Raw genomic sequence first — 144,179 nt, forward strand, 5'->3', positions numbered from 1 at the left:
CTACATTAGTAGTAGGATAATAAATACCACTTAATAGATTAGTGGAATCATAAAAAACTTTAAGAAACGAAAAAAATAGTTCGGAAATTGTCCAATCGGATTTGTTGACGACCTTGGATAGTTCTTCTGGTTGACAAACTCTGTAATTTGTCTTGCGGTTGGTATAGCTTTCTCCAACATTAGGTATTTAGAGTTCCAATGAACAAGCATGTATGTACATAACTTCTTTGGTTGAATTGACGGATCCTCTTGGCGACAATATTTGTGAAATTTAGTCCATCTTGAATTGCTACCAGCGATGAAACTGATAGCCATGCTCACCCTTACAATCCTCGAATGTATAGCTTTTAAACCTGCTTTAACAATCAAATCGATGATGTGGCAAGCACATCTTTAATGAAAAAATTTGTCTTCACCATGCGAATCCAATCTCTTTTCAAATAAAGAAATTACCAAGGTGTTAGCAATTGCATTATTAAGTGTTAGTGCCATAACTCTCTCAAATAATAAATATTCTTGCAAAACTTCAATAATTGTAAAATAAATAGTTTCAGCACTGTGTTTTTTGTATAATGCGTTAAAACCTCTCAATTTTTGTTGTAAATGCCAACCATGATCTAGATAATGTATTGTGACACTCAAAAAATTTGTTTTTGATCTAGCAGCTCATATATCTGAAGTAAGTGCGATAGATATATTGCTAAAATTTTGAAATTCATTTTTAAGTTGATTTTTTTATTTTATCATAAAGGTTTTTTATGTCCTTTTTAGTTGTAGCTCTACTAAAAGGGTAAATGTTGGACAAAAGCAGTTTTAATCATTTGAACAAAATAAGGATTTTCAGATAAAGAAATAGAAGAGTCCGTAGCACATATGAATTTTGCTATTTCCTCTCATGCTGTGAGTGCATTGTAATTCCATGTTGAGAGAGTTGAGAATTGTGGATTAAAATTAAGTTGAGTTTAAATTTGCTTGCCTAGTGCGGTACTTGAACCTGAACCTGAACCGGACTAACATGACTACTACATTTGTTAGGGACGCTTCTTCTCCAAGTGTTGCCGCATCGTTGAAGCCCTGTTCCGAGCGCCAATAACGGTTGAACAAAAATTGCATTCCCCACATGTCTCTTCCCCTAACCCTTTAGCTTAGCCATTTCGATTTGGTGAAGAAGTGCCATACCCCAGACACGACCCTTTTTAACGGTCAAGCTATGGAGTCGCAACTCGCTTGTATTTGGTTGGACCCAGTCCCGACCGTTTGTGTTTGTGGAATTGGAGTTGTTGCCTCTTGAAAGGGTGAAAATGGATTGAACCATTCCATTTCTTCGGTGGATAAAACGTAATATTGATTTGGGGATGATCCTCCGAATGCATAAGTTCAAGAATCCATTATGAATTTATAATAAAATAATAAATAATTAAAATGAAGAAATTGAATAATAATATGAATAATAGATGAAATTGAAAAATGGAAAAAATTGAATAATATGAATAAATGTAAATATAAATATAAATTGAATTGAAGAGAATTTGAGATTTGGAGTAGCGAGATTGAGAGAAGAGAATAGATTGAGAGTTGAGTTGTGAAGAAAATGTGAAATATAAGGGGGTTTTCATAGTTGACATTTGGGGGGGAAGACCCCCCACCCCTTATGACCATTGCTTGCCAACAGTCAACTGACCATTGCATTGAGCATCCAACGGTCCTCAGGGTTTTTGGGTGAGCTTTTTGGGTCCGGTCCTAAATGCCTACCTCTATATAAATCAGTGTTTTAAAAACTCGGCTCGACCCGACTAGTTAAACCGGGACTTGGGACCTTTACCGAGCTGGGTTAACAATTTCCTTATTCACCCAAAACCCTAGAATTTGGGATGATGACTGACGAACAATTAAAGGACCGGATGTTAGGGCTTTTGAAGAGAAAGTGCCGGTGAGTGCAATGATGGCGACATAATTGATTTTCAGTGGCTTTTGTCGACGATTGGCAAGGTGAACGAGAGTGGGGTGAGATGAATTTTGGTCAAGAGGTTGAGGGAGTATTTCCGTGGTGATGGGGAGGGCTGTCAACGTCAACGGTGGTGAGATCTAGTAGAAATCGGTTGAGTTCACCCAAATCTTGGGTAAATTTTCTAGGGTATGGGTTTAATGGATGATTAGGATTGCATTTGGTGTGTCGCCACCGCCCAATGTTTTAAAACCAAACCTAAGGTGAAACCTGACAAAGTTATCGGGTCTTAGGTTGACCGGTTTAATCGGTTTGATAGATTAGGTGATAATAATTTTAAAATTCAACAAATACACCCTTAAAAATTATAATTAAGTCCCTACAAGTTTAAAATTTAGCAAACACACCTCATATACAAATCGACAGTCGACTGGTTGGCGATGACGACACCTCAAATGCAATCCCAATTATCCTTTGAGCCCATTCCCTAGAAAATCTACCCAAGATCTGGCCAAAATCGGTTCTCGAAATCAAACAGATTTCGGTCAGATCTCACTGACACCGACGTCGACATTCTAACATCGGTGTTGACATTCCAGGCTAGATCTCACTGACACTGGTGTCTCCTCTCTTCCTCTTGACCAAAACCCACTCATGCCACCCCCGTTAACCTCGCCAATCGTCAGCAAAAGCTGATTGTTGTCGCCACCTATTTTTTTCTATTTTCAGTCAATTCACTTACTAGAAATCAACTTTGTCACCACCATTGTACTCACCAGCACTTTCTCTTCAAAAGCCCCAACATTCCGACCTTCAATTGTTCGTTGATCATCATCCCAATTTTTAGGGTTTTCGGTGAATAATGAAATAGGTAATCCAGCCCGATAAAAGCCCTACGTCCCAGTTGAATCGGTCAGGCCAGGCTGGGTTTTAAAACAATGCCACCGTCAACCAATTGATGGTCGATTTGTATTTGGGGTGTGTTTGCTAAATTTCAAACCTTCAAGGACTTAACTATAATTTATAGGGCTGTATTTACTGAATTTTAAAATTTTTGACATTGGTTAAACCGGTCAACCCAGGACCAACAACTTTGCCAGGGATGAACCCCGAGTTGGTTATTAAAACATTGGTATAAATGCATTATTATTATTATTGTTAGGGATGGAATCTTTTAACTTATAATTTTACTTGATTTTTTTATAAAAAACTTTATGCATGAATTCAATACGATCCAATGATATAGAAATTGCTGACATAACAAAGAGGATAATAACCAAATTGGGTATCTTAATCAGAAGGGGTGTGTGCATTTACAAGAACTGGATTTCCCATCTGGATTTGTTTGCATAGAAGGGGTGTGCATTTACAAGGAGTATAAAATCTGCCTATATAAAATATTTTTCCAGAATCACTACCAAACAAAGTTTCATCAAAAAGACATCAGTATGGTTTCCCTTCCCAAATTTTCCAGATGCAGACACCCTTAACAAAAAGCTTAATCCTTTCCAAGAACAAAAGTTTTAACAGTAAAACATCACGTCTTTCACGTTATCCTTGATTATTGGAAGTGGCCGGAACTCCCTCGTGCCCCTGGCGTCCTCGGCCTCCTTGCCCTTGCTCCCACTTCGGTTAGAGCCTTTAATATAATAGCGTGCGCGAAAAGCTACTAAACGTGCATAATAAGCTGGAGGTACTGCATATGTAAATCAACACAAATGAATTAGGGTTAGATTGAAAATAATAAATACAAACAACATAGGTACACAGGGTCATACCAATGGAAACTGATCGAGTGCACCTTGCATACCTGAAAAAACCTCAAAAGAGTTGAGAATTAACACAAATTAATTATAAAAAAGAACAAATTATTTTAATAATACAGTCATTAGGAAAACATATTACGTGTAACATAATTTGTTTGTCAGCATTTGCAAGTCATCAGCATTGAAACGATTCTCATCATATAACACATGATAGTGTGTTGGCCGACTAGTTCCCTAAATAAAAAGACCGCAAATAGGATTATTCAAAGAAAAAAACATTCACATACATTAAGCAAATCTGAATCATAACAGAAGCAGGTTGACCTGTGGAAATTAATTTAACATTTTAACACATAAACAAAGTATGTACCTGAGTTACAGCATGGCTGTTGAGGTAAAAATCGAACTCGGTAGGGTGACAAATCTTGGTATCAACAACAGTACCTAAAAGCAGGATAGAAGAAAATATTTATCCACAAAGGGAAACTAATTCTCAACAAATCTAGGAAAAGAAAACACAGAAGTGAGCACAAAACCTGGTTGAATATTGCCACTCTTGTCTGTCAGATCACGATTCCCATGGTCTGCTGGAAAAAGTCGGGTATGATGACTTTTCTGCACCACAACAAACGTAACCGGAGGCAAATATCCCTCCTCCAATGAGCCACAAGCCTGGAAAGAACAGTTGTATTGTCAAGAATGGATAAAACCCACACCATAAGAACACTCATTATATCATTCAGCTAAAGATTAAAACAACAACATTATATCCAACATAACTGTATTTACTTCAACATTTGCGTTATCATGCATGCCCATATCAATCACATCTCAATCAATCCCCAACTTTTAGAACCAATGTTCCCATCATTACTAATACACAACAAGAGAATAACCCCTTAATCCTAAAAGGAAATTAATATATCAATATTACCTGTCGAATGGCAGTCATCTCTTACAACAAGACTTGACTAAATTGGCCTTCAGAAACACCATCTCTGCCATGCAAATTAGACAATATTATTGATGCTCTATAAAAATGGCCAGGACATCTCATAAAGCAAGACTTGACTAAATTGGCCTTCACTAACACCACCACTGCCATGCAAATTACACAATATTATTGATGTTCTATAAAATATACAACAAATGATTGAAATCAAGTTTTTCAATTTTTACCGATAGAAAATAATCCTATGAGGTTTATGTCCAGTTGATCTTCTAAATGCAATTAATAGCTCCCTGTAAAAACAGCAAGAGTATAAGTTCCCCTCTAAATATTACACAAAATTTACCACATCAATTCATTACCTGATCATTCCTCCATGAACTAATCCCCACTTGGGATCCTGAACGGAACTATAAAGATCTTGGATAATTTCTTCACGGTGAGTCTGAGCAGACACTGATGCTCTGTACTTGGTTACCTTTGGCCAATCCATAGAAGCGACAACCTGACAGCCAATTCAACCCTTCAACAAACTGATCACTTAAAAGCAAAAGGAGAAGTATATTTGAACATACTGCTGCTATCGAAGGACTAGAGTCCTTGCACGGTTCTGGATGGTTGACATCCACACCGATTATAATTGTGGGGCGATCTGTCACATGAGGAATTCTTCTTCGAATAGCATCATTTAGCACAGTATTTCTACCTCCAACCTGGTAAATTTTACATTGAACAAAAGAATAATTAAATCTTTAACTTTTAGCAAAAAAATAAAACTTCAACCAGGAATACTGGCACTTGTTTGTCATAAATTCTACAGCATCAAAATCAAACAAATGTTATCAGGGTAAATTTAAAAGGTTATAAAGGGTCCATCTCAATCCCACAATCTATCTCTATCATTTAGATGACTTTATACAGATACAATCAAACATTTCACTCCCCACACTGGCTTGCTTTCCTATCCCTTGTAATTCATTTCTTTCTTGCAACACAGTATTCATTGAAGATGTTACAAAAACAAATCCCACCGATTAGAGCAAAAAAAGCACAAAAACAGGGTAGAACAAACCTTCACATTGATCTTCAGGGCCAAATTTTCAAAATATTGCTTACTGAGTCTTGAAGCCTGACTGGGCTGACAGCATTGTGAGATAATACCTAATTCTGTTTCACAAATCCGCTTAATGGTTCCTGCAGATAGAATGGTCCAATTAATTATGACAATCAGGTTTTGGTCAAAAAATTTACTTGCAGCTGTTACTTACCATATGACCCAGTAGCATCGGGTAAAATAATAATTAACAACTGAAGTTGTTTCCCTTGCTGCCAACTCCTCGCAATTTCTGCTGTAGAGTGCCCGTGAATATTTCTGAGAGCCTTCTCAATTTGGTTAGGGCTAGCCGAATGAATAGGAATTACAGGGTTCGGGTTGAATTCCTACAATACAATCAAGAAAAAAAAAAAAAAAACAAGTTGAAGCAAGCATGTCACTAATCACTAACAAGACCTGACAATAGAAAAGACACACATACCATTCCTTTCCTTATACACATATTCACCAACTCCTCACAAAATTGGAATGGCAAATCACGGTTCAGAAGTGTGGAAAAGTTCACACATGTCCAAAATTTAACCCGCCCACCATTGACCATTTTCTGCAAAAGAAAATTACACAAGTTTACTGAGATGCAATAATCATTGTGGAAAATAAAAAATTAGCTTTTATCACAAGGCATATCAAGTAGAGACATTCTACAAGCACACACAACAAGAGAAATTCTAAGTAGCAAAAATCAATCAAAAGGCCCTTCAAGTTCAGTATAAAAATTACTATAGCAACAGGATCAAATACTAAAACAATTAAAAAATCTATGTAGCATTTCAAGTTGTATGATGAAAGAAGTCCCAATTCAAGGGACCTCGGTTGTAAAAAGCAACAAGTCCACAATAAAATTCTTAATACATGCAGCAATGAAACTTTCATCTCTAGCAGTGCATAATACTTACAATCCTTAGAGTTAGAAATATATAAGCACAATCTCTTGTTCATGTTATTCCACAGAGCCAGATAACTGGTACCTTACCTTGTTAATCATATTCCACTGCCCTAATGCAGGAGTAAACCACGCTTCTTGGCTGCTTTCATGATAATTAAGCTGCAGCAAACATGGGCTAGGACGTTAGGCCAAATGAATTAGAGAGAACTTCATTGCCCCCATGAGAAACACATAAAGAGTAATTACCATCGGTGGAGGCAGGACTCGAGCATCAACCTGGGCAAGTTCAGCACCAACTTGAATCCCGAACTCCTTTGCAAATTGATCTCCATTGTAATTGTTTTTCCTCACTATCTGCAAAACAAATAGACACTCAGGTAGAAAAAATTACGAAAAAGTACAAGAAAAAAAACATAGACTAATCATCAGATCTGACATTCTCTACAATGGAAACAAAAGACTTCAAGAATTTTCTACCTCCTTTATGCTATTCTCCCTATCAAAAGGACGCTGACAGGTTGCCTTTAACAGGGCAGTTACTTGTCTTTCATTTAGCCTTCTTGTGCATCTTTGTTCTTCAACTATCCTACTAATCTGAAAATAAAGATTACATAGCCAGGCTAAGTAAAAAAAAAATGGTTATAAACACAAAAGATCTATTAAGACCATATAATAAGAAAGGGGAAAACCTCCATGGGCAAATATATAGGATTTGCATCATTCCCAGCTTGAAGGGCAGGCAAAAATGTATATTTGAGTCCAATCTTGTATTTCTCACGAAAATATTGAACCACCGACATTTTTCTTCTTTTGCCATGAAGAGTAAACCTAGAGAAAACAAATTTATTAAAAATTAATGATGCAGAAATTAGTGACGACGTAAAAGTAAAGGTTTCTGTAACTAACAATATAGTTATCAACATAGTACTAAAACAAATTTCTAACACTAATTAGAATTGTGAAGGTTGTGGTTGCAACGAGTCAGAGGCTAACAACTATAGTAGCTTGTCAAACATATAATTAAAATAATTTAGTTATCAACATAGTAATAATTAATAAAACAAATTTCTACTACTAATTAGAATTGAGAGAGTTATTAAAACTCAGAGTGACAGAGTTAACAACTATAGTAGCTTGTCAGACATAGTAAAAGCATAACACGGAAGCTTTTCAGGCATCATTTCTGAAGTACGCTTTCTTAAGCAAAGTGTCACTGCTAAAGGCAAGTTTTTTGGAAAATTTTCATATTCAGTTATTGGGGCAGGATTCAAAATTAGGCTGCCACAAACAAAATAAAAGAACACAAGAATAATCCCTGCCCTTTCCTCCACGGTACCATTTACAAATATGCACATTAGCTCTACAAAAAAATAAAAAATTCTATATTCTATATCATCATAAATGGGTAAATCACATACAAACTTACATTAATTGGTTAATTGGTAGAACAGATATCCCTGTGATTTTGTAGCTTTTGGCATCTTCAGTATGAGTAAGTAATACCTTGACTCCCTTCAAGGCTTTTTTCAACTTAAAAATCACATAAGAAAGAAGAAACTCATTTCAGTCCTACTTACCACACAAAGTGATGAAAATAAGAATAGAACCTCTACACAGCTAGACATTTTTCAACTTCTTTTGGTCCATTATGAATTAAATTTGGAGTATATATTTGAACTAATATGATTCATTTATTTTATTGTAATATTACACCTGTACACATTAACTATTGCACCACATTTAAATCCAACCCCATAATTACTGCTTATACAGACCAACCAATAATTTAATAATTTTAAAATGAACTACAAGAAATGTACAAGTCCAGTTCCTAATAATAAGGAACGTCTAAACATTATGCAAAGTCTTTACCTAGTGAATTAAATACATGAACCTCCTAAAAAAGCAATGAAAAACATATAGCAGACATCATATACACACTGCCCAAATACCTTTATATGATCTTGATCAGATAGTGGACTTGATAGCTCTCTGTAATTAAAATACTTGGCAAGAAAGTCTGTAACTAGAATTGGCTCATAAAAAGATTGTGCTGAAGTGTCTGCAAGATCAAGCATAAAAAAATTTACGAATTAACATTATAACAAAAACACAAGTGTAGGCATCAGAACTGATATCTAATCAAGCATACCGATATTAAGTGATAATCCCATCTGGGTTGGCCTGAGAGACTGAAAGTATCCTTTCCAATAGTCAACACCATCTCCAAGTTCACCTTTGGGCCCCAAAGAAGGATAGAAAAATGACCTCCCGACAACCAAGTAACTACCACAAAATTTCATCATATATTTTCTTCCGAAGATTAAGTAAAACATATTTAACTTTTACTGCATCATAAACTTTGAATAATAATACAATGAAACAATAAAGTTCAATGCAGATATATACTTCTCTGAAGGAGATGATCTAAGTACAACATCAAGCGCTTGTAAAATGTACTGAGCCTCCATATGCCTACCCCTCGAGAATTGTTGTAGAGTACAAAGATCAAGTTTCAAAAACAACTTTATTCCCACCAGAAATTGACGATCCTCCCTGTAGAAATACAAATTCATTAAGATTAAAAAACATGAGCCAACTGAAAGTCATAACCAGAGACAACATTAATCAATAATTCATTTACTTGGACAACCGAGAAGAGCTTCCCTTGCCATCTTTATCACTTAACTTCACAATAAATTCCTTTGAATCAAAGGGCAAAGCCCCTGCCGTATAAATGCTTTTTCGGCCATCATAGGCAAGAATTCGTTGACCCAAATGACTCTTACGGTACATGCGAGTCAACTGAGCAATTACATCTCTGTTGATTTTCTTTGATATAACTTCAGGAGTTATCGTCACCTATATGGTAAATAAATAATAAAAAATCGAAAATAAAATTAAAAATCAACATCTACATAATGATGGNGCTCCCCTCGCCATCTTTGTCACTTAACTTCACAATAAATTCCTTTGAATCAAAGGGCAAAGCCCCTGCCGTATAGATGCTTTTCCGGCCATCATATGCCGGAATTCTTTGACCCAAATGACTTTCACGGTAAATACGAGTTAACTGAGAAATTACATCTCTGTTGACTTTCTTTGACGTAACTTCAGGAGTTATCGTCACCTATAAAAGCAGTAAGTCAATAGAAAATAAAATTAAAAACCAACATCTACACAATGATGCAGAATTTAGTTTTTCATTTACATCATAATGATGGATATCTTTATCAGCGACTTGGACCATGAAGTGATTCGCCCTCACTACACATTTCCGGCCTTGTGTCCCAAACCCAGGCCTGGCCGGAAATTTCACGGCCTTTGACGAAACAGGGGCCACTGCCGGATCCTGTGTCCCCAATGTCAACTGTTGTTGCAGCTCCTGGCTCAGAGAAGTAGTAGGAGGAACAGACACAGGCAGACGAGACGGACCCGGCGCCGATGAAGAAGATGCCGGAGGAGGAGGAGGAGGAGACTGTATCGGAACTAATATGTCGGCGGCACCAGCATACGAACCTCTACCGCCCACACCTTGACCAGGTCTGCCTCCACCACGTCCTCTCCCTCCTCGATCACCACCTCCGCCGCGCTGAAATGACTGAGCCGGTCCACCTCCACCACGCCCTCTCCCTCCTCGATCACTACCTCCGCCGCGCTGAGTTGACTGAGCCGGTACCGGAGACGGCTGCGCAGGCCGTGATTCAGACTTGCGACCACCACGGCGAGACATTTTCGTAGAAGGACAGAGTTTAAGAGAAATTTCGGATCAACGAATGTTATAGTGACAAATTAAGAGCAAATTTTGGAGTGCTGAATTTGAAAATGAAACGGAGTTACGGAGGTCTAGTAGAGTATATATAAAGGACAAATATTCGCCAGTACTGCGAAATTAATGCCACGACCCGACGTTTACTTTACTAAATTACGTCTGCGGTAGTTTTTTCTGACGGTATTGCCCTTTTTATATCAGTATAATTTCAAATGAGTCCTCTGTTGTACTAGGTGTGTTTAACTGTTTATAATCCCTACAGCACAAAAAGAGCGTGGGCTAACTAGTAATAACCGGATTCCGCCGTTTAGGCTTACCAAATCAGATATAACCGTCATTTACATACTCCATATCTCAAGGGTGAGTGCCTGAGTGGAGAGGGATCGTAAATGAGTACAATAAAAACTGAATTAATTTATTTTTAATTTATTTGTTTTCAATTTTGCACCATTTATGTATATTAAATTACTAAATGAGAAATATTATGATATAGAAGAACATTCATCCGGAGATTCAATTTTGGTTATACAATAAATAAAGGTGGTAAAATTGTAGAAAAATACGTTCATATTATTTTACAGGCTAGGTTTAAGGAATGATATATTAAGGCATAAAGAGAAGGATATCATCACTTGATTTGGTGTAAAATTTCTCAATTAATGGTGAGCCAAACAAACCATAGAAGCAAAGTTTGATGGGTCTCATAAATACTAATTGGTTTGATTTGGTATTAAGAGTCAACTTCATTTTCCTCCCCAAGGTTTGTCTCAATGACACTTCCCCACCAAAAAAGTTTCAAAATACCACTTTTCCACCTAAAGTTTATATTTCATTAATACCCAAAACTGATTTTGACAATGAAAATCATTTTTGGTACCAAATCTCTTCTCTACCAAATCTCTCGTTCTATTTCTCGCTGATTGTTGATCATCGCAAATATAAGTTTTCATATTCTTAGTTTATTTTTAGTTGATTGCAACGATAAATATTAAATTGGTCACCATCATTCGTTCCACCCACCTCCATTCTATAAACTCTTCTTACCCTAGTTCTTGGTAATTAAAAAAGTGAAGCATATTTTAAAAATTAACGAAATATAAATTTTGAGTAAAAAAAAGATATTTTGAAAAAAAAATTAATTGAAAGTATCATTAAAGCAAATCTTTTGCGGAAAAAAGTCATTTACTCTAGAATTAGCTATTAAAAATAGAAAAACGAACCATATTTAAAATAAAGTATCATAGCTTAGGAGTAGTTCGGTATATTTGCATTATCTTAAGATTGTGTGTGCGTATCAACCTTTACCTATTAGTTACTAAATTACTCAATATAGATTTTAAAAAACAATTACCATATATGAATAACAACAAATACTCTAGAGAGAAAAGGGCAATGCTGCCCCTTTTTTTTAATTTAATTTAAATATTTATTTAAAATAATTAATTAAATAAAAATGAATACGAAGAAAGATAAGGAAAGAAAAGCAGTAGAGTTGTTGGGGTGAAATTGTTAATAAAATGAAAAAGGAAAACCATTTCACAAATCGCCACGCCATTGGGGAAACATGATCTCTGTTGAAGTCATGAAGTGAAGTCTAACAGACAGTGACCTATAGCAAACAACAGTGCCAACATTCATACATGTATGTAAAATTTCGTACTCGCTACGGAAAGCCCAAGGACGACACGTGTCAACCATTCACCCCTGAACTGTTTTTTTATTGCACTCCAGGCTTTCTATCTCTGCACCGACTCCGACTGACCGAAACGACAAAACCATTTGCGAGTATCTGTAGCTGTAATTATTTTCGCCTGCTCTTTTATCCACACAAAGACAAATCATGATTACCTAGTCTTAGAGTCGGCGCTCCCCCTGCAACTCTGAAAGGGAGGACGATAATTTCCAAGGCATGGACCCTACAACGATTTCAAAATTTAAAAAAAGTCATAAGGGTAATTATACTTATAACTAATCTAGTAAATTTTATTTAGTAATCAACAGGGGATTATAAGTCTGCCTATTAAATTGTAAATTGTAAATTGATAAATTATGAGCCGATATTTTGGAATTATGAGAGAAAGATTATAAGCATAACTTTATTGAACTCAGCAAGATTTAGATAAATATTTTTTTATCTTTTAAATTTTTTTTTTAAAAAAAGGGCTTTGAGGTTTAGACTCATTGACACGTCAGGAATGAGCAAAGACGGAGCGGAGAAAAGAATAAAGTGAAAAAGAGAGATCCGAAAAGGCCAATGACAAAGCAATACTTCTTTCCGTACAACCACCCCTACTTTAGAAAGGCAAAATATATCAAATAAATGAAGTTGGCGGGAAGGAAAACTTCTACTACACTTCACGAGTTGCTATTGGCGGCATGTAACGACAGCTTGACGTGGACCAACGAAAGCTGAGTTTTAAGGTATTACCGTAGATTAGCATGTAGGGGATAAGGCCAAGACGTCACCAGGAAGAAACTGCAACGCTTTCCTCAGGCTTAAGGATAAGGAAACTTCTCAAGGAAGGGGATTCAACGATTGGTCGATAATACGTAATTGAAAAGTAGTCCACGATGATACCAAATCCGTTGACTGAAAAGAGTAGCTTACTCCCATCATCGTTGATACAGTGGCTTTGACCAATTTTTAAATTTTGAGTTCACTGAAAATTCAACGAATGACATGACATGTCACACTTGTCTATTTAATGCTAAATAAAAAAATTATACAAAGGACATCGTTTGGTTGGATAATGAGTATATTATTACGAAAATAATAAATTTATTAATGAGATAGATAATCTCAAATATTAATATATATAAATTATTATCGTTCACTGATTATATAAATAATTAATATATTTGAATAATAATTATAAAATAATTAGATATTATTTTACTGAAAAAATATTTACAGAATATTTTTGTCCAAATAATTAATTAATTAATAAGATTAAAGAAATCATTCAAATTGTTATTTGACATTAATAACAAGGCATTTGTGTTAGGAATATTGAAAAAGTAATGGTAAAATTGGGGAAAAAAAAAAGATTAACACGATAATCTTAAAATATTACTCTCTAAGTGGTAAACACGTAACATTTTATATCACCTTTCATATTATTTAAATAATAAAAAATTACAAAAATTTCTTAAAATCTATTAAATAAAACAAGATTATGACCAAATTAAAATATTTATTACCAAAATAATCTTTCAAAGGCCTTAACCAACACAGCCATAGTGTTACTGACATATTAAAACTTGTAAGCCATGAATTAGCGTATGTTGTAGACGATGAATTAGTATTTGAGGAAACTTTAACTCAATAATTCATATTAAATTCTTTTGCTTTTTTACTGAAAAGCCACTGAAAAAAGATTTATTTAAAGGAATAGTCTAATAACATGTTATACCAGCTCTTTAATAAAGGGCATAAGCAAATTGTTTACTATCTTGACCTCTCTTACCGGCTGGAATGGGTTGGTGAACGTAAGATACTTCTGACAAGACACGGTCTTGAATTAGGCACCTTCCAGTTATAAGCATAAAAAAGTTTAAAATCTAAATTACTATTGTACCCACCATTGAAACCCTGCCATCAGTCCACTAAACTACTATTGTACCCGCCATTGATACCATTTAATAATCTTTCTTTCCATCAAATTAATAAAGTTGTGAGATTAAAGTTAAAACATAGTCACTTTAAAGTTAAAACATAGTCACTTTTGAGTTCAATTTAGTACCAAAATTTAAGGAATAAATAAAGTAAAAGTTGTACATTTTAAATATAATATTGTTTGTTGTTATTATATTTAAAATAAATATAAGAATAATACTACACATACATCATTTTTATACAATATTTCTCATATAATATTATATGGCAAGATATGATTGGCTAATTTAAAGTTAAAATTAAACTTTCATCCAATCATATCTTCCTACTATGTTTATTCCTTATGCTTTAAGCTATATTACTCCCAACTTTAGTATCACTTGTTACTTTTAAAAGTGTGTTCTCACTCAATGTCAAAACTAAAACTAGACCCATGTAGAGAGGAAAGCTTATCTTATAATTTATGGGTCAAATTTACGGTTTATTTCATTTTTTTTTTCCTACGCGAGAATGCTTAGAAAATAAAAAATCCCCGTAAAAAAATAATGATTAAATAAATAAGGAATCCCACCTGATAGGGGTATTAATTATTTTGTAATGGGGAATGTAGATTGGTATAAGTGAATGAATGAGAATATTGCATTGGGTAAGGTCACAATGAAAAGGGTTTAGTGATGCGAATGTGACTTTTGCTTACTTAATCACAAAGTTTTGAATACTTGGAAAGAAGTTAGCAATTTGGAATAGAATCTCATTTTATTTAAAATTTATCACAACTTTACTCACTTTTAAGGTAGACATTAATTTAATCTCTAAATAGAGGGAGATTTTAAATGAAATGTTTCATTTAATAAGTGAACATTGTTTTAGTAATTAAAACAATGAAAGGAAACGAATCAGAGCAGAGCACATGGGCTTAAATTTAATGAACAATGAAAAATTACTGGCTTACGCTTAACGCCGATCATAGTACGAATCGCTGGTTCCTTTTCCATTCCATTCCTTTCTTCTTCTTGGTTTTTTATATTATACTTAATCCCTTTCACATTGAAAAGAAAAGAAAAGAAAAGTATCGTGTGGCTTTGACGTTTTTTAAGGTCCAATCAAATCCATGTTTTACACTTTGTGATTTAAGATAAAAAGCAAAAGGAAGGAAGGGAAGATAATATACTTTTTTTTTTTTTTTTCATTTCGAAGTTCGAAGGTAAGCATTCCACTTCAGCGTGTTACGTGTACCATTCTCATGCCACTACTTGGACCACAAGGAGTTCTTAACTTATTCCTTCTCATCATTCAACCAACATTAATTCCTACTTGGAGAAATTTATCATAAATTATATCAAGTTAAATCAATAATTTTTTTTTTTTCATGTTATAATAACTTAAAATTTTGGCTTAAATTAAGATATAAATTTATTGTCATGAATATGAGAAGTAAGTTTTAGGTAATTATTTTATTTACCATCTCATCTAAGTCTTTAAATCATTGGATTACAATAGATTAAGGTTGAAAATTTGTGCCAAAAAATGAAATTAAGACTTAAGTTGATATAACCTAAGCTAATATTATGTATAAATTATCTTGAATTTTGAATTGATTACATGATAATATATATTATATAATTTTTTTTTTTATCAGTAAGAGTATTTGGGTTAGTTTATGCACCATGAAACCCTCTTTGAAATTAGAGATTAAGAGCTAATTCCGTACAAATCTGGTCAGCCCATTTTAGTTTTATGCAAAACGGGTTTTGCATACACGGCCCACAATTGAAGGCCTAAAGGATGCGGCATGATCTATATTCTTTGAGCACGAAGGCCCATAAATAATTAAAATCATTGGGTTCGTCTTAAGTTTCATTAGTTTTACATGGTAAATGTTTATTCGATCTTAATTATACAATGCCAGTAGGTAAATCTTTTGTTCTGTTATTTACATTGACTAATGAAACTCAAAAACATAACTTGGAGATTAGAGTATGGAAGATGTACATTAATCCATGAGTTTAACATATCCTTGAAACAATCAGAACTTCCATTTAAAGTTGGGATGAAAGTAGTATTCATTAATATATATATATTCTATTAATATATATATATTCTATTGATTTTAGATACATGATACAAGAAGGTTGACAATTGTCACGTTTACGATTACCGTTAGCACTTTTTATAAATCTATTGATACGTACAGCATATTAAATATGTATATTACTACATTTAAGCACTATTAAATGCGTGGTTTCCAAATGAAGAATGAATTTCTTGGACCATTCCCCCCGTGTTTGAATGAGAATAATTAATGGGTGGTTGAATGGTCAATTAAGAGTCTATTTGATCTAGCTTATGAAAATTAGGTAATGCTTATAAGGTAATTTGATCTTATAAGCATTTGAAATTTAAGTAGTTACGTGTTTGATTAAAGTACTTATAAATGATTGATAAGTGGTTGACATGCTTAATAAAACGTGGTTTATAAGTAAATTTTATTATTAAAATAATTAAAAATGATACTATATTATTTTATCAAATAATAAATTATATTAACTCAATTTTTTACTATAACATATTTCCATCATATTACAATATAATTTAATTTTAGAATTAAATAAACAAATACTTTATAGTCAAATATTTTATTAAAATTTATACGATAACTTTTATATTCTTTATACAAAATAAACCAATTAACAAATATAATGAATTATAATTATATTAAAAAAAATTTCAATCAAAATATTAAATATGAGTAATGTGATAATATATTTGGTCAAAGTAGTTTATAAGCAAAGTGCTTGTAAGCCCAAAGAAAAAAAAAATAGGTTCTCTCCAACTTTTTTTTTTCTTATAAACAAATAAGTCAGCTTGATTTTAAAGCTTATAAGCTGGTTATAAGCTCAGACAAACACCCCGTAAGACTGTTGAGTGTATTATTCAAGAGATCTTTAGTTCGATTTAGTTCGACCCCTAATAGTTAAGGTACGCGTAAGTTGGTCCGAACACTTCCGATAAAAAAAAAAAAATTGACGGAGAATAAGAGAATATTTGAAGTAAAGTGTATATGCCAACACAAACAAAAGCTCCCGACTAGAGGTAGAACAACCCTAATCCAACCTGCCTCAACCCAGGTATACCTCACCAAGCGGGCTAGGCCTTTATAGGCCAACCCAGCAACCTGGCAGATTATGCATTTTTTTTTTTTTTAAAAACCCGTCCAACCCACAGGGTTGGGGGTTTTTAACCAACTGGTCAACCGGGCGGGTTGGACCAAAAAAAAATAAATTTTGAATTAAATATTTTTCCACCCTTGGCTCCCACATATATAACCTAAAATCTAGACCTGACAAAACGGGTGAGTGGGCCGAGTCAAACGGGTACGTGCCCTTATACGGGTCGATATATACGGGTCCAATATTTTAGACCTGTGCCCTACCCTATACGGGTACGGGTGGACCCATTTTTTCTCTCTCTAAATTTCAATTTTTTCAGTTTCACCCCTAATAGTTTTCAATTATGATAATTATACCCCCAAAATTCCTGTAGTTTTAATTTTTTACATTTACACCCCCTAAATCAACTACTCTAAATTCAATTCAATTTAGNCCCCCCCCCCCCCCCCCCCGTCCCTGTTTTTTTAATTAAGAGCGTTTGAATGGAGAGAAAAATGAAGGAGAATAACCACTAATGAGTGGTTGAGTGGTCAACTAAGAACATGTTTGACCAAACTTATAAAAATTAGGTAATGCATAAAAGGTAATTTGAGCTTATAAGGATTTATATTTTAAGTAGTTACGTTTTGGTTAAAGTATTTATAAGTGATTAACGCTCGGTGTTTGTCTAAGCTTATAAGCTAGTCAAACTAGCTTATAAGCTCTAAAATTAAACTGACCTGTTTGTTTATAACTTTTTTGACTTTATAAGTTGAGCTTATAAACTAAAAAAAATAAGTTAGGAGGGAGTACTTTTTTTTTTTTTGCTTATAAGCACTCTGCTTATAAGCTAGTTTGACCAAGTATATTACCACATTATCCTTGTTTAATTTTAAAATTTCATAGCATATTCTTATTTAATGTAGTATCTTTTTTAGTCATTTTATAATAAAATGTACTTATAAGCAGTGTTCTGAAAACCGGACCGGTTCGACCGGCAACCGACGGCAAATCCGGTCCAATATATATAAAAAACCGCTATTTTGATTTAAACCGGATTGGACCGCCGGAATAGTGTCGAATCGCGGTCCAATCGTAGCTAAACCCCGCCGGATTACGACATCTTTTGATGGAGAAAACACCCCCATTCAACGGACGGCATCTCCACGACCAAACCCATCCATTTTCAGTCGCCGTCGTCCAACCGTCGTCGATCGCCGTCCACCTAAAGTTTACGCGATGTCGGATTTCTTTTGTTGATTCCAACGAGTTTCGACGCCGATGGAACTCCTTAGCACCACCATCAGAGTCGCTAGCACCTACACATTAAAAGCCCCAAGATTCCAGCTTCGATTGGCCATCGATCGTCGCTGCCACCACCACTCACCAGAATCTTCGCACGACAGGGGTGTTTTAGATAGATTTCAAACCTTAAGGGAGTATTATAGGGGTGTTTTTGATGAATTTCAAACCTTCAGGGACTAAAAATAATTTTATAAATTACGGTCCACCCGGTCAAACTAGAAACCGGACCCTTGAACGAGTCATTGTCCGGTTCGGTTTTCAGAACATTGCTTATAAGCCACATTTTATCAAACACGTCAACTACTTATCAGTCACTTATAAGTACTTTAACCAAACACGTAATTGCTTAAAATTTCAAATGCTTATAAGCTGAAATAATAAATTATATTAACTCAATTTTTTACTATAACATATTTCCATCATATTACAATATAATTTAATTTTAGAATTAAATAAACAAATGCTTTATAGTCAAATATTTTATTAAAATTTATATGAATAACTTTTATATTCTTTATACAAAATAAACCAATTAACAAATATAATGAATTATAATGTGAATTCAAAAAAATAAAATTTCAATCAAAATATTAAATAGGGGTAATGTGGTAATATATTTGGTCAAAGTAGCTTATAAGCCTAAAGAAAAAAAAAAATAGGTTCTCTCCAACTTATTTTTTTTTGCTTATAAAACCCAGTTTATAAGCTCAAAAAAGTTATAAACAAATAAGTGTTTCTCTGAGCTTATCAGCAACAAATACTTATAAGCTAATTTTAGTTTACAAGCATTTGAAATTTTAAGCAATTACGTGTTTGGTTAAAGTACTTATAAGTGACTGATAAGTAGTTGACGTGTTTAGTAAAATGTGGCTTATAAGTACATTTTATTATAAAATGACTAAAAATAGTGCTACATTAAACAAGGGTATACTATGAAATTTTAAAATTAAATAAGGATAATGTGGTAATATACTTGATCAAACTAACTTATAAGTAAAGTGTTTATAAGCAAAAAAAAAAAAAAAAGTACCTCCCCTCCAACTTATTTTTTTTTTTGCTTATAAACTCAACTTATAAGCTCAAAAAATTTATAAACAAACAAGTCAGCTTAATTTTAGAGCTTATAAGCTAGTTTGACCAACTTATAAGCTTAGACAAACACCCCCATAAGTCAGCTTGATTTTAGAGCTTATAAGCTCAGACAAATACCCCATAAGACTGTTGAGTGTATTATTTAAGAGGTATTGAGTTCGATTTAGCTCGACCCCTAATAGGGGTGACCACTAGGGACTTACATAATCGTTAACTTCGGGCCCTAGGAAATTAGTTAAGGTGCGCATAAGTTGGTCCGAATACTTCCAGTAAAAAACAAAATTTGACGAAGAATAAGAGAATATTTGAAGTAAAGTGTATATGCCAACACAAACGAAAGCTCCCAGTTAGAGGTGGAACAAATGGGCCAAGTTAGGTGAGTCAACCCTAACCCGACCCGGGTATACCCCACCAAGAGGGCTGGGCCTTCATAGGCCAACCTGGCGGGTTATGTATTTTTTTTTAAATAAAAAAAACTGGTCCAACCCGCTGGGTTGGGGGTTTTAACCCGCAGATTAGACAAAAAAAATTGAATTATTATTTATTTTTTTTTTTTTGGACAAAAACTCATTTTACCCTTGAAATATAGCCATTTTATAGCAGCTGAAGCAGTCTTTTTGGTCATTTTCTTTTTCCATTTTTTCTATAAATAAGGCCTAAACTCTTATATTTCCTCACATCTCAAATTCTCTCATTTTCTCTATTGAAATCTCTTAATCTCTTTGTTGTCAATTTGCTCCCATTTTAATTTTTATTAGTTTTTGCAATTTTCAATTCTCCTTCTTCAATTCTTTAATTCTTCTAGATTCAAATAATCTCGCTTTCCCATTCTTAGAATCCGATACACCTCATAATATTCCCCCCTTCCTCCCCATGTTGCAACAACTCCCGGTGGTTTTAGAAGTCATCCTCGTAATCATCATCCTCGTCCAACTCCATCTCAAACAGAAGCGGGTTCATCAATTGTAATCGAAACCAACGACAGGCACACATTAGATGTTTGGGTGCATTTCAAAAAGTTTTACGAGACAAAAAATGGAGTTCAAGTGAAGAAAACAAGATGCAAGTATTGTGGAAATATTTATAAAGCTGATGCAGGTAATAGTACTAGTACTTTAAAATAGTGTTGGAAAAGTAACCTGCCCTGCCCGCGACAAGTTAGTGTTTTTGGCAGATCGGGCCTAACCTGGCCTGCCACTTGTTAGAGTTGGCAAATATCAATAATTCAATTAAATTATTATTATTATTTTTAACATTTCAAATATTAATTCAATTTTAATACAATAAAATTGTAATATAAGAAAAATTAGATTTATTCATTTATCAAAAAATAAAATAAGAAATTACAACAATTATTACCTCGTTAAAAACCTCACCAAGAAAAACCCAATAGGACAAAAACTTGGTAAAGAAAAAAGAGTGCAATTAATTGACAATTAATTTACAAGTTACAATTTACAAAACAACTAATTTGGGGGTTGACTAGGACCTCCCTCATCCGTATAATCTATATTACAAAATTAAAATGATTTTATTAAAGTATCATCAACAACCTTGTATTGATCTTGATGGTGCGACCGTTTTCAATCTCGAAGACATGTGAGGACTTCAATCATTTTTTGTGAAAGTTTAGTCCTCATTTCATTTAAAATTCTTCCACTTGCACTAAATGTTTGTTTGGATAAGACGGTTGAGACAGGAATACTGAAAACATCAAAGGCAAGTCTTGATAGTACCGGAAAAATACATTTTCTGGTTTTCTAATATTCTAAGACATCAAAATTGGCTCTTTGTTGTGGATCTGTTGGTAACATTTCGGGGGTTCCCAAATATTGTTGAAGCTCGTTACTCTGTGACTGCATGGAGGACAGTATATTCGTTGTTAGTGCTTCTGAAGAGGAGGTTGTGCTTCGGGTTTGGGTCCTCTAACTTCCCTAGGTATTTCGCATCTTTGCGGGTTCCCATACTTGTTTTCATATTAGAAATATACCTCTACAAGACAATCTCTTACCTCTCTTAATTGATTGGCATATGCTTTGTTTTGTAAATTATCAGTTAATGTGTCTAAACCATTTTCTAAACTTGCTATTTTAATTCTAGGATCAAATATAGCACCTAAACAATAAAGAAAATGAATGGGTTTCTAATATTTAAAAAAAATAAAAATTCCATTGCCTTTATTGGTTCCCTTAAAATTTTCATTGTTTTTGTTTTTTCTAAATAACTCTGAAATTTTTATAATTGTACGTATTACCAATGGACTAATAGGATAATACACACCAGAAAGTTGTAAAGTGGATTGGTAAAAATTTTTAAGAAAAGAATTAAATATTTTAGCTATATGCCAATAATTTTCTACCAAATAATGAGAACCTCTATTATTTGCTACAAAATAACTAATTAAATTTGTATAAGGTAAACATGAATCAAGTATTAAATAAGTACTATTCCATCTAACAGGCATGTCTAATGGAACAGTTCTAGGAGACATATTTGATTTTATGCAAACATCTTGAAATTTAGCATTTCTTTTATTACTACTAGTAATCCAAGCTAAAGAATCCCTAATTCTATCAATATTATCTCTACTTGTTTTCATACCGCTTTTCATAATTAAATTAATAATGTGACATGCACAAGGTTGGTGAAAAAACTTCAAATTGTTATAAAAAAGATAATTAATTTTGAAAAAATCTATAGCTATACTATTAGCACTTGCATTATCTAAAGTTAAACTTATCACTTTATCAATAACATCATAATCTTCTAAAACTTCAACAATTTTATTATAAATTTGTTGATCACTATGATCCACATCCATTAATCTAAATCTTAATAAAGATTTATTTAATTTACATTCGTCATCAAAATAATGACTAGTCACACAAATATAATCTTATTTAACTCTACCACTCTAAAAATCGGCAATTAGAGTCACACTAACATGATAACTATGTATTTTATTTTTTAATTCTAATTTCATTTTCCCAAACAATTTTATTAAATCATTTCTAGTTGCAGTTTTAAAATAACTTTTAAATCCTGGAAAAAATGAATTTTTAATAAATTTTTCAAAATATTTATCTTCAGCCATATTAATAAGTCGATTAGTTACAGCAATATATAAAGCTAATTGTTCTTTATATACATCAGAATTATAACGTCAAGTAGTACACATATTAGTTATTTGAGTTTGATTGGTTTCTCTATTTCCATGTTGAGCAATATGTTTATTAGCATGCCTTTTTAAAGTACTAGTACCATTACCTGAATCAGCTTTATAAATATTTCCACAATACTTGCATCTTGCTTTCTTCACTTAAACTCCATTTTCTGTCTCGTAAAACTTATCAAAATGCACCCAAACGTCTGATGTGTGTCGTCGTCGGTTTCGACAGCAGTTGATGAACTCGCTTTTGCTTGAGATGAAGTTGGACGAGGACGACGATTACAAGAACGACTTCTAGAACCATCGGGAGCTGTAGCAGCATGGGGAGGAATCGGGGGCATATTTTGAGGTGTATCAGATTCTGAGACTGAGAAAGCGAGACTATTTGAATCTGCTGTATTTATGTTAGTAAATTCAGCAGGATTAGGATAGTAGTTTCCTTCATCATCGAAATTGATGGGAGAGAAATATCTATCCATTATAGTTAAAGAAAAAAATTTGATATAGAAGAAATAAAAAATTAAAGAAGGAGAATTGAAATAGGAAATATGAATTGAAAATTGTAAAAACTAATAAAAATTGAAATGAGAGCAAATTGACAACAAAGAGAATAATTGAGAGATTTCAATAGAGACTAGAGATTAGAGAAAATGAGAGAATTTAGGATGTGAAAAAATATGAGAGTTGAGGGCCAATTCATAGAAAAAATTGGGAAAAGAAAATGACGAAAAAGACCCCTCCAACTGCTATAAAACGGCTGTATTTCAAGGGTAAAAGGAGTATTTGAAAAATTAAATTAAATTTTTTTTTTCGGCCAACCAGCCGGGTTGGTGGGCTTCTTCCTAAAAAAACAAAATAGCAATCCGCCGGGTCGCTAGGTTGCCATATATCAACCCGGCCCACCCGGGGGGTTGCATGAACCCGACCCGCCTGTTACGCGATCCGGGTTGAAACCTCTTTAATGCGGGCCGAGTTAGGGTTGACCCGCCTAACTCGGCCCATTTGTTCCACCTCTACTTTAAAAAAACATGCTAGTAAACATACGAATCAACATGAAAATAGAGAAACCAATCAAACTCAAATAACTATTATGGGTACTACTTGGTGTTATAATTATGATGTATATAGGGAACAATTAGCTTTATATATCTCTGTAAGTGACCAACCTATTAATATGGCTGAAGATAAATATTTTGAAAGATTTATTAAAAATTCATTTTTTCTAGGATTTAAAAGTTATTCTAAAACTGCAACTAGAAATGATTTAATAAAATTGTTTGGAAAATGAAATTAAAATTAAAAAATAAAATACGTAGTTGTCATGTTAGTAAGGCTCTAACCGCTGATATTTGGATTGGTAGAGCTAAATAAGATTATATTTGTATGACTAGTCATTATTTTGATAACGAATGTAAGTTAAATAAATCTTTATTGGGATTTAGATTAATGGATGTGGATCATAGTGGTCAACAAATTTATAATAAAATTGTTGTAGTTTTAGAAGATTATGATATTGTTCATAAAGTGATAAGTTTAATTTTAGATAATGCAAGTGCTAATAGTAGAGCTATAGATTTTTTTAAAATAAATTTTCCTTTTATGACAATTTGAAGTTTTTTCACCAACATTGTGCATGCACATTATTAATTTAATTGTGAAAAGTGGTATGAAAAAAATTAAAAATAATATTGATAGACTTATGGATTCTTCAGTTTTGATTACTAGTAATAATAGAAGAAATGTTGAATTTCAAGATACTTGTATAAAATCAAATATGTCTCCTAGAATTTTTGCCTTAGACATGCATGTTAGATGGAATAGTACATATTTAATGCTTGATTCATGTTTACCTTATGCAAATTTAATTAGTGTTTTTGTAGCAAATAATAGGGTCCTCATTATTTGGTAGACAGTGATTGGTATATAGCTCAAAATTTTCATTATTTTCTTAAATTTTTTTATCAATCCACTTTAAAACTTTTTGGTGTGTATTATCCTACTAGTCCATTAGTAATACATACAATTATAAAAATTGTAGATTTATTTAAAAAAAAAAAAAACAGAAACAATGAAATTTTAGCGGGATCAATAGAGACAATGAAATTAAAATTTAAAAACTATTGGAAACTTCTTCATTTTCTTTTTTGTTTAGCTGCCATATTTGATCCTATAATTAAATTAGCAGGTTTAGAAAATGATTTAGACACGTTAAGTGAAAATTTACGAGAGGAAGCATATGTCAATCAATTAGAAGAGATAAGACAGTGTCTTGCAGAGGTATATTTGCAATATGAAAATAGGTATAAGAACCAGCGAAGAGGCAAAATACCAGAGAAAGTAGCATCAAAAGACACAAATGAAAACTTCGACTCTTGGAATGCACTTAATAGGCCTGAGAGGACCCGAACCTGAAGCATAGCCTCATCTTCAGAAGCATCAACAACAAATATACTATCCTTCATGCAACTACAGAGTAATGAGCTTCACCAATATTTAGGAACCTCCGACGTGCTATCAGCAGATCCACAACAAAGAGGCAACTTTGATGTCTTAGAATATTGGAAAACTAGAAAATGTATTTTTCCAATATTATCAAGACTTGCCTTGGATGTTTTCTCCGTTTCTATCTCATCTGTCTCATCCGAACAAACATTTAGTGTAAGTGAAAGAATTTTAAATGACATGAGGACTAAACTTTCACTAAAATTGATTGAAGTCCTCACATGTCTTCGAGATTGGGAATGGTTGCATCATCAGGATCAATACGAGGTTGTTGACGATATTTTAATAGAATCATTTCAATTTTGTAATTTAGATGATACAGATGAAGGAGATCATAGTCAACCCTCAAATTAGTTATTTTATAAATTATAACATTATAATTTGTAAATTAACTATCAATTATTGTACTATTTTTTCCTTGTCAAGCTTTTATCCAGATTGAGTTTTTCTTGGTAAGGTTTTTAACGAGGCAATAGTTGTTGTAATTTCTTATTTCTTATTTTATTTTTGATAAATGAAGAAATCTAATTTTTCTTATATTACAATTTAATTATATTAAAATTGAATTAATATTTTAAATATTAACAAAAAAAAAATTAATTTAATTGAATTATTGATATTTGAAAAGTTAGCTAAAAAAATTACACAAAAAAAAAAAAATTTCGGATTAGCCAGCATAGAAACCCACCAGGTTTGGATTGATGGGTTGGACTGGGCCAACCCTTTTGGCCAAAGAAGTGGGCCTAACCTGCCCCGCCCCGCGGGTTATTTTTCCACCCTTGGCTCCCACATATATAACCTAAAATCTCTCTAGATTTGTGTCCCTCAGAGTTTCCTTGAAATCAAGTTTGGTCTATGTTTATGCAATCAATCCCATTACTCGCACAAACACCAACACTCTTTTTTCACTGATCTTTATACTTTATGTTTCTTTCTTCTTTTTTAAAATAATCAAGAAACTACTTGAACCCCTCAATGAATTCATTGGCCTTACCACCATCTTTGATAAGCCAATAAAATTATTAACTTTTAACTGAGTGAAGCTTAAATTTGATTGTGTGGTTATTGTGAGTTGTGAAAGTACTTTTGAGTGGCTACAAAGCGACCCAGTACGTGGCAGTGGCAGTGGCATAACATCTACCCAGAAATTAGAACATGATCTGGGTGAAAATAAAATAAATAAATGTGAGCTCATTAAAAGACAAAATCGTAACCATCATTAAATCAATTAACATTTTTGGTGTATTATTTAATGAGCCTTGAATTTAATCCATTTTGTTTGTAATAAGGGTGATTATTGATAAGATTTATTCAATCGTTAACTTTAGAATCTAAAAAATTAATTGGGATAGATGTAAGGCTGTAAGCTGACCAGACACCCTAATCACAAAAAAATAAAAAAATAAAATAAAATAGAGTAGTGTAATTGATTGGTGATATTACCACGAATACATAATCAGAATTTGAGTCTATCCCACGCAAAATACAAATTCAACAGTGCAAAACACCCCCATTATAATATTCAATTATCATCAGACTGCCCACACAAACAAGTATAATCAAATAACGAACTCCCCTATAATTATATTAAAAATAGAAATCCCTACACAGTTAAGTATACGGTGTTAAAATAAACAGGACAACAAAAAAAATATTCATTAACCTATCATGTTATAGATTCTAACAGTACATTAACGTAGAAAAAATTTATATTGTTTATGAAATCTCAAGAATAATTTTATTATTTAATTAAACCTTAGGGGTGCAGAAAAACCCCTTTTCTTAATTTTAAATTACAAGAGAGGAACTTAACAAGATCAAGCAAAAATATTTTTTTAATTAAAAAAACAAAAACAAGATAGCAAACGATTTCAATAGAGAATCTTGGGTAATCTTATTATATAAATTCATTAAAAACTAATCCATAATGATTCATGATTATTTAAAAAAAAAAAGAAGGTAAATGATTCATGATTATTTTTTTAATTAATATATTTTTATTCTATGCCCTCTTTTATGATGCCACCCATTTCAAGTTTTCAACTTAGCTGTCCTTTCCATATGTTTAATAAAAAATTTCATTGGTTTTTGTTAATTAAATCTTTCATAATTATTGTATATCTAAAATTCTTCATATTTTCTCTATAAATACGATTATTTGAGAAATAATACAACATTTTTTATTTAAACGTTAGGCATCATGTTATTTTCAAAATATATTTTACATGATGTTCATTAGAAGTACACTATAATGGCTAGTTGAGTACCTGTTGTTAGCTATTTAATTTTTTTGTTAAATCAACATATCATATGGACTATTTTTGAGCAAATTAAAAGATAAGTGTCACTCTCACCTTTAAAATTAAATCAAAATCTTATTATTATCATTAATTTTTGGGTTAATAACATTACTCCTCATTAAATATGATAAAATACAAAAAAATTCTCTTGAAGTTTAAGAAATAATAGAAATTCTTGTATCATAAAGTTTCAAATATTAAAACAATCGGTAGGAGAATAGTTTAATAATATTTATGAATTCATAACAATACGAAATTTAATTGCTTGCTAATAGATATTTGTAATTACCTCTTACTGGTCAAGGCTCCGTTTGACTTATTATTTATATTCATATTCCCAAAATACTTGTTTGTTTTGTTATTTGAGAAATATTAGTATATTTTTTTAATTACTTTTAGACTCTTTAAGTTTATTAATTTCATTAAATACCCTCAGAAAAAAGTTTAAAAATTAACAAAACACCCCCACCCATCCATATTTGCCAGATTTCGGCAATCACCATAGGTGGTAACCGGAACTGTCATAACGGCCTACAAACGACCAAAACTGATAGGTAATTCACCGATTTGGCCATCAGCGATGACCAAAGAAATGGCCATCATTGACCGACAATGACGACCATACATTTGGCTGTCGCTGACGGCCAGATCTGGACTTTTGCGACCGTCAACGGCCAGATCTGACATTTTCCAGCTAGATTCGTGGTGGATCTAGCCGGAAAATGCCATATCAACGGCCTACCCGTCAGATCCGACCGATCTGCGTCGTAACGCCATTTTTCAGCCAAATTCCGGCGGTGGTGGCCGGAATCTGGCACAGTAGGTGGGTGGGGGTATTTTTGTCATTTTATAAAAATTTTATATATTGGGGTGTTTAGTTAAATTAGCAAACTTAGTGGGTTTTTTTTGTTAATTTTTAAATTTTACCTTGTAATACTCCCTTATTCAACTACCCAATATTATTTCCAAAATCTTATCCAAAATTACAAAACAAACAGACCCTGAATGTTTCGATAAGAACTTTTGGATGTAGTCACCAGAAGTTTTTATTATTTTGATACTTTTAAGGTCTTAAGAGATTAGTGAAGATACACGTAAATTGTTTCTCACACCCCCCTTCATTAAAAAAAAAAAAAAAAAAAAGATATTTGTTTACTTTATGATAACTCTTAAATTTTTTTAAAAGAAAAACTCCATCATCGGTAAGGACCCCATTTTAAATAATAAAAGATGAGACTATCCTACTAGATACTTGACCCATCTATTAAACCACCCAGAATCCGACAATTATACTGAAATTATGTCACGCGCTCAATGCGCGTGGATACACCTCCTTCTGTCACTCTCCACATATACATAATTAGCTGATTACTTTAATTTCCCGGCAAGACAAACGCACTCAAAAACCCTAATTTCTGATTTTCTCCACTACCTCCAACAAACCAACCAATCCACCACCAGGGTTTCTTCCGGAAGCTTTACTTTGTCTTCTTTAATTGTCAATTCAATCAAATCAAATCTCACTGGTTTTTATCGCAATGGCGGCGGAGGACAAAAATGGAAATCGAAGTGAGGTGAGTGAGTACACATCAGAGGATGAGGGGACAGAGGATTACAGGAGAGGAGGGTACCATGCGGTGCGTATTGGTGATTCTTTCAAGAATGGTCGCTATGTGGTACAGACTAAGCTTGGCTGGGGCCATTTCTCTACTGTTTGGCTTGCTTGGGACACTCAAACTTCTGTACGTTTTTGTCTTTAAATTTTTTTTTTTTTTGTTTTATTTGTGTTTGGTTTGTGAGAAAGAATAGGAAATTGCAAGAAAGAGAAACGAAAAGGAAAGAAAAAAAAAAAAAAAAGGGATTTGTTGGATTGCTGAGAATGCGGGCAAAGTAAAATAAAAATCGGAAGTAAAGTTTTACTGAAAGAAAAGGCATCGGAAATTTAACTTGTTCAATTGAATTTCTCTGAGGAAATTTGTTATTTAGGTGTCGAGATATTTTAGGAAATAAAGGAAAAAGGGGTAATTTGATGCTTCTGTGACTCAGATTAATGTTAGGATTAGTTAAGTTTAGTTTCTCTGATATGGTTAATATTCATCTTCGAATTGTCATTTGTTTTGGATAGATATAACTACCATCTTTTAGGTCTTTTATTTCTATGATGTATTTTGTTCACGTGTTAAAGATTGAATCAGGCCCTTCCAGTTACTTTTCATTGTTCAGTGCTTTAACATCATGAGAAATTCATTGTTTGTAGCATTATGTAGCTTTGAAAGTCCAGAAGAGTGCTCAGCACTATACTGAGGCAGCCATGGATGAGATAAAGATCCTCAAGCAGATTGCTGATGGAGACCCTGAAGATAAAAAGTGCGTGGTGAAGCTTCTAGATCATTTTAAGCATTCAGGGCCAAATGGACAGCATGTGTGTATGGTTTTTGAGTATTTGGGAGATAACCTTTTGACCCTTATTAAGTATACTGATTACCGAGGGGTTCCTTTACAGATGGTGAAAGAAATCTGTTTCCATGTTTTAGTGGGTTTGGATTATTTGCATCGTGAGCTTTCGATTATTCACACTGATTTGAAGCCAGAGAATATATTGCTTTTGTCAATGATTGATACATCTAAAGATCCCTGTAAATCAGGTGCCCCTCTCATCCTTCCTACAAAAAAGGATAAAATTGTGACTGAGTCCAGTGCTTCTAAAGAAATTAAGAGTTCATATGGGGATCTGACCAAGAATCAAAAAAAGAAGATCCGAAAGAAGGCTAAGAAGGCAGCTCAGGGTTCAGGGAATGAAGCATCTGAGGAAAATGAGGCAGATTCCAAAACATCTAGTCCTGATAGTTGTCGTATTGATAAGAAATCTAATGAGGATTCTGTTGAAGAACAGAATGTTTCTTTGAGTAAAGATGAATCAAGTAAGAATAGTGGAATAAAGGATGCTAGTCAAGGAAATCAAAGTAATAGAAGACCTAGCCGTTCCACAAGGAAAAAGCTTTTGGCAGCAGTTGATCTGAAGTGTAAATTGGTTGATTTTGGAAATGCTTGTTGGACATACAAACAATTTACAAATGACATTCAGACTAGGCAGTATAGATGTCCAGAGGTTCTTCTTGGATCTAAATACTCAACTTCAGCTGATTTATGGTCCTTTGCTTGCATATGCTTTGAGCTGGCCACGGGCGATGTTCTTTTTGATCCTCATAGTGGTGACAACTATGATAGGGATGAGGTCTGTGCACATTGTTTCTTTACTGCGTATTTCATACAATCGTTTGGTTTTCTCCTGCAATTTAATGTAAAAACCTAACTAGCAATTAACATTTGTGATTTTCATGTGTGGGACCTTGTTGTATTTTCTTTGCTAATTTTATTTAGTTTATAATTTTTTTGGATCTTAGTGATTGTTGGGCCTGGTAATAGAGGGTGGGGATTGGCTTGAAAGTAGTCCAGCCAAGTTAAATCAAATGTTGTTATTATCCAATGAGTACATTCAGAAACAGGATTATTTTAGGGAAATTTTATTTAGAACAAACTTCTACCCACCAATTTTGCTTTTTTTTACATTGTAAAAAATACTAACTTTTGACTGACAGAAGTACATATTTGCATGATGCATGGTTGGTAGACAGCTAGTTCATTATCAGTTTTGGCTCTTTGTTCATTTTCTACATTGTCGTTGTTTTTTTGAACTTTCTAGGTTTCACTTGCAGGATCACTTGGCGTTAATGATGGAGCTTCTTGGGATGATGCCACGCAAGGTAAACCGTCAATGTGCTTGTTAATACCAACTTGGAAAATACTAGCTCATATACTGTTATTTCCTAGAAATTAGATTTGACCATTTTGACTTCCTTTCAAGAACACTTATGACGTGCTATGAGACTATATTTATACTGGTAAGATATATGTTCTTCAGGTGGCGTTAGGTGGTCGTTATTCTCGTGATTTCTTCAATAGACATGGGGATTTGAGGCACATTCGTCGTTTGCGCTTCTGGCCTCTTAATAAGGTGCTTGCAGAGAAGTACGACTTCAGTGAGCAAGATGCAAATGACATGGCTGACTTCCTTGTTCCATTACTTGATTTTGTCCCTGAAAAGAGACCAACAGCAGCTCAATGTCTTAGTCATCCATGGCTCAGTGCAGGACCTCGGCTTCTTCAGCCTTCAATGGGTGCTATGGAGCCCAGGGCAACAGAAGAGAGTATATCTGAAAAGACAAGAGAGACAGATGAGAGGGAAGCCATGGAGGTGGGAATGGGGAATATAGCCATTAATGGAGATTCAAATCCACTCAAAGAAACCCAAGCCATTCTAAATTCCACATCATAGATAGACTAACTTGTCCAGGTAGTGTTTGTCACATGTTTTTCTGATACTTTTTTATCACCTGTATAACCTGCCAAATGTGGCCTCTATCATTCCTATGAAAAGTTGGGTTTTGCGTATCGAGATCTGTATTATGATGTGATGAATTGACTTAAGAACCTTTGGTCATTGAGTCATCACTCATGTAATGGGTTAGTGGTTTAGTCGGTTGTTTTCTCCTGCTCTAGAAACAGAACCTCCTGGCTTTGTTCAAATTACAGTATGTCTCAAGTGAACCCTCCAGTTACGTCACAGATTTAGTTTAGTGTATTCTTGTACAATTCACAATTATTTTCCAGCGGTTCATGTATCAAAAACTTATTCTAGATCAGTAGTTTATTTGGAGATGCAATTTTATATGTGGTGACGTTTCTTGATTTGTTGTTATCGTGTAATAGAGCTGGTTGCATATGGCAATTGGGCATCTTAGGAATTTTGTTTCAGACCAGAATCATGGTTGTGTTTACATTTGCTAAATTTTCATGTTCTAACTTGTAACAAAAGTTGGGTGATGTATAATACCAATTCCTGCCCAACTTTTTCTTATGGTCCTTGTATCATTAATGTATTTGACTATTTCATCGCATCTAAGAATTGAGTGATGTGGAAGATGGCCTACTTTAAGGAAGCCCCGAGGCTGAAGCAATCGGTCAACTGCCATATGTTAGTGTTGTTGTGCTTAAAGCTCGGTTGAGCTGGCAGGGACCCAGACTCACATGGCATTCGAACTGCCACCCAAGATTTATGGCATTGCTTTCTAAAAGATTAGTTGATCTATGTAACTAAAATAGCTGTAGGCGTCAGTACTGACAAAAGATCTGTAACATTTTAACTCTTGTATAACCGTCTCTTGCAAGATTTCCCTTCAGTTATCAATGATATAAAATTTTGTACTGTTCCTTGCTAGACTTACAAGACGTGTCAATGCAAATTCAGTCAATTGGTTTTGACAGCTGCCACTGCCGCAATCTCCTCAGGCAATCGAACAGATACTTGATAACAACAAAATCTATAATTTAGTAATTTACTCGACAACAACATTTTATGGACCTCAGTAAGTGTAATCCAATCAAAGAGTTCTTCACCATTGGTATCACCTGTAAAATGAATGAGAGTATTAGCTTTCAAGACTTGTTTTATTGCTTGCATGTTCATATCCATGAATTTAAATTTTACTGTAATGAATCAAACTACTCTGAAATGTTCCTAAACTCACCGTTTTACATATAATTTTACCATTAACAACGGATGCTCATTGTTGTTTTACTGGAAACTAATGTCTAAAGGATATAATCCTTACCTCAGCTTGAATGATCTCCTTATTTACAGTATCTTCCTAGTCCTAAGATACGAATACATAAGAAAAAATGCCACAACAGCACCAACAATTATCCCAGCTGTCGTTAGCCAAAATGCAAACTGCATCAAGTCAAACAAATGGGTAACATGCCATGAACAGGGTAGAACAGTCAAAACAAAAAAGGGAACCAAAAATATATAGCAGAAACAATTATTAATCTAGATCATCAAAAATTAACATACCACATGTTCTTCAAGGTACGNTATTTATACTGGTAAGATATATGTTCTTCAGGTGGCGTTAGGTGGTCGTTATTCTCGTGATTTCTTCAATAGACATGGGGATTTGAGGCACATTCGTCGTTTGCGCTTCTGGCCTCTTAATAAGGTGCTTGCAGAGAAGTACGACTTCAGTGAGCAAGATGCAAATGACATGGCTGACTTCCTTGTTCCATTACTTGATTTTGTCCCTGAAAAGAGACCAACAGCAGCTCAATGTCTTAGTCATCCATGGCTCAGTGCTGGACCTCGGCTTCTTCAGCCTTCAATGGGTGCTATGGAGCCCAGGACAACAGAAGAGAGTATATCTGAAAAGAAGAGAGAGACAGATGAGAGGGAAGCCATGGAGGTGGGAATGGGGAATATAGCCATTAATGGAGATTCAAATCCACTCAAAGAAACCCAAGCCATTCTAAATTCCACATCATAGATAGACTAACTTGTCCAGGTAGTGTTTGTCACATGTTTTTCTGATACTTTTTTATCACCTGTATAACCTGCCAAATGTGGCCTCTATCATTCCTATGAAAAGTTGGGTTTTGCGTATCGAGATCTGTATTATGATGTGATGAATTGACTTAAGAACCTTTGGTCATTGAGTCATCACTCATGTAATGGGTTAGTGGTTTAGTCGGTTGTTTTCTCCTGCTCTAGAAACAGAACCTCCTGGCTTTGTTCAAATTACAGTATGTCTCAAGTGAACCCTCCAGTTACGTCACAGATTTAGTTTAGTGTATTCTTGTACAATTCACAATTATTTTCCAGCGGTTCATGTATCAAAAACTTATTCTAGATCAGTAGTTTATTTGGAGATGCAATTTTATATGTGGTGACGTTTCTTGATTTGTTGTTATCGTGTAATAGAGCTGGTTGCATATGGCAATTGGGCATCTTAGGAATTTTGTTTCAGACCAGAATCATGGTTGTGTTTACATTTGCTAAATTTTCATGTTCTAACTTGTAACAAAAGTTGGGTGATGTATAATACCAATTCCTGCCCAACTTTTTCTTATGGTCCTTGTATCATTAATGTATTTGACTATTTCATCGCATCTAAGAATTGAGTGATGTGGAAGATGGCCTACTTTAAGGAAGCCCCGAGGCTGAAGCAATCGGTCAACTGCCATATGTTAGTGTTGTTGTGCTTAAAGCTCGGTTGAGCTGGCAGGGACCCAGACTCACATGGCATTCGAACTGCCACCCAAGATTTATGGCATTGCTTTCTAAAAGATTAGTTGATCTATGTAACTAAAATAGCTGTAGGCGTCAGTACTGACAAAAGATCTGTAACATTTTAACTCTTGTATAACCGTCTCTTGCAAGATTTCCCTTCAGTTATCAATGATATAAAATTTTGTACTGTTCCTTGCTAGACTTACAAGACGTGTCAATGCAAATTCAGTCAATTGGTTTTGACAGCTGCCACTGCCGCAATCTCCTCAGGCAATCGAACAGATACTTGATAACAACAAAATCTATAATTTAGTAATTTACTCGACAACAACATTTTATGGACCTCAGTAAGTGTAATCCAATCAAAGAGTTCTTCACCATTGGTATCACCTGTAAAATGAACGAGAATATTAGCTTTCAAGACTTGTTTTATTGCTTGCATGTTCATATCCATGAATTTAAATTTTACTTTAATGAATCAAACTACTCTGAAATGTTCCTAAACTCACCGTTTTACATATAATGTTACCATTAACAACGGATGCTCATTGTTGTTTTACTGGAAACTAATGTCTAAAGGATATAATCCTTACCTCAGCTTGAATGATCTCCTTATTTACAGTATCTTCCTAGTCCTAAGATACGAATACATAAGAAAAAATGCCACAACAGCACCAACAATTATCCCAGCTGTCGTTAGCCAAAATGCAAACTGCATCAAGTCAAACAAATGGGTAACATGCCATGAACAGGGTAGAACAGTCAAAACAAAAAAGGGAACCAAAAATATATAGCAGAAACAATTATTAATCTAGATCATCAAAAATTAACATACCACATGTTCTTCAAGGTACGACCTCAAGTTCATGCCAAATATACCTGCAGCAGGAAACAGATTATTGATATGGGCTTAAGAATAATGTCATTCATAGCATCAAGTTCAAAATTCTCAACGGTTAGCAATTGGTTTGATGTAAATAAATTGTTTCAAATGTTCAAACTTTGGATAATTCTTACATAGCCTTCAACTGAAAGCCATTTCAGGACATAAAATTTCATAAGATTATAAAAAACAGCATAGCTATATTAGTTGAATGCCAAAACTCACCATTCAATCGTTTGTTGAGTAACTGTTAAACCACAAAAGTTAGATCGATATGGCTTTCCATGAGAAACAAGTAAAAAATGGTTTCACTGTCATGAGGATTGATGAGTATTCTTTCAATAGTCATAGCAGTGTGTGTAAACTAGCATTAAATACCATCCTAGATCATTCTGTTGTATTATGGGATCTAATGGATTATTAAACTCAGAAAGCCATCAAGAACCTGGCTGTCAACTAGGGCATTGCAGGCTGAATTTCCGCCACTTAAGGTTTCAACAGACTCCAGGTTCATATGCTTACCAAATAATCCAGTTTTCAGTATAGCATGGCAATTGTTTCAAAATTAAAGAATGGTTATCCATTTTTTGTTTCTTTTTGAATTTTATGCTTGGTAAGATTTTATTTGACCAATTATCTGTTCAAACTCTATCTGCTTAGCATATGAGTTTCAGGGGTTTATGGATATATGAATTTATTAACTTCACCGACTTGTTTCGAGTCATCAAGGTAGCTCCTGTGTCCTATTACCTTATGGAGAAAGCATATATGTAGCTACTATATTCTGCACTTATTGAGTTCCAGGAAATCCTAAACTGTATTCAGGATAATGAATAGGCTTTATCATAGTAATTAAACCATAAGGCAGGTGCTCAGACAATCACATCATGTGCTGCGCATGCAATATGATGCAATACAAAGTGAATCGTGGTTAGTACTCAATTCATCTGTTATGAAGCATATTATGGCATATAATTAATAAAGGATAGATGTTTATTTTCTTTTGGCAGAGAGCATACCTGCAACTAGAGCACCAACTGCCACACAAAAGGTCCCAACCTGGAGAAGTAATTCCACTCTGCTAACCTCAAGCCTCCGAGAGCTGATAAATTAAATCAATTCAATCTCAACTTGATCAGTAAGAGGAGAATGAGTTCAGGTACAATGAATTGCTAGGAAAATCGAATCTTAAAGGTTATTATGCTATGCTCAACCCATCATGCAATCCAGGCTAGCAATGGGAACGCCGAAAGGTTTTTGTATAATACTGTATTTCTTTCCTTTTCCTTTTTCTCTTTTGGTGGATAATGGCTTGCTAATAGGGTCTGAGGAAAGGGTATTAAAGCCTGTTTTGTAGCAAGAATTTTTTTTATCAGCAAATACTTAGGTGAAAGAAAAAATCTTGAAATGAACAAATGGTCCATCCATTCTAAAAATCATATTTGATGGAGCATGGGACAAAATGCATTTGTCTCTGATTGAGGTAAGCCCATGACCTTCCATTTACCTCACAACTTTAAGTACAAAATAATAAAGGAAAATCTAAGAAGATATTGAGTTGTATCTGGCTTTCTGCCGGGAAGAAAGTGAACTACATTGCATTGTTATGGTCCAAATCATGTATGGTCTGGGGTGCAAAAATATTATGACATGGCTGTGAAGTTGGTCTGGTTAATCATTGCTCAATTGATGGCAAGATCTATTTCATTGTCTTAAAAATTCAATTATGATACATATCATAAAATTAAATGCCATAATCAACAACCCTGTCCAAACTTTATTGCACTTTTGTCTCTGCAGGTCCATGGTATGCCATTACATTAGGTNGAAGTTGGTCTGGTTAATCATTGCTCAATTGATGGCAAGATCTATTTCATTGTCTTAAGAATTCAACCATGATACATATCATAAAATTAAATGCCATAATCAACAACCCTGTCCAAACTTTATTGCACTTTTGTCTCTGCAGGTCCATGGTATGCCATTACATTAGGTCTTATGCACCAAAAACAGAGGAGAAAAGAAAAGTTCCAAAATCGATCCATCCCAGAGACGGGTAAATAAATTTTGTTCTCTTTCTATATTTCTTATATTTCAACAATACAACCTAACTCAAATATATACACACACTCAACAATTACAAATATACCCTTTACACTATATATATACATAGTTTCCAACACTCCCCCTCAAACGGGAGCATATATATCTATCATACCCAGCTTGTTACAAATATAAGTAACCCTTTTCCCAACTAGAGACTTCGTGAAGATGTCAGCTAGTTGTTTCTTTGTTCTAACATGATTGGTAGCAATTAACTTTTGTTCAAGTTTCTCTCGCACAAAGTGATAATCCACTTCTATATGCTTAGTCCTCTCGTGAAAAATTGGATTGTTTGCTATATGTATGACTGTTTGGTTGTCACATCACAAGTCCATAGTCCTTGGGTCACCAAACCCAATTTCTCTAAGAAGATGTCTTGTCCATATGAGCTCACATGTAACTTGTGTCATAGACTGACACTCAGACTCTGTGCTTGACCTAGCTACAACCGGTTGCTTCTTACTTTTCCAAGAAATAAGATTTCCTCTTACAAAAACACAAAACCCAGTCATAGACCGTCTATCCATAGAGGATCCTGCCCAATCAGCATCTGAAAAACCTTCTACCTTATTATGACCATGATCACTGTAAAGAATCCCACATCCAGGGGCTCCTTTTAGATACTTCAAAATATGGAGGACCGTATCCCGATGAAATGTCCTAGGAGATGACATAAACTGACTCACCACACTCACTGAAAAAACAATATCTGGACGGGTTACTGTAAGGTAGTTTAACTTTCCAACTATCCGTCTGTACCTCTTTGGACCACCAAACATCTCTCCATCCTCAGCATTCAATCTCACATTAGGAACCATAGGAGTGTCATAAGGCTTAGCCTCACTTAGACCCATTTCGGTCAACACATACTTGTGTTGAGAGAGAAAAATCTCTTTCTTACTCCGAGAAACTTCGACTCCTAGAAAATACCTTAAAGTGCCCAAGTCTTTTGTGCGAAATTTGGAAGCCAAAAGGTTTTTAAACTCTGAATGCCAACATCATCACTGCCAGTGATTACAATGTCATCACCATAAACAACCAAAAGAATGATGCCAGAACTAGATTGCTTATAAAAGACAGAGTGATCATAAGCACTCCTATGTAAATCAAACTGAGTCACCACTTCGCTAAACCTCCCAAACCACACCCATGGAGATTGCTTTAAGTCATATAAAGATTTCCTTAGTTTGCATACCTTTCCTAACTCCCCCTGAGCAACAAACCTCGGAGGTTGCTACATGTAAACTTCTTCAAGAAGATCACCATGTGAAAAGACATTTTTTACATCAAGTCTAGAGGCCAACAATATGAAGCTGCAAGAGAGATGAATAGTCAGATAGAGGTTATTTTAGCCACTAGGGAGAATGTCTCAGAATAATCAATACCATACATCTGGGCATAACCTTTAGCAACCAACCAAGCTTTCAACCGAGCCACAGTCCCATCGGGATTAGCCTTCACTGTGAAAACCCATTTGCACCCAATAGCCTTTTTATTTTCAGGCAACTCCATTAGAACCCATGTATCATTATGCTCTAGAGCCAACATCTATTCTTCCATAGCCCTTCGCCACCCATCATGAGCAATTGCTTCAGACACAGAGTTGGGAACATACACGGAGTCTAAAGAGGCAATAAAAGACTTGGAAGATGAAGACAAAGAGTGATAGGTACAAGAGCGCTTACCTTTACGAAGAGCAATGGGAAGATCATGATCATGGTCAGAGGAAGGAGGAACAGGATCCGAGGGCGAGGCAATCGATAGAGGCAGTGGATCAGATGTTGCTGCAGGTGTCTCATGGTGCTGGTGAACCCTGCGAGAGTATACCTGGGTGATAGGAGGACAAGATGGTAGAGAACTATGATGGGTAATGTTGTAAACAAGAAGATCATCAGGGGGTGCTTTAAGAGAAGTAGATGAAGTGAAGGACTCAACATATGGAGTGGTTTCAAAAAAGGAAACATCAGCTGAGATAAGGTACTTACCTAGGAAAGGAGAAAAACAGCAATAACCCTTATGATATAGGGAATAACCCAAGAATATGCACTTGAGCGACCTAGGTTCAAATTTGGATACAAGAGGTTTAACATCATGAACAAAGCACGTGCACCCAAACACTTTAGGAGGAAGAGAGAATAAAGGCTGTGATGGAAAAAGGATGGAGAACGGGATTTGACCATCCAAAACAGAAGAAGGCATGCGATTGATCAAGTGACATGCTGTAGAGATAGCATCTGCCCAAAATTCTGTAGAGACTTTCATGTGAAAAAGGAGAGTACGAGCGACTTCTAATAAATGACAATTTTTGCGTTTAGCAACTCCATTTTGTTGAGGTGTATAAATACATGATGACTGATGAATAATATCTCTAATAGACAGAAAGGAGGAGAAAGGGGCAAAAAAGTATTCTTTGGCATTATCACTTCTGAGAATTTTAATAGATGAAGTAAATTGATTTTGTATTTCAAAATAAAAGGTACAAAATATGGAAAATAATTCAGAACGATTTTTCATAAAGTACAACCAAGTTACACGTGAAAAATCATCCACAAAAATAACAAAATATCGATATCCAGACTTAGACAACACAGGGCAAGGACCCCAAACATCAGAGTGGATAACATCAAAAGGGGCTGTGGCTCTTTTGTTTATCCTAGGGCTATAGGACACTCTATAGTGTTTTCCAAACTGACACGCCTCACACTCGATGTGTGACATTGACCCTTCACTAGGACACAGCCTTTTCAAAATAGGAAGGGGAGGATGACCAAGGCGACCATGTAAGATGGGTAGAGATGAATCATTGGTACACGCAACAGGTTGAGAGACAGGAGTGGAGACATCATTGAGCATATACAAACCACCTGATACATGACCCTTACCAATAATCTGTCTCGTCCCAAGATCCTGAAATATACAATGAGTAGAAAAAAAGTAAACACCACAATTGAATGTATTAGTAATTTGACTAACTGATAAAAGATTAAAAGGAAAATGAAGAAGACACAAAACAGAGGAAAGAGACAAATTTGTTGAGATGGGCAGTACTACATCCAATAATAGATGCAGTAGACCCGTTAGCTAAGGTAACTGGAGACAAATTGGGAGAAGGTGTAAATGAGGAGAGAATACTTGTATCGCCTGTCATATGGTGGGTAGCACCAGAATCAATGACTCAGTTACTACTAGAAGTGGACAAACAGGCTGTAGGATTTCCTAACTGGGTTAATGTAGTGGTAGTCGATGGGATGAATGACTGGGAGCAAGAATTCTGAGTGAGATGAGCATATTCTGCTGCAGAGATAGTAACCTGTGATGGAGTGGGTAAGAGACCATCTTGAGTTACAACATGAACAAAGTTCTGAGTGTCTTGCATATTCAAGGGCTTGCCATGGAGCTTCCAACAATTTTTTTTTACTTGACCTTCAGCACCATAGTGAAAGCAAGTACGAGGGTCATTACCACGATTGTTCCTGGTATCACGACTTGTCCCTTTGTTACCTTTGCCATCACCAGACTTCATGCTAGCTAGGGCCGCATGATTAACATTAGGATCGTTAAGGGTTTCTTTGCCCTTAGACACTCCTCAATCTTCCCCCTTACTAACTTTGAGAAGTCGCGCAAAGACATCCGTAAGAGAGGGAAGAGTCTCACCGGTAACAAGTTGTGTACGAGCTATCTCATATTCTGGTCTCAACCCAGCCAGAAAACATTGCACTACCACTTGTTCTTCTTGTGCTTGCTTCATCTTCACATCAGTAGAGACAGGAAACATAACCCTTTTTTCTTCAAAGGCTTGTTTTATCTCTGTATAATATTCGAGCAACATCTTCTCTTGCATATTTGCTCGATAGATCTTCAATAACAATTCATGGGCATGAGACAGGTCTTGTTTACCAGCATACAAGAACTTTAGATACTCTCATAACTCCTTGATTGTATCACAGTGACCAATCACATCATCCACAGACGAATCGAGATTGTTCTGAATTTGATTGAAGAGCTTATCATCTTCCATGAGCCATTTTTTTCGAGTTTTATTATCTTTTTCTGTTTCCTCAGGTGAATCCTCGATTAAATGGTCTCCCATATCAATGTTGGACACATATCGTCGGATAATCCACTTCCATTGAATATAATTCCTTTTTCCCAATAATTTCCGATCAATAATTTTGGTGGAAGAAGTGACAATTTCAGTTACCATCTTCTTACTTTCCTTTGCCATACTGTCCAGCAAATAACTCTTAACTCCACAGATTCACAACAATCTCAACACCAAACAACCCAAGCAAACACAACAACTCAAAAAACCAGGATTTACAACAACTCTGGTATCACACCAACTCCAAGCCAACACAAAAGGATAGCCAAAAATGATTTACAACAACTCCACGTTGGCTTAATTCACAACAACTTTGGTATCACATTTTCCAACTCCAAGCCAACACAAAAGTATAGAGGATTACGAGTGGCTTACCGAATGATCAAACCTGTGGACTTTTGTTGTATAGATACAACTTTACCTTCCTTCAACTTGAGGTTCCTCAGAATATTCTGATCAAAGCATGTCGCAAAGCATTCCCATTTTGACTTTAAAAAAAAATGATTTACTGCACCAACCAACAACAGAGAAGAGGGAAATGATTTACTGCAGCAAACCAACAACAGAGAAGAAAGACTGGAACAGAATCAGCACTCGTCGGAAAAAGAGAAACAAAGGTCGCCGGAGATAACAGAGGTCGCCGGAGAGATCAAGAACAACGAAGAACAGACTCAAACGTCGCCGGAAACAGAGAAGCTAAGGGCAGACGTCGCCAGAGAGAGAGAGAAACCATGGACAAAGACGTCACCAGAGATTGCTGGTCACCGGAAAACAGAAACAGAAACAGAGGGTAGAGGTCGCCGAAAAACAGAAACAGAGGGAAGAACATACTCAGACGTCGCCGGAAATAGAGAGGCTAAGGGCAGACGTCACCGGAGAGAGAGAAACCATGGACAAAGACGTCACCAGAGATTGCTGGTCACCGGAAAACAGAAACAGAAACAGAGGGTAGAGGTCGCCGAAAAACAGAAACAGAGGGAAGAACATACTCAGACGTCGCCGGAAATAGAGAGGCTAAGGGCAGACGTCACCGGAGAGAGAGAAACCATGGACAAAGACGTCACCAGAGGTCGTTGGTCGTCGGAAAATAGAAACACGTCGTCGGAAAACAGAAACAAGCAAATGGGTTTAGGGTTTATGCGTCCAAGAGCTCTGATACCATGTTCTCTTTCTATATTTCTTATATTTCAACAATACAACCTAACCCAAATATATACACACACTCAACAATTACAAATATACCCTTTACACTATATATATACGTAGTTTCCAACAATTTCAAGCCTATTAAGTAGCCCAGGGGCCTTTACTTAGAGGCAAAGATGATCAATGCTACTCTACCAGACTAATCCTTTGTAGAGAAATGGTTTTTTAGTTTTAGTGTTCTTTTTTATAAACACGTTTTTTTAAAAAGGATGCTTTCTACAAATATCATCCTCTGCTGAAAAAGGCAAAGCTAACAAGTAATCCAAGTCATGCCCCAGGGCAGGAATTTTGCTATGCATTTCACACACAATAGCGGCATAAACTTTAAAGCTAGTGAAAATATATTATCTTAGACGACATGCCAAACAGAAATTGTAAAGTTACCAAAGCATGTAAATTAAGATGGTTGAAATATTAGCCAGACCTTAGATTGACAGCAATAGAATCTTCCATTTCTTTTGCAGAATCAAGAAGCCTTTCCGACTGCCCGTGACAAGATTCACATCTGAAAAGGAAATAAGGCATTTTGGCAAGTTTCCATGACAGAACAAGAAATCACCTATAAAAAATACTGCCTCACACTTGTCATATCAAAAAATCATGAAGTTCTACCTGTGTATCACATAAAGTTTGGCACCAGATATTTCATAGTATAAATTGTACCAATAAAGCGAACGGAACTTTTGAAGTGCTTACCATCAAAATTCTACATCTTTAGTTCCCACTCAGTAATTGTTTCATAAATGAAATAAAATTCTCTATCAAATACGTTAACAATGAACAGCATGGTATACACTGACAATATAGGGAAGCAAGACATATGATAATCTCATGCCATTGGATTAGATTTTAGTAAATCGTTAGTAGGCTTTAAGAATGACATTAGTTAGCATTTTGTTTCATATTTAGATTTGATAACATCAAAAAAAGGAAAATAGCTTATTCCTTGACCACACCTAACAATAATAACTAAGTGAAAGACAAGGTAGAAAAGATATTCAAATTGTTGTGTACATAAAGCTAGCACTAGAGAAAATCATGTATATAAATTCCATGCATTAGGGACTAAGGAATTACCTCTGAAGGTAATTTTCCAAAAGCATCTCAATTTCTTCCTCCTCTTCTGCAAAAAATAAATAATTAAATAAAAAAAATGACAAACCAATCACAATAATAGTAATATAAGTATACCTCTATGCATTGAAATAGTCCAAAGTATAATGAACAAGAAACCTATGCACAACTTACCCTCAGCAATCTGCTTTTCAAGGGGAACAGAGCATTCCAAATCCTCATTTCCCTTTGAAAGTCTGCAGTTTCTTCCCATTATACATATACGGCGTATTTCATGAGGGTCCTCCAACAGATCAAGGAGCATTTGTCTAAAAGCCCCTGCCCTTGAACTCAATTCAACCTAAAACGAAACTGATAATTTGAGACTTTAAGTTACATAATGTAACATAAGATATTTGTACAGCCAAATTAATAAATTATACCAAGGTTTGCTTGCTGATACGCAGTTGCTCCAATATGTCAGCAGTTAATCTGTTGGGCAAGACCTCAAGTAGAGCTTGAACCTGAAGTAAGCAGCAAAGCTCTAAACATAATAAATGGAAATATGAAAGAAGGTTGTAATAACAGAAATTAACGTGCACTATAAACCTTATAAAAATATGTGAGAGATTCAAACCAGAAGAAATGTATAAACATTTTATCAACATAGAGTGAAAGATTTCGTTTGTGCAACAAAAAAAAGTTAACAGCCAAAGGGAAATGAAGATAAACTACACTAATAAAATTGATGAAATTTTTCTAGCTCATCACAAACTGAATTTGAGTAAAACAAACAGAGCCATAGGGCGCACTGATCTTCAGTGAGGTGGAATTACTTTTTTCCAACAAAGTTCTCTCATCTTACCATACTCTAATTTATTATTTTGAAGATTTATAAATTCCACTTGGGATTGAGTGTCAGGGAGGTGGCTCCACCAGGACAATGAAATTCAGGTTTCACATGTAAGATGAGAAGTATTTTGATATTCTATACTAGAAGTACAACCTTATGAGTTTCTAAAGCTATATCAGCCCTAAAAAGATTATAAGAACATGGGCTATGGACCAAAATTGGCAATTTTAGCATGCTTTTCCACCGTTTTCCATAATGAGGCATGCGTTCACAGATTCTTTCAATTAACACTAGAAACTAGTTAATTTGCTCAAGCACACAGCACAGGCGATCATATGTAAATACATACAGAGAATGAAAGAGAGAGAGAGGTTTATATTCAAAACAACCATTAAAAAACATTATTTCACCAGCAAAATCAGTCCATTAAAAGCCTTTTCTTTCACAACGTCAAAATCAAGAGATAATTCTATTCACATATTTCCTTTCACAGGCGCTTTTATAATACTAGAACAATTACAGGAAAAAACTAGGTAATAAAATGCACTTTCCAGAGCTTAAAAACAGCTTTTAGATACTATGTTCAGGAAGATATTTCGCAGCAGGAGGAACAACATACCAACTGTTGCCCAAGAGATTGGTAATTTTCAGCTTCAGTATATGAATTATTATATTTCAGAGCAAACCTTGCCAAAACCAAACACAAAGGCACAAAAATGAAAAAACAGAAAAACACTCACTATGCTTCATACTCACACGAGGTTCTATATACATCAGTCTCTGCTCCAAACGCTGTACACGTGAAAGCAGTGCTGCTTCAACAGCCTGAATTATCACACCAGAAGTCTTAAAAATCTCAGGACAACTAAAAATCAGAAGTAAAAAGGACTAGAAAAGTTCATAGAATAAACTAGCAATATAAAAAATTTGCAAGGATGAATTTCAGATTATTCCATGTCAAGGAGTACTGGAATTCTGGAACTAAGTCTGTGATGGTTTGTTTTGGCATAAGTACAAGAAGCAAAAACCAAGGATTGATTTACATTCGTTGTGGAAGGTAATAGTTGGAATGCCAAATAAATCTGGTAGTTGAAACATATGAGCTCATGAATGGTGATGGAACATAAATAGGCTACCTTGAAAAACCTTCAAGAACTTAATTATCTCTCTCGCATTCACCAAAGTTAACTTAGCTACACAAAAAACCACAGACATCCTGGTATGATTAAGTATATAAAAACAGAGAATCAGAGTGACAAACTTACTTCAATCATAAACGGCATACATGGACCTCCATTCATGTTTTTGGGATTCAATCGAGGTAACAATGTGTCTATGAAAGCTTTCCCTCCTTTACTGAAATGATTAATACAGAAAGTTCCCTCATGTAAATTCACTGTATGATTATTTAAAACAGTAATAGCTGATTAGACAATGAGATGAATTGCAGTATTCAACTAGATGAAGTTACCGATTATAGTCAAATATGAGGACACGCTCTTGCATTGCTATTGCTCGTAATGAACCCAAATTTAGCAGAATGGCATGCTCACGTACCTGGGTCATGACCATGTAACAAATTTTAGACAGATACCACAGACTGCAGTCAACTGAATACTATGATATTCATTTTGATAATAATTTTTTCACCAGAATACTCTAGAACTGAAAGGTATTAGAAAATAACAAGCCAAATGCCTAGTTACCATCTAAATTCTTGAGTTATCTATTGTATATTTTGAATTTAAAAGATGCCCTGGCATTAGAATGGAGCATCTTCAGACATTATATATTATTTAAGTCCAACGCATACGAATCTCCAAGAGGTGATTGATACAGAAATTCTGCAACTAATTCCTTGGAAAATTGGACTGATCATAGGAGATAACATTAAATGCCAATCTGAACTCATCTTCATTGTTATCATGTGCTTCATTCATTGTTCAGTTTAACTTCTGCTAGCATGAAATCCTCATCCTCCTTTGTACTTTCTTCTTTGATTGATGTATGTCATTCTCTAGAAATAAATAAATACAGAAACAAAAAAGGGATAAAAGGAATACGCATTATCAAGAAAAATTCTGTTCCATCATCATCTACTGCATGGAAAAGCCAGGAAGATTGCTATACAAGGATGCAATATGCTTCGGTGTTAGTGCAATAGTCATATGCTCCTTGTACTTCTATTCCAACATCTGTTTACTTGCAATGTCGAAAAGGAAATTTAAGCAAGTTATCATATATCTTTTAAATTATTTGTTTTATTAACGTTTAAATACTAATATTGAACCATTCCCTATTTGCTTAAGATGCATTAGAATAGAGTTCCTTTTTTCTGAATTTTATCTACATGAGAGGCCCATTAATGAAATCTGACTGAGCATGTCAGGGCGCCTCTTAGAGTTTAAAACACTTTTATTGGGCTCTTTACTGTTAGCTCTTAATTTTATAGTATTAGAAATGAGAAAGAAAAATTAGTTGCAGGACACACTATCTAAAAGCACACCACAATTAAATACAAAAACTTAAAAACAAAGATAGCACAACAAAAGTTACCACAAAATAGCAGAAAGCAAGTTGACATACCACCAAAGAGGGCATAGAGTTTGTCAAAAAAAGCGATGGATCAACACTCCGGATATCCCTTGGACGAAGACCTGATAATGAAAAGTAAATGAATCCACATATATATTACATACATAAAATTTCAATGATGATTCCTTAATCAATCCAAAGACAAAGAAATAGAAATAACTTGGTCAAGAATATTTTACCCACCGCTGGACTTCAATAAGTGCCGTCTATTTATCTTCCTAGTCGACACAACCCCATTTGTCTTCACTTCTACCACCTTAAAAGAGAGGAAAAGAAGCAGCAAATATATCAACAATAACAACTATTAAATTTACTCAAAATATCCTTCAATATACAGGTTCAAAAATCAATAAAATGATTTAGTAACACTACCCATCCAATATTGCAACATGCGATTTTCAACAAGGAGCATGAGACTCTAATGTTAAACATTCAATCAAACAACGCAAGATCAATTTGGAATGATTTATGCATTGTAACAAAAAGAGAGAGAGAGTGAGAGAGAGAGAGAGAAGGAAAAGCAAACTTCATTGTAAGTTAAATAGTTAAAAGTACCATGTCTATGTAACACATGATCAATTAATCTTGGTCACTCACAACGGCATAATTGCAATATTAATTATAAAAGAAGTATAAACTGTAACACAGTATTGTTTAGAAACTTACAACAATGTCATTTTAGTAACTTAAAAACATGCGACTGGGAAATCTAACTATTATGTATAGGAATTGGCTAATTGCCCGATAACGTTTCCAGATAAAACCACGCTGCTTATCATGGCCAATAACATCACCAGCATGTGGCAAATTTCTCAAAAAGCGTTATACATATGAAAGATCATGCTCAACTAAGTGATCGCTAATCTTATTTTCTTTCTACAATACAAAAACTAATTGCACAAACAGTAAAATTAACAACTGTACCGTAACTTAACTTCCCTAAACACTTCACATTTCTCAAGAAGTTGAGCTAGAGAAACAGACCTCATAAACCGGCTCTCGAATTCCAAGTGACAAAGTATCACTAGCCGAGGCAATAATCTTCTGCGGCGGCGGCTTTACCTTAGTGTCTTCTCTCACTCCATCCACGTCATCAGCAGCAACAGTCTCCGGCTCACTCCACCAATTCTCCTCCGTCGATTTCGTCAAACATCTGACCCTCGACGAAACCTTCACAGCGATTGGAACCAACGGAACACTTGCATTTCTTATTTTCTGAGAAAGCTGCTGCGAACAAGGCCATGGCGAACCAAAGAGAAGGTAGTGAACTGATGTAGACGGAGATTGAACGGAGAATTGAAGGAGATTAGGAGATGGAGTCAAGGCCATGTTGGCTTGCCAGTAGCTTTGTTCATGGAAATTTATCAGCTTTTTGTTTAAGCGATAAAGTTGAGGAACTTTTTGTTGGTTTACGTATTGTTAAATTATTTTAAAATTAGTTTGAAGTGTAATTTTTAATTAATACGAAGGCAGTTTGAATTGCTGCTGCTGAGCTGACAGTTATATTTGTGGCTTACAGGGGGTTTGGTGTGCGTGTCCTTTCATGTAATTTTCAGGGTTTTACGATTTTTTATTGGTAGGGATTACGGATTAGGGAAGCTGTGAACCTACCAAGTGGCATTTGGAATTTGAGGACAAATGGCTGATGCTTTGTGGTTTAACTGTTATTTTTTTCTGAGTCATGTTGTTGAGAAGCACAGGAGGTGAGACTAGTGAGGATATGATAATGCTTTATTGTAAATGATTATATACCTTGTATGTTAATTTTTCGAAATTTATTCTATTATCTTATCTTAAAATATAAAAAACGTGTTTATTTTAATATTGAATATTCAATTTAAAATCTAATTATATTTTATTCAATAATTACTTTTTTCAATAAAAGTTTATAAATTAACAAAAATATCTTCACTCACCCAAGCATGAAGCAACAGTCGCCCGCCAACAACCACTGCCAGTCGCTAGCCGGCGTTGGCACCAATTTGGATGTTTCAGCTAGATCCACCATGGATTTTCTTGGAAATGGCTAGATTCACGACCATAGATCTGGCCGTTAACGACGACCATATTCTGGTCGTAGAGATCTACACGTTGACGATTAGATCTTGCCAGATCTGGCCGTTGACGATGGCCAGATTATGGTCATAAATCTGGTCGTTTTCGACTATATACACGGTGGATCTGGTAGAAAAATGCCAGATCGGCATAGGACTAGCCATATCCAATCGATCATGCGCCATTTTGGCAATTGCCAACAACCGTCTATCGGTGGTGGTCAGTTGCCGGTAGTCGGTTGGGTGGGTGGGGGTATTTTTGTTAATTTATAAACTTTAATTGTGGGGGGTGTTGAGTAAATTAACAAATGTAGGGGGTTAAAAAATAATCTAAATATTTTCATACAATGTTTTCTAAAAATGTATCAAACACATTCTCAGAATCCTATCCTATTTATTCAGAATAGAATATTATTTCAAATAATGTACTAAATAGGCCTATAAATTTTAGTAATAAGGATTGACTCACAACCTAATCTTACAAAGTTTTTCTCACCATCCCAACGTGACAGTTCGTAATTGGTCAGCTTGCAATTTGGCAGGTGAGACCCGCTGTTGGGCAGACAGTACCTATTGCAAGCTGACAAATTGTGAGATGCTATATCGGAGTTGTGAGAGAAAGTTTATGAAATTAGGTTGTAAGTGTAATATTGCCCAAATTTTAATATGCTGCTTTATTTAAAGTAGGATCTATATGGATTAAACCTTTCTCTTATTTGATTAAGGTCCAGAATAGTTTTCAAAAATTAACATAAAATTGGTTATACAAAAATGTGGCTGTCCACTTTAATGCTTTGTGTCCATGTAACATGCTTAGTATCTTGTAACATAGCATTCCATGGTATTGATAATATATGTGAGTGACACGTGTGTCTTTTGTTGACAATTTTTCATTAGTTTAGAGGGCAGCAGAAGTTGCTATATAAATCCCCCTCCCTTTTGTAAAGTTTTGTACCAAACTTGTGAGACAAGTGAATGAGAAAGAGAATATCATATCTTTGATATCTTAGTGGAACATACTTGGGTTTATTCAATTCAAATAAATTTATTCATATCCTGGACTAGTAACGAAATAGCAGAAGAACAGCAGTGAAACAGCAGGAAAATAGCAAGAGAATCGCAGGAAAAATAGCAGAGAGACAGCAGCAAAACAACAAAAGAACAGTAGTGAAACAACATGAAAATAGTAAGAGGATAGCAAGAAAACAACAGCAAGAACAACAGAGAGACAGCAACAAAACAACAACAATACAGTAGTGAAAAAGAACGAACACAGCAGCGAAATAGCAGCAAGACAGCAGGGTCAAGGTGTGCAAAAGCACTATCCTTAAGATCAGAATTTCGCCCCTACTGGAAGAATCTTCGTGGTGTAAAAAGGCTCAACAGCGGATTGACCTCCAGGATACAATGATGAATCTCCTTTTATAGTGCACACTCTAATAGAGATTTAGAACAGTATAAGATAAAATAGAAGTGGTGAAGGAGAGTTGGAAGTTATAAAAATGTAGAGGCAAAATGAATTCTCTCAAGTAGGAAAATTGTCTCTTCATAAAGGAGAATAAAACACCCCCTTTTATACTTGCCTCTTACATGTAACAACCATTTTTTTTTTTTTTTTAATTATTAAGATTGAAACTGCCCAGCCTTTATAACAACCATTTTTAATTAAAAAATGAAACTGCCCAGCCATGATTTGAATTGTAAAGTAACTGAAGCAATTGCAATTGCATTCAAATCATAACAGTCCAAAAATTTAATTAAAAAATTGTTATTTTGAAATATCATAATAGCCCATCTATGATAACAATCCCCCACATATTTCAAAATAACCAATCACCACTGATTATAGAATTTAATGTTTATGAGTTGGTGTCTTTCAGACTATGAACCAATCATTGAGTAACTAAACGTGAGTTACAGAAATTTGGTGAAACTAAGTTTCTATGAACCAAAAATTTCTTCATGTAATTCAGAGGATTAGTTCCTCACACTAAATTCTCAATATTATATATTGTTCTGCGGTTTAGCACTTTATGACCCTGTGCTAGCTTGGATTTCATGAGTGCTCTAGAGATGCATGTCTAAGCTCTCATAGGAATCGACCCAATTCCACACTCACATAAGTGAACCTCCATAAGGTGTGAATTGCAGTTTTTCATACCACTATTTATGTTGGCTATGGATTTCATTAAGAGTAATTTTACTCAACCTTATTCACTGCAATCAGTATTATCTCGCCATAGGGAGGACTCTCTATAGATAAAATTCGATAATACTTAACAAGACAATAAGTGACTTATTATTACCCTTATGAACCTACTTCCTAGGATCTCCAATCACATAGGTAGGGTTACCATCACTCTTGCCTTATGCTTTAGGCATGAGTCTCATCCCCCTCGAAGTGTATTCCACTAACCTCCTACTTAGTGGTTTAGTCAGAGGCTCGGCCAAATTTAACTCTGACTTCACAAAATCTAGGCTCACTGCCCCAGATTTTAGCAACTGCTTTATAATGGTATGTCTTATCCAGATATGTTTGCTTTTCCCATTATAAATTTTGCTCTTTGCACTCGCTATTGCGGCCTGACAATCACAATGGATTGATACTGAAACAGGAGGGTGAGTTTCAATGGGAAGATCTGCTAAGAAATTCCTTAACCACTCAACCTCAGAACATGCCTTTTCTAAGGCGATAAGCTCAGACTCCATGGTAGACCGAGCTATGCAAGTTTGTTTGGAAGACTCCCATGACACAACACCTCCACCAAGTGTAAAGATATAACCACTTGTGGATTTTATTTCATTTGAATTTGATATCTAATTGGCATTGAAATATCCTTCTAATATAGGTGGTGTACTTCCAAACGTTAGCCCATAATCAATGGTGCCCTTCAAATATCTAGCAACTTTATCTAATGCTATCCAATGACTCTTATCAGGATTATACCTACTCAATCTAGTGATAGCATGAGCAATATCAGGCCTCATACTATTCATTAAATACATAAGGCTACCAATGATTTGGGCATATCTATTTTGACTCACACTGTGTTGTGTATTTTTCTTGAGTTGAGTGTTTCCATCATAAGGAGTTGAGACGGGTTTACTGTCTAAATACCCAAATTTTCTTAAGAAATTTTCAACATAGTGTTGATGTGATAACTTAAGACCATCATTCATCTTAATGATTTTAATCCCAAGAATAACATTTGCCTCTCCCATATCTTTCATATCAAAATTTGAGGCAAGAAACTCTTTAGTCTTAATTATCACATCCATATTAACATGTCATCAACATAGAGACATATTATCACATAAGTGTTGTCTTCAAATGATTTAGAATATACACATTTATCTGAATCATTAATTGTATAACCATTTGAGACTAACACTTGGTCAAACTTCTCATGCCATTGTTTTGGTGCTTGTTTAAGTCCACAAAGGGACTTTACCAGTTTGCATACTTTATGCTCATTACTTGGGATAACATAACCCTCTGGTTGTTTCATATAAATTTCTTCATCCAGGTCTCCATTAAGAAAAGTTGTCTTTACATCCATTTGATGTATATGTAGTTTGTAAATTGTAACTAAAGCAATTAACACTCTAATTGATGCTATTCTTGTTACAGGAGCATAAGTGTCAAAATAATCTATATCTTTCTTTTGTGTATAACCTTTGGCAATCAATCTTACCTTGTATTTATCAATTGATCCATCAGTCTTTAATTTCTTTTTAAATATCCATCTGCACCCTATTGGTTTAGTTCCTGGAGGCAAATTAACTACTTCCCATGTATGATTACTCATAATGGACTCAATTTCATTATTTACTGCCTCTTTCCAAAAGGATGCATCTCGAGAAGTCATTGCTTCCTCATAAGTCTGAGGATCATTCTCTGTAAGAAAGACATAGTAATCATCACCAAAACTTTTGGCTTTTCTAACTCTCTTACTTCTCATTATTTCTAACTCTGAACTTTCAGAAGAATTCTGAAGAGTTTCATTTTGAGGAGAACTCTCAGAAGTTTCATTTTGAGGTAAAGCCTTTTCACAATTGATTTTCTTAGGAAAAACATTCACAAAAAAATCTGCGTTTTTATATTCAATGATTGTGTTTGCATCATACAAACCGACCTCTTGCTTTATTACCAGGAATCTATAAGCAGCACTATTCTGAGCATAACCTACAAACATACAATCAACAGTCCTGGGTCCTAACCATTTCCTTTTAGGTTAAGGAATTAGGACTTTAGCAAGACACCCCCACACTTTAAAATATTTCAGGTTAGGTACATGACATTTCCAGAGTTCATATGGTGTTTTGCCTGTTTTCTTCAAAGGAATTATGTTTTGTATGTAACAAGCTAAAAGCATCACTTCCCCCCACAAATTAAAAGGTGTTCCAGAACTAATCAACATAGCATTCACCATTTCTTTTAAAGTTATGTTTTTCCTCTCAGCAACTTCATTAGATTGTGGAGAATAAGGAGGTGTAGTCTCATGTATAATACCATGATCTCTACAAAAAGAATCAAAGTCATTTGACTCATATTCACCTCCTCTATCTGTTCTTAACCTTTTAATTTTTTTATTGAGTTGATTTTCAACTTCATTTTTATATGTTAAGAACATTTTAATTGCTTCATCTTTACTTCTCAATAAGTATACTCTAGTAAACCTAGAGTAATCATCAATAAAAGTTATATAAAACTTTTTTCCTCCTATGGTCATGGTTTGTTTCAAATCTCCAAGATCAATGTGAATTAAACCAAGAAGCTCATTTTCTCGTTCTAGAACTGGTTTACAAGTCTTTTTAGTGGATTTAGATTCCATACATACATCAGATTTATCAATATTTGAAATATTGACATTTGATAATAAACCAAGTTCTTTCATCTTTTTCAGATAACCATAATTCACATGACCTAATCTACCATGCCTTAAATCTATTGAATCAATAACATAAGTAGAAGAAGATGCATTGTCATTCATAATAATATTAAGTACACTGAGTTTAAATAACTTTCCAGAACAATACCCCTTCCCAACAAAAGCCCCATTCTTGAACATTACAATTTTGTCACCCTCAAAGGAGACTTTCACTCCAGCTTTTCCCAATACATAAATAGATACAAGATTATATCAAATGTTTGGAACATGTAAAACATTACTCAGTGAGAGGGTTTTCCCAGAAGTAAGTTTGAGAAGAATTTTCCTCTTTCCCATAACAGGAATAGAGCGGGAATCACCAAGGTAAACACATTCTTCTCCATCCCTCACTGGTATATATTCATAGAAAGAATTTCTATCTCCACAAATATGCTTTGTGGCCCTAGAATCAATTATCCATTCTTTCTTTTTAGCAATCATATTCACTTGTGAGACAACCACAACAGCAATAACATCATCTCCCTCAGCCAGATTGGCTTTAGGAGGATTTTTGTTGTCTCCAGTTTTTCTGTATCTGAATTGACTAGCAAAATGTCCAGTTTTCCCACACACAAAACAATGTCCTTTTTTTTTTCGAAAGCGTTGGCGTTTTTGTTGTTAAACAATTTCTTACTATTGTTCTTAAAACTATGCAGTTTCTTGTTCTTAGGTTGAGGAGGAGCCACTTGGTTTTCAACAACGTTAGCCTTGGATGTCAATTCCTTGGCCTTATCAGCTTTATCTCTATGCCTATTCGTCTCCTCAATCCTAATATGTACTATCACATCTTCTAAGCTCATTTGCTTCCGCTTATGTTTCATACTATTCTTATAATCTCTTCATGAATCTGGAAGTTTCTCAATTAAACAACCAACCACAAAAGTTTCAGGAAGAATTATTTCTTCATTTTTCAAGTCATTTATCAATAAATGATAGTTATAGACTTGCATGGATACCTCTTTTTCTTCTACCATTTTAAAATCTAGGAAGTTTCCTATGGTATATTTTTGTGATCCAGCATCCTCAACAACATATTTCTTTTTCAAGATTGTCCATATCTCATGTGCAGTTTTATAAGCGCAATAAACATCATAAAGCTCATTGGATAATGTACTGAGAATAGTATGGTGACATACCTTATTTCCTTTCTTCCATGTATCAAGTTTTTTGTCAAAATATTCCACTCCAGGTTTTGGTTCTTCTGTTGAGAGATACTCTGCAAAACCGAGCACATCCAAAGAGTCGAATACTTTTTCTTGCCATCTCTTGAAATGAGCTTCGACAAAATGCTCAATTTTGGTGATGTCAGGAAGTGATTTGGCAGTGAGAATTGCAGCGTCCATCTTGGAAAAATTCTAAACTTAAGAATGTTGGAATTTAATAATAAAATTGGTAGCAAAACAGCAGCAGCAAACCAACAAAAGAACAGTAACGAAAAAGTAGAATAAAAGTAGTGAAATAGGAGGTAAATAGCAAGAGAATCGCAGGAAAAACAACAGCAAAACAGCAGGAAAATAGTAAGAGGACAACAGGAAAATAACAGTAAGAACAACAGAGAGACAACAGTAAAACAGCAACAATACAGCAGTGAAACAGCAACAAACACAGCAGTGAAATAGCAGCAAGATTGCAGCATCAAGGCGTGCAAAAACATTGTCCTTTAGATCAGAATTCCACCCCTATTGGAAGAATCTTCATAGTGCAAAAAGGCTCAACAACGGATTGAGCTCCAGGATACAATGACAAATCTCCTTTTAAAGTGCACACTCTAATAGAGATTTAGAACAATAATGGAGAAGTAACCGAGTAGTGATGATATGATATCAATAATGAGAACTAAAAGTGTTTTGACACAATATGAAAATGGGAGCAAAAGCAATTGAAGTATATTACAAATGAAAATGAATCGAACCTTTTATACACAAAATATTTGGATGTTTCTCTCCCAATAATTAATATAATAACAACCAAATTACACCAATTTATTAATATTATAAATGCTGAAATCATAATAGCCACCCATAAAACTGCCACTCACCTATTACAACTCAAAAACCTGTCATTATACTAATTGCATAACAGCCATTTTTAAATTAAAAATTGAAACTGTTATTGCTTTAATTGCATAACAATCCAAAAAGCAATCAACACTTGGTATTTTGAAATACCATAATGGCAGCTATGTTTTAAATGTTCCAAACATTCGATATAATCTTGTATCTATTTATGTATTGGGAAAGGCTGGAGTGAAAGTCTCCTTTAAGGGTGACAAAATTGTAATATTCAAGAATGAGGCTTTTGTTGGGAAGGGGTATTGTTCTGGAGAGTTATTTAAACTTGGTGTACTTAATAGTATTATGAATGAAAATGCATCTTTTTTCTACTTACGTTGTTGATTCAATAAATTTATGGCATGATAGATTAGGTCATGTGAATTATGGTTATCTGAAAAAGATGAAAGAACTTGGTTTATTATCAAATGTCAATATTTCAAATATTGATAAATGTGATTGTGTGTGTGGAATCTAAATCCACTAAAAAGACTTGTAAACCAGTTCTAGAACGAGAAAATGAGCTTCTTGGTTTAATTCAAAATGATCTTGGAGATTTGAAACAAACCATGGCCGGAGGAGGAAAAAAGTTTTATATAACTTTTATTGATAATTACTCTAGATTTACTACAGTATACTTATTGAGAAGTAAAGATGAAGCAATTAAAATGTTCTTAACATATAAAAATGAAGTTGAAAATCAATTCAATATGGAAATTAAAAGGTTAAGAACAGATAGAGGAGATGAATATGAGTCAAATGACTTTGATTCTTTTTGTAGAGATCATGGTATTATACATGAGACTACACCTCCTTATTCTCCACAGTCTAATGGAGTTGCTGAGAGGAAAAATAGAACTTTAAAAGAAATGGTGAATGTTATGTTGATTAGTTCTGGAGCACCTTTTAATTTGTTGGGGGAAGCGATACTTTCAGCTTATATACAAAACAGAATTCCTTTGAAGAAAACAGGCAAAACACCATATGAACTCTGGAAAGGTCATGTATCTAACCTGAAATATTTTAAAGTGCGGAAATATTTTATTGGTTCAGCAGAAATTGCACACAAACCCCCCTTCCCCTTTGTAAAGTTTTGTACCAAAATTGGGAGAGACAAGTGAATGAGAAAGAGAATAACCTTTTAGTCCCTGTATTCTTCCTTTGTTGTCTAAGTTCATTATCTTTCATTTATCTTAGTTAGATCCTTATTATTTCTTTGCTTATAGTAATTTTACAATAAAATTTTGAAAATTAACATTAATACTCCTATGGTATGTTTGGACGTAGCACTATTTATGGGATCCGATTACTTCTTTTTTAAGTTTAGAATGGTGGTCCAAGCCGCTCATCTAATCAGAGTCTTTTGGGACAAGTAGTCCATGGGGGGCATGGGATTCCTTGACTCAAGTTGGGGACTTTTTTTTTAATATTTTAAATTAATTATATTAAAATTAATATTATAAACATTATATTTTTACTTATAATAGTATTATATAAATAAAGAACGTTATCAAATATTTTATTAGTTAAACAATATAAAATTAACTTTGAAAATCTTTAATTTATTTTAGTATATATAATTAATTTTAAAGATCTTCAATTAATTTTTAGTATGTACATTCCTATCCAATGCATGGTAAAACACAATATTATATCTCTGTTTTAAAACTCGAATCGGTCCAACTGAGACCTGATAAGAATTCATAATATCTATATATTTTCTTATGTTTTAATGGTTATAAATGCTTAAATCTTGGATTTTGATTATGTTTCGTATTCTGTGGAGTAGATTGAGGAGTTAAATCAAATTGAATTTAAAATCAAGAGATTTGGAGAGAAAAAATCGGAGCTAAAAAAGAGATACATTCCAGAAGCGGATTTTGTTTAAAGCGTGGGCACGTCCTGTTTTCCCAAAATGTTCACAAAAGCAGTCAGCAGATAAAGCGTGAGCGCGCCTTACTGGATCTGAGGTTTTTGACCTAGGGTTACGAATTTGTTGGAGAAAAATGATATATATTATAGCTGGAAAGATTTAGTTACCCATTCTTATCTCTAGGATTTGCCAAGACTCCCTATTAAGGTGAGATTTGCTTCTTTATCTAAATAGGGAAACTAATATTAGATGGAGTTATAAATACACAGATTATTCACAAGAAAGGGGATCTCGACCTCTCTCTCTTCTATTTTCTTTAGGCGTTCTTTTAATTATGAGTAGCTAAATACTTTTCTTTCAGTTGAAGGATTTGAAGTTTTGGTTCTTTAAGAATTGTGAGATCTAAATAATTTTTAGTGTTCTTTTATTTCTTCACTATTTATATATCTTCTATATTTATTAAAAATTATTGTCTTGATTAACTGATGCAAAGGGCCCGTTGTTCAATTATCAGGTTAATAAATTGCCATTTAAATCTTTAAATCTGTAATTGTTTAAATGTTCTAATATTAGTGGTAAAACAACATAGTTAATTATAGAGAGATTTTTGATTTATGTTATGAAGATATATAATCTAGTCTAAATGAATCGAGCTTGTGTATTTGTTGGCTAGAATTGGTAGTCTCTCTAATTATTAATGTTGTCGATAGATTAAATCCTAAAAGCTTGTTTAGGGTTGTTTATTAACAAGCGAAGTAATCAAAGAGCTTGTTTTGGTTATCGAGAAAGTAAGGAGAGATAGATTGTTAGAGCTTGTTAATAACCATAACCAATTTGAATAGAAGATTTTATCCTTATATCTGTGATCAATTCTCTGAACCAATTATGAAATTATACCTTTGGTTGGATATTTGCTTGATATTAATTCCTCCTTAATTTTTAGTTGATTATAATTGATTTCTTTTTATTTCACTTCGAAATTTCAAAACCCCTATTTTCTTTGCTTTAATTTTCATTAAAATAAATCTACCCAATTTCTGTGGATACGACCTTGCTCATCATTGTTGCAATTTGTATTTTTTTGAGAATGAGAATTTTATTATTTATTGGATTCGACACCCACCAAGACCCAACAGCCTCTCTAGTCTGATTCAAGTTCTAGGGGATTTTTTTGTTATATTTCAAACTTATAGGGATTCATTTTAATTTCTAAGGGTGTTTTTATAATATTTTAAAACTCTAGAGACTAACAAATTTTTTTGGATATTTTAAAATAAATTAAAATTTTAGGGCTAATTTAATTTTTTAAAGGTATTAATATACTACAATTTGAGGGACTCACTGGTAATTTTATAAATATATTTTTGTTGTTGACATCACACATCATTGATATTACCAGTTGGACTGATTGACCCGTAACCTAATTACCTTGCTAGATCTCACAACTAGCCAGGCTTTAAAACGATGTATTATATTATATGTGGTCCAATGTATTATATGTGGTCCAATCTTATGTGATCTAGTTTAATCATATCTTACAAAATCATCTTAATCTAATCAAATCCTATTTCCCAAACCTAACCCGGTAACAAAAACTTGACTTTCAGAGAGTATTCGCCCTATCTATTCAAGTGAAGACTATGCGGATCACGAGGAACAAGAAAAGCTAAAGCTGTCTACATCTGCAGGTCATAGAGAATTATTGGAATCCTGTCTTTGCGAAGTAATTAGAGTTCCCATTCAATGAATCTGTCATATTATTATTAATATATATCATGATCTGCTAATTAGTATGATGATAATATGATATCACTCTTAGTCTCTTACAACGTCATGATTCTTCTTATAATATTATCAAAACTGTCAATATGCTCTAATCCACGCCATTACATTAATCAACGCATAGTTTTTTGGTTTCCAAGTATTTTTTTTAAAGTTAATTCTTGCAATATAAAGAATGCAATCAACCTATATACCAATAGCTCATCTTGTGTTAGAACTTTAGTTCAAAGAAATGGAACTTCAACTGTCCTCGTCCAATGGGGAGAATAAGAATCTTATTTTATTTCACTAGTAAAAGAGACTTTTTTTCAACCCAAGATTTGCCTAAATCACACTTTTCCATCTAAAAAGTTTTAAAATATCATCCCCAAAGTTAATATTTTGTTATTATCCAAAACTCATTTTGATGATAAAATTTTTTTTTGTCATTACCATTTGAACCTACAATCTTCTTTTTATAAAATTTCTCTTACTCTGATGCTTAATTTCTCGTTGATTTTTGGCCATCATAATATTATAATTTTTTGTTCTTAACTAATTTTTGCTTAATTTTGATAGTAAATATTTAATCGATTACTATCTTTTGATTTATTAGTTTTTACTCTATAAAATCTCTCAACTCTTAATAACTTGTTAAATACCCATTGAGGAAGTGAAGTGTTTTGTTTACTATTAACAATATATAAGTTTTCGATGAGAAACTTTTTGCATGGAAAAGCGCCGTTAAGGCTAACCATGGGTGGGAAAAAGTTGTTCACTCTTTATTTCACTTGTCAAGATGACATGATGCACACTTTTCATGGCGCTCAACTTTGCGTATACATTGGAATTAGGTTGAAGTCAAAGAAATGGCCAATAAAACCTGTGTCGGTTCTGAGACGAAAAAAACAACACACAAGTTAAAAGACAAAACAAATTAAATTAAAAAATCATAAAAAAAGCCATTTGCAATCTGCTTGTGGGAACCTTTATAACCTAATCAGCGAAGGTTTAAGTTAACACAATGGTGAAGATGGAGAATTATGGGCTACTCTACGCTCGGTTATAGCGAGTTTGATTTTTATAAGCGCAATTCTCAAAGAAGACTTCCCATATCAACCATGGGGATATATTGAAAAATACAGTCACAAACTTGTCCGTTTGGTGTATCCATATTGTTGATGCTCGATTTGTGCACCAACCAATTTTCACGTGGGTGACACTGTTTTATGAATTTTATGCTCGTAACAATGGATGCTTTTTTTAGAAATAAATGAAAAGGGACTTTTTAAGTGGTTCGGATGCTAAGGTAGCAAATCCTACGTCCACTGATTTTGTATTGATGTTGGTGAGGGTCAGGTCGCTAAGCGGACTGACGTACAAGAGAGTTAATGAAAGTACTTTGCTCTTACTTTTTACAAGAGAGAGAGTTATCTCTGGGTAATGAATGAACCAACCCCCTTAATGGTGAGGNTAAGCGAGCTTCAAGGTTTAAAGCCGATGTCGTCAAAGATAGCAAGTCTATTGTCCTCAGTATGGACGATAAAGAAGAGGTTACCGATGAGTTTAAAGGCGTCAAAGTTTGGTGGGTACTGGGTAAAAACACTCCCAAAAGAGACTTTTCATTTTCATTTTAGCAATACTAGTCTTACAAAGACAAAAACAAAGAGGACATACAAAGATAATTTCCACCCTTCATCTTCATGATTTCTCTCTCTCTTTCTCCCTCTTTTTCCGTTTTTTCTTTATTTTTTTACTTATTGTTGATGTCACTTTATAGCTCTCTTTGTATTATCTTTGTAAAGATAACATTTTTCTTTTTATTTTACCCTGCTGCGGATGAGAAGAGATTTTACAAGCTCACGTTTCATAAGAGTCACAGGGATTTGATCACGGGTTCTTATATTAGCCACGTGTTAGACGAAGGAAAAGCCACTACAGTGAGGAACCGGCAGAGAAAGCTATACAGTAACAATCCGAGCAAGAATTGGCATGGCTGGAAAGCAACAAAATGGAGCCATGTTCATTTTGAGCATCCGGCGACGTTTGATACTTTGGCAATGGAGAGAAAGAAGAAAGAAGATATCAAGAAAGATCTGAAGAAGTTTAGTGAAAGCAAAGAGTACTACAAGAAAATAGGGAAGGCTTGGAAGCGTGGATATATCCTCTATGGTCCTCCAGGAACTGGTAAATCAACCATGGTGGCCGCCATGGCGAATTTTTTGAACTATGATATCTATGATCTTGAACTTACCACCGTCAAAGACAACACTGAGCTGAGGAATCTTTTGATCGAGACGTCGAGTAAGTCAATCATTGTCCTAGAGGACATCGATTGCTCACTTGATCTTACTGGTCAACGCGAGAAGAAAAAAGAGAAGAATGAAGAAGAAGAAGAGACGGATCCGATTAAAAAGAAACAAAAAGAAATGGAAAAGGAGAAAGATAAAAGTAGCAAGGTTACATTATCCGGGCTGTTGAATTTCATTGACGGGCTCTGGTCAGCTTGTGGGGGAGAAAGAATCATTGTGTTTACAACTAATTTTGTGGACAAGCTCGATCCAGGTCCCCCCCCCCCAACTTGACTTGAGAGAGTATTCGCCCTATCTATTCAAGTGAAGACTATGCGGATCACGATAAACAAGAAAAGCTAAAGTTGTCTACATCTGCAGGCCACAGAAAATTATTTGGAATCCTGTCTTTGCAAAGTAATTAGAGTCTCCACTCTCCATGCAATGAATCTGTCAAATAATTAATATATATATAACGATCTTCTAATTAGTATGATGATATATCACTGTTATAACGTCATGATTCTTCTTATAATATTATCAAAACTGTCAATATACTCTAATCCACGCCATTACATTAATCAATGCATAGTTTTTTGGTTTCCAAGTAATTTTTTAAAGTTAATTCTTGCAATATAAAGAATGCAATCAACCTATATACCAATAGCTCGTCTTGTGTTAGAACTTTAGTTCAAGGAAATGGAACTTCAACTGTCCTCGTCCAACGGGGAGAAAAAGAATTTTTTTTTTTATTTCACGAGTAAACGCGACTTTTCCCATTCAAGCTTTCCCTTAATGATACTTTTCCACCTAAATTTTAAAAATATCATATTTTTGGCAAAGTTAATATTTTGTTACTATTTAAAACTAATTTTGGTGGCAAAAATTATTTATGTTACTACTGTTTGAACCTACAATCTCCTTTCTGTAAAACCTATCTCATTCCGATACCTAATTTCTCACTAAGTCGGCTATCACAAAATTATAGTTTTTTGTTTTTAACTGATTTCTGGCTTATTTTTATAGTGAATATTCAATCGATCACCATCATTTGATTCATCAGTTTTTACTCTATAAAATTTTTTTTATTCTAGTTCCTAGTAATTCGGTGAATACCAACTAAGAAAGGAAAGTGTTTTTTTACGTATTGAAAAAATATAAATTTTAGATGAGAAAGTGGTATTTTAAAATTTTTTGATGGAAAATTGTTATTAAGGCAAACCTGGTGGAAAAAAGTCGTTTAGTCTTTATTTCTCTTGTCAAGATGCACACTTTCATGGAAGCGGCTCAACTTTGCGCATACCTAGGAAATAGGAATTAGGTTGAAGTCAAAGATGAAGGGCTGATATTAATAAGAAAAATGTCAAGATGCACACTTTCATGGAAGCAGCTCAACTTTGCGCATACCTAGGAAATAGGAATTAGGTTGAAGTCAAAGATGGAGGGCTAATATTAATAAGAAAAATTATACAGTTACAAAAAAAAAATACGCCGAATTCATGTATTTATAGATGTGGCATCATCTTGACCATCTATTAATTATGATTTTTTTTTTTTTAAGAAAAGAAGGTGATATCGCATGAACTCAATATATTTTTTTAAGTAACTGTATCATTACCCTATAAATAATGGCCAATAAAACCTGAGTCGGTTCGGAGATGAAAAAGACAACACACAAGTTAAAAACAAAACAAATTAAATTAAAAAATAATATACTTTGACATATATTAGTGGACCCTCCCTCTACATCTAGCCACTTAGATCCCAAAAACAGCCAAATGCAATCTACTTGTGGGAATCTTTATAACTTAACCAGCAAGGTTCAAATTAACACAATGGTGAAGATGGGAGAATTTTGGGCAACTCTAGGCTCAGTTATAGCGAGTTTGATGTTTGTAAGGGCAATTCTTAAAGAATACTTCCCATATCAACTATGGGGCTATATTGAAAAATACAGTCACAAACTTGTTCGTTTTGTGTATCCATATATTGAAATTACGTTCCCTGAATTCACAGACGAACGTCTCAAGCGCAGCGAAATCTTCTCCGCAATTCAAACCTATCTCAGCGCCAATGATTCCGTGCGTACGCGAGCTTCAAGGTTTAAAGCCGATGTCGTCAAAGATAGCAAGTCTATTGTCCTCAGTATGGACGATAAAGAAGAGGTTACCGATGAGTTTAAAGGCGTCAAAATTTGGTGGGTACTGGGTAAAAACACTCCCAAAAGAGACTTTTCGTTTTCATTTTACCCTGCTGCGGATGAGAAGAGATTTTACAAGCTCACTTTTCATAAGAGTCACAGGGATTTGATCACGGGTTCTTATATTAGCCACGTGTTAGACGAAGGAAAAGCCACTACAGTGAGGAACCGGCAGAGAAAACTATACAGTAACAATCCGAGCAAGAACTGGCATGGCTGGAAAGCAACAAAATGGAGCCATGTTCATTTTGAGCATCCGGCGACGTTTGATACTTTGGCAATGGAGAGAAAGAAGAAAGAAGATATCAAGAAAGATCTGAAGAAGTTTAGTGAAAGCAAAGAGTACTACAAGAAAATAGGGAAGGCTTGGAAGCGTGGATATCTCCTCTATGGTCCTCCAGGAACTGGTAAATCAACCATGGTGGCCGCCATGGCGAATTTTTTGAACTATGATATCTATGATCTTGAACTTACAACCGTCCAGGACAACACTGAGCTGAGGACTCTTTTGATCGAGACGTCGAGTAAGTCAATCATTGTCATAGAGGACATCGATTGCTCACTTGATCTTACTGGTCAACGCGAGAAGAAAAAAGAGAAAGATGATGAAGAAGAAGAGACGGATCCGATTAAAAAGAAACAAAAAGAAATGGAAAAGGAGAGAGACAAAAGCAGCAAGGTTACACTATCCGGGCTGTTGAATTTCATTGACGGGCTCTGGTCAGCTTGTGGGGGAGAAAGAATCATTGTGTTTACAACTAATTTTGTGGACAAGCTCGATCCAGCTCTTATTAGAAGAGGAAGAATGGATATGCGCATTGAAATGTCTTATTGTAGCTTTGAAGCATTCAAGGTGCTGGCTAAGAATTATTTGAATATTGAGTGGCATGAATTGTATGCAGAAATTGAGAGAATGTTGGCGGAAACCGATATGACTCCTGCTGATGTTGCGGAGAATTTGATGCCGAAGTCTGACGAGGAAAATGCAGAGAGTTGTTTGAAGAATTTGATTGAAGCTCTTGAGGTCGCGAAGGAGGAAGCGAGAAAGAAGGCCGAGGAAGAAGCGCGGTTGAAGGCGGAGAAAGAAAAGAAAGAAAAAGAGAAGTCTGCAGAAGAAAATGTGAACAAAGAGGAAGAAACTTCAGGTAATAAAGATAAAGAGTTTGGCTCCATTGATCATAAGGAAGGTAAAGGAGTGGAGAATTGATCTTGAATGACAAGCATAGTGAATTGGCTGTCATATGTTCTTTAATTTTGTTCTACAAAATAAGTTGATTAATGGTTGAATGTGTTTGTGTATATTTTCATAATTTAAATTCTTCAAATTTACCCCTTCCTCTCATTTTAATTCCACAAAAAGCACAAAATGCACCCAAAATAACCTAAACCACCTAGGCTAGAACGAAAACCTGCCCCAATTAAAAACTCAGTGCGTAACCAGACAATTAAGCAACTAAAATAAAATTAGACCCTAAAAGTATTGATTGAAACAAAAGAAATAGGAAAATCCAAACTCTTGCAGCTGTCATTAGACAAATCTTACCAAGAAAAAGAAAATATCCTCATGAAATCTGCTTAATTTTTCTTTTCCATCTTCAAATCTTGTTTGATTGAAACACAATAAAAAGAAAATAAAAAAGTTTTCGATTAAAGTGTTCTACGAACGTGAAGCACGAAGAGCAAACCTTTTTGGGTTTAGGGTTTGTCAGATGTCATTGTCTTCAGTATTAGGCCAGGTGACTTTCCCTTTTATTGATTTTTTGTTATTCATAAGGTGATGTTGTCGAAGTTCGTTGATTTTTTATTATTGAATGTTAGTGGGTAGGTGTGTTGTTTATTTCCTTGTTAAATACTGATTGTCAATGGGTAGGGTGTGTGTTGTTTATTTCATTGTTAAATACTTATTGTCAGTGGGTGGGTTGTGTTTTTGGTTTGATTTTTAATTATTGATTGAATAGCCAACTATTAGTTTCTATTACTTTTGTCTTCCATTGAATACCCAAGAAAACTCTTTTACTTTGTTTTGTTTTAGTGTTATGATTGAAGTGGTGGAAGAGTGGTAGAATCGTAGTAGAATCTGAAGATTGCAGGATAAAGACAAGAGAAAATCTCTACTTTGAAAAGTTGTGTTGACATTTCACTCGTGATGCACATGTTTTTCTCATTGTTGGTGGTCCCTATAATTTAAGTTTGTCTATGAATTAGGTTTGCCATTGAATGGAGGGTATAAACGCATATTGTATTAGGGATAATGGATTTGAACAAGGTATTCAAGGGTAAGAGAGTCATTGTATTCAAGGGAAAAGTTATGGTATTCAAAGGCAAGAGGGTAATTATACTGAGGGTGATTGTGATATAGAGGAGAATGATCCAAGATTTGAGGGTGGTGAGTATCGTGGGAATGGAAGCTCTGATGGTGATACTGATAGGGATTTTGAGGTTGAGGAGCTAGCTTATGAGTTTGATTTTGAGCTTCAAGAGTATATAAAATTTGTGAGAGAGTTCAAGGCAAAAAGAAGGGCTGCCAAAATAGCAAGAGGACAAGAGCTAAATGATAGAGAGGAGAGAGATCTTAATGAGGAAGGTGTAGAATCTCAAGTCAATATAGGTGAAGATGGTGGAGAGTACTATAACATCAAGTGAGGGGGAGGAAGATGAAGTTGAGCATGGTAAAAGAAGGCCTAGGAAAACTATTGCATATGATCCTAAATGTTCCTTCCTGAAATTTCCTGTAAACCTAGTCTTTGATAACCCAAAACGGATGCAGTGACCAAATATTATGTCAAAAGGAGTGTTAAGACTAGGTTTACCATATGTAGGCAGCAAAAGCTTGGTGTCAAGTGTAGTGTTGGAAATGATCCCTTTTATGTTTATGCATCATATGAGCAAAATTCTGGTAAGTTCATTGTCAAAACTTGCAATGAAATACATACACGTCCTATGACCAACAGTAATAGGAAAGTGACATCCACAGTTATAGCAAATCACTTTTTGAGTAGGGTGAAGATAACTCCTAGTATTAGACTAAGAGAACTAAAACAATTAGTTAAGGAAGAATTAAAGGTTGATGTGCAACTATCTAAGTGTGGAAGGGCTAAACATAAAATGATTGAAATGATGAATGGGGGCATTGATTATGAATATGGCAGACATTGGGATTATGTAGCTGAGATGCATAGGTCTAATCTAGGTAGTACAGTGAAGTTGTTAACATCTATTGTAGATGACTCTAACTACAATTTAAGAGGTCGTATATATACTTTGATGCATTAAAGAAAGGCTACGTGGAGGCGTGTAGACCTTTAATTGGGTTAGATGGTTGCTTCTTGAAGGGAAAATGTAAGGGTAAGCTTTTGGTTGCTGTTGCTCGGGATCCCAATAACCAAATGTATCCACTTGCACGGGCCTTTGTGGAAGGTGAGAATAGAAGGAGTTGGACTTGGTTCATGTCTTTTCTGAAGGATGGCATTGAGCCTGCAGATGAAAGAGGGCTGACTATTATTTCTAATCAACAGAAGGTAACATTGTTACATATTTTTTTTACCTCTATTGCTGAATTTTGTGCCATATTCTCATGTTTAGGGTGTATTGTTTTAAGTTTTTGTTCAGGTTTTGAGCAAAGTAAAGAAGAAGAAGTGAATATTCAGGATTTTAGCTACTAATAGGTAGACCTGGCAAAATGGGTGGGTGGGCCGGGTATGGTCCGGGTCAAACAGGTACTGGTTGAGTTATACTGGTCTAAAATGTTGGACCCGTGCCCTACCCTATATGGGTATGGGTGGACCCGCAGGTGAACCCGTATTTTCTCTCTCCATATTTGGTTTTTACATTTCACCCCTAATAGTTTTCAATTATGACAATTACACCCCCAAAATTCTTGCAGTTTTAATTTTTTACATTTACACCCCCTAAATCAACTACTCTAAATTCAATTTAATTAAGAATATAAACAAATAGGAACCAAAATAAACAAATAACACATAAACAAACAATAACATATAATACAAAACTACAAATATTAATTAAAATAAACAAATACAAAATCACTAATACACAATTACACATAAACAAACAAAATAAGTCAATAAACTATAAATACCAACTAAAATAAACAAATACATAATCCAATATTCAATAAAAAACATTCTTAGGACAGCAAATGTTCATCCCACAATGGACGTGATAGAGTCTCTTGATTCCACAGTTTCGAGATGAGTCAATGGTGTATCAAAATCATCATCCGAATCATCATTCACCTCATCATCTACAAAACAATGATTAAATATTAATAAATGTAAATAATAAAAATATAAGAAAGTAAAAAGTGCTGCTTGAAGTTTATATCCATTCCCCACATTTACATTTTTGGCCTATTATATTATGCCCTTTATGATGCCTCTATGTTTACTATGTTAAATAAATCTAGGATTGGAACCTTTGAAATTTACAGAAAGGTTTAAAAGGTTGGCCATCTAACCTTGGTGTTTTTACAACATGGTACTTCACAATTTTTGCTTTGCTTCGATCAGCAGAAATTTCGTCAGGAAAGAGTTTAGCAAGCTCCTTCATTGTCTCATCAATTATTTCTGAGTCACTGCGTGAGATCCATTCTTCAACACGGGCAAAAAATAACTCCAGCATGGATTGGTTAGGGTTATAATATTCCAACATAAAACAAGGAATCACGAATTAACCACTTTATGCATAATCAAAGAAAGATGCAGTTAATGCAGTTGGTCTGTACTTTGAATAAGAAAACTGGGTAAAAAGATAGACATCGACTTATATACTGTCCAACATATTTAACAGAGAAGAGCATACAATTAACTGTCAATATCAATTTTTTCCTAAATATTTAAACATAACAGGGTAGTTCCTTCATGTGGTGCCTAACCAGCACAGCTACCCATGCTTGCAATATATTAAGCAAAAGTTGACCATTACCAGGTCAAAATTTAAAAGTTTCTGTTATTTCCCACTAATCAAGGGTAGGGTGTAGGGTAGAAATAATGAATTTAAAGGTACAGGCAAACAAAAAAATGTTGTGGTTTAGTATATATGCGTTCAACAAGGAGAGAAAAATAGCCAACGGGGAGTCAATAAATTAGAACTTTACCTTACATGTTACAGACATGTCAGTGTACACACTCAATAAAGGACTTCTGTAAAAGAAGGAGACGCACAGATGAAACTCAATACACAACCAAAAAGCAATATTACTAGATACTGTAAGATAACATCAAGCAGAAGCTAAAGAAAAACTCTCCTTCAACCATGGGCAACCTAAAAGGCATTAAGATAGTCCAATTACTATTAGCTTTGTAAACCAATCTGCATTGAATCGCTAATGACTATTGCACAAACAGCACCGAGGATTAAGCATTAACTAAGGGCAGGACCTGCTGAAGAGTAGATGATCATATGTGTTTTTCAGTTTCCTGTCGAACCTGCAGATGAAAATAATCTGTATCAGTTAACCACTGGACTCATGATTTAGCTCTCACTGATGACTAACTGTAGAAATGAAGTTGCCAACAATTCCCAAAGATAGCCGATTATATACGATAAGAATCCAATTGACTCTTTAAAGAAGGAATGAGTATTCATTTGTCAATTAGTTAATTAGTAGCAAAAGATAATGAAATTGAAAGTAAATAAATGAAGAAAAAGAGTGATGAATTGATAATATAAAAAGAGCAATTCATATGAATTTCCCAATTTACCTAAATAATTGCATTTTCAGAACATTTTAAAGCTTGAAATAAATTTTCACTTTCTATCAACTTACCTTTCCATTTAAGGGAATTCACGGACAAAGATATTTGAACAAAGAAATTGATTAAAATGCATGATGACATAGGACAAGTTCTAGTAATATGATTTTCCCATGTTACCTCAGTACTTGCATTTTCAAATAATCTTAAAGATTACAATGATTTTCACATACGCTGAAGTTGTTCTTTTCCATTTATGAAATTTCTAGGCCCAATCATTTGAGCAAAGAAATTGATCAAAACTAGTGATCATGTACAAAAAAATGCAACTTTCCCTATGTTACACCAGTACTTTGGATTGGGAGACCATTTTAAGGATTACAAGAAAAACTTACATCTTATCAACTTATTCTTTTCCATTTATCAAAGTTCCCAGCCAAACCAGTTAAATAAAGAAGTCAGTTTCAATAGACTTTCTAATTCAATCAACCAGTATACATCCCTTATACATTTAAGTAAACCCCACTTGCAAAACCTAGCAACCAGGGGAACCCAACACAAACACACTCAACGAAAACAACTCTATGCAGATCTACGTACAGGGAAAGCTCAACCAGACAACAATGTAAGTGTAAACAATGTTAATCTCAAACAAAAATTAAAATACAAAATATTAACCATTCAAACAAAAAAGAAAACACAAAATCTGTCAAAAAAACAAAAACAAACACACAAAATTAGGGGTTAGGGATTCATTACCAGCTGACGAGTGACGAACTGACTATTAATCGAAGATGGAGACACCGAGATAGGGAGTTGATTTAGTTGAACTTCAGACGAAGAAGAATGATGAGAGATTGAGATGCGGCTGTGATAAAGTTACTGAGAATCTGAGAGTGAGAGATCAGAGATAAGATGAGACATGAGAGTGAGAGATCAGAGATGTGAGAGATCAGAGATCAGAAATGAGATGAGACTGAGAGAGTGAGAGGCGTGACTGCTGCGTGAATGGCTGAATGCGTGAAAAAATTAGGGATTCAAAATTCATTAATGCAAATACGGGTGCCCGCGGGTTCACCCGTATAAACCTTGTGAATTTGGGTCGGGTACGGGTACGGGTCAAAAAAACGGGTTTAATAAATTGCACCCGTACCCTATATTTTTTACCCGAGTACGGTCCAACCGCGGGTCCAGACTCGTTTTGCCAGGTCTACTAATAGGTCAACTTTGGTTGTAAAACTACACTAGTTGGGTCACAGAAAGAATCTAGAAAAATTATTGTTGAAAGCCCTATGTTTCTAGTTCACACATTTCATGCGATTCGTGAATCAAAGTTTTCTAGATGACGTTATAACCGTTTAAGCGAAGGAAGGTCCAGAATTGACAGTCTAACCTTCCTTCGCTTAAACGGCAATTACTTCCTCTAGAAAACTCTGATTCATGATTTGTTTGAATATAGTGAATATAGACACATAGGGCTTTCAACCATAATTTTTTCAGATTTTTTGTCTAGCCCAATGAGTGCAGTTTTATAGCCTAATAAGTGTAAATTTTTTCAAATTTCATGACCCGTTTATATTTTGTAGATATATTATTTGGTGAATGTGTAGGTAGTGATTGAAGTTCATGTAAACATTTTCACTAGTGCTTGTTTGCTTAATTATCTGAATTGCTCTAATCTATAATCAGTTAGTTAAAAGTGTATTAGTGTTTATGAAGATTTAATTGGATTCTTTTATCTTTTAAACCTCTCAATGTTTTGTATAAGATTTAATTGATTCTTACATTGAAATTAATACACCTGATTTTAAGCTGTATTATTTCATTTTACATTGAAATCTACCTGATTTTTACTATTTGTAATGTAGCCATGTAGGGGCTAGTACCCACTGTGGAGGCATTATTGCATTTTGCAAAACACAGGTTCTGTGCAAGGTATGTTTTTGCAAACTGGAGGAAAGAGCACAAAGGGAGGAGGCTTCAATCATTGTTTTGGAAGTGTGCAAAGTCGATAACAGTCCACCAATTACATCAAGCACTGAAGGAATTGGAAGAAGAAGATGCACAAGCTTAAGACTGATCTCCTTAAGGTTGATCCATGTAATTGGTCGAGGCATATTTCGACACTTATTCAAAGTGTGATATGGTGGACAATAATCTGTGTGAGGCATTCAACCATTCCATAATAGAGGCAAGTTATATGTCTGTCATTAGTATGTTCAAGGATATCAGGATTAGAGTCATGAACAGAATAATTGAAAAAAGAGAGAGGGTTAATAAGTGGGTGGTGAGTTTCCTGATAGAATCATGAAAATGTTGGATGAATATAAGAAAGAGAGTGCTTATTGTCATTTGGTTGCACAAGGCAAAAATGGGTTTGAAGTCAGACACAATGGTCATAAATATGTGGTTAATTTATTAACACAGGAATGTGCACGTAGGTTATGGCAACTGAGTGGCATTACTTGCCCTCATGTCATGTGTGTGTTGTACATTAGAGAGGAGAGAATTGAGGATTATGTGTCAGAGTGGTACACAAAAGGGAGATACTTCAAGCTATATGACAATGTAATAGTGCCTTTACATGGTGATTTACATTGGCCAATGATAGGCAAACAACCTATCTTACCTCCTAAGTCCAAGAAACTACCTGGTAGACTAAAAAAGAATAGAAGGAAAGAGCTGGATGAGAGAACAACAACAACAAAAATGTCAAGGAATGGTAGAATTATGACATGCAGTGCTGCAAGGTTACTGGACACAATGCAAGAACATGTACAAAGGTTAGTTTCCATATTTTAAGCTGTATATTGTAAACTCTAAATGTTAGGTTAAAATAGTCTGACATTTCCATTATTTTCTCAGAAAAATCCATCTTAGTCTGAAGCATCTAAAGTTGATAATGCTAATGCTCAAAGGGACAGTAGTGCAAGACAAAAATCCAAACAACAACATAAGGGACTAGGAAAGAGAAGGCATAAGAAAACTCCAATGGAGGGATATGGTGTGTACATCGATGCAGATACTGACATGACTACCTATAATGTAAGTATTTTTAGACTTACACAATTATACAAATCTAAATCTTCATGTCAACTATTACAATACAATGATTTTGATGTTTTTTGGCACTTATTTAGCCTGGAACAACACACAGTTACATGATTAGATGGATGATGATAGATTAACATTTAGTTGGGTCAAGTCGGATAGCAATCAATAACACTACCCACGGGAATGACCATGTTTCACAAAGTTCAAGGATGCAATGAAGAAGATGTATGACATGCAGACCAAGAAAGTGAACATCTTAATTAGGTAAATTCTATGGGCTGTATATTCTAATTATTGAGGAAGTTTCGGAGGATACACTAGAAAGTTAGCACATTAACACTAAAAAAAATAAGAATAACTACTTGTTGAAGAGTGGAAATGATAAAATAAGCCACATTCGACACAAGTATTGTTGAACAGTTTGAGATCTAATGGGATTGATAAATGTATAAGCCTCCGCATAAGCCTCCTATCTTCATTTTTGCCATATCCTTTGCATATTCTTTATAGCTTTCTACTTCATCTTAAATTGGGCACTAGAACAACTATATATTTCAATTGAATTGAAAACTGATTGTATTCTTTGTGCTGCAGGCCTGATGGAATTATGATGCCTTGGATGTGGCAGACAAGATTGGAATTATCTAACAAATATGTACAATTGACAGTTTCATTAGGACTCCAATGTCATTTTGGTTATCTTTAAATGTGTTGAGATCTATCTTTTTTATTCAATTTTGCATGAGGTGCCTCATTAAGATTTAAATGATTAAGATTTTTGTAGCATAGTTTAAATTAATATTACTAACACTTTATTTTACTTATAATAGTATTATTATAATAAAGAACGTTATCAATGTTTATTAGTTAAACATATAAAAATTAACTTTAAAATCTTTAATTTATTTAATATATATAAATTTATTTAAAGATCTTCAATAATTTTTAGTATGTATATTCTATCCAATCCATGGTAAACCCAATATTATATCTCTGTTTTAAAACCCAAACTGGTCCAACTGAGACCCTGCCTCTCTAGTCCGGTTCAGGTTCTAGGTTTTTTTTTTGGTTATATTTCAAACTTAGGATTAATTGTAATTTTTAAGGGTTTTTTTGTAATATTTTAAAACTCTAGACTAACATTTTTTGGATATTTTAAAAATAATTAAAGTTTTAGGACTAATTTTATTTTTTAAACATTAATATTACAATTTGAGGAATTCACTGGTATTTTTGTAAATATATTTTGATGCTAATCTCTTTATCTAATCGGTTGGATCGATCCACTCGTAACCTGATTACCTTGCTGGATCTACACTGGGTCAAGTTTTAAAAACATGTATTATATGTGGTCCAATCTTAGTGTCTAGTTTATCTATTTACAAAATCATCTTAATCCAATCAAATTCTATTTCCCAAACCTAACCCGGTAAAAGAACTTGACTTTAGAGAGTATTCGCCCTATCTATTCAAGTGAAGACTGTGCGGATCACGAGGAACAAGAAGCTAAAGCTGTCTACATCTGCAGGCCATAGAAAATTATTGGAATCCTGTCTTTGCGAAGTAATTGAGTCCCATGCCCCATGCAATGAATCTGTCATATTATTATTAACATGTATCATGATCTTCTAATCAGTATGATGATATCACTCTTACATGTCACGATTGTTCTTATAATAAATCAAAACTGTCAATGTACTCTAATCCACCCATTACATTAATCAACGCATAGCTTATCTTGTGTTAAACTTTAGTTCAAAGAAATGGAACTTCAACTGTCCTCGTCCGATGGGGGAGAATAAGGATCTTATTTTATTTTACGAGTAAACGCGACTTCTTTTCAACCCAAGGTTTACCTTAATCACACTTTTTCACTTAAAAAGTTTTAAAATATCATCCCCAAAGTTAATATTTTGTTATATCCAAAACCTATTTGATGGTAAAATTCTCTCTGTCACCACCATTTGAATCTCAAGTCCCTCTTTATAAAATCTCTCTCATTCTGACACCTAATTTCTCGTTGATTGTTGGTTATCACAACACTAAAATTTTTTATTCTTAACTAATTTTTGACTATTTGATAATGAATATTTAATTGGTTAGTATCATTTGATTCATTATTCTTTATTCTATAAATCTCTCTGATTTTAACTTTAATAACTTATCCAATGTGGATTGAAAAAGTGAGTGTGTTTTTGCGTATTATTAACAAACATAAATTTTGGATGAGAAACTTTTTGCATGGAAAAGCGCCGTTAAGACAAACCATGGGTGGGAAAAGTCGTTCACTCTTTATTTCACTTGTCAAGATGAGAGGATGGACACTTTTCATGGCGCTCAACTTTGCGTATACATTGGAAGGTGAAGTCAAAGAAATGGCCAATAAAACCTGTGCGGTTCCGAGACGAAAAGACAACACACAAGTCAAAGACAAAACAAATTAAATTAAAAAATCATAAAAAGCCATTTGCAATCTGCTTGTGGGAATCTTTATAACCTAAGCGAAGGTTTAAGTTAACACAATGGTGAAGATGGGAGAATTAGGGGCTACTCTAGGCTCAGTTATAGCGAGTTTGATGTTTTTAAGGGCAATTCTTAAAGAATACTTCCCATATCAACTATGGGGCTATATTGAAAAATACAGTCACAAACTTGTCCGTTTTGTGTATCCATATATTGAATTACGTTCCCTGAATTCGCAGACGAACGTCTCAAGCGCGTGAAATCTTCTCCGCAATTCAAGCCTATCTCAGCGCCAATGATTCCGTGCGTAAGCGAGCTTCAGGTTTAGCCGATGTCGTCAAAGATGCAAGTCTATTGTCCTCGTATAGGGACTATAAGAAGAGGTTACCGATGAGTTTAAGGCGTCAAAGTTTGGTGGGTACTGGGTAAAAACACTCCCAAAAGAGACTTTTTTCATTTTCATTTAGCAATACTAGTCTTACAAAGACAAAAACAAAGAGGACATACAAAGATAATCCACCCTTCATCTTCATGATTTCTCTCTCTCTTTCTCCCCTCTTTTTCCGTTTTTTCTTTATTTTTTTACTTATTGTTGATGTCACTTTATGCTCTCTTGTATTATCTTTGTAAAGATAACATTTTTCTTTTTATTTTACCCTGCTGCGGATGAGAAGAGATTTTCAAGCTCACGTTTCATAAGAGTCACAGGGATTTGATCACGGGTTCTATATTAGCCACGTGTTAGACGAAGGAAAAGCCCTACAGTGAGGAACCGGCAGAGAAAGCTATACAGTAACAATCCGAGCAAGAATTGGCATGGCTGGAAAGCACAAAATGGAGCCATGTTCATTTTGAGCATCCGGCACGTTTGATACTTTGGCAATGGGAGAAAAAGAAAGAAGATATCAAGAAAGATCTGAAGATTTAGTGAAAGCAAGAGTACTACAAGAAAATAGGGAAGGCTTGGAAGCGTGGATATCTCCTCTATGGTCCTCCAGGAACTGGTAAATCAACCATGGTGCGCCGCCATGGCATTTTTTGAACTATGATATCTATGATCTTGAACTTACCACGTCAAGACAACACTGAGCTAGGAATCTTTTGATCGAGACGTCGAGTAAGTCAATCATTGTCCCTAGAGACATCGATTGCTCACTGATCTTACTGGTCACGCGAGAAGAAAAAAGAGAAGAATGAAGAGAAGAAAGACGGATCCGATTAAAAAGAACAAAAAGAAATGGAAAAGGAGAAAGTAAAGTCCAAGGTTACATATCCGGCTGTTGAATTTCATTGACGGGCTCTGGTCAGCTTGTGGGGAGAAAGACATTGTGTTTACAACTAATTTTGTGGACAAGCTCGATCCAGCTCTTATTAGAGAGGAGAAATGGATAGCACATTGAAATGTCTTATTGTAGCTTTGAAGCATTCAAGGTGCTGGCCGAGAATATTTTGAATATTGAGGGGCATGAATTGTATGAAGAAATTGAGAGAATGTTGGCGGAAACCGATATGACTCCTGCTATGTTGCGGAGAATTTGATGCCGAAGTCTGACGAGGAAGATGCAGAGATTTGTTTGAAGAATTTGATTGAAGCTCTTGAGTCGCGAAGGAGGAAGCGAGAAAGAAGGCCGAGGAAGAAGCGCGGTGAAGGCGGAAAAGAAGAGAAGAAAAAGAGAAGTCTGCAGAAGAAAATGTGAACAAAGAGGAAGAACTTCAGGTAATAAGATAAAGAGTTTGGCTCCATCGATCATAGGAAGGTAAAGGGGTGGAGAATTGATCTTGAATGACTAGCAAGTGAATTGGCTGTCATGTTTTCTTTAATTTTGTTCTACAAATAAGTGATTAATGGTTGAATGTGCTGTGTAATTTCTAATTTTTGTCTTAATGGAATAATAGAAAGTTGTTCGATTATGGTGAATATTATTGATAGTTATAGCTGGAGCTGATTAATTAGCACTTTGTAGAATTAATTGGGCATCCCTCTTAGAAATTCTGGTAACTTTTTATGTTATCGGGGCTGAAGGGTTGTTCTCTTTATTACATTCCCTCTTCTTTCCACAAAACTTGAGTTGCAAATCAACTTGTTAATACACAAAGAATGAGGTTCGACATGAGAATTATCATGAATAATCCCAACAAAATTAAGATTAATGCCAGTTAACTTCAGTTTATTTGAAAATACCAATCAGTAGACAGTTCTAAAAGATTTTTCAGATAAAAAATTGTGTTTACACGCACCGAATTCTTTATATACTGAATTCTGACAAAGTCAAGAGATTGATGTCAAGTAAGTATGCCCCAATTATAATAATCTGCAAATCTATTCATAAAGCTTACCAACATCAACTTTTGAGAAGTTGGTATATTGCATCGGTATGTAAGGGCTCAGTAAGCAACTAAACTATTTTTACCATTAGTAAGGGGAGCATTAATCACGGAGGCAAGTTTTGACTTTTGAGTAAAGCTATTGTACTTGGAATATGTGCAATATACTTTTTTTCTTTTAACCAGTTTGTCCTAATGATCTTGGTAAAGTTTTTAACGAGACAGTATTAAACACGTCCAAAACCATTTATAGTATATCAAATAATTGTGTTTATTTACTTAGATTTTAGTCTCGTTTTTCCTAAATAAGGATATATGCATTATTTGTAAGTGGTGAAAATTGAGGAGTGTTATACAAAATGAGAATGTGGCTTTCCACTATAATGCTTAGTGTCTTGTAATGTGTCATTCCATGGCATTGGTAATATATGTGAGTGACATAGTGTCTTTTGTCAGCAATTTTTTACTGGTTCAGCAGAAATTGCACATAACCCCCCTTCCCCTTTGTAAAGTTCTGTACCAAAATTGTACCTTTTAGTCCCTGTATTCTCCCTTTGTTTGTCTAAGTTCATTATCTTCATTTATTTTAGTTAAATCCCTATTATTTCTTTGTTTATAATTATTTTACAACAAAAAATTGATATTACATTAAAATTTCAATTAGAGTAATGTCAGTTTTATAAAGACACTACAATGGGGCATACAAGATAATTCCCACCCTTGATTTTCATAATTTGTCTTTCTCTTTTTTCTTCTTTTTTCTATTTTTTCTTTGTTTTTTTCTCTGGATGATATCACTTTTATAGTTGAGTCTTTGTAAGGATGTCATTTTTCTTCAATTAATACTCCTAGGTTGTTTGGATGTACACTATTTATGGATCCATTATTCTTTTTTAAGTTGAATGGTGGTCCAGCCCTCTCTAATCAGAGTCTTTTGGGACAAGTAGACCATGGCAGGCATGGAGCATGCGATTCCTGACTCAAGTTGGGGACCTTTTTTTTTAATATTTTAAATTAATTATATTAAAATTAATTTTAAACATTATATTTTTACTTATAATATTATATAAATAAAGAACTTTATCAAATATTTTGTTAGTTAAAAAATATAAAATTAACTTTAAAATCTTTAATTTTATTTATATATATTAGAATTATTTTAAAGATCTTCAATTATTTTTAGTATGTATATTCCTATCCAATCCATGGTAAAACACAATATTATATCTCTATTTTAAAACCCGGACCGGTCCAACTAAGACTCACAACCTCTCTGGTTTGGTTCAGGTTCTAGTGTTTTTTTTTGTTATATTTCAAACTTATAGGGACTACTTTTAATTTCTAAGGTTTTTTTTTTTTTTTTTTGCAATATTTCAAAACTTTAGGAATAATTTGTATTTTTTTTGGATATTTTAAAATAAATTAAAATTTTAGGAATAATTTTATTTTTTAGAGGTATTTTGTAATATACTACAATTTGAGGGACTCATTGGCAATTTTATAAAATATTTTTGTTGTTGACATTACTAATCCAACCTATTGGATTTATCGACCCGTGACCCGATTACCTTGTTGGGTTTCACAACGGGTCAAGTTTTAAAATGATGTATAATATGTGGTCCAATCTTATGTGATCTAGTTTAATCTCATCTTACAAAATCATCTAATAACAATCCCAATCCTATTTCCCAACTAACCTGGTAACAAGAACTTGACTTGAGAGAGTATTCGCCCTATCTATTCATGAAGACTATGCGGATCACGATGAACAAAAGAGCTAAAGTTGTCTACACCTGCAGGCCACAGAAAATTATTTGGAATCCTGTCTTTGCAAAGTAATTAGAGTCTCCACTCTCCATGCAATGATCTGTCAATAATTAAATATATAATGATCTTCTAATTAGTATGATATATATCACTCTTATAACGTCATGATTCTTCTTATAATATTATCAAAACTATCAAGTACTCTAATCCACGCCATTACATTAATCAATGCATAGTTTTTGGTTTCCAAGTAATTTTTAAAGTTAATTCTTGCAATATAAAGAATGCAGTCAACCTATATACCAATAGCTCGTCTTGTTAGACTTTAGTTCAAGGAAATGGAACTATTCAACTGTCCTCGTCCAACGGGAGAATAAGAATCTTTTTTTATTTCACGAGTAAACGGACTTTTTCCCATTCAAGCTTTGCCTTAATGATACTTTTCCTCCTAAATTTTCAAAATATCATATTTTTGCCAAAGTTAATATTTTGTTATTATTTAAAAGCTGATTTTGATAGCAAAATTATTTCTATCACTACCATGTGAACCTACAATCTCCTTTCTGTAAATTCATCTCACTTCGATACCTAATTTCTTACTAGGTTGGCTATCACAAAGTTATAGTTTTTTGTTTTTAGTTGATTTCTGGCTTAATTATTCTTATAGTGAATATTCAATTGACATCACCATTTGATCCATCGATCTTATTTTATAAACTTTTTTTACTCTAGCCTTAGTAATCTCGTAACCCCTTGAGAAAATGAAGTGTTTTTTTATATATTAAAAAAATATAAACTTTGAGTAAAAATAGTATTTTAAATTTTTTAAGTGAAAAGTGTTTTATAGGGGTGGAAAAAGTCGTTTAGTCTTATTTCTCTTGTCAGATGCACACTTTCATGGAACGGCTCAACTTTGCGCATACCTAGGAAATAGGAATTAGGTTGAAGTCAAGATGAGGCGATATTAATAAGAAAAATGTCAAGATGCACACTTTCATGGAAGCAGCTCACTTTGCGCATACCTAGAAATAGGATTAGGTAAGTCAAAGATGAAGGGCTATTTAATAAGAAAAATGATACAGTTAAAAAAAAATACGGCGAATTCATGCACCTACAGATGTGATACCATCTGATGTTCATTAATTATGAATTTTTTTTTTAAGAAAAGAGAGTATCCCATATATGGTGTGTGATTCAGTTATTTTTTTAAGTAATTGTAGCATTGTCCTATAATAATGGCCAATAAAACCTGAGTCGGTTCCGAGATGAAAAAGACACACGCAAGTTAAAAACAAACAATTAAATTAAAAAATATATATACTTTGACATATATTATGGACCTTCCCTCTACATCTACCCACTTGATCCCAAAACGCCAATTGCAATCTGCTTGTGGGAATCTTTATAACTTAACCACAGGTTCAAGTTAACACAATGGTGAAGATGGGAGAATTATGGGCTACTCTAGGCTCAGTTATAGCGAGTTTGATGTTTTTAAGGGCAATTCTTAAGAATCCTTCCCATCAACTATGGGGCATATTGAAAAATACAGTCACAAACTTGTTCGTTTTGTGTATCCATATATTGAAATTACGTTCCCTGAATTCACAGACGAACGTCTCAAGCGCAGTGAAATCTCTCCGCAATTCAAACCTATCTCAGCGCCAATGATTCCGTGCGTACGCGAGCTTCAAGGTTTAAAGCCGATGTCGTCAAAGATAGCAAGTCTATTGTCCTCTATGGCGATAAAGAAGAGTTTACCGATGAGTTTAAAGGCGTCAAGTTTGGTGGTATGGGGGTAAAACACACTCCCAAAAGAGACTTTTCATTTTCATTTTACCCTGCTGCGGATGAGAAAAGATTTTACAAGCTCACTTTTCATAAGAGTCACAGGGATTTGATCACGGGTTCTTATATTAGCCACGTGTTAGACGAAGGAAAAGCCACTACAGTGAGAACCGGCAGAGAAAACTATACAGTAACAATCCGAGCAAGAATTGGCATGGCTGGAAAGCACACAAATGGAGCCATGTTCATTTTGAGCATCCGGCGACTTTTGATACTTTGGCAATGGAGAGAAAGAAGAAAGAAGATATCAAAAAGATCTGAAGAAGTTTAGTGAACAAAGATTACTACAAGAAAATAGGGAAGGCTTGGAAGCGTGGTATCTCCTCTATGGTCCTCCAGGAACTGGAAATCAACCATGGTGCCGCCATGGCGAATTTTTTGAACTATGAATCTATGATCTTGAACTTACAACCGTCCAGGACAACACTGAGCTGAGGACCTTTTGATCGAGACGTCGAGTAAGTCAATCATTGTCATAGAGGACATCGATTGCTCACTTGATCTTACTGGTCAACGCGAGAAGAAAAAAGAGAAAGATGATGAGAAGAGACGGATCCGATTAAAAAGAAACAAAAAGAAATGGAAAAGGAGGAGACAAAAGCAGCAAGGTTACACTATCCGGGCTGTTGAATTTCATTGACGGGCTCTGGTCAGTCTTGTGGGGAGAAGAATCATTGTGTTTACAACTATTTTGTGGACAAGCTCGATCCAGCTCTCATTAGAAGGGAAGAATGGATATGCGCATTGAAATGTCTTATTGTAGCTTTGAAGCATTCAAGGTGCTGGCAAGAATTATTTGAATATTGAGTGGCATGAATTGTATGCAGAAATTGAGAGAATGTTGCGGAAACCGATATGACTCCTGCTGATGTTGCGGAGAATTTGATGCCGAAGTCTGACAGAAAATGCAGAGTTGTTTGAGAATTTGATTGAAGCTCTTGAGGTCGGAAGGGGAAGCGAGAAAGAAGCCGAGGAAGAAGCGCGGTTGAAGGCGGGAAAGAAAAGAAAGAAAAAGAGAAGTCTGCAGAAGAATGTGAACAAAGAGGAAGAAACTTCAGGTTAAAGATAAAGAGTTTGGCTCCATTGATCATAAGGAAGGTAAGGAGTGGAGAATTGATCTTGAATGACAAGCATAGTGATTGCTGTCTATTTTCTTTATTTTTGTTCACAAATAAGTGATTAATGGTTAATGTGTTTGTGTAATTTACTAATTTTTATCTTAATGGAATAATAGAAAGTTGTTCAATTATGGTATTATTATTGATAGTACTTGTAGCTGGAGCTGATTATTAGCACTTTTAGAATTAGTAGGCATCCCATCTTAGAAAATTCGGGTGACTTTTTGTTATCGATAGCTCAAGGGTTGTTCTCTTATTACATTTCCTCTTCTTTCCACAATAACTTGAAGCTGCAAATCAACGAGTCAATGACAAAAAGAATGGGGTTCGACATGAGTAATCCCAACAAATTAAGATTAATGCAGTTAACTTCAGTTTATTTAGAAAATACCAATCAAAATAAACAGTTCTAAAAGATTTTTCAGATAAAAAATGTGTTTCTTTTATCAGAAATTAAGGGATTTATTATATGTAAAAGTATTAAAATTAATTTGAGAATACTTGGATGCAACCGGAGAATGACATACGATATGAAAATCATCACTGAGTGAGCAAAAGGTGGTTTCATGAGCTTTTGAGTTTGAGTCTCCACAGCGCTAAATGTGGTCACTGAGAGGCATACTTGGTCGTCAACTTTAGGGTCTCGGGAGATTAGTTGAGGTGCCCCAAACTGATCCAGATATTCTTGATCATAGAAAAAAAAAAAAAAAAGACATACGATATAAACACTAGCAATAAGAAACTCAATGAAGTTTAGAAGATGTAACTAGTTCACAATTTTTATTTAGTGATGTGGATGAATGTATATTTTCCTTTCAATCTTAGTTCTTCATTTTAAAGTGAGGTCAAGAAAATTTTGCCGACAATATGAAATTTAAGTGATCTCAAAGGAAGGATCGAAAGCATCAGAGTCACAATTTAGGTTTTTCTAAGTTCATTAACATACAATGTATTGAAATTTTCAATTGGCTTAATTACATCATTGACCCTACTATCACTTTTTTCTATTGAAGGTACCAATTATTATTTTTCAATGTTTGAAGGCATCAAACTATTAATTATTTCTATTGAAGGTATTGAATTTGTATACAGTCAAACACTTTAGAAAACTGACCTCTAACACTGTTTAAAAAACTGACGTTCTAACCTTTGTTAAAATAAATAGTGGATTTTTTTAAATTCTAACATATGTATGTGAAAATTTATGAGGGTTGACGTGTACATGTAGCGTAGACGTTGACTTTTTAAGGGCTGATGTGTATATTTTCATAATTTAATTCTTCAAATTTACCCCTTCCTCTCATTTTAATTCACAAAAAAGCACAAAATGCACTCAAAAAACACAACCACCTAGCAAGGTTCTGAAACCCGGACCGGACCGGGCGGTCGAACCGGTCGGACCACCACCCCTTGCATTTCCGGTTTGAAGAGATGAATAACGGGATTTGCCATTAAACCGTTTCAAAACCGCGTTGGACCGTCGCACCTGTAGCAAACCGACGGTCCAACCATTATTTAAAAATTTCCGGTCCACACATTTCCGGTTTAAACACATGAAAATGAAATAAAAAAAAAAATATTAATTCAAAACATCACATGCACACACATAAAAGTCAAACTGTTGTCAGACTCAAACCAAACCCTCAAAATACTTTATTAAAAACACATTCTTTTTACTTTTGGCTACAGATACACTGATCAGAGCCGTCGCCTTCTTCCTTCAATTTTCACTTTTCTTCTGGTTTGCCGTTTGCTGCTGCCATTCACGATCTCCCTCCAGTCTAGTCCTCCTCTTCGTCCTCCATTCGAGATCTCAACATTCTTTTTACTTTGCTACAGATACACTGATACAAAGCCGTCGCCTCTTCCTTCAATTTTTCACTTTTTCTTCTGGTTTGCCGTTTGCTGCTGCCATTCACGATCTCCTCCAGTCTAGTCCTCCTCTTCGTGTCCTCCATTCAGATCTCAGAAGCAATGTCAGATCTCCTTCAAGCTTTCAGCTAAGAGTTCACGCAGCTCACGTCTTCACTCTTCAGTCTTCAAGTCTTCGATCTGCAGTCTGCTCTACTCTGCTTCAGCGCTTCATTCTTCAACTTCCGTCTTCTAGTCTTCAACGTGAACTTTTCAATCATCACCATCTCCATTGCTGATCTGCCGGATAAGTCATTTCAGCTCAGATTTCAGCTTCAGCCTTCACATCTGCTGCCGTCTGCCACCGTCTGCCGCCGTCTGCTGCCATCTACGAGCTGCCATTTGCCGTGACCTTCTATTGAATTTTTTTTGTGTGGTTGTGGGAATGGATTGATATTATGTAATTTATATGTTGGGGTTGGATTGGTAGGTATTTTGATATTTTTAATTTTGATGGTTGGCCGTTGGTGGATTCATATTAATAATGGATGATTTACTTTGTAATGACTTAAGTCTTTAATGTTGTTTGAAACTTTAGAGTTTAGACTTTAGACTTGAGGATTGAATTTGTAAACTTTAACTATCAAACTTTGATGGTTTTATTATTGTTGTAGCTAGGGTTGGTTTTGATGGTTTTTAAAGTTTAAACTTTAATTAGATGGAGAAATTATTGTTGTAGAGTTGGTTTGATGTTTTTAAACTTTAATTAGATGAAGAAATTATTATTGTAGGTTGTTTTTTATGGTTTTTAAACTTTATTAGATAGGAAATTTGAATTTTTGGCTTTTTTTACATTTTTTCTTATTTCAGCATGCTGATATCAGCATGACAGTATGATGACGTCATCATGCTGACGTCACCGGTCCAACCGACCGGTCGGACGGAAACCGGCCGTTTGGCCGGATCGGCTCCCGATCCGGTTTCAGACATGCCACCTAGAACAAAAACCTGCCCCAATAAAAACTCAGCGCGAAACCAAACAATTAAGCAACTAAAATAAAATTAGACCCTAAAAGTATTGATTGAAACAAAAGAAATAGGAAAATCCAAACTCTTGCAGCTGTCATTGAACAAATCTTACCAAGAAAAAGAAAATATCCTCATGAAATCTGCTGATTTTTCTTTTCCATCTTCAAATCTTTTGATTGAAACACAATAAAAGGAAAATAAGAGTTTTCGGTTAAAGTGTTTACGAACGTGAAGCACGAAGAGCAAACCTTTTGGTTTAGGGTTTGTCAGATGTCATTGTCTTCAGTATTAGGCCAGGTGACTTCCCTTTTATTGATTTTTGTTATTCATAGGTGATGTTGTCGAAGTTCGTTGATTTTTTATTATTGAATTGTTAGTGGGTGGTGTGTTGTTTATTTCTTTTAAATACTGATGTCAAGGGTAGGGTGTGTGTTGTTTATTTCATTGTTAAATACTTATTTCAGTGGTGGGGTGTGTTTTGGTTTGATTTTTAATTTGATTGAATAGCCAACTATAGTTTCTATTACTTTGTCTTCATTGAATACCCAAGAAAACTCTTTTACTTTGTTTTGTTTTAGTGCTATGATTGAAGAGGTGGAAGAGTGGTAGAACGTAGTAAGAATCTGAGATTGCAGGATAAAGACAAGAGAAAATCTCTACTTTGAAAAGTTGTGTTGACTTTCACTCGTGATGCACATGTTTTTTCATTGTTGGTGGTCCTTATAATTAAGTTTGTCTATGAATTAGGTTTGCCATTGAATGGAGGGTTATAACGCATATTGTATTGGGATAATGGATTTGAAACAGGTATTCAAGGGTAAGAGAGTCATTGTATTCAAGGGCAAGAGGGGTAATTTACTGAGGGTGATTGTGATATAGAGGAAATGATCCAAGATTTGAGGGTGGTGAGTATGTGGGAATGGAAGCTCTGATGGTGATACGTGATAGGGATTTTGAGGTTAGGAGCTAGCTTATGAGTTTGATTTTGAGCTTCAAGAGTATAAAAATTTGTGAGGAGTTCAAGGCAAAAAGAAGGGCTGCCAAACAGCAAGAGAACAGAGCTAATGATAGAGAGAGAAGAGATCTTATAGGAAGGTGTAGAATCTCAAGTCAATATAGGTGAAGAGGTGGAGAGTACTATAGCAGATCACTAACATCAGTGAGGGGGAGGAAGATGAAGTTGAGCATGGTAAAAGAAGGCCTAGGAAAATTGTGCATATGATCCTAATGTTCCTTCCGAAATTTCTGTAAACCTAGTCTTTGATAACCCAAAACGGATGCAGTGACCAAATATTGTGTCAAAAGGAGTGTTAAGACTAGGTTTACATATGTAGGCAGCAAAAGCTTGGTGTCAAGTGTAGTGTTAAATGATCCCTTTTATGTTTATGCATCATATAGAGCAAAATTCTGGTAAGTTCATTGTCAAAACTTGCAATGAAATACATACACGTCCTATGACCAACAGTAATAGGAAAGTGACATCCACAGTTATAGCAAATCACTTTTTGAGTAGGGTAAGATAACTCCTGGTATTAGATAAGAGAACTAAAACAATTAGTTAAGGAAGAATTAAAGGTTGATGTGCAACTATCTAAGTGTGGAAGGGCTAAACATAAAATGATTGAAATGATGAATGGGGCATTGATTATGAATATGGCAGACATTGGGATTATGTAGCTGAGATGCATAGGTCTAATCTAGTAGTACAGTGAAGTTGTTAACATCTATGTAGATGACTCTAACTACAATTTAGAGGTCGTATATATCTTTGATGCATTAAAGAAAGGCTACGTGGAGGGTGTAGACCTTTATTGGGTTAGATGGTTGCTTCTTGAAGGGAAAATGTAAGGGTAGAGCTTTGGTTGCTGTTGCTGGATCCCAATAACCAATGTATCCACTTGCACGGGCCTTTGTGAAGGTGAGAAATGAGGAGGTTGGACTTGGTTCATGCTTTTCTGAAGGATGGCATTGAGGCTGCAGATGAAAGAGGGCTGACTATTGTTTCTATCAACAGAAGGTAAATTGTTACAATTTTTTTACCTCTATTGCTGAATTTTGTGCCTATATTCTTATGTTTAGGGTGTATTGTTTTAAGTTTTTGTTCAGTTTTGAGCAAAGTAAAGAAGAAGAAGTGAATATTCAGGATTTTAGCTACTAATAGGTCACTTTGGTTGTAAAAACTACATTAGGTGGGCCAGAGAAAGAATCTAGAAAAATTATTGTTGAAGCCCTATGTTTCTAGTTCACGTTTCATGCGGTTCGTGAATCAAATTTTCTAGATGACGTTATGACCGTTTAATCAGCTAAGGTTGAACCTACCAAGTGGCATTTGGAATTTGAGGACAAATGGCTGATGCTTTGTGGTTAAATGTTATGTTTTTTCTCAGTGATGTTGTTGAAAAGTACATGAGGTGAGATTAGTGACTATATAATAATGCTTTATTGTAGATGATTATATATCCCTGTTTCTTAATTTTTAGAACTCTATCCTATTATCTTATCTTAAAATATGAAAAATATGTCTGCTTTAATATTGGCTATTCAATTCAAAATTCAATCATATTTTATTTAACTTAAAATATTTAACAATTATATTTTTCAATAAAAAATTATAAATTAACAAAAATACACCCACTCACCCAAGCATGAAGCAACAGTCACCCGCCAACAACCACTGTCGGTCACTAGCCGACATTGGCACCAATTTGGACATTTCTAGCTAGATCTATCATGAATTATTTTGAAAATGGCTAGATATTTTTGTTAATATATAAACTTTTATTGTGGGAGGTGTTTAGCTAAATTAACAAATACAAGGGGTTAAAAAATAATCTAAATATTTTCTAAAAATGTACCAACACATTCTCAGAATCTTATCCTATCTGTTCAGAATAGAATATTATTTCAAATAATGTACCAAATAGGCCCATAAATTTTAGCAATAAGGATTGCCTCACAACTTAATCTTACAAAGTTTTTCTCACTATCCTAACATGACAGTTCGTAATTAATCAGCTCGTAATTTGGAAGGCGAGACCCGCTATTGGGCAGATAGTATCTATTGCAAGCTGACCAATTGTGAACTGCTACATCAGAGTTGTGAGAGAAAATTTATAAGATTGAGTTGTAAGTGTAGTATTATCTAAATTTTAATATGCTGCTCCATTTAAAGTAGGATCTATATGGATTAAACCTTTCTCTTATTTGATTGACGTCCAGAATAGTTTTCAAAAATTAACATAAAATTTGTTATACAAAAATGTGGCTGTCCACTTTAATGCTTTGTGTCCATGTAACATCCTTAGTGTCTTGTAACAAATCATTCCATGGTATTGTTAATTTATGTGAGTGACAGGTGTGTCTTTTGTTGACAAATTTTCATTGGTTTAAGAGGGCAGCAAAAATTGCTATATAAATCCCCCTCCCTTTTGTAAAGTTTTGTACCAATCTTGTGAGACAAGTGAATGAGAAAGAGAATACCATATCTTTGATATCTTAGTGGAACATACTTGGGTTTATTCAACTCAAATAAATTTATTCATGATCCTGGACTAGTTGGTTATGTAGATGTTAGGCACCTTTCTAATTCCCACGAAGCTCACTTGCGGATGAGATATATTTTTACTTATAATGGCATGTAATATTATGGTGCTTTACAAAACAGACATTGGTTACTATTCCTTAAATTGTTCTAAGATTCTTGCATTTTATGAAACCAATTGAAAATGCGTATGGTTAAAATATGTTATTCATTATATCGAAAGCAAACACAATCTACCTTGTATCTCGGATACTCCTACAATCATATATAAAGACAATACAACTTGTATTGCTCAAACAGAGGAGCATATTTTAAAAGAGACAAAACTAAGATATCTCACTAAAACTTTTTTATCACATGAACTCTAGCAAAGTCAAGAGATTGATGTCAAGTAAATATGCCCCAATAATAATCTTGCAGATCTATTCGTAAGACCTTGCCAATATCAACTCTTGCGAAGGTGGTATATTGCATCGGTATGTAAGGGTTGGGTAAGCAACTAAACTAATTTTGCCATTATTAGGGGGAGCATTAATCAAGGGAGGCAAGTTTTGAGTAGAGCTACTGTATTTGGAATATGTGCATTATACTCTTTTTCTTTTAACCAGATTTTTGCTAATAGGTTTTCTTGGCAAGGTTTTTAACGAGACACGCCCAACACCATTTTATAGTTCATCAAATAATTGTGTTTATTTGCTTAGATTTTTGTCTCATTAGGTTTTTCTTAATAAAGTTAAATGCAATTATTTGTAAGTGGTGAAAATTGAAGGAGTGTTATACAAAATTTGGCTTTCCACTACAATGCCTAGTGTCTTGTAATGTGTCATTCCATGGCATTGGATAATATATGTGAGTGACATATGTCTTTTGTTAGCAATTTTTTATTGGTTCAGCAGAAATTGCACATAAACCCCCCTTTCCCTTTGTAAAGTTCTGTGCCAAAATTGTGAGAGAAAAGTGAATGAGAAAGAGAATAACCTTTTAGTCCCTGTATTCTTCCTTTGCTGTCTAAGTTCATTATCTTTCATTTATTTTAGTTAAATCCCTATTATTTCTTTCTTTATAGTAATTTTACAACAAAATTTTGATATTAACATTAATACTCCTAGGGTATGTTTGGATGTAGCACTATTTATGGGATCCGATTACTTCTTTTTAAAGTTTAGAATGGTGGTCCAAGCCCCTCATCTAATCACAGTCTTTTGGGACAAGTAGTGCATGGGAGGCATGGGATTCCTTGACTCAAGTTGGGGACTTTTTTTTAATATTTTAAATTAATATTATAAACATTATATTTTTACTTATAATAGTATTATATAAATAAAGAACGTTATCAAATGTTTTATTAGTTAAACAATATAAAATTAACTTTAAAAATCTTTAATTTATTTTAATATATATAAAATTTATTTTAAAGATCTTCAATTAATTTTTAGTATGTATATTCCTATCCAATCCATGGTAAAACACAATATTATATCTCTGTTTTAAAACCCAAACTGGTCCAACTGAGACCCGATAGCCTCTCTAGTCCGGTTCAGGTTCTAGGGTTTTTTTTTTGGTTATATTTCAAACTTATAAGGATTAATTGTAATTTTTAAGGGTGTTTTTGTAATATTTTAAAACTCTAGAGACTAACGTAATTTTTTGGATATTTTAAAATAAATTAAAGTTTTAGGACTAATTTTATTTTTTAAACATTAATATACTACAATTTGAGGAATTCACTGGTATTTTTGTAAATATATTTTTGATGCTAATCTCATTTATCTAATCGGTTGGATCGATCCACTCGTAACCTGATTACCTTGCTGGATCTTACACTGGGTCAAGTTTTAAAACAATGTATTATATGTGGTCCAATCTTATGTGATCTAGTTTAATCATATCTTACAAAATCATCTTAATCCAATCAAATTCTATTTCCCAAACCTAACCCGGTAACAAGAACTTGACTTTAAGAGAGTATTCGCCCTATCTATTCAAGTGAAGACTGTGCGGATCACGAGGAACAAGAAAAGCTAAAGCTGTCTACATCTGCAGGCCATAGAAAATTATTGGAATCCTGTCTTTGCGAAGTAATTAGAGTCCCCATGGACCCCATGCAATGAATCTGTCATATTATTATTAACATGTATCATGATCTTCTAATCAGTATGATGATATCACTCTTACAATGTCACGATTGTTCTTATAATATAATCAAAACTGTCAATGTACTCTAATCCACGCCATTACATTAATCAACGCATAGCTTATCTTGTGTTAGAACTTTAGTTCAAAGAAATGGAACTTCAACTGTCCTCGTCCGATGGGGGAGAATAAGGATCTTATTTTATTTTACGAGTAAACGCGACTTCTTTTCAACCCAAGGTTTACCTTAATCACACTTTTTCACTTAAAAAGTTTTAAAATATCATCCCCAAAGTTAATATTTTGTTATTATCCAAAACCTATTTTGATGGTAAAAATTCTCTCTGTCACCACCATTTGAATCTACAGTCTCCTCTTTATAAAATCTCTCTCATTCTGACACCTAATTTCTCGTTGATTGTTGGTTATCACAACACTAAAATTTTTTATTCTTAACTAATTTTTGACTAATTTTGATAATGAATATTTAATTGGTTAGTATCATTTGATTCATTATTCTTTATTCTATAAAATCTCTCTGATTTTAACTTTTAATAACTTATCCAATGTGGATTGAAAAAGTGAGGTGTGTTTTTGCGTATTAATTAACAAAACATAAATTTTGGATGAGAAACTTTTTGCATGGAAAAGCGCCGTTAAGACAAACCATGGGTGGGAAAAAGTCGTTCACTCTTTATTTCACTTGTCAAGATGAGAAGATGGACACTTTTCATGGCGCTCAACTTTGCGTATACATTGGAATTAGGTTGAAGTCAAAGAAATGGCCAATAAAACCTGTGTCGGTTCCGAGACGAAAAAGACAACACACAAGTCAAAAGACAAAACAAATTAAATTAAAAAAATCATAAAAAAGCCATTTGCAATCTGCTTGTGGGAATCTTTATAACCTAATCAGCGAAGGTTTAAGTTAACACAATGGTGAAGATGGGAGAATTATGGGCTACTCTAGGCTCAGTTATAGCGAGTTTGATGTTTTTAAGGGCAATTCTTAAAGAATACTTCCCATATCAACTATGGGGCTATATTGAAAAATACAGTCACAAACTTGTCCGTTTTGTGTATCCATATATTGAAATTACGTTCCCTGAATTCGCAGACGAACGTCTCAAGCGCAGTGAAATCTTCTCCGCAATTCAAGCCTATCTCAGCGCCAATGATTCCGTGCGTAAGCGAGCTTCAAGGTTTAAAGCCGATGTCGTCAAAGATAGCAAGTCTATTGTCCTCAGTATGGACGATAAAGAAGAGGTTACCGATGAGTTTAAAGGCGTCAAAGTTTGGTGGGTACTGGGTAAAAACACTCCCAAAAGAGACTTTTCATTTTCATTTTAGCAATACTAGTCTTACAAAGACAAAAACAAAGAGGACATACAAAGATAATTTCCACCCTTCATCTTCATGATTTCTCTCTCTCTTTCTCCCTCTTTTTCCGTTTTTTCTTTATTTTTTTACTTATTGTTGATGTCACTTTATAGCTCTCTTTGTATTATCTTTGTAAAGATAACATTTTTCTTTTTATTTTACCCTGCTGCGGATGAGAAGAGATTTTACAAGCTCACGTTTCATAAGAGTCACAGGGATTTGATCACGGGTTCTTATATTAGCCACGTGTTAGACGAAGGAAAAGCCACTACAGTGAGGAACCGGCAGAGAAAGCTATACAGTAACAATCCGAGCAAGAATTGGCATGGCTGGAAAGCAACAAAATGGAGCCATGTTCATTTTGAGCATCCGGCGACGTTTGATACTTTGGCAATGGAGAGAAAGAAGAAAGAAGATATCAAGAAAGATCTGAAGAAGTTTAGTGAAAGCAAAGAGTACTACAAGAAAATAGGGAAGGCTTGGAAGCGTGGATATCTCCTCTATGGTCCTCCAGGAACTGGTAAATCAACCATGGTGGCCGCCATGGCGAATTTTTTGAACTATGATATCTATGATCTTGAACTTACAACCGTCCAGGACAACACTGAGCTGAGGACTCTTTTGATCGAGACGTCGAGTAAGTCAATCATTGTCATAGAGGACATCGATTGCTCACTTGATCTTACTGGTCAACGCGAGAAGAAAAAAGAGAAAGATGATGAAGAAGAAGAGACGGATCCGATTAAAAAGAAACAAAAAGAAATGGAAAAGGAGAGAGACAAAAGCAGCAAGGTTACACTATCCGGGCTGTTGAATTTCATTGACGGGCTCTGGTCAGCTTGTGGGGGAGAAAGAATCATTGTGTTTACAACTAATTTTGTGGACAAGCTCGATCCAGCTCTTATTAGAAGAGGAAGAATGGATAAGCACATTGAAATGTCTTATTGTAGCTTTGAAGCATTCAAGGTGCTGGCCGAGAATTATTTGAATATTGAGGGGCATGAATTGTATGAAGAAATTGAGAGAATGTTGGCGGAAACCGATATGACTCCTGCTGATGTTGCGGAGAATTTGATGCCGAAGTCTGACGAGGAAGATGCAGAGAGTTGTTTGAAGAATTTGATTGAAGCTCTTGAGGTCGCGAAGGAGGAAGCGAGAAAGAAGGCCGAGGAAGAAGCGCGGTTGAAGGCGGAGAAAGAAGAGAAAGAAAAAGAGAAGTCTGCAGAAGAAAATGTGAACAAAGAGGAAGAAACTTCAGGTAATAAAGATAAAGAGTTTGGCTCCATCGATCATAAGGAAGGTAAAGGGGTGGAGAATTGATCTTGAATGACTAGCATAGTGAATTGGCTGTCATGTTTTCTTTAATTTTGTTCTACAAAATAAGTGATTAATGGTTGAATGTGCTGTGTAATTTACTAATTTTTGTCTTAATGGAATAATAGAAAGTTGTTCGATTATGGTGAATATTATTGATAGTTATAGCTGGAGCTGATTAATTAGCACTTTGTAGAATTAATTGGGCATCCCATCTTAGAAAATTCTGGTAACTTTTTATGTTATCGGTGGCTGAAGGGTTGTTCTCTTTATTACATTCCCTCTTCTTTCCACAATAACTTGAAGTTGCAAATCAACTTGTTAATAACAAAAAGAATGAGGTTCGACATGAGAATTATCATGAATAATCCCAACAAAATTAAGATTAATGCCAGTTAACTTCAGTTTATTTAGAAAATACCAATCAAAGTAGACAGTTCTAAAAGATTTTTCAGATAAAAAATTGTGTTTACACAGCACCGAAATTCTTTTATATACATGAATTCTAGCAAAGTCAAGAGATTGATGTCAAGTAAGTATGCCCCAATTATAATAATCTAGCAAATCTATTCATAAGATCTTACCAACATCAACTTTTGAGAAGTTGGTATATTGCATCGGTATGTAAGGGCTCAGTAAGCAACTAAACTAATTTTACCATTATTAAGGGGAGCATTAATCACGGGAGGCAAGTTTTGAGTAAAGCTATTGTATTTGGAATATGTGCAATATACTTTTTTTCTTTTAACCAAGTTTTGTCGTAATGAGTTTTCTTGGTAATGTTTTTAACGAGATAGTATTAAACACGTCCAACACCATTTTGTAGTATATCAAATAATTGTGTTTATTTACTTAGATTTTAGTCTCGTTTTTCCTAAATAAGGATATATGCAATTATTTGTAAGTGGTGAAAATTGAAGGAGTGTTATATAAAATGAGAATGTGGCTTTCCACTATAATGCTTAGTGTCTTGTAATGTGTCATTCCATGGCATTCGATAATATATGTGAGTGACATATGTCTTTTGTTAGCAATTTTTTATTGGTTCAAAGGGCGGTAGAAATTGCTACAGAAACCCCCCTTCCCCTTTGTAAAACTTCTGTACCAAAATTGTGAGGGACAAGTGAATAACCTTTTAGTCCCTGTATAGTGTATTCTTCCTTTGCTGTCTAAGTTCATTATCTTTCATTTATTTTAGTTAAATCCCTATTATTTCTTTGTTTATAATTATTTTACAACAAAAAATTGATATTAACATTAAAATTTCAATTAGAGTAATGTCAGTTTTATAAAGACACATACAAATGGGGCATACAAAGATAATTCCCACCCTTGATTTTCATAATTTGTCTTTCTCTTTCTTTCTCTTTTTCTATTTTTTCTTTGTTTTTTTCTTCTGGATGATATCACTTTATAGTTGAGTCTTTGTAAGGATGTCATTTTTCTTTCAATTAATACTCCTAGGGTATGTTTGGATGTAACACTATTTATGGGATCCGATTATTTCTTTTTTAAGTTTAGAATGGTGGTCCAAGCCCGTCATCTAATCAGAGTCTTTTGGGACAAGTAGACCATGGCAGGCATGGGAGGCATGCGATTCCTTGACTCAAGTTGGGGACCTTTTTTTTTAATATTTTAAATTAATTATATTAAAATTAATTTATAAACATTATATTTTTACTTATAATATTATTATATAAATAAAGAACTTTATCAAATATTTTGTTAGTTAAAAAATATAAAATTAACTTTAAAAATCTTTAATTTATTTTAATATATATATATAGAATTAATTTTAAAGATCTTCAATTAATTTTTAGTATGTATATTCCTATCCAATCCATGGTAAAACACAATATTATATCTCTATTTTAAAACCCGGACCGGTCCAACTAAGACCCGACAACCTCTATGATCCGGTTCAGGTTGTAGGGGTTTTTTTTGTTATATTTCAAACTTATAGGGACTACTTGTAATTTCTAAGGGTTTTTTTTTTTTTTTTGCAATATTTCAAAACTTTAGAGAATAATTTGTATTTTTTTTGGATATTTTAAAATAAATTAAAATTTTAGGAATAATTTTATTTTTTAGAGGTATTTTGTAATATACTACAATTTGAGGGACTCATTGGCAATTTTATAAAATATTTTTGTTGTTGACATTACTAATCCAACCTATTGATTTATCGACCCGTGACCCGATTACCTTGTTGGGTTCACAACGGGTCAAGTTTTAAAATGATGTATAATATGTGGTCCAATCTTATGTGATCTAGTTTAATCTCATCTTACAAAATCATCTAATAATCCAATCCAATCCTATTTCCCAACTAACCTGGTAACAAGAACTTGACTTGAGAGAGTATTCGCCCTATCTATTCAATGAAGACTATCGGATCACGATGACAAAAGAGCTAAAGTTGTCTACACCTGCAGGCCACAGAAAATTATTTGGAATCCTGTCTTTGCAAAGTAATTAGAGTCTCCACTCTCCATGCAATGATCTGTCAAATAATTAAATATATAATGATCTTCTAATTAGTATGATATATATCACTCTTATAACGTCATGATTCTTCTTATAATATTATCAAAACTATCAAGTACTCTAATCCACGCCATTACATTAATCAATGCATAGTTTTTTGGTTTCCAAGTAATTTTTAAAGTTAATTCTTGCAATATAAAGAATGCAGTCAACCTATATACCAATAGCTCGTCTTGTGTTAGACTTTAGTTCAAGGAAATGGAACTTCAACTGTCCTCGTCCAACGGGAGAATAAGAATCTTTTTTTATTTCACGAGTAAACGGACTTTTTCCCATTCAAGCTTTGCCTTAATGATACTTTTCCTCCTAAATTTTCAAAATATCATATTTTTGCCAATTAATATTTTGTTTATTATTAAAGCTGATTTTGATAGCAAAATTATTTTATCACTACCATTGAACCTACAATCTCCTTTCTGTAAATTCATCTCACTTCGATACCTAATTTCTTACTAGGTTGGCTATCACAAAGTTATAGTTTTTTGTTTTTAGTTGATTTCTGGCTAATTATTCTTATAGTGAATATTCAATTGACATCACCATTTGATCCATCGATCTTATTTTATAAACTTTTTTTACTCTAGCCTTAGTAATCGCTAACCCCCTTGAGAAAATGAAGTGTTTTTTTATATATTAAAAAAATATAAACTTTGAGTAAAAATAGTATTTTAAATTTTTTCAAGTGGAAAAGTGTTTTATAGGTGGTGGAAAAAGTCGTTTAGTCTTTATTTCTCTTGTCAGATGCACACTTTCATGGAACGGCTCAACTTTGCGCATACCTAGGAAATAGGAATTAGGTTGAAGTCAAGATGAAGGGCGATATTAATAAGAAAATGTCAAGATGCACACTTTCATGGAAGCAGCTCAACTTTGCGCATACCTAGGAAATAGGAATTAGGTTAAGTCAAAGATGAAGGGCTATTTAATAAGAAAAATGATACAGTTAAAAAAAAATACGGCGAATTCATGCACCTACAGATGTGATACCATCTGATGTTCATTAATTATGAATTTTTTTTTTAAGAAAAGAGAGTATCCCATATATGGTGTGTGAATTCATATTTTTTTAAGTAATTGTAGCATTGTCCTATAATAATGGCCAATAAAACCTGAGTCGGTTCCGAGATGAAAAAGACAACACGCAAGTTAAAAACAAACAATTAAATTAAAAAATAATATATACTTTGACAATATTAGTGGACCTTCCCTCTACATCTACCCACTTGATCCCAAAACAGCCAATTGCAATCTGCTTGTGGGAATCTTTATAACTTAACCACAAGGTTCAAGTTAACACAATGGTGAAGATGGGAGAATTATGGGCTACTCTAGGCTCAGTTATAGCGAGTTTGATGTTTTTAAGGGCAATTCTTAAAGAATCTTCCCATCAACTATGGGGCTATATTGAAAAATACAGTCACAAACTTGTTCGTTTTGTGTATCCATATATTGAAATTACGTTCCCTGAATTCACAGACGAACGTCTCAAGCGCAGTGAAATCTCTCCGCAATTCAAACCTATCTCAGCGCCAATGATTCCGTGCGTACGCGAGCTTCAAGGTTTAAGCCGATGTCGTCAAAGATAGCAAGTCTATTGTCCTCTTATGGACGATAAAGAAGAGTTACCGATGAGTTTAAAGGCGTCAAAGTTTGGTGGTATGGGGGTAAAAACACCTCCCAAAAGAGACTTTTCATTTTCATTTTACCCTCTGCGGATGAGAAGAAGATTTTACAAGCTCACTTTTCATAAGAGTCACAGGGATTTGATCACGGGTTCTTATATTAGCCACGTGTTAGACGAAGGAAAAGCCACTACAGTGAGGAACCGGCAGAGAAAACTATACAGTAAACAATCCGAGCAAGAATTGGCATGGCTGGAAAGCACACATGGAGCCATGTTCATTTTGAGCATCCGGCGACTTTTGATACTTTGGCAATGGAGAGAAAGAAGAAAGAAGATATCAAGAAAGATCTGAAGAAGTTTAGTGAACAAAGATTACTACAAGAAATAGGGAAGCTTGGAAGCGTGGTATCTCCTCTATGGTCCTCCAGGAACTGGAAATCAACCATGTGGCCGCCATGCGAATTTTTTGAACTATGAATCTATGATCTTGAACTTACAACCGTCCAGGACAACACTGAGCTGAGGACTTTTGATCGAGACGTCGAGTAAGTCAATCATTGTCATAGAGGACATCGATTGCTCACTTGATCTTACTGGTCAACGCGAGAAGAAAAAAGAGAAAGATGATAGAAGAGACGGATCCGATTAAAAAGAAACAAAAAGAAATGGAAAAGGAGGAGACAAAAGCAGCAAGGTTACACTATCCGGGCTGTTGAATTTCATTGACGGGCTCTGGTCAGTTTGTGGGGAGAAAGAATCATTGTGTTTACAACTAATTTTGTGGACAAGCTCGACAGCTCTCATTAGAAGGGAAGAATGGATATGCCATTGAAATGTCTTATTGTAGCTTTGAAGCATTCAAGGTGCTGGCCAAGAATTATTTGAATATTGAGTGGCATGAATTGTATCAGAAATTGAGAGAATGTTGCGGAAACCGATATGACTCCTGCTGATGTTGCGGAGAATTTGATGCCGAAGTCTGACAGAAAATGCAGAGAGTTGTTTGAGAATTTGATTGAAGCTCTTGAGGTCGTGAAGGGGAAGCGAGAAAGAAGCCGAGGAAGAAGCGCGGTTGAAGGCGGCGAAAGAAAAGAAAGAAAAAGAGAAGTCTGCAGAAGAAAATGTGAACAAAGAGGAAGAAACTTCAGGTAATAAAGATAAAGAGTTTGGCTCCATTGATCATAAGGAAGGTAAAGGAGTGGAGAATTGATCTTGAATGACAAGCATAGTGAATTGGCTGTCATATTTTCTTTAATTTTGTTCTACAAAATAAGTGATTAATGGTTAAATGTGCTGTGTAATTTACTAATTTTTATCTTAATGGAATAATAGAAAGTTGTTCAATTATGGTATTATTATTGATAGTACTTGTAGCTGGAGCTGATTAATTAGCACTTTTTAGAATTAAGTAGGCATCCCATCTTAGAAAATTCGGGTGACTTTTTATGTTATCGATAGCTCAAGGGTTGTTCTCTTTATTACATTTCCTCTTCTTTCCACAATAACTTGAAGCTGCAAATCAACGAGTCAATGACAAAAAGAATGGGGTTCGACATGAGTAATCCCAACAAAATTAAGATTAATGCAAGTTAACTTCAGTTTATTTAGAAAATACCAATCAAAATAAACAGTTCTAAAAGATTTTTCAGATAAAAAAATGTGTTTCTTTTATCAGAAATTAAGGGATTTATTATATAGTTAAAAGTATTATAAATTAGATTTGAGAATACTTGGATGCAACCGGAGAATGACATACGATATGAAAATCATCACTGAGTGAGCAAAAGGTGGTTTCATGAGCTTTTGAGTTTGAGTCTCCACAGGCGCTAATAGGTGGTCACTGAGAGGCATACTTGGTCGTCAACTTTAGGGTCTCGGGAGATTAGTTGAGGTGCCCGCAAACTGATCCAGATATTCTTGATCATAGAAAAAAAAAAAAAAAAGACATACGATATAAACACTAGCAATAAGAAACTCAATGAAGTTTAGAAGATGTAACTAGTTCACAATTTTTATTTAGTGATGTGGATGAATTGTATATATTTCCTTTCAATCTTAGTTCTTCATTTTAAAGTGAGGTCAAGAAAATTTTGCCGACAAATATGAAATTTAAGTGATCTCAAAGGAAGGATCGAAAGCATCAGAGTCACAATTTAGGTTTTTCTAAAGTTCATTAACATACAATGGTATTGAAATTTTCAATTGGCTTAATTACATCATATGACACTAAACTATCACTTTTTTACTATTGAAGGTACCAAATTATTATTTTTCAATGTTTGAAGGCATCAAACTATTAATTATTTCTATTGAAGGTATTGAATTTGTATACAGTCAAACACTTTAGAAACTGACCTCTAACACTGTTTAAAAAACTGACGTCTAACCCTGTTAAAAATAAATAACGTGGATTTTTTTAAATTCTAACATATGTATGTGAAAATTTATGAGGGTTGACGTGTACATGTAGCGTAGACGTTGACTTTTTAAGGGCTGATGTGTATATTTTCATAATTTAAATTCTTCAAATTTACCCCTTCCTCTCATTTTAATTCCACAAAAAGCACAAAATGCACTCAAAATAACCTAAACCACCTAGCAAGGTTCTGAAACCCGGACCGGACCGGGCGGTCGAACCGGTCGGACCACCACCCGCTTGCATTTCCGGTTTGAAGAGAGTGAATAACCGGGATTTGCCATTAAACCGTTTCAAACCGCGGTTGGACCGTCGCACTGTAGCAAACCGACGGTCCAACCATTATTTAAAAAATTTCCGGTCCACACATTTCCGGTTTAACACATGAAAATGAAATAAAAAAAAAAAATTTAAATTCAAAACAATCACATGCACACACATAAAAGTCAAACTGTTGTCAGACTCAAACCAAACCCTCAAAATACTTTTATTAAAAAACACATTCTTTTTACTTTTGGCTACAGATACACTGATACAGAGCCGTCGCCTTCTTCCTTCAATTTTTCACTTTTTCTTCTGGTTTGCCGTTTGCTGCTGCCATTCACGATCTCCTCCAGTCTAGTCCTCCTCTTCGTGTCCTCCATTCGAGATCTCAGAAGCAATGTCAGATCTCCTTCAAGCTTTCAGCTAAGCTTCAGCGCCTCACGTCTTCACTCTTCAGTCTTCAAGTCTTCGATCTGCAGTCTGCTCTACTCTGCTTCAGCGCTTCATTCTTCAACTTCCAGTCTTCTAGTCTTCAACGTGAACTTTTCAATCATCACCATCTCCATTGCTGATCTGCCGGATAAGTCATTTCAGCTCAGATTTCAGCTTCAGCCTTCACATCTGCTGCCGTCTGCCACCGTCTGCCGCCGTCTGCTGCCATCTACGAGCTGCCATTTGCCGTGACCTTCTATTGAATTTTTTTGTGGTTGGGTTGGTGGAATGGATTGATATTATGTAATTTTATATGTTGGTTGGTGGATTGGTAGGTATTTTGATATTTTTAATTTTGATGGTTGGCCGTTGGTGGATTCATATTTAATAATTGATGATATTACTTTGTAATGACTTTAAGTCTTTAATGTTGTTTGAAACTTTAGAGTTTAGACTTTAGACTTGAGGATTGAATTTGTAAACTTTAACTATCAAACTTTGATGGTTTTATTATTGTTGTAGCCTAGGGTTGGTTTGATGGTTTTTAAAGTTTAAACTTTAATTAGATGGAGAAATTATTGTTGTAGAGTTGGTTTGATGGTTTTTAAACTTTAATTAGATGAAGAAATTATTATTGTAGGGTTGTTTTTTATGGTTTTTAAACTTTAATTAGATAGGAAATTTGAATTTTTTGGCTTTTTTTACATTTTTTCTTATTTCAGCATGCTGATATCAGCATGACAGTATGATGACGTCATCATGCTGACGTCACCGGTCCAACCGACCGGTCGGACCGGAAACCGGCCGTTTGGCCGGATCGGCTCCCGATCCGGTTTTCAGAACATTGCCACCTAGAACAAAAACCTGCCCCAAATAAAAACTCAGCGCGAAACCAAACAATTAAGCAACTAAAATAAAATTAGACCCTAAAAGTATTGATTGAAACAAAAGAAATAGGAAAATCCAAACTCTTGCAACTGTCATTGAACAAATCTTACCAAGAAAAAGAACATATCCTCATGAAATCTGCTGAATTTTTCTTTTCCATCTTCAAATCTAGTTTGATTGAAACACAATAAAAGGAAAAATAAGAAAGTTTTCGGTTAAAGTGTTTTACGAACGTGAAGCACGAAGAGCAAACCTTTTTGGGTTTAGGGTTTGTCAGATGTCATTGTCTTCAGTATTAGGCCAGGTGACTTTCCCTTTTATTGATTTTTTGTTATTCATAGGGTGATGTTGTCGGAGTTCGTTGATTTTTTATTATTGATTGTTAGTGGGTGGGTGTGTTGTTTATTTCTTTGTTAAATACTGATTGTCAATGGGTAGGGTGTGTGTTGTTTATTTCATTGTTAAATACTTATTTTCAGTAGGTGGGGTGTGTTTTTGGTTTGATTTTTAATTATTGATTGAATAGCCAACTATTAGTTTCTATTACTTTTGTCTTCGATTGAATACCCAAGAAAACTCTTTTACTTTGTTTTGTTTTAGTGCTATGATTGAAGAGGTGGAAGAGTGGTAGAACCGTAGTAGAATCTGAAGATTGCAGGATAAAGACAAGAGAAAATCTCTACTTTGAAAAGTTGTGTTGACGTTTCACTCGTGATGCACATGTTTTTGTCATTGTTGGTGGTCCTTATAATTTAAGTTTGTCTATGAATTAGGTTTGCCATTGAATGGAGGGTATAAACGCATATTGTATTGGGGATAATGGATTTGAACAGGGTATTCAAGGGTAAGAGAGTCATTGTATTCAAGGGCAAGAGGGTAATTGTACTGAGGGTGATTGTGATATAGAGGAGAATGATCCAAGATTTGAGGGTGGTGAGTATAGTGGGAATGGAAGCTCTGATGGTGATAGTGATAGGGATTTTGAGGTTAAGGAGCTAGCTTATGAGTTTGATTTTGAGCTTCAAGAGTATAGAAAATTTGTGAGAGAGTTCAAGGCAAAAAGAAGGGCTGCCAAAACAGCAAGAGTACAAGAGCTGAATGATAGAGAGGAAAGAGATCTTAATGAGGAAGGTGTAGAATCTCAAGTCAATATAGGTGAAGACGGTGGAGAGTACTATAGTTCAGATGCTGGTAGCTTTATAACATCAAGTGAGGGGGAGGAAGATGAAGTTGAGCATGGTAAAAGAAGGCCTAGGAAAATTGTTGCATATGATCCTGAATGTTCCTTCCCGAAATTTCATGTAAACCTAGTCTTTGATAACCCAAAACGGATGCAGTGACCAAATATTGTGTCAAAAGGAGTGTTAAGACTAGGTTTAGCATATGTAGGCAGCAAAAGCTTGGTGTCAAGTGTAGTGTTATAAATGATCCCTTTTATGTTTATGCATCATATGAGCAAAATTCTGGTAAGTTCATTGTCAAAACTTGCAATGAAATACATACACGTCCTATGACCAACAGTAATAGGAAAGTGACATCCACAGTTATAGCAAATCACTTTTTGAGTAGGGTAAAGATAACTCCTGGTATTAGATTAAGAGAACTAAAACAATTAGTTAAGGAAGAATTAAAGGTTGATGTGCAACTATCTAAGTGTGGAAGGGCTAAACATAAAATGATTGAAATGATGAATGGGGACATTGATTATGAATATGGCAGACATTGGGATTATGTAGCTGAGATGCATAGGTCTAATCTAGGTAGTACAGTGAAGTTGTTAACATCTACTGTAGATGACTCTAACTACAATTTAAGAGGTCGTATATATGCTTTGATGCATTAAAGAAAGTCTACGTGGAGGGGTGTAGACCTTTAATTGGGTTAGATGGTTGCTTCTTGAAGGGAAAATGTAAGGGTGAGCTTTTGGTTGCTGTTGCTAGGGATCCCAATAACCAAATGTATCCACTTGCACGGGCCTTTGTGGAAGGTGAGAATAGGAGGAGTTGGACTTGGTTCATGACTTTTCTGAAGGATGGCATTGAGGCTGCAGATGGAAGAGGGCTGACTATTGTTTCTGATCAACAGAAGGTAATATTGTTACATATTTTTTTACCTCTATTGCTGAATTTTGTGCTATATTCTTATGTTTAGGGTGTATTGTTTTAAGTTTTTGTTCAGATTTTGAGCAAAGTAAAGAAGAAGAAGTGAATATTCAGGATTTTAGCTACTAATAGGTCAACTTTGGTTGTAAAACTACATTAGGTGGGCCAGAGAAAGAATCTAGAAAAATTATTGTTGAAAGCCCTATGTTTCTAGTTCACACGTTTCATGCGGTTCGTGAATCAAAGTTTTCTAGATGACGTTATGACCGTTTAAGCGAAGGAAGGTCCAGAATTGACAGTCTAACCTTCCTTCGCTTAAACGGCAATTACTTCCTCTAGAAAACTCTGATTCATGATTTGTTTGAATATAGTGAATCTAGACACATAGGGCTTTAACCATAATTTTTTCAGATTTTTTGTCTAGCCCAATGAGTGTAGATTTTTTCAAATTTCATGACCCGTTTATATTTGGTAGATATATTATTTGGTGAATGTGTAGGTAGTGATTGAAGTTCATGTAAACATTTTCACTAGTGCTTGTTTGCTTAATTATTTGAATTGCTCTAATCTATAATCAGTTAGTTAAAATTGTGTTAGTGTTTATGAAGATTTAATTGGATTCTTTTATTTTTTATACCTCTCAATGTTTTGTATAAGATTTAATTGATTCTTACATTGAAATTAATACACCTGATTTTAAGCTGTATTATTTCATTTTACATTGAAATCTACCTGATTTTTACTATTTGTAATGTAGCCATGTAGGGGCTAGTACCCACTGTGGAGGCATTATTGCATTTTGCAAAACACAGGTTCTGTGCAAGGCATGTTTTTGCAAACTGGAGGAAAGAGCACAAAGGGAGGAGGCTTCAATCATTGTTTTGGAAGTGCGCAAAGTCGATGACAGTCCACCAATTACATCAAGCACTGAAGGAATTGGAAGAAGAAGATGCACAAACTAAGACTGATCTCCTTAAGGTTGATCCATGTAATTGGTCCAAGCATATTTCGACACTTATTCAAAGTGTGATATGGTGGACAATAATATGTGTGAGGCATTCAACCATTCCATAATAGAGGCAAGGTATATGTCTGTCATTAGTATGTTCAAGGATATCAGGATTAGAGTCATGAACAGAATAACTGAAAAAAGAGAGAGGGTTAATAGGTGGGTGGTGAGTTTCCTGATAGAATCATGAAAATGTTGGATGAATATAAGAAAGAGAGTGCTTATTGCCATTTGGTTGCACAAGGAAAAAATGGGTTTGATGTCAGACACAATGGTCATAAATATGTGGTTAATTTATTAACACAGGAATGTGCATGTAGGTTATGGCAACTGAGTGGCATTCCTTGCCCTCATGTCATGTGTGTGTTGTACATTAGAGAGGAGAGAATTGAGGATTATGTGTCAGAGTGGTACACAAAAGGGAGATACTTCAAGCTATATGACAATGTAATAGTGCCTTTAAATGGTGATTTACATTGGCCAATGATAGGCAAACAACCTATCTTACCTCCCGAGTCCAAGAAACTACCTGGTAGACTAAAAAAGAATAGAAGGAAAGAGCTGGATGAGAGAACAACAACAACAAAAAGGTCAAGGAATGGTAGAATTATGACATGCAGTGTCTGTAAGGTTACTGGACACAATGCAAGAACATGTACAAAGGTTAGTTTTCATATTTTAAGCTGTATATTGTAAACTCTAAATGTGAGGTTAAAATAGTCTGACATTTCCATTATTTTCTCAGAAAAATCCATCTTAGTCTGAAGCATCTAGAGTTGATAATGCTAATGCTCAAAGGGACAGTAGTGCAAGACAAAAATCCAAACAACAACATAAGGGATTAGGAAAGAGAAGGCATAAGAAAACTCCAATGGAGGGATATGGTGTGTACATCGATACAGATACTGACATGACTACCTATAATGTAAGTATTTTTAGACTTACACACTTATACAAATCTAAATCTTCATGTCAACTATTACAATACAATGATTTTGATGAAACCCCTTTTTTTTTGGCACTTATTTAGCCTGGAACAACACACAGTTACATGATTAGATGGATGATGATAGATGAACATTTAGTTGGGTCAAGTCAGACAACAATCAATAACACTACCCACGGGAATGACCATGTTTCACAAAGTTCAAGGATGCAATGAAGAAGATGTATGACATCCAGACCAAGAAAGTGAACATCTTAATTAGGGAAATTCTATGGGCTGTATGTTCTAATTATTGAGGAAGTTTTGGAGGATACACCAGAAAGTTAGCACATTAACACTAAAAAAAAATAAGAATAACTACCTGTTGAAGAGATGAAATGATAAAATAAGCCACATTCGACACAAGTACTATTGAACAGGTTGAGATCTAATGGGATTGATAAATGTATAAGCCTCCTATCTTCATTTTTGCCATATCCTCTGCATATTGTTTATAACTTTCTACTTCATCTTAAATTGGGCTCTAGAACAGCTATATATTTCAATTGAATTGAAAACTAGTTGTATTCTTTGTGCTGCAGGCCTGATGGAATTATGGTGCCTTGGATGTGGCAGACAAGATTGGAATTATCTAACAAATATGTACGGTTGACAGTTTCGTTAGGACTCCAATATCATTTTGGTTATCTTTAAATGTGTTGAGATCTATCTTTTTTATTCAATTTTGCATGAGGTGCCTCATTAAGATTTAAATGATTAAGATTTTTGTAGCAGTGTTCCAATTTCACATATTTTGGAACTTCAGTTACAAAGGTTGTTTCGGATGATGTGATTGTTTAAATTATTGAGCATTGATTAATTGCTAGATTGCCGCCATGGCCAATTTGATTAATTTCACATAACTTCTTTCTGGATCATTAGTAGATTGCTACAGCCGGTTTGATTAATTTCTGGATCATTTAGGTGCAAAGTTTTTTATCAGCAAATATAAGGTAATTAATAAGCAAATTGCAACTGAGTGGGCAATAATACAAATTTATATAAACATTTGGAACGTGGTTTTTTATATTAAAATACAGGAAGAGGAAAAAAAGTTAAAAAATTGGTTTTAAAGGATAAAAAATTTAAAAATTGATGATTGTTTGTTTAAGCAAATTAGGTGGGTTTTAATTAGGGTAAGTTTTCATTCTAGGTATCTTTTATTTATTCTGAGTGGTTTTTATTGAAATAATAAAAAAAAAGTTAATTTGAGATTTTTTAGATTATAAATGTCTAAGTCAGTTTGAATTGCCGTGTCAAAATGTTCAGGCAATACACCAAAATTGTCATGTTCGCGATTTTTTACGGAAAAAATGTCATGTCATCGATATTTAATACCGTAAGAAAAAATATGAAAGTTTGGTACCTTTAATAGGAAAAACATAAAGTTCGGTACCTTCAATACAAATAATTGATAGTTTGGTACCTTCAACTGTTCAACAAGAAAAAAATAGTTCAGTACCTTCAATAGGAAAAAAGTGATAATTTTGTACCTTATGATGTAATTAAGCCTTTTCAATTTGATCTCAAAAGAAGGGTTTTTGGAAGCATCACATATAAATAACACAATGTTACAGTCTAGGTTTTTCTAAAGTTCAATAAGTTAACATACAATAGTATTGACCTTTAATCTCAAGGAGTTAGCTTGGTGGTCAAGGAGATTTGCTTTTTTCTTAGATTCAAATTTTGGAGCCATCTACCACAATAATATTATGATTTAAGGCTCCGTTTGGTTCCCATATTGGAAAACTAGATTTCCCAAAAAAGTTAACTTTATTTCACCTATTTTCAAAATAGTTTTTTAAATTATTCAATTCTCTTTAATCCCTCTAAATTTGTTAATTTAACTAAACAACCCCCAATTTTTTTTTTTAAAATTGACAAAAACACCCCAGTAACCCAAATTTACCAGATTCCGGCTACCACTGCCGGAAGTTGGCTGGAATCTGGTGTAATGACGCACTATTGGCTGAATCTGGCCGGTAGTAAGCCGATCTAACATTTTCCTGCCAGATCCATGTTGGATTTGGTCGAAAAAGGCCAGATCTTTGGCCGTAGACAATCGTCAACGATGGCCAAGATATGATCGTCGTTGACTATCAACGACGGTCATATATTTGGTCGTCGTTGACGACCAAATGCGGCCAGATCTGGCCTTCAATGGCCAGATCTAACCGCAGGTCTGGCCTTTTCCGGTTAAATCTCCCGTGGATCTGGCCAGAAAAGGCCATATCAGTCCACGACCGACAAGATCGAGCCGGTCATGCGTCGATAAGGCAACTCCGGCCACCCTCCGGCGGTGGTGGCTGACTGTCAGTATTTATGAGTGGATTGGAGGTGTTTTTGTTAACTTTGAATATTTTATTATAGGGGTGTTTAGTAAATAAATAAACATAGGGGTATTTATGTTAATTTTTAAAATTTTACATCGTAATACCCACCCAATTTAACTTTTTTTCAAAAGATTATTCTAAAAACTACTCAATATTGAACCAAACAGAGTCTAATTGATCATCATGATTAATTAAGGTGAGCACAAATTGACCCAAATACCGTAAAAAAAAAAAAAAAAATTAATAACACCTCCAACATTGCTATATAACGGAAATGAATTAAGAACGGAACTCGCTCTAAGAAAAGAAAATATAGGGTTGTTCATGAAATTGTGAAAAATACATAGGAAGGGGGAGAAATTTTTCAAAATTAGAGGGAAAACCAATCCAGGCTTCAATCGATTCGAAGTTCGGAGCTTATGGCGTTGGAAGAAGAAGAAGAGCAGGTAGGAGACGAGCGTGATGCTCCGGCACACCATCCATCCCCACCGCCCGATGAGGTAACCGGCTACGGCTCTGATTTAGGTCTTGTGAACTAGTTCCTTGCTTTAACATATTATCGCTGCAATAGAAAGTTGTGGACAACCCTTGGACCTTTTTTTTTTTTTTTTTTTTTTTTTTTTTTAATTTTTTTTATTGTAACTGAAGATTGAATTAGCTCTCTATAGTTCAAAATTAGTTGTTATGATACCTATTGAAGCAAATTAAACCTGTATGCTTGGACATTTTAGAAGTTAATGATGGTGGTACTGAAAAAGATACGTTAACTTGTCTCCACGGGAACATATTAGGGAAGAGTGTTTGATAGACAAGAATCTGACTGGTTCTGATTGATTTTGATTTTAGCGTGATACCAAACAATTATTTTCATGTTTTATAATGCAGTTATTTGACATTTCGACAACGGTTGATCCAAGTTACATAATTTCGTTGATACGTAAACTTCTTCCTACTAATGTGGGAAATGGCCATGCTGATGGTTGTGATGTCCCAAGTAAAAGATTGAATGCCGATCCTATGGAAGAAAGTACAGACTCATTGTCTGGAGATGGAGTTCTAAGTTCACCGAAGCATTATTTCAAGGCCATGGATGTTGTTGATGGTGCTGATAGATCTTCTTATTTTGAAGGGGAGGCTGAAGATCCATGCAGTAAACTTGAAAAGGCTGGTTTATCAGCTGGAGAAGAAGCTTGGGAAGAACATGGTTGTGTTTTGTGGGATCTGACTGCTAGTGTAACTCATGCAGAACTCATGGTACTCAAGTTTGACTTGTTATAGCTTCTTCTATATTTTCTCTTTTTCTTGTTAAAATTTATGTTCCGAATACTTCATTTGGATCTCAATTGCTTTATAAAACAATTACATGTCCAGATTATGAAAAAGTAGTAGAGACAAGCTGAATGGAAAAAGTGAATCAAACTCTGAGGAACCAATAGTTGGTTGTACAATCTAGCAACTGTTTCCTTGAACAATTCTGAAACCTTGATTCATGCTTGTGATTATCTTTATTTTTTCTGATGTCCATTACTTCATCATATTAGTATGATCTCTCCTTCCCATTTAACTCTTCCCTGATACATCTGAAAGCTATAAATGATTGTGTGAATTACACTGGGAAGAATAACCTGTGGGTCAGATGAAGGTAGCTTACAATTTGTGGTTGTAACTGATTCTAGTTAAAAGATGTAACTATGCACTTATAGTAACCACAACTTGCATTTGTGATTTTTTGTATTTGACTATGTAGGTGCAAAACCTAGTCCTTGAGGTGCTTTTAGCAAACCTAATGGTTTCCCAATCTGTGCGTGTCACGGTATGCCACTTTTCCACTTATGTTTGATTTCTGGTGCATGATAAAAGATAGTTGATTCTTTTAAATTTCAAGTTCTTTTTTATGTAGGTTGGTGGGTAGTTTTTAACTTTGCTAAACATGGCTATGTTTTCTGTTTTTCTTTTTGACCCAGGAGATTATCCTTGGAATCATTGGAAACCTTGCATGCCATGAAGTTCTCGTGAAGCATATAGTCTCTACAAATGGACTGATTCAAATAATTGTAGATCAGTTGTTTTTAGATGATACTAAATGCCTAAATGAAGCTTGCAGGTAATACATAAGTTGTCAACTCTTTCTTTTTACTTAAAATATTTTGATCTGACAATTTTTCGGTGTTGCCTCTGTTATCTTAATATTTTTAATACGTATATATTTATGCCAAAAAATATTTATCATCATATTGGAGGTATAACCATTCTCTCTTCGTTCTATGGAGTTGTAACTGGTGTACTTTAGGGCCATTACACCTCTCTCTGGTCATTTCATAGCATTGGTTTTTGNTAATTTTTTTTATTGTAACTGAAGATTGAATTAGCTCTCTATAGTTCAAAATTAGTTGTTATGATACCTATTGAAGCAAATTAAACCTGTATGCTTGGACATTTTAGAAGTTAATGATGGTGGTACTGAAAAAGATACGTTAACTTGTCTCCACGGGAACATATTAGGGAAGAGTGTTTGATAGACAAGAATCTGACTGGTTCTGATTGATTTTGATTTTAGCGTGATACCAAACAATTATTTTCACGTTTTATAATGCAGTTATTTGACATTTCGACAACGGTTGATCCAAGTTACATAATTTCGTTGATACGTAAACTTCTTCCTACTAATGTGGGAAATGGCCATGCTGATGGTTGTGATGTCCCAAGTAAAAGATTGAATGCCGATCCTATGGAAGAAAGTACAGACTCATTGCCTGGAGATGGAGTTCTAAGTTCACCGAAGCATTATTTCAAGGCCATGGATGTTGTTGATGGTGCTGATAGATCTTCTTATTTTGAAGGGGAGGCTGAAGATCCATGCAGTAAACTTGAAAAGGCTGGTTTATCAGCTGGAGAAGAAGCTTGGGAAGAACATGGTTGTGTTTTGTGGGATCTGACTGCTAGTGTAACTCATGCAGAACTCATGGTACTCAAGTTTGACTTGTTATAGCTTCTTCTATATTTTCTCTTTTTCTTGTTAAAATTTATGTTCCGAATACTTCATTTGGATCTCAATTGCTTTATAAAACAATTACATGTCCAGATTATGAAAAAGTAGTAGAGACAAGCTGAATGGAAAAAGTGAATCAAACTCTGAGGAACCAATAGTTGGTTGTACAATCTAGCAACTGTTTCCTTGAACAATTCTGAAACCTTGATTCATGCTTGTGATTATCTTTATTTTTTCTGATGTCCATTACTTCATCATATTAGTATGATCTCTCCTTCCCATTTAACTCTTCCCTGATACATCTGAAAGCTATAAATGATTGTGTGAATTACACTGGGAAGAATAACCTGTGGGTCAGATGAAGGTAGCTTACAATTTGTGGTTGTAACTGATTCTAGTTAAAAGATGTAACTATGCACTTATAGTAACCACAACTTGCATTTGTGATTTTTTGTATTTGACTATGTAGGTGCAAAACCTAGTCCTTGAGGTGCTTTTAGCAAACCTAATGGTTTCCCAATCTGTGCGTGTCACGGTATGCCACTTTTCCACTTATGTTTGATTTCTGGTGCATGATAAAAGATAGTTGATTCTTTTAAATTTCAAGTTCTTTTTTATGTAGGTTGGTGGGTAGTTTTTAACTTGGCTAAACATGGCTATGTTTTCTGTTTTTCTTTTTGACCCAGGAGATTATCCTTGGAATCATTGGAAACCTTGCATGCCATGAAGTTCTCATGAAGCATATCGTCTCTACAAATGGACTGATTCAAATAATTGTAGATCAGTTGTTTTTAGATGATACTAAATGCCTAAATGAAGCTTGCAGGTAATACATAAGTTGTCAACTCTTTCTTTTTACTTAAAATCTTTTGATCTGACAATTTTTCGGTGTTGCCTCTGTTATCTTAATATTTTTAATACGCATATATTTATGCCAAAAAATATTTATCATCATATTGGAGCTATAACCATTCTCTCTTCTTTCTATGGAGTTGTAACTGGTGTACTTTAGGGCCATTACACCTCTCTCTGGTCATTTCATAGCATTGGTTTTTGGTGCTTTATTTCTCCCGTCCCCTTTTTTCTTCCCTCTTTGGGCTTGAGATTTCTTCTCAAAACGTACTTTCATTCCATGTTTTATAGGATTGAAAATTTACTTCTTTTATATTGCTATTTTATTTTCATGTTTTCCCCAGAGGAAGAGGAAATCTGACTGATTTCTTATTTTTTATTCTTCTTTTTTAATTTTAGAATGGTTGTCTCCATACCATGATCCTTGGTCATAACATTTTGGTGTCACAATCATGTTGCAGAGGTTGCTCTAGCATGTATTATATTCTAATTGTCCAATGTTGTTCATTTCTCTGATGGTGCTATTTTGTTGCAGGCTTCTAACTTCATGTCTTAAAAGTAGTGAACCTATTGTTTGGGCTGAGGCGTTGCAGTCTGAACATATTTTACAACGTATTTTATGGATTACAGAAAATACGTTAAATCCACATCTTATGGAAAAGGTAAAAAAAGAAAGAAAAAAAAAAGGCGTTAATACTGTAATTTTTTTGTTTTGTATTAATATGGTAGGCATTAAACATAATACATATATAAAGTAGCTTATTTTCTTGAACAGAGTGTTGGGCTGTTATTAGCCATCTTGGAAGGTCGACAAGAAGTAGCTCTTCTTCTTCACCCATCTTTGATGAAGCTGGATTTATCAAGTCTTTTGATTAATCTCTTGACCTTTGAAATGAACAAATTAGCAAGTGAAAGAATACCTGAAAGGTAGGAGCTCTGGTTATTTGTAGTAAACTTAATGTGTTTGACAGATTGGTCTTCTGTCATCTTTGAAGATGATATAATATATTTCTATAACTTTGCATTTTACTTTTACAAAATGGTTCTGTTGTCTATGAGGATGGTAAAAAAAGGGGGATAATGTAGCTTTGGGAGATATAATTCATTTTTGGTTATCGTGGGCTTCCACTTCTAAGGAGGTCTGGGATTCTTCTCTCCTTTTGTCATTCAAACAGATTATGAAACTGTGTTTTCTAACAACACATGTTTTTTGTATGTGTTTGGGGTATATTTGTACTTTCTTGTTTCTTTTGGAGTATATATATATATATATATGATTGAGTCTCTGAATGAGAATATGGTCAATATTTAGATGGCTTCAGTCCTTCGATCTCGGCAAACAAGTGCCTTTCCCCCTCAGTTTATACAATGGAGAACAGAAAAACAACCATACCATTTTCACAGTGGAAAACTTAAGGGCCTATTTGATTTGTGATCTAAAAATAATTTTGAAAAACTAAACTAAGATTCAAGTTTTTTAGTTGTATTTAATATTTTTAATATTTGAAAATGTTTCTGATATAAAATTTAAAAACTGTTTTCAGATTCAAAGTGGTAGAAAACTGTGAAAACGACTTTTAATCGTTTTCTAATTTGTACTAGTTTTTAGAATTGTATTCGAAAACTGTTTTTTAAAATAATTCTACTTACTTTTACCAAACGCATTTTCATAAGATTTTATGTATCCCTTGTTTTCAAAAACAAAAAAACTTTTAAGTTCTATGTCAAATGGGCCCTAATTGTTTTGTATGAATTTTAAGATTGTCGTACTTTGATTAGCAGTTGACAGTCATACGTAGTTTTTGTTTAGCCTTCAACCCACGTGTATCTTGATGAAGTAGTTATTTTGTGTTCTAAAAGATAAAAATTACTTGTAAGGTTTTACATAAGATACTCTATTTTCATGCAATTTCAGGTACTCTGTTCTTGATGTTATTCTTCGTGCTGTTGAAGCTTTTTCTGTTTTAGATGGTCACTCTCAAGAAATTTGCTCAAATAAGCAACTACTTCAACTACTTTGTAACCTGGTTAAATTCCCTGAAAAAGTTGAGGTACATTGAACCTTGCCGAGAAATGCAAATACTTATGAGTGATACATAATCCAATTTTTGAGTTGTTTCAGTCCTCTGTTTCTAGCTGATAATAGCTGATAATTGCTGTTTTACACTATGAGTTTTCTTAAACAATAAATGGGTAATTGTTTTGGAGTGCTTTTTGACAAGTTAGGATGGTAATCAACTGACTTTGAGCATTTATGGCTATATTTTCTGTAGGTTGCCAATTCTTGTGTTACCGCTGGAGTTATAATTGCAAATATTTTTTCTGATGTACCCGATCTGGCTACAGAGATATCATCGGGTAAGTTGTTTATGTCTCTGATTTGCCAAAGTGCTTTATTGAATTTATCTTGCACATTCCTAGAAGTGAGACTTTGCACCTGTCCAGATTTGCCTTTCTTATTGGGTCTGCTTGATATCTTTCCCTTTGCTTCGGATGATTTGGAAGCACGAAATGCATTCTGGAGTGTTATCGCAAGGTTATTGGCAGAAGTTCAGGAAGATAAGATGAGCTCATCAATTCTGCATCAATATGTATCAATTATCATGAGCAAATCAGATGTAATTGAAGATGATCTTCTTGATCACCAATTAGGTGATTCTAGTCTAGAAGACAAAAGCATCACCCCTTGCGGCACAAATTCAGAAGCTAGAATAACTGCTGTATCCTATCTTAGTTTAACTTATCAGTATCAAGTGAAAATTTGACATACTCGAGCAACAGTTAGCATAAATGTTTGTATATTAAGTTTTTTTTTGGTGCAGTATTTTTGTTTCCCTTTACCTCTTCAACAGCTGAGAAGTATAATTAATATCTTAAACAAGTGGACTGTTTCAAAGGATGAAGTGGACAAGAATGATTTGGTGGATTATCATACGGACGACGAAAATGTGGTTAGATTGTTGGATCGTTGTCACAAATATATTGAGTAAGCTCCATTTTAAATTGTCATACAGTTACTCATAGTTCTTCAATTATTCAACACCATTTGATTTGGCTAGACATGATTATCTTCCTTGTACTCTTTATATGGCAGAATAACTTTTGTGGCTTGTGGGTTCTTGTATATAGGCCAGCAGTGGCAATACTGTATTTGACTGAGTTGATTGTCACATATGTCCATAATATTGATGTTTGGTCATTTTATTGTTTTTCATACATTTTCTAGTTATCAAACATGGACCCCATGTAGTTGGTGTAATAAATAATGATAACCTCCCCTCCTGGCCTTCCCTTCCCAGAATCAATGTTGGCTCGTTGTGTGTGCTTTCATTTTGTTTTATGTAATTTTTCCTCCTAGCAAAACATACAGCAATAAGATGACGGTTGTTTAGTGCTAGCTGCTGGTCAATAAATGTTAATTTATGGTTTGGAGCTTTTAATAAGACACTTAAGAAGCTGGAATTGACAACAGAGCTTTATACATTGGAGATGGTCTATATTTGGTTCATAAAGATTTATTTCCACAGTTGATGGCAGTGTAGATCGAAGATTGATGACGGGACCTAAACAAAGCAAAATGTGATTGTAAGCTCTGAAGGGCATCCCAGTTCAGCAGTTGCATTGTTTGCTCCGTTGCTTATGGCGTTTCTCAGTATGGCATATCAAATAGCTGTAATTGGACATACTAAAATGTTGTTGAAAGATGTTTCAAATTTCTTGTTCCCGAATTCTTGGATTTATTAATTTGAGATTAGCACTTACATGCTTACATATTTATTCATTTCTCGTAACTGTGATGATCCTTTTTTTTTTTTTTTAATTGCAGATTCAATGCTAGATCATGTTCCAAAAGTTAAATCATGGCCAAGAAAGCTCAAATAGAGAACAGTACCATCAGAAATGTAATATTCTCTGGATTCTTGGAGAAGAAGGAATATTTGCTGAGAGGCGAATAGTACGGAAATATCTGTCATTTGCTCCACAATAATTGTTGGCAATGTGCCCTACTTCCAAATCTGCTGGTATGCAAGCTTGAATAAAGGCATTTTTATGATCTTTGGAGAAACTGGATGCATCTGTTGATATATATATTCCGGTTCAGTGCATTACCTTGTTTGTGTATTGCCCAGGAAAGATATACTCTGCATATCAATTCCTCTGTGGGTAATGATTTATGATTATTTGAAGTCAAGCAGGTATCCCATTGCCTGTCGGGGCCATTTTTTACAACAATCAAGTGGCGGATGATGATCCCTTTTATGTGCTGATACTTCAGAAGCTACGGAAAGAAATTATACAATTATTATTGTACTATATATATTCCTAGAAGATAGGATGAGGAATTTTATTTTCAATTTATTGCCGTTCTATATCTCCTGTGATGGCATGAATCAACTTTGCTGAACTGGTAATCTAGTTTTGACAGAAAAATGTAGAAGGCGGAACTAGAATTAATTAGGGGCTGAGAATATTTTTTGTATGATATTTTGATTTTCAGTCAATCTCTGCTTTGTGCTGATTACAATTGGTCAATCCATGAATAAATTTAAAATTATTTTCCCTACTTGATTTATGTATTTCTTTATTTAATAAACAAAAGATGCGCTTAGATGAGATGTATTTTTATCAATATTATTTTCCTTTGAAAAAGTATTTAAGGTGATTTATCATTTATGTGGGGTGCCCTTCTTTGGTTGCTATAGGAGTAGCTAATAGAATTCTTACCTGATCAATAGTTTTAGAATATTAAGAGATTAGTTGAGATGTGTATAAACTAAATCACACTCTCGATTATAAAAAAAAACGGTTTTCAATGATGTCGTAAAAGCATTTAAAAATTCATCTAACACCATTAGTAGATCAAAATTTGAAATGTGAAAATATTGAAAGAAGAATTTACAAAAGGAGTAGAAAAGGAAACAGTTGTGGCCTTTGGGTAAAACAGATGCAGTTACAAACAACACTCACTGTTTACTAAACAGACTAAATTAACGGCGGGGTACCTACTAATACTAACTTTTACTAAGGTATCTTCTTGTATATTTTTCACACTATGGGAAGTTTGTTGTATTATAAATAATTAAATATTAGGGGCGATTGTATTTTTAAAAAATTGGAGGATTATCTTGTAATTAGCCCCTCACCAAAGCTTCTGAAAGAGAGGAAAGTGGTACCGACAAAACCAGTGTTCCATTGGCGGACAGACAAAGCTGCACGACGCCTGTTTTCTTCAGTCGACCGCATATGTCGTCAACGCTGCTACTTTGTAATCCATCTTCCATTTTCCCTCTTTTCATTTTACGTTCTGGGTGTTTCGCATTTGAGTGATTTGTTTATACTCAATTATGCCCCCTAATTACTATCATCTCCACCCTTCTCGTCGCTTAGACTGAGAAAAGTCTCGTTGGATTTGTAGAAATAATTTATATGAATCCTTTGTAAACTTCCCGTGTTGATATGTGATTTGAACTGTATTTGGTATCAATTCGTTGCGTGCTCTACATCTTGCACGGTATGTGTTTGTTAAATATGCTCAATGAATAATGTTTTGGCTTAAATTAATAGCTTTTGTTATTTTTCAATAAATATATTATATATCTTTGTTAGTTCTCAATAAATCATATCTTATCAGTTATGACATAATTATGAATTATTATTGTACTTTTGGGATAATTTATTGTTAGTTATATATTACTATTAAGTCTAATATTTTCGTCTTTATAGCATAGCTTCTTTGTCGAATTATAGATTTTAGTAACCTCAGCTTATTAGAGGTATCATCATTAGTTTTTCGAATTCATGACTTCGCGGATTCTAAATTAATGAAAATAATCTTACACTTTTTTTCGTGTTTTAAGTTGTAAAATAGTGACTTTTCATTAGATTTATATGAAAGTGGGGTTTTTTTTATTTATTTATTTTTTTTTTCAAATATTCAAATGTTTTGCAGTGCAAGAACTTTGACAAGTTGCGATGTTGTAATTTGACAGATGCCAATTATTTGTTGTTGGCATTGAAATCTATGAGCTGTCAGTTGAATCAAATGTTTTTAAAATCAACTACAGAGAATATCATTTTAGTAACACATTTAAATGCGGGAACTAGTGTTTGAGGTAATTCTTCTTTCAGTGAGTTTGGTTACTGAGAAATTAAAGGAAAGAAAATTATATCTATCAATCAGCAGACTTAATCAAGATGTAGTGTCTTTAGTTGTTGTTTTCTCTTTTCTCTTTTGCAGTTTTCTTTTGATTGCAAATTGAATGATTGATTTGTGCATTCTATTGTGGTTTTAGGAGAGCTAAAGCTTGAAGCAAGTAAAAAGAAGTGCTAAACAGCTTCCGAACCTGAACTGAGTTTGATGGTTGAAATTTAATTTGAACTGTTAGCTTTGTAGTTTTGTAATGAGTTCTTCATTACTTCCTAAACATGTAGCTGCAGTTGTAAAGCACCAAAAGGACCCTTTAAAGGCGCTTGAAATGTTCAATTCAGTTAAAAAAGAAGATGGGTTTAAGCACACATTGTCAACTTATAAATGCATGATTGATAAGCTTGGTTTTCATGGTAATTTTGAGGAAATGGAAAATGTACTTTTAGAGATGAGAACAAAGATTGATAATACTTTGCTAGAGGGAGTGTATATTGGAGTCATGAGGAATTATGGTCGTAAAGGCAAGGTTCAAGATGCTGTTGATGTGTTTGAGAGGATGGATTTTTATAATTGTGAGGCAACGGTTTTATCTTATAATGCAATTATGAATATATTGGTTGAATATGGATATTTTAATCAAGTGCATAAAGTATACATGAGAATGAGGGATAAAGAAATTGCTCCTGATGTGTACACATTCACAATTCGGATAAAGTCTTTTTGCAGAGCAAGGAGGCCACATGCTGGTTTGAGGCTTCTCAAGAACATGCCTTCTCATGGCTGTGAAATCAATGCAGTTGCATATTGTACAGTTATAGGTGGGTTTTATGAGGAGAACTATCATGTTGAGGCATATGAATTGTTTGATGAGATGCTTAGGTTAGGATTTTTTCCTGATATCACTACATTTAATAAACTTATACATACTCTTTGCAAGAAGGGAGATGTGCGAGAAAGTGAAAAGTTGCTTGATAAGGTTCTGAAGAGGGGAGTGTCTCCTAATTTGTTCACATACAATATTTTTATCTGGGGTCTTTGTAAAAGAGGTGCTTTCAGTGAGGCCATCAGTTTGTTGGATATTTTGGCAAGGGAAGATTTAACCCCTGATGTTGTCACTTATAACACATTAATCTGTGGATTATGTAAGAACTCTAAGGTTGTGGAAGCTGAGTACTATCTGTGTAAAATGGTGAATGAAGGGTTGGAGCCTGATGGATATACTTACAACGTTATTATTGATGGATATTGCAAGTTGGGTATGATTCAAAATGCTGACAAGATTCTCAAGGACGCAATCTTCAAAGGATTTGTGCCTGATGAGTTCACATATTGTTCCCTGGTTAATGGTTTATGTCAAGATGGTGACATAGAGCGTGCTATGGCTTCATTTAAAAAAGCTGTGGGAGAAGGATTAAAGCCTAATATTGTTCTATATAACACTATAGTCAAAGGGTTGTCTCAGCATGGGCTTATTTTAGAGGCATTGCAGGTGATGAATGAGATGTCAGAAAATGGTTGTAGCCCGAATATATGGACTTACAATATTGTAATAAACGGTTTATGCAAGATGGGATGTGTCTCTGATGCCAATAATCTTGTGAATGATGCAATTACCAAAGGCTACATTCCTGACATCTTTACCTTTAACACGTTGATTGATGGTTACTGTAAGCAGCTGAAATTGGAGAATGCAATTGAGATTTTGAATATAATGTGGGGCCATGGTGTTACTCCTGATGTGATCACTTATAATTCTTTGTTGAATGGCCTCTGTAAGGCTGCAAAATCTGATGCTGTGATGGAGACTTTTAAAACAATGGTGGAGAAGGGTTGTGCTCCTAACATAATAACATACAATATACTTATAGAGAGCCTCTGCAAAGCTCGTAAAGTTACTGAAGCTTTGGACTTACTCAAGGAAATAGAAAATAAGGGTTTGACTCCAGATCTCGTTAGTTTTGGCACATTGGTAAATGGGTTATGCAATAATGGGAACTTGGATGGTGCCTACCAGCTATTTAGAAGAATGGAACAACAATACAAGATTTCTCATACAACAGCAACCTACAATATTATGATCAATGCTTTTTCTGAAAAGCTAAACATTAATATGGCAGAAAAGCTTTTTAATGAGATGAGTGACAGAGGCTGTTGTCCAGACAATTACACTTATCGTGTCATGATCGATGGCTTTTGCAAAACAGGAAGCATTAATTCTGGTTACAGTTTTCTCCTGGAAAATATTGAGAAAGGTTTCATTCCTTCACTATCAACAATTGGTCGGGTCATAAATTGTCTTTGTGTGGATCATAGAGTTCATGAGGCAGTTGCTATCATCCACCTTATGGTGAGGAAAGGTATTGTTCCTGAGGCTGTGAACACAATTTTTGAGGCTGATAAGAAGGAAGTAGCAGCTCCCAAGATTGTTGTGGAAGAATTGTTGAAAAAGTGTAATATAACCTATTATGCCTACGAACTTCTATTTGATGGCATCAGAGATAAAAAGCTAGGAAAAAAGAAAGCTTCCTAGTAGAAATTTGAAGGTATGAGAAAGAGGTCATATTATGTTGATAAATCTTTTTATTGAGTGGAAGGAGAAAATAGACATGACCGGTGGACTGATTTCAATGACGCATGAAGCTTCTACATCAGAGCTGTTGGATAGCTGGGCCTGACGGCATTTGAAAGGAAGTTACAGCAGAATTCATGGTAGTTTCTGTAAACCTCAGTTCTCACCTTTAGTTTGGTTTATATTTTTCTCAGCTGCAGTCATTTATTCATTCTTTCGTGTTTCAGGGTTGATATAGACTCAATTAAGCAGTAAGTGCTCGATTGTTTTTCATCTATAACTTTTGTGAATTTTCTGTTCTTTATTTATCAATGCACTGATAATTAAATCAGGCATTAACTATTGAAACCAATATCAAGTAACTCGATTAGTGAAGAAATTATTAGAAAGAAAGAATTAGTACTTTGTTCGGACATATTTTATGTTCCTGTGGATCAACTCATATTGTTTAATTGGTTGCCTCATTTTCGTTTTTTTCAGGTTGGAGGATTTGAATTTTGTCAGATGATGCCTCGGATTGACAGTAATTTTGAGATGTCTTGAGAATAGGCTTAGAGCTTTCTATATCCAGTATCCATGGGAATTCCTCTCGGGAAGCCACCAAAAGCGGAATCTCTATGTTAGCACAGTCATGCGGTGTTCTGATATAAGTTTTTAGATATTACTGGAGAAGGTTAGCTGCTTGGCCATGGGCATTCTATTTTTATTGATAACTTTGTCAAAGTATCTTTCAGCATTTGTTGCAACATACTGTCTGGATTGCAGAACAAAGGGGACGCAAAGAAAATATACAATTGTAATTGTACTATTTAATATCCCAGAATATAGGAATCGGAATGTCCATTAATTCAAAACTATCAAGAATGTGATGAGTTTGTGTACAACAATATACGAGTGAATGAAGAAGTCAAATAAAGTCTTCAATAAGGGGCTGGTAGAACAGCTTGTATGCCTCCATTACTTCAAGATACCACATTGCTTCTCGATCTGGGAATGCTGAAAGATCTACAATCTTGTGAACCTGCATCTCGTTTCATCAACATCATCTCTAACTTTTAATCTCTTTCATTTTAACCCAAATGTAATAAGAAATTTACCTTAATCATTGGGGTCTTACCCGTGCGTACAACATACCCTCCCACCACCATCACATACATCCCTGTAAAGTGTAAACAAAACATATAGACGAGTTCTGTTTGTTTATTTTAAAATTCAAGGAGTTCTCTGTAATTAGCCTATGCCTCAGGGAGCTTAATAAAGTATTATCTTTAAGGAAATGAAAGTAGTAAAACCTAACCTGTGTTCCATTGTTGTTGGCGGAAGTCGGCGGAGAGGCAAAGCTGGACGACGCCAGTACCATCATCGAGAAGCAAGTTGCCGTCATCGTCTAGAGGCGAAACTATGACGCCCTGTAGCCACGCTCGTTGAAAGAGAATGCCGCCCAACGTGACGGCGTTTTGAGATGGAGTCTCTCGAGCGTCCTTCAGTTGGCCGCATAGTACCTTCAAAGCTGCTAGACTGTAGTCCATCTTTGAGTTAGAATTAATCTCCCTCTCTCGCTCGTCTTTTTTGAACCGCTGTAGCTGAAACAGCCAACAAAACGGCGTTACTATCGGGCGTTTAGAGGATTTAACAAAAATAAATAAAAAATGAATTTCATTTATGACTCAGAATTGAGAGTTAAATTTACTTGTTTTTATTATTGGAAAATTGTATACTTTAAATTCAAGTTTGATAACCACCTGTCTTGGCTTAATGGTAAAAGAGTAAAGGAGAATTTAACATAATCTTCCAAGTTCGAGTCTGGTTAAAAGAGCAAAAAGAGGATTTATCATGATCTCCCGAGTTTAACTCTCCACAATTGTTAAAAGAAGTTGTTACTAGAACTTATAGCCGACTGATGTTTTAGGGTTCTGAGAGATTAGCTGAGATGGTCGTAAATTGACTCGGACATCCCAGTCATCATTTAAAAAAAAAAAATTCAAGTTTAATTAATCACAATTGGGATTTTAATTGATTTTACATATAGTAGAATATGAGTTTATTCATAGACAAAATTACAATCAGGAAGCTTCAGATAACAAGCCTTTCTTCATTCATAACTCAACCACACTGTTTAACATAGAAACATAGTAACAAGCACTGACAACGGATGGAGATTATTACAGATTAAAATGTAAATTGAAATGTGACTAAGAAATCAAAGAGAGGCCACTAGCCAGCAGACTATCTGATATAACTTTGTTTGCAGTTTCGGAAGGATGAAAGCCATCCCAAAACACATATTCAGTTGCATTTGCACATGTTCCCACTGATTTCTTGTTACATAAAATTGATGTTTCCAGCAACCCAGTTCCGCAACAAGCCTTCCTCGCCTCGGCAAACCCTGTAAAACAACCGGTTATAAACACTCAATTGAATCCTACAACTGAACACAACAAGCTCTTTAAGTGAATTTGTTTTATTTATATCGCATACCATTATCAGAAGGCTTGGTGACAAGATCATAGAGAGGCTGGTAGATGTCCAGGACTACCAGATTGAGTCCAGAAGTCTTATTTTGCAAGATTATAGAAGTGTCATTTAGCTTGTAGTTGAATGAAACTGCATCTTCATTTATCTCTTCGACGCACTCGTTTATATCAGAGCCGAAAATTGTTATGGTAGCCGGCAGGCATCCTAGTGGTGGCAATGTTGTCACTCCGATCCTCCTTGCTCCTAGCTCATACAGTTCCTGTCACAAAATTTTTATGTATGGTCTTAGCAATGCAATGGTGATGTCCATGCTATCTGCTTTTACATAAATTAAAGAGGAGGAAAATCCGAGTTTGAGAAGAAGAGACCTCAATGAAAGTTGCATAGGATTTGATAAGAATGTCCGAGAATTCATCTGGTGTGTAGACCTTGTAAAGAAGAGGATTGATGTAGTAGTTCTGAACGAAGTCACTGCTCCCGGAATTGACAAGGTAAACCGATCCATTTATGATTGATGAAGCATTGGATTGTCCTACAATCTCCACTAACTTTTCCTTATACTCCTTGAAGAACTCCAGCTGCTGACTCAACGGGATGGTATGCTGCAACACCAGAAACACCACACAATAAAACAAACTATGCAAACTGAGACAGATAGAAATTTTGGCTCTCATTGTTCTTACATATATCTTTGCCGTAGCTTCGTAGTAACCGGAAGCACCGGAAGCAAAATTGGCGCCGATCAAAAGGTTGTTTCCTCTGGCTTCATAACTAAGATAGGCTGGTGGATATGAAGTGAAGCCTAAATTCTCAGCTGTTTTCAAGAAAATTAGTCAAAAGCACAAACCCCATTAGGACATCATGAATGAAACGCATTGAACTTTAGCCATGCATAGCTTTTTCAGCTCTTTTTATTGTTAATGAATTCTCTCTTGCTGTCAAGTTTGCCTAAAAGAACAAAGATGAAATGATGAAGTACCTGTGAAGTCTGCAGCTAGTTTGCCATTGCAGAACCTGCCAGTTGCAGTGTGATTGAGATAGTCTCTTCCATAAGGAGGAAAGTTTGCTTTTACAATAGTTTTAATGTGGTTGTTGTTTCCTGCATCAACAACAGAATCCCCAAATATGAACATTGCAGGAACCAGAGGCTGTCCATTAACCACATAAACCGCCAGGAGAAGATACACAAATGAAACCACCAAACAACTTGAAAATCCCATTTTTTTTTTTTTTCAAACTTTGAAGATGGGATAGCGGGCTTGAACTTCGAAGTGCAATATCTTGTTGGTTGTTATACAGTATGAAGAAATCTGCTAGTTTTGAGCTTGTGTAGAATTATGTCTTGGCCTTGAATGGCTCCAATTTATAGATATCAAATAAGTCAACATCAACCAAATGAAAATTATATTATATGATTAGACTAACCCATTGAGGAATTCGTTGATATAAGACCAAACGTGATAAAACATTTCTTTGCACCAGAAAAGTCCAGCCTGGACAATTGAATTGTCCACTGAGATTACGTAAAGTTAGACACTTGAACAGGGAATTGATGATTCAATTTAAAAATAAAAATAAAGTGTAGGTTACACCTTAAAAACTCTACAGAAAACCAGATTTGAAATTGACCCTTTATTTGTATAGCTGAAAGCCTGAAACACAAACTTATTGTGCTAAGAATTCCATTTGTTTTCCATATTTCTACACACAGAAAATAGTAGTGGTTCCAACTAAACTCTAAGTAGCGTGTCTTGATGAGGTAATATTTTGAGCTGTTTAAACTTGTAAAGGCAACATGCTCAAAAGAGTCAAATTAATTATGGCACTTGAATTTAGACATCTTTAGTTGCTGACCCTTCCTTCTTTTATGTATTTGTGTGCCCTTGTTTACTATTGCTGCAGTTCTTCAATCACCATCAAATACTTTGTTTATTACAGAAATTTTATTATTTCATTAATGGGCACTTCATTTTAGTTGGAAATTTTGGAATTGGCCTTCATTTCATGTATTTAGAAATGCTTGAGCATGGACAAAGATGACAATTTGTTAGTTGGATGTTGCCCCTTTTTTAATTGCAAAATTGAGTGCCCTTAATTTCTTCTTTCATGGGCAAGGGATTAGATTACATAGATTTCTTGTTACCTTGGGCTTCAAACTAATCAGATTTGGAGGATCTAAGAATCCCTTTTGCTAATTGATGTCCCCTTCCTCCTAATCTAATTAAAAATATATTAACACTGCTCAAATGGGTACATATTTTCTTCAGTCTCAAATAGTCCTGATTGATAGAATCACGGGGCCAGGTCTATATCGAGTCGGTTTCAATATTTCATATAAGTTTCGATATTCATATTATTATTCACTGTATTAAAACTTTTTGAATGTAATATAAAAATATATATATATCTGAAACGTTCGGTAAAACAGGTGGAGAATCTAAACCGAAGGTCCATATTTGGCTGGGGTGGCAGTTCGTCTAAGGCCATGGACTACCAATTAGAGAGACTACATAATCAAAGCCCCATAAAATTGTTATTAAATAGAAAAGGTATAGCACAATTTCACCCTAAGGATGTGTTTGATTCAGGGAATGTTGTATTGTTGTATTCCTGAGAATGTTGTATTAATAAAAAAATAAGTTACTTTGAAGATTATTAGAAATGTTTAGGGAAATATGTTTGGTTAGATTGGAATAAATTGATGGGTATGTTATATTGAAATATTTGGTTGGGAGGATAAATGGGTGAATATGTTATATGGATTACTAAATTGCCCTCCTTTTAAATATTAATATAATATTATTTTTCTAATCGTTTCTTTTGACCCCCTACATTTGAGATTTTGCTAAAATACCCTAGCCACATAAAAGTTTAATTTCTAACAAAATCACCCCCACCCAACCCAAGTCATTGCTAGTCGTCGCCAGCAGTCATCAGAACGATGTACGACTGACTAGATCTGGCCAGCCGTGCACTGATATGGCCGTTTTCGACCAGATCAATGATCATTAACGACCAGATCTGCCACAAACTTGGCCGTTTCCAACTAGATCTATTGCCATCAATCTGGCCGGAAACTAACAGATCAATGCACGACAATCCGACTGGTCGTGCGTCGTTCTAGCAGATCAGCGCACAACCAATCAAATCTAGCCGGTCGTGCGCCGTTTCGACGAAGTCAGCCAACGGTTGCCACTAACGGTGGTGGTTGGCGAGTAGTAATGGTCTTGGGTGGCTTGTAATTTGTTTTAAATATAAGGGCATTACTGTCCAAAATTCAATTAACTAGGGGTAAAATTGTAATGGCAGGTTCATGTAAATTAATTTCAAAATAAGGATATTATTATCCAAAAATTTTAATAGATAGGGTGCATTTGGATCAAGGGCATATAAGATAACGAGGGTAATCTTCGTTTATTTTGCAAGATTCCGATGTTTGGTTTGCAAGTAATAAAATATTACGGGAATCTTTTATTGCAAATAGTGTTTACTGTTGGTAATGTTGGAGGTACTTCGATGATTAAAACATTACCGGGTAATCTTATTTTTTTTTACCCATTTGGCCCTTAATTAAATATCATTTCTGACACAATTACCCTCAAATGTCTACCAAATAACAAGTAGCCCAACCCCCCTACATTTGAGAAATTAGCTAAAACACCTTAGTCACAAAAAAATTTAAAAGTTAACAAAATACCCCCAGCCACCCAAGACCACCACTGGCCGTTACTCACCATCGCAAGCCACCAGCATCAATCACTATAATGGTGCACGACCAACGGGGTCTGGCCAATCATGCTTTAATAATGCCTTTTCTGGCCAGATCTGGCATTTCTATGGTCGTCCAGCCCGTTTCGTGGCCAAAGATGTGGCCATGAAATAACACAGTCAAAGATCTGGCATTTTCACGACCACATCTAAACGGCCATGGATTTGTGATCCATGGCCGGAAATGGCTTTGCTAGCGCATACCGGCCATATACGGCCAGTCGTGCACCATTTCGTTGACTGTTGGCAATGACCAGCGGTGGTGGCTAGTTACCGACAGTGGCTTGGGGTGGGTGGGGGTGATTTTGCTACAAATTGAAGTTTTATATGGTTGGGGTATTTTAGCAAAATTTCATATGTGGGGGGTTAAAAAATAATAAAATATACTATTATATTAATATTTAAAAAAGAGGGCAATTTAGTAATCTATATAACATACCCACCCATTTATCCTCCCAACCAAACATATTATTCATCTATTTATTCGAACCAACCAAACACATTTTCTAAACATTCCCAATAATCTTCAAGGTGATACATCTTTCTGTTAATATAGCATACCCCTATAATAAAACATTATATGATCCAAACGCCTCTTTAAGGGTAAAATTGTAACAAAATTAAGATTACCAAGTAATCTTAAAATACCTAAGAAAATAGAGGTATTCAGATTACCACTTATATAACCAATAATAATTATTATTGCTTTTGGAAGATTACCAGAATCTTATATTACTTGACAATCAAACGTGGTAATCTAAGTAATATAAAGTGACATTATCCCAATAATAAAGGATCACCCCCAACCAAACGCCCCCTAAAAGTATCATCCAATAAAATACGATCGAAGAAAGTCTATAAATATTTAAAATAAAACATGTAATAAAGTGATTAGTTGCCTAAAATTCAAGATATTTGATGATAGAAGGAAAGTTTAAATTGATCGACATTTAATTCTCAAACGACGATGAGGTCCCATCAAAATTACAAATGTGTACATACATAGATGCAAAGTCTGTGCAATTGTTACAACTTACAAATGCTTGATCAATGATTCTACTAATCCGTTTTAGGTATGTAGGTGTGAAACTTGATGCTTAACAGGAATACCCATGGTCATGCAAAAGTCAGCAAAAGTCTTCGATATAAACAATGTTTTAAAACCCAGTTCAGCCCGGCTGGTTGAACCGAGACCCAAGGCCTTCACCAGGTCGAGTTAGTAATTTTCCTATTCACCAAAAACCCTAGAAATTGTGATCAACAAACAATTGAAGGCCGGGATGTTAGGGGTTTTGAAAAGGAAGGGTCGGTGAGTGCAATGGTAGCGATGGAGGTGATTTCCAGTTAATGAATCAATTGGAAATTGCAAAACTAAATCGGCTGCAACAGTGAGCTATTACTACCGATTTGCGAGGCAATCAGGGGAGGGTGAGATGAGTTTTGGTTAGGAGGCTAAGGGGAGTGTTTTCGTGGTGATGGGGGGTGTTGTCATCGCCAAAAACAGATCCTATTTGCCCTGGTTTGTCAACACTGGCAATGGTGTTTGGGGTATTTTGCAAGATTTCAAACTTGTAGAGACTTATATGTAATTGACAAGGGTGTTTTTCTTATATTTTAAACTTTTGGACTCTGGTCAACTCGGGACCCGACCACTTTGTCGGGTTTCACCCTGGGTTGGTTATTAAAACACCGGATATAAATGCTCCAGCATAATCTAATTGTATTGATTTAATTGGATCAACTGGAAACTAAGCTCATAACTTGATAATTGTGCAACTAATCTAAGAAAGTAACGTTACAACTTACAAGTAGTTAGCAATTCTTGTCATACAGAGAAATTCTTCACTTCTTTTCATCTCACTTGTATTATTATTTGCTTTATCAACCCCATGTGATTAATAGGATTTTAATGATAAGCAAATCAAATCTAAACCAACCCTTGGGTGGTCAGGCGGTCAACTGGGACTCTTAGGTGTATTACTTAAAAGGTCTTGAGTTCGATTCTCCTTGGTTGCTAATAAGGGTGGCCACTATAGAAGAAAACACTGCCCTAAATTTTGATTTTTGAACACATTGTATTGCTAGTAACATTCTATTTAAATACAAGTTCTGATGAGCTATCTATGGAAAATATATAACGTAAAGCTATCTATGAAAATTGTAACGCCCCACTTAAGGTATGTAGTTAAATTATTGTTGCATTTATTGAATGTTTATTGATTTATTCTCAATTGAGCTTGTATATTGTTAATATTGGTTGGTTGGCCCTTAGTTGAATTTTGTTGAAGTTATTTTGAGAAAAATGTGAAGAAAATCCCTTAAACTTGCATTAAGGGTAAAATGGTCTTTTCACTCAAAATTAGTTGAAATTGTGGGGAGTGAAAAGAGATAGAATTTCATGGAGAATGCAATAAAAATGAGGGCATTATGGTAATTGACTAAGGGACATAGATGGAATTTTAGCGAAAGTGCAAGGGCAAAATGGGAAAGTGTGGTTATAAATTAAAGTGTTAAGGGTTTGAAACCCTTATTTTCGTTCATTCCACCCCCCACACTCCTCCTCCTTTTTTCTCTCAAATTTTCATTCACTTCTCCAAGGAATTTGAGGGCTTTTGAGTAGATTTTCATAGGGTTTTGATTCAAGGCATCAAAAGGTAAGGATTCAAGCTCTTTATCTATGATTTATTTGTGTAAAGGTTGAATTCTTATGAAGTTTATGATTAGGGTTAAGAGAAGATTGGAATCCAACAAGAGCAGAGAGCTTAGGAGAGACTACTCAAGCACAAGGTAAGTAAATCCAACCAAGTTGAGATTTGAGAAATCTTTTGAGTAGAGATTTAGTAGAGATTTATATATGCATGAGTATGTTATGCTTGCTGAGAAATTGAGTTGAGATGAGAATTTATTCTAGTGTTGTTGGATATACTTTAATTATGAGAAGTGTTTGATGTGTGAAGAGAGATTGAAATTGAGTTGAAGTTGGAGGAGTTTTGTATGAATATTTTTGGGAGTGTTTTCCTTGGCAGGAATTATGACTATATGAGGGAGTTTTCCTCCCATTTTGGATGGTTAAAGAGAAGAGTAGAGTTATAGATAAGTAGAGCTTTGGTATGCACATGAGTTGTTTGAGGAAATGCCTAAGTGAGAAACTGCCCTGTCACAGCCGTAACCTTCTGAGTGATTTTTGGGCATTCTAAGGATTGAACTGGGTTTAGCCCAAAACATCAAAGTTGTACCCCTGTCTCTAAGCTTTAAAACGAGACCAAAAACGTAGTAATCCGAGATGTACAACTCAAGTTATGCCTTCTTGAGTGTGATTTGCGCAGAATGACTGTTTTGATGCAATATTGCATTTGGCATTTCATAAGTGCATTAATGAGCATGAACCATCCATATGCATTAATTGTGCATTGAGAAGTAGCTTGAGAAAGAGTAGAGAATGTTGAGTATGAGCTACATTATGAGTAATAGCTTGAGATAGAGTGGAGAACTTTGTGAATAAAATACTCTAAGAGTATAGCTTGAGAAAGAGTAGGGAACTTTGTGAATGAACTACTCTAAAAGTAAAGAGAAAAACAAAAGAAGAGAATAGAGTAGGTTGTGCGATGGGGAACCCGTGAGTAATGAGTAAAATCATGAGAGTGGGTGCTTTGTGATCCCCAGCCGTATCTCCGGTAAGATGGGGCCGTGACCGTCACGAGAGTGGGTGCTTTGTGATCCCCAACCGTGCCCCCGGTAAGAAGGGGCCGTGACATTCGAGAGATAGAGAGAAAGAATATACACTCACATGGCCAAGGGTTCCGAATCCATGCATAACCGAGTCCGATCGGTAAAGAAATGAGTAAAAGTCACGTAGAGTGGTAGCGCCCAGCCGTGCCTCCGGTCAGATGAGGCCGTGACATTCAAATGAGTAAGAATGAGAAAACAGAGCAAACATGAGAAAGAATAAAGAGAGACAATGAGTAGGGTTACGAAGAGTGGGATGAGTACCCAGCCGTGCCTCCGGTAAGATGAGGTCGTGACCTACAACAGAAAGTTAACAGAAAAGAGTTATGAGAAAGAGAGACAGAAAGAGAATCAGTAGAAGTCACATAGAGCGGGACAAGTCTCGGCCGTGCCTCCGGTAAGATGGGGCTGTGACATTCAAAGAGCGAGTTAGTAGAAATGAATTATAAGAAATGAGAATGAGATAATAAAGAGAATGAGAAAGAATGAGAAAGCTTGAGAAAGCTTGAGAAAGAATGAGATAGAAAGAGAGAGAGTATGAGAAAGAATGAGAGAGTTTGAGTTAGTAAGAATAGAGAGTAGAAGAAAGAAACATGCAGTTCTTTTGCATTAATTGCATGTACATCTCATACATGCATGCACCATGAGTTCTTCCATGGTTAGTGAGAGTATAATGAGAATATAAGAGAGAACCATGATTTTCCTTCATGGTGAGTAAGCATAAGAGAAGAAGAAAATGGGATGAGAACAGAGAGAAAGAAAGAATAAAAAGAGCAGAACAGAGTTAAAGGAGAATAAAAGTATTAGCAAGAAAGAGAAAAACAGTGAGAATTAGAAATAGAAGAACGGTAGAGTAAGGAAAGAACCAAAGAGTGAGTTGTGGGGACATGTAGTAGAGGATTTACTTACTGAGCATTGTTGTGCTCACCCCACTGTTCTTCCTTGTTTTGCAGGAAATTAGGAGCAGCGGTCAGATGGACGTCGAGGAGCGGAGAGTACTGGCACTACTGTCTACCAATTATGATATTTTGTATTACGTAGAAAGTTTTTAATATAGAGTATTTTGTATATGTGAAGAATTATATTTTATGAGTAAAGAAAAGTTTGAGCCCACTATCTTCCATACACTATGTATATCTATAATTTGCATAGTATGCATTATATGAATAGTAGTAGAGAGCAGGTGTTACAGAAATATACAGCATAAAGTCATTTACACAGAAAATCAAAAGCTGTCAACATTTAAATTCCTTGATTTACTGCTGGACGGATTTGTTGCTGATTTGTTGCTTCGGTTGGGATTGTGACAGATCTTCAGCATCTTCCTTAATACGCCCCCACAAGAATGGACTTCCATCAGTAAGACCGATCTTGTTCTTGAGATGATATGTACATTGCCGTGAGAGAGGCTTGGTCAACAAGTCAGCAAGTTGATCATTGGTATGAGTATGACAGACATTGAGCACATTTTTCTGAACCAAGTCACGAACAAAATGAAGATCAATTTGAATGTGTTTCATCCTTGAGTGTTGAACTGGATTGAAGCTAAGGTGAGTGGCTCCCAAGTTGTCACATAACAACAGTGGTGGATTTTTGAGTGGAAACTTTAGTTCTTGAAGAAGAGAGTGGATCCACATACATCGGCAGTAACTGTTGCTAATGCTCGATATTCAGCTTTGGTAGATGAGCGAGCATTGGTAGATGAGCGAGCAATGGAACGTTGTTTTTTTTAGCTCCATGGTATAGGTGTTGAACCAAGTAAGACTAAATACGTTGATGTCGAACTTCAATTGTCCAAATTACCTGCCCAGTCCGAATCCGAGAAACATAAAAGGGCTGGATTAGCTGTTTTTCTTATGGTGATGCCTTGGAAAATTGTATTCTTTAAATATCTCAGCAATCTCTTTGTGGTTGTCCAGTGACTTGTAGTAGAAGCATGCATGAACTGAGAGAGTTTGTTGACTACAAAGCTGATGTCAGGCCTAGTCAATGAGAGGTATTGCAGTCCACCAATAACTCTCCTATATTCTGTGGCATCAAATGAGGAAGTGCCATCATTAAGCTTTAAGGAAACTGAGGTTGACAGAGGTGTTGTAACATCTTTGGCACCCTCCATACTTGTTTTTCCAAGTAGCTCTTGGATATATTTGTGTTGACTTAGAAATAGTCCATCTCTTGTTGGTATTACTTCTATGCCGAGAAAGAAGTGAAGAGGCCCTGAATCTTTAAGAGAGAATTTTTTTCCAAGCTGATCAATGATTCTTTCCACAAATGGCGAATTATTACCAGTAATTACCAAATCATCAACATACACTAAACAGTAGACAAGAACAAAATCATGATGATACACAAATAAAGATGAATTAGATTTTGCATTCATAAAATCGAACTCAAGCAAGGCATGTTGAGAGCTGAGTACCAAGCACGAGGTGCTTGTTTGAGTCCTATATTGCCTTTTTAAGGCAACATACATACTCTAGTTTTTCTGAATCCCGAAAGCCTGGGGGCTGTTTCATGAAGACTTTCTCAGTAAGATGATCATTTAAGAACGCATTGTTTATATCTAATTGTCTAAGTGACCATCCCTGCATCACAGCAATAGATAAAATTGTTCTAATTGTAACGGGTTTTACCACAGGGCTAAAAGTCTTTTTGTAGTCCAAATCAGGCTTCTAATTGAAGCCTTTTGCCACAAGTCTGGCTTTGAACTAATCAATTGAACCATCTGCATGTCGCTTAATTCGAAAAACCCATTTACATCCAATTATATTGCACCTTCTTGGTGGTGGAACAAGTTGCCATGTATCATGACTCATGAGGGCAGTTAATTCTAAGGACATGGCTTCACGCCATCTGGGATTAGAGATGGCCTCAGAGACCGTGTGGGGTTCCAATGATAGAGGGATGGGATGCTTGGTGACAAAAAAAGATTTTTTTGGTGGGTAAATTTTGTTCATTAATCGGGTTACCAAAGTGTGTGTGCGCAAATCAACAGGAGATGGCATCACAGACTCGATTTGGATATGAGCAGATTCGTGAATTTCGGGAATAAAAAATGAAGATATTTCTTGTGCAATCAACGGAGATGAAGGAGAGACATTTACCTGAGAGGGAGTCGGCACCGGAGAGGATGCTACTAGAGGTGAGTGATCCGTGAAGGTACCCATTGCCAGAATTGCGGATATTGTCGAAGGAGAAGGTACTTTTGGCAAGGAAATCTGCACATGAGAGTGATTTTCAGGTGAGCGCAGGGACAATGCTTCACGGTTTGGAGAGCTGGACTTCTCAAAGGGAAAGTTCCCTTCATCAAACAGAACATGACGTGAGTAGTAAATACGGTGCGTTGTGAGCTCTATACATAGATAAGCATTTTGAGAAAGAGAGTAACCCACAAACACACATGCCTTGGCTTTGGGCTCCAGCTTATGACTATTATAGGGCCTGGTAAAAGGATAGCGCAAGCAGCCGAATTGTTTAAGTTTCATGTAATTTGGTGCTTGGTTAAACAGATGCTCAAATGGGGATTTATTTTGTGATATGGAACTTGGCATTCGGTTGATAAGATAAGCAACAGCTTGAAAAGCATAGGGTCAAAATGAGCGAGGCATTTGAGCATCTATGAGAAGTGTGAGCCTTGTTTCAACAAGATGGCGATGTCGTCTTTCAGACATGCCATTTTGTTGTGGAGTGTGTGGAGCAGTTGTATAGTGTGCAATTCCGTGGACATATAGATAAGACTTTAACCCAATATATTCGCCACCATTGTCCGAGTATAGACTCTTGATTTTTTTGTTAAATCTATTTTCCACAAGATGTCGAAATTGAGGAAAAATGGTTTGCACACTTGATTTATTGGACACAGGATAGAGCCAAATATATTTGGTATAATGGTCAACAAAAAAAATGTAATATTTTGAACCATCAATACCAATATCATGAGCAGGACCCCAAACATCTGAATAAATTAATTCCAAGGGAGCATCGCTAGTTAAGCCATGAGAATTAAAAGGTTGATGATGTGATTTATTTTGAGAGCATGAACTACAAAGAGATGAGTGCCCATTATTTTTTGTGGGTAAAGAAAACGTACGAATAACATGATTAACAATTTTTGACGAGGGATGATCAAGTCTTTTATGCCAACCATCAGTGGTGGTGCATTCATGAACATAAGCAACAACTTTTTTTGAAACCTTGGCCAATGATTCCAGTAGTGGGTACACGCCATCTTCACAGTCACTTTTGAGTAGTGTCGCCCTCGTGATCCGATCCTTCACCAAGAAATGAGAGGGATGAAATTCTAAATAGACATTATTGTGTTTGGTGAAATGATGAACTGAGATAAGATTTTTTTTAATGGTGGGAATACAAAGAGTATCATGTAAATGAAAAATACGATTAGGTGAAGCAAAAGACAAAGAGCCAACATGAGATACAAGCAAACCTGAACCATCACCAATTACCACCTCATCAGTACCATTATACTCCGAGTGTATTGAAAGATTGGAGAGGTCAGTGGTCATGTTGTGGGAGGCTGCGGAATCAACAAGCCATTTTTTATTTTTTTCCTTGAGAGGAGGCGACACAATTTGCTGTGATTTCAGTTGAATTGAATTTGAAGCAGGTCCTGGCCATATGGCCCATTTGATCACAAAGTTGACATTTTGGCTTATATTTCTTGAAGCCCGAATCAGATGGCCCATGCTTGCCACGACCTTGATTTCCATTTGAAGAGTGCTTCTGCGAAAAGGACCCAACATTGCCAAAGGAGCTCCCTTTTCGTTGAGTGTAGTTGGCGGTCTCTAGCAGAGTTGTCGATTGGGCTTCCAGTTGGCGGATGTAATTTTCATGACCAACCAGCAAGTCATGAATTTCCTCAAATTTCATTGAGGTTTCCCGAGCACGAATGGGTGCTGCAATCTCACAAAACTCGAGTCCAAGGCCGTTTAAAATATATAGTGTTAGATCATCATCCGAAACAGGGTGATCTATGATTGCAAGCTCATCAGCAATCATTTTTACGCCTTGAAGAAATTCTGTGACAGATCTACTGCCACGAGTGCTCAATGTTAAATCTTCCTTAAGTTGCATGGCTCGTGTGCGAGATTTGCCTGCATAAAGCCGAGTAAGAGTTGACCAGGCCTGTTGAGACGTTTTGCAAGATGTAAGAAGTGGAGTGATTGTTGTGGAGGTGGAAGCAAGAATGGCATGGAGAAGGAGTTTATCTTGACGCACCCAGTGGGAGTGTGCGGCTTTAGAGGCAGCAAAGTTGGTTGCATCAATGGCTAGACATTGACGATTTCCGGTGACAAGATTAATGAGGTCGTAACCTATGAGCAGTGCTTCAAATTGAGCTCTCCATTGAGGGATGTGGCAGGGGTAAGCTTTTCATTAATGGTGGTGGTTGGGTTGATGGTGATGATTTGTGATTCAGAAGCAGAGGATTGTGTAGAAGTAGCAACCATGATCGGAAAAAAAGAATCTCGTTAGAGGGTTGGCTCTTCTGATACCATATAGAAGAAAACACTGCTCTAAATTTTGATTTTTGAACACAATGTATTGCTAGTAACATTTTGTTTAAATACAAGTTCTGATGAGCTATCTATGGAAAATATATAACCTAAAGCTATCTATGGAAATATACAGCATAAAGTCATTTACACAGAAAATCAAAAGCTGTCAGCATTTACATTCCTTGATTTACTGTTGGACGGATTTGTTGCTGATTTGTTGCTTCGGTTGGGATTATGACAAATCTTCAGCATCTTCCTTAATAGCCACTGGAGGATTACCTAGTCCTTAACTTCAGGACTCAGAGGGATTAATTGAGGTGCGCACAAACTGCCTAGACACCCCTAGTTACCAAAAAAAAAAAAAAAATCTAATCTAATTAAAAAAGCTTTATCTGGGTTAATTTACTTTGGGAAAACTAAAAGAAATTATCAGCCTTAATGGAAAAAAGAATAAAATATTTTAATTATATAGATTATCATTGTTACCCGTTTAAACCTAATTTGAGTTTTAATAATTTGTTTACATTGTATTAGAGTAAACTCATACCTGTAAGTTAAGCTTTTGATCAATTCTTTCTATTGGTTGTTAAATGAGAGCAAAAATGATTTGGATGTGGAATGAAGCCATATCAAAAATGTTTTTTTTTTTTTTTTTTTAGGGTAACTAGGGTGTTTGGGCCTGCTTTTACGAACCTCAACTAATCTCTAAGGTTCATTAAACAAAAAACTTCTTTTTTTTGGTAACCTAGGGTCAGCTTGCGTACACCTTAATTAATCTCTAAGGTCTATGTACACCCAATAAGCCCAAATGACCAGGTGAGTTACAATGTTATTATAGTAGGTGATCCAAGGTTTTAACCCATGAACTCAATGAACGAAAGCAAAGCTCCTTGACCGCTTTTTTCCACAACATTTTTCATTAATTCTAAGACACGGAAATAAAATTAATTGAATTTATCAGACATTTACAATCAACATACAATAATCCACAAAATAATTAGTGACAGGATCTGACGATCTCTTGTCCTAAAAAAACATTTTCAAAGAGTTTTAGCAGACGAAATATGCAATTTTTTGTTGTAGCAGTGAGAGCGGAATACGTCATTTTAATTACCTTGCACTAGTCATATATAAAATATACAATGCCATCCTCATCCTGTATTATTAGAACCATTCCATAATCCATATTGTTGGTAACTATTAACCTAAGAGAGTCCGCTCTACAACAATGGAATCTGTTTTCACTCCTTCACACGTTCCTATACTGAAAACCTCTCGAGTTATCATCAAAACGTTCCCACAAAAACAATACAAACGCCAGCTCAAGCTCAAGCCCTTCACGTTCACAGCAAAGTTAACAAACCCAGCAGTTGAAATCTTCCACAACCAAAACAACTCTACACCACCATCTACTAACAGCTTTCCTTCTCCGTTGATGGACGTATCGACCGAGTCTTTGAGTTACAAGAGCGGTTACCTCGGTGCTGTACCGGAGAAGGTGGCAGCTGATGTGGGTGGAGATGGAATCCACAATGCAATGAATTGTTTTACAAAGATTTTAACCGCTAAGGTTTATGATGTCACCATTAGACTATGCTCCCAAGCTCTCTGAAAAACTTGGTGTTCATGTATGGCTAAAGAGAGAGGATTTGCAACCAGTAAGTTTTCTTCCTCTAAATAAGAAAATTAATTAAGCTTAACCCATTTTAACTTCTTTTGTTGTATTATGATTTGTTTGGATGCTAAAAAACTAAAAGAAAGAAGTCATTAGCCTTTCACTTTCCCTTTTTTTTTCCCATTACAATAAAAGGGTGTGCCTTTATTTTGGCAAAAAACGACATTGATGGATATAGAAAACAAATAAAATCTTGGGTTGATAACATTTAGCGACGTTATATAATTTATTCTGGTTTCTTTCCATATCTCATTAACCAAGATTTGATATACAATAACAAAAACAAAAAGCTCTGGTCGATGGAGCTACATATACTTGAATAGGGCCAAATTTAAGCCTCCATTGATCATTTCCTAAATTAATGTTAACCGCCATCTTGCATATATCATGAAACTAATACGTACATGCATAATTGTTAGAGGTGCATGCAATAATAATAAACTATTGAAAGCACACAGAAAGCCTTTAGAAACCATTTATAAGTAGTTCTTAACCAATTAATGCATGATAAACAATCTTCCTCTTTAATGGTTATGTTGCAAACAAATACCATAAACGAAAATCCAAAGCAGTACATAATCCAAAACAGCAGATAAATCACAAGCAATATAAACAGATAATAAGCTGAATATAAACGGCACGCGGATTTATAGTGGTTTGGTAATCACACAGATGACCTACATCTACTCTTCAGGGCAATAAGAAGAATTTACTATGAGAATAGAGAACCTTATAGAGATTTACGCTCACCCTTTACACAGAGCAAAACCCAAATGAAAAACCCCTCTGTAAAACCCAGATCTCCTCACCTCTCATACACCACACATAATAACCAAATATTAGTGATAGATTTATACACAAGTGAAAGCAAAAAGAAAAATCCAGCTAAGACCTACCACCACCATTTGATTCCATCAACGCTCTTCAGATTTCCAGCACATCCAGAGATTCGTAACAAACTTTCTCTCTCTATAACCAAGAGAGAAAGCTCTAGAAAACAGAATGAACAAAACCTAATTTGCATTAGGTTTATTGAAGAATGGATTTGACAAAATTGCCCCTTTAGTCTTTAACAAATAACTTTGACCACCCAAGTTATAATTTGACTTCCATGTGGGCATAGGTCAATTACCACATCACAACAAATCTCCACCTAGGCATTTGATCATTGCCTTTCCTTACTGCCTTGGAACTTCTTCTAATTTTCTTCAATGTGCAGAAGGCTCTTAAAGAGCCTTAACTTGTCCAAAATAAGAGACTTAGTGAACATGTCTGCTGGGTTTTATCTTCCAGGAATCTTCTCCACCTTAATGACTTTGTCTTCAATCAAATTTCAGATAAAGTGCAACCTGAGATCAATGTGTTTTGATCTCTCATGAAAAACTTGATTTTTGCACAGAAAAATTGCACTTTGGCTGTCACTCTTGATTGGAACCTGCTGCTAGTTCAATCCTATTTCATCAAGCATTCCCCTTAGTCACATTGCCTCTTTGACTGACTCTGTAATTGCAACATATTCTACTTCTATGGTTGACAAAGTAACAATTGCCTGCAAGTTAGCCTTCCAACAAACTAGATTATCCCAAATAGAAAAACAGAAACTAGTCATGGATTTTCTATTGTCTACATTTCCAGCATAATCAACATCCACATATCCTATAATGAGATTCACCTGATTTTGCTCCCTGCTGTAAACAATACCAATGGCCAGTGTACCCCTTACATATCTAAGCACCCATTTTACAGCTTCCCAATGATTCTTCCCAAGATTACTCATAAACCTACTTACAAAACTGACTGCAAAGGCCAAATCTGGTCTGGTACAAACTATCAAATACATCAAGCTCTCTATTGCATTTGCATACGGAATGCAAGACATTTCCTTCTTTCTTCTTCTGTTTATGGGCACTGTTCTTCTCCTTCTCAGATAGGGAGTCTGGTAAACTATCCTCACCCTCTAAAGTATCAAACAGTCCATCATTAACTAAGATAGCCCTCATCTTCATCTTCCATAATCCGTAATCATTATCCCCTGTGAATTTTTCCACCTCAAACTTAGACATTTCTAGGTTCCTAACCTTCACAGATGCCCAGAGTACAAAAGCCCCAATTTACCCAAGACTAGTAGAAACCCTAAAAAATTTGCAGTTGTGAAAAAATCAGATCTAAGCCTAGATTACTTTAGATTCGAAAAGGATCTCTCAACCTAGAATAAACCGTAGGTGCTAGAATGAAAACCTAGCTCTGATACCACTTGTTGCAAACAGAGACCATAAACAAAAATTCAAAGTAGTGCATAATCCAAAACAGCAGATAAATCACAAGCAATATAAACAGAGGGGGAAGTTATTAAAAAGACATTTGAAGTTTACATTTAATTAAAAGGCTATCAAGTTTTGAAATGTTAACTAAATAGCCATATTATTGATTAAGGGTAATTAGTGCTTAATTAGGATTAATGTAATCTTTTCAAAATTATCTATATTTCCACAAATCCGAAATTGTTGCAAATAAACCCAAAANAGGATTTTTTTTCAACAAACAGACTTGTTTTTTAGACCCCTTTTCAAACAACTCATGCTGCTCCGTCAGAATTCTTTCTTCTAAATCACTATTTAAGAAGGTTGTTTTGATGTCTAATTGCTCTAATTCTAAATCAAACTGAGCTACCAAGGATAAGAGAATTCTGATAATGGTGTGTCTCACAACTGGTGAGAAAATTTCATTGTAGTCTACTCCTTCAACCTGTGTGAAACCTTTGGCTACCAACCTTGCTTTAAACCTAGGTGCTTCTACCCTTGGTATACCCTTTTTCCTTTTAAAAACCCATTTGCACTTAACCACCCTATTGCCTTTAGATTTGTTAACTAAAATCCATGTCTGATTTTTTATTAGAGAATCATACTCTTCTTGCATGGCCAGTTTCCACTGACTAGAATCTTTACTATTCATGGCTTCCTTAACAGTTCTAGGTTCATCATCAATCTTTTCAACAACTTGAAGAGCAAAGGCTACCATATCAGCATGTGAGTACCTCCTAGGTAGTTTAATTTCCCTTCTTTCTCCATCTCTAGCTAGTTGATAATTTTGTAAATCATTTCCATCACCATCATTATCATCTAAGCTAGGTTCATCCACCTGCGTTTGAGAAACTGAAACAGGATCTGAAGCAGGATTGTTCAGGTTTGGAACTTCTCCACCTAGATCCAAATTAAACACCTCTGTCCTATCTACATTGTCACTTTCTTTCTGACTCAATCCACCCAGCTCATCCTCATTAAACCTCACATCTCTGCTAATAATGCACATTTTCCCTCCAATATCTCAACATTTGTAACCTTTAATGCCATCAGGATACCCTAAGAAAATGCATCTAATAGCCCTTGGTTGTAACTTATCAGTTTTCTCATGAACAAACACAGTGCAGCCCAAAACCCTAAGGTTACGATAATTTGCAGGATGCCCAGACCATTTCTCCATGGGTGTTTTGAAAACTAATAGCTGAGGAAGGTATTCTGTTTATTAGATAAACAGCTGTGTGGGCAGCCTCTGCCCAAAACCTGGTGGGTTACTTAGAATAGGATAATAGGCTTCTAACCTTTTCTAGAATGGTCATATTCATCCTTTCTGCTAAACCATTCTACTGGGGTGTGTGTCTTACTGTTCTATGCCTTAGAATTCCACTTTCCCTACACAGACTATCAAACTCTTCATTGATAAATTCTAACCCATTATCGGTTCTAAGTTTCCTAATTTTCTTCCCAGATTGATTTTCTATCAGGACCTTCCAATCTTTGAATTTCCTAAAGGCCTCTCCCTTAGTTTTCAAGAAATAGATCCAGACCCTCCTAGAGTAATCATCTGTGATGCTAATGAAATACCTATAACCTCCCAAAGATGGATATTTAGTTGGCTCCCACACATCTGAATGGATATAATCTAAAATAGCCTTAGAACAATGGTTTCCCACACTAAACCTAATTCTATTCATCTTTCCATAAATGCAGTGATCACAGAAATCCAGCTTCCCTACTTTATCTCCTCATATAACCTTTTGCTTACTCAGCTCAACTAATCTTTTTTCATTAACATGCCCTAACCTCCTATGCCATAAAGTTGTCCTATTGGACTTTTGAGATAAAGATACAGCTGCTGTTCTAGTGATGGTTGAACCATTTAGAATATACAGCCCATTCCTCATCTCACCCTTCATTAAAACTAAGGATCCTTTAGTTACTTTAAGGACTCCACCTTGAGCCTTATAACTATAGCCAATTGAGTCTAGGCTTCTTAGAGAAACTAAATTTCTTTTTAGTTTTGGTAAGTATCTAACATCTGTGAGCCATTTTGAACTTCCATCATGCAAATTCAGCCTTACATCTCCTATTCCTAAGACTCTACAAACTGCATTATTGCCTATCAACACTTTTCCAAACTCTAGTTTCTTAAAGTTTGACAGAAAACTCCTATTTGGAGTCATGTGGAAAGAACAGCCAGAATCAAGTACCCATTCAGCATCAGTTTCATTTTCAGAAGCTACTAACACATCAGAACTCTCATAACCATCAGAAACTATATCTACACTCCCACTAGCATCATTTTCCCCTGATTTTTTCTTCCTATCAGGACAATCCCTTTTGAAATGACCTTCCTTATGACAGTGGAAACATTTTCTAATGAATTTGGACTTCGACTTTGATCTACCCCTGAAACTCCCTTTCTTTTCAGATCTTCCTCTCACATATAACCCCTCACCATCAAGTTTACCTTCCTTTTTAAATTAAGCATCCTTAGTAGTAATTGACACCACTACTTCATCTAGTTTAAGGGTTTGTCTGCCATACTTAAGGGGGTCCACAAAATTTGAAAATATTTTGGGAAGAGAGTTAATAAGAATCACTGCTTGATATTCATCCTCAACCTTAAGACTAAGCCCTTCTAGATCCTGTACTAGTTTCATAAAGTCATTCATATTTTCTCATAATATTTTGTTTTCATCCATTTTAAAACTGAATAGTTTCTGTTTTAAAACTAACCTATTAGGAGAAGACTTTGACAGGTATATAGAGTCTAATTTTTCCCAAATTTCTGCTGGTGTGGTCATTTTCTTAACTTCTCTTAAGACCTTATCCCCCAAACCTAGGATTAAGGTACTGTAGGCTTTATTTAACAAGTCTTTCTTCTCCTTCTCAGATAGGGAGTCTGGTAAACTATCCTCACCCTCTAAAGTATCAGACAATCCATCCTTAAATAAGATAGCCCTTATCTTCATCTTCCATAATCCGTAATCATTATCCCCTGTGAATTTTTCCACCTCAAACCTAGACATTTCTAGATTCCTAACCTTCACAGACGCCTAGAGTACAAAAGCCCCAATTTACCCGAGACTAGTAGAAACCCTAAAAAATTTGCAGTTGTGAAGAAAACAGATCTAAGCCTAGATTACTTCAGATTCGAAAAGGATCTCTCAACCTAGAATAAACCCTAGGTGCTAGAATGAAAACCTAGCTCTGATACCACTTGTTGCAACTAGAGACCATAAACGAAAATCCAAAGCAGTACATAATCCAAAACAGCAGATAAATCATAAGCAATATAAACAGATAATAAGCTAAATATGAAAGGCGCACAGATTTATAGTGGTTCGGTAATCACACAGATTACCTACATCCACTCTTTAGGG

The 144,179-nt window shown here is 34.9% G+C and overlaps 10 protein-coding genes, 1 long non-coding RNA gene and 3 pseudogenes across 14 annotated transcripts; 9 read left to right on the forward strand and 5 right to left on the reverse strand.

The window, feature by feature from the left end:
- Positions 1-4,247: 4,247 nt before the first annotated feature.
- LOC116140240 (protein argonaute 5-like) lies at positions 4,248-10,532 on the reverse strand. Of its 2 annotated transcripts, XM_031425879.1 has the most exons (18): positions 9,872-10,532; positions 9,305-9,522; positions 9,070-9,216; positions 8,813-8,946; positions 8,613-8,722; positions 8,087-8,190; positions 7,350-7,488; positions 7,138-7,254; positions 6,907-7,014; positions 6,748-6,819; positions 6,196-6,318; positions 5,929-6,100; positions 5,733-5,854; positions 5,236-5,373; positions 5,023-5,165; positions 4,891-4,953; positions 4,646-4,709; positions 4,248-4,383 (listed from the first exon to the last, which is right to left on the reverse strand). In XM_031425879.1, the coding sequence occupies exons 1-17, from the start codon at positions 10,391-10,393 to the stop codon at positions 4,667-4,669; spliced, it is 2,475 nt and encodes an 824-aa protein (XP_031281739.1). In that variant the 5' UTR covers positions 10,394-10,532; the 3' UTR covers positions 4,248-4,383; positions 4,646-4,666. The 2 variants fall into 2 exon arrangements, with proteins under 2 accessions (XP_031281739.1, XP_031281738.1); XM_031425878.1 differs by lacking the exons at positions 4,248-4,383; positions 4,646-4,709 and adding an exon at positions 4,716-4,809.
- An 18,426-nt stretch (positions 10,533-28,958) lies between these two features.
- On the forward strand, positions 28,959-34,312 carry LOC116140249 (SRSF protein kinase 2-like). Of its 3 annotated transcripts, none has more exons than XM_031425890.1 (4): positions 28,959-29,307; positions 29,823-30,800; positions 31,282-31,329; positions 33,532-34,312. In XM_031425890.1, exons 1-4 carry the CDS (start codon positions 29,104-29,106, stop codon positions 33,943-33,945), a joined length of 1,644 nt encoding a protein of 547 aa, XP_031281750.1. In that variant the 5' UTR covers positions 28,959-29,103; the 3' UTR covers positions 33,946-34,312. The 3 variants fall into 3 exon arrangements, with proteins under 3 accessions (XP_031281750.1, XP_031281748.1, XP_031281749.1); XM_031425888.1 differs by lacking the exon at positions 33,532-34,312 and adding an exon at positions 31,488-32,268; XM_031425889.1 differs by lacking the exon at positions 33,532-34,312 and adding an exon at positions 31,488-32,268 and having other exon boundaries at positions 29,173-29,307; positions 29,833-30,800.
- LOC116140251 lies at positions 32,951-33,499 on the reverse strand. Its single transcript, XR_004129580.1, has 3 exons — positions 33,480-33,499; positions 33,238-33,356; positions 32,951-33,034 (listed from the first exon to the last, which is right to left on the reverse strand). It is a non-coding gene; the product is annotated as an uncharacterized LOC116140251 (long non-coding RNA).
- Positions 34,313-34,994: 682 nt separating the features above from the next.
- Positions 34,995-48,935, reverse strand: LOC116140250 (magnesium transporter MRS2-11, chloroplastic). Its single transcript, XM_031425891.1, has 14 exons — positions 48,468-48,935; positions 47,667-47,739; positions 47,475-47,545; positions 46,360-46,445; positions 46,154-46,244; positions 45,645-45,713; positions 44,479-44,559; positions 44,231-44,396; positions 44,060-44,105; positions 43,407-43,487; positions 36,591-36,673; positions 35,524-35,567; positions 35,282-35,400; positions 34,995-35,078 (listed from the first exon to the last, which is right to left on the reverse strand). Exons 1-13 carry the CDS (start codon positions 48,810-48,812, stop codon positions 35,305-35,307), a joined length of 1,332 nt encoding a protein of 443 aa, XP_031281751.1. The 5' UTR covers positions 48,813-48,935; the 3' UTR covers positions 34,995-35,078; positions 35,282-35,304.
- Positions 48,936-61,653: 12,718 nt separating this feature from the next.
- LOC116140228 (AAA-ATPase ASD, mitochondrial-like) lies at positions 61,654-62,738 on the forward strand. The gene is made up of 2 exons (XM_031425855.1): positions 61,654-61,749; positions 61,959-62,738. Exons 1-2 carry the CDS (start codon positions 61,654-61,656, stop codon positions 62,736-62,738), a joined length of 876 nt encoding a protein of 291 aa, XP_031281715.1.
- Positions 62,739-64,215: 1,477 nt separating this feature from the next.
- LOC116140236 (AAA-ATPase ASD, mitochondrial-like) lies at positions 64,216-65,954 on the forward strand. The gene has a single exon (XM_031425862.1). It carries the CDS (start codon positions 64,223-64,225, stop codon positions 65,849-65,851), a length of 1,629 nt encoding a protein of 542 aa, XP_031281722.1. The 5' UTR covers positions 64,216-64,222; the 3' UTR covers positions 65,852-65,954.
- A 9,980-nt stretch (positions 65,955-75,934) lies between these two features.
- LOC116140229 lies at positions 75,935-77,612 on the forward strand (annotated as a pseudogene).
- Positions 77,613-81,401: 3,789 nt separating this feature from the next.
- Positions 81,402-85,083, forward strand: LOC116140230 (annotated as a pseudogene).
- Positions 85,084-92,423: 7,340 nt separating this feature from the next.
- On the forward strand, positions 92,424-94,188 carry LOC116140238 (AAA-ATPase ASD, mitochondrial-like). Its single transcript, XM_031425877.1, has 2 exons — positions 92,424-92,830; positions 93,023-94,188. Exons 1-2 carry the CDS (start codon positions 92,424-92,426, stop codon positions 94,185-94,187), a joined length of 1,572 nt encoding a protein of 523 aa, XP_031281737.1. The 3' UTR covers position 94,188.
- A 3,838-nt stretch (positions 94,189-98,026) lies between these two features.
- LOC116140231 lies at positions 98,027-99,678 on the forward strand (annotated as a pseudogene).
- Positions 99,679-109,093: 9,415 nt separating this feature from the next.
- On the forward strand, positions 109,094-117,180 carry LOC116140246. The gene is made up of 12 exons (XM_031425885.1): positions 109,094-109,281; positions 109,667-109,760; positions 109,806-110,035; positions 110,529-110,594; positions 112,457-112,596; positions 113,158-113,284; positions 113,398-113,549; positions 114,538-114,673; positions 114,896-114,980; positions 115,068-115,342; positions 115,475-115,608; positions 116,449-117,180. The coding sequence occupies exons 1-12, from the start codon at positions 109,201-109,203 to the stop codon at positions 116,477-116,479; spliced, it is 1,551 nt and encodes a 516-aa protein (XP_031281745.1). The 5' UTR covers positions 109,094-109,200; the 3' UTR covers positions 116,480-117,180.
- A 591-nt stretch (positions 117,181-117,771) lies between these two features.
- On the forward strand, positions 117,772-122,271 carry LOC116140247 (putative pentatricopeptide repeat-containing protein At1g74580). The gene is made up of 4 exons (XM_031425886.1): positions 117,772-117,888; positions 118,916-121,479; positions 121,567-121,590; positions 121,820-122,271. Exon 2 carries the CDS (start codon positions 119,024-119,026, stop codon positions 121,298-121,300), a length of 2,277 nt encoding a protein of 758 aa, XP_031281746.1. The 5' UTR covers positions 117,772-117,888; positions 118,916-119,023; the 3' UTR covers positions 121,301-121,479; positions 121,567-121,590; positions 121,820-122,271.
- On the reverse strand, positions 122,152-122,926 carry LOC116140248. The gene is made up of 3 exons (XM_031425887.1): positions 122,637-122,926; positions 122,437-122,498; positions 122,152-122,360 (listed from the first exon to the last, which is right to left on the reverse strand). Exons 1-3 carry the CDS (start codon positions 122,866-122,868, stop codon positions 122,247-122,249), a joined length of 408 nt encoding a protein of 135 aa, XP_031281747.1. The 5' UTR covers positions 122,869-122,926; the 3' UTR covers positions 122,152-122,246.
- Positions 122,927-123,347: 421 nt separating this feature from the next.
- Positions 123,348-125,129, reverse strand: LOC116140243 (GDSL esterase/lipase At5g22810). Its single transcript, XM_031425881.1, has 5 exons — positions 124,794-125,129; positions 124,498-124,628; positions 124,183-124,416; positions 123,818-124,073; positions 123,348-123,725 (listed from the first exon to the last, which is right to left on the reverse strand). The coding sequence occupies exons 1-5, from the start codon at positions 125,032-125,034 to the stop codon at positions 123,532-123,534; spliced, it is 1,056 nt and encodes a 351-aa protein (XP_031281741.1). The 5' UTR covers positions 125,035-125,129; the 3' UTR covers positions 123,348-123,531.
- Between the last annotated feature and the right edge of the window lie 19,050 nt (positions 125,130-144,179).

This window comes from Pistacia vera, unplaced genomic scaffold (assembly GCF_008641045.1).
Source record: "Pistacia vera cultivar Batoury unplaced genomic scaffold, PisVer_v2 Contig366, whole genome shotgun sequence".
Taxonomy (NCBI): Eukaryota; Viridiplantae; Streptophyta; class Magnoliopsida; order Sapindales; family Anacardiaceae; genus Pistacia; species Pistacia vera.

Coding starts and splice junctions, on each gene's coding strand:
- LOC116140246 (XM_031425885.1), top strand. CDS start 109,201: ATGGCGTTGGAAGAAGAAGAAGAGCAGGTAGGAGACGAGCGTGATGCT. Junction 113,285..113,397: donor ATCCACATCTTATGGAAAAG/GTAAAAAAAGAA, acceptor TTTCTTGAACAG/AGTGTTGGGCTGTTATTAGC. Junction 115,609..116,448: donor CGTTGTCACAAATATATTGA/GTAAGCTCCATT, acceptor TTTTAATTGCAG/ATTCAATGCTAGATCATGTT.
- LOC116140238 (XM_031425877.1), top strand. CDS start 92,424: ATGGTGAAGATGGGAGAATTATGGGCTACTCTAGGCTCAGTTATAGCG. Junction 92,831..93,022: donor AAAAGAGACTTTTCATTTTC/ATTTTAGCAATA, acceptor ATTTTTCTTTTT/ATTTTACCCTGCTGCGGATG.
- LOC116140250 (XM_031425891.1), bottom strand. CDS start 48,812: ATGGCCTTGACTCCATCTCCTAATCTCCTTCAATTCTCCGTTCAATCT. Junction 46,245..46,359: donor CTCATATTTGACTATAATCG/GTAACTTCATCT, acceptor TAATCATTTCAG/TAAAGGAGGGAAAGCTTTCA. Junction 35,401..35,523: donor CGTACCTTGAAGAACATGTG/GTATGTTAATTT, acceptor GACTTGATGCAG/TTTGCATTTTGGCTAACGAC.
- LOC116140228 (XM_031425855.1), top strand. CDS start 61,654: ATGTCGTCAAAGATAGCAAGTCTATTGTCCTCAGTATGGACGATAAAG. Junction 61,750..61,958: donor CAAAGTTTGGTGGGTACTGG/GTAAAAACACTC, acceptor ATCTTTGTAAAG/ATAACATTTTTCTTTTTATT.
- LOC116140247 (XM_031425886.1), top strand. CDS start 119,024: ATGAGTTCTTCATTACTTCCTAAACATGTAGCTGCAGTTGTAAAGCAC.
- LOC116140243 (XM_031425881.1), bottom strand. CDS start 125,034: ATGGGATTTTCAAGTTGTTTGGTGGTTTCATTTGTGTATCTTCTCCTG. Junction 124,629..124,793: donor ACTAGCTGCAGACTTCACAG/GTACTTCATCAT, acceptor TCTTGAAAACAG/CTGAGAATTTAGGCTTCACT. Junction 123,726..123,817: donor CACCAAGCCTTCTGATAATG/GTATGCGATATA, acceptor GTTGTTTTACAG/GGTTTGCCGAGGCGAGGAAG.
- LOC116140249 (XM_031425890.1), top strand. CDS start 29,104: ATGGCGGCGGAGGACAAAAATGGAAATCGAAGTGAGGTGAGTGAGTAC. Junction 30,801..31,281: donor ACAACTATGATAGGGATGAG/GTCTGTGCACAT, acceptor TTTCACTTGCAG/GATCACTTGGCGTTAATGAT. Junction 31,330..33,531: donor TTGGGATGATGCCACGCAAG/GTAAACCGTCAA, acceptor TATGTTCTTCAG/GTGGCGTTAGGTGGTCGTTA.
- LOC116140248 (XM_031425887.1), bottom strand. CDS start 122,868: ATGGACTACAGTCTAGCAGCTTTGAAGGTACTATGCGGCCAACTGAAG. Junction 122,499..122,636: donor CCAACAACAATGGAACACAG/GTTAGGTTTTAC, acceptor TACACTTTACAG/GGATGTATGTGATGGTGGTG. Junction 122,361..122,436: donor GTAAGACCCCAATGATTAAG/GTAAATTTCTTA, acceptor AACGAGATGCAG/GTTCACAAGATTGTAGATCT.
- LOC116140240 (XM_031425878.1), bottom strand. CDS start 10,393: ATGTCTCGCCGTGGTGGTCGCAAGTCTGAATCACGGCCTGCGCAGCCG. Junction 9,217..9,304: donor AGCTCTTCTCGGTTGTCCAA/GTAAATGAATTA, acceptor GTATTTCTACAG/GGAGGATCGTCAATTTCTGG. Junction 4,810..4,890: donor CATAGGATTATTTTCTATCG/GTAAAAATTGAA, acceptor TTTGCATGGCAG/TGGTGGTGTTAGTGAAGGCC.
- LOC116140236 (XM_031425862.1), top strand. CDS start 64,223: ATGCAATCTACTTGTGGGAATCTTTATAACTTAACCAGCAAGGTTCAA.